Source organism: Coptis chinensis, chromosome 6 (genome assembly GCF_015680905.1).
Source record: "Coptis chinensis isolate HL-2020 chromosome 6, ASM1568090v1, whole genome shotgun sequence".
Classification (NCBI taxonomy): domain Eukaryota; kingdom Viridiplantae; phylum Streptophyta; class Magnoliopsida; order Ranunculales; family Ranunculaceae; genus Coptis; species Coptis chinensis.
In genome coordinates this window covers 62680849-62825027 of record NC_141461.1, presented here as the reverse complement: position 1 = coordinate 62825027, position 144179 = coordinate 62680849, and the positions used below count along the sequence as shown (strand labels likewise).

At 38.8% G+C, this 144179-nt stretch overlaps 7 protein-coding genes and 1 long non-coding RNA gene across 12 annotated transcripts; 5 read left to right on the top strand and 3 right to left on the bottom strand.

Moving 5' to 3' along the window:
* The first annotated feature begins 8111 nt into the window (after window positions 1–8111).
* On the top strand, window positions 8112–8558 carry LOC147493872 (uncharacterized). The gene has a single exon (XM_086567967.1). The coding sequence runs from the start codon at window positions 8112–8114 to the stop codon at window positions 8556–8558; it is 447 nt and encodes a 148-aa protein (XP_086424093.1).
* A 1559-nt stretch (window positions 8559–10117) lies between these two features.
* On the top strand, window positions 10118–10624 carry LOC147493871 (uncharacterized). Its single transcript, XM_086567966.1, has one exon. The coding sequence runs from the start codon at window positions 10118–10120 to the stop codon at window positions 10622–10624; it is 507 nt and encodes a 168-aa protein (XP_086424092.1).
* A 57928-nt stretch (window positions 10625–68552) lies between these two features.
* Window positions 68553–75947, bottom strand: LOC147493870 (putative ABC transporter C family member 15). The gene is made up of 10 exons (XM_086566558.1): window positions 74879–75947; window positions 73347–74776; window positions 73166–73252; window positions 71986–72585; window positions 71650–71814; window positions 70972–71266; window positions 69974–70494; window positions 69829–69892; window positions 69487–69726; window positions 68553–69070 (listed from the first exon to the last, which is right to left on the bottom strand). Exons 1-10 carry the CDS (start codon window positions 75699–75701, stop codon window positions 68946–68948), a joined length of 4350 nt encoding a protein of 1449 aa, XP_086422684.1. The 5' UTR covers window positions 75702–75947; the 3' UTR covers window positions 68553–68945.
* A 4950-nt stretch (window positions 75948–80897) lies between these two features.
* LOC147493869 (uncharacterized) lies at window positions 80898–84610 on the bottom strand. Its single transcript, XM_086567965.1, has 7 exons — window positions 84245–84610; window positions 83551–84146; window positions 82728–82836; window positions 82230–82433; window positions 81803–82007; window positions 81600–81724; window positions 80898–81500 (listed from the first exon to the last, which is right to left on the bottom strand). Exons 1-7 carry the CDS (start codon window positions 84608–84610, stop codon window positions 80898–80900), a joined length of 2208 nt encoding a protein of 735 aa, XP_086424091.1.
* A 12421-nt stretch (window positions 84611–97031) lies between these two features.
* Window positions 97032–98501, top strand: LOC147493868 (mitotic spindle checkpoint protein MAD2-like). The gene is made up of 7 exons (XM_086565581.1): window positions 97032–97284; window positions 97373–97388; window positions 97466–97596; window positions 97670–97790; window positions 97878–97978; window positions 98060–98181; window positions 98260–98501. Exons 1-7 carry the CDS (start codon window positions 97212–97214, stop codon window positions 98314–98316), a joined length of 621 nt encoding a protein of 206 aa, XP_086421707.1. The 5' UTR covers window positions 97032–97211; the 3' UTR covers window positions 98317–98501.
* Window positions 98502–99612: 1111 nt separating this feature from the next.
* Window positions 99613–117472, bottom strand: LOC147493867 (trihelix transcription factor GT-1-like). Of its 2 annotated transcripts, XM_086565577.1 has the most exons (5): window positions 116941–117472; window positions 116390–116428; window positions 108282–108413; window positions 100204–100428; window positions 99613–100122 (listed from the first exon to the last, which is right to left on the bottom strand). In XM_086565577.1, the coding sequence occupies exons 1-5, from the start codon at window positions 117470–117472 to the stop codon at window positions 99908–99910; spliced, it is 1143 nt and encodes a 380-aa protein (XP_086421703.1). In that variant the 3' UTR covers window positions 99613–99907. The 2 variants fall into 2 exon arrangements, with proteins under 2 accessions (XP_086421703.1, XP_086421704.1); XM_086565578.1 differs by lacking the exon at window positions 116390–116428.
* Window positions 117473–117685: 213 nt separating this feature from the next.
* LOC147493866 (uncharacterized) lies at window positions 117686–119217 on the top strand. Of its 2 annotated transcripts, none has more exons than XM_086565580.1 (3): window positions 117686–117817; window positions 118589–118735; window positions 118994–119217. In XM_086565580.1, exons 1-3 carry the CDS (start codon window positions 117692–117694, stop codon window positions 119000–119002), a joined length of 282 nt encoding a protein of 93 aa, XP_086421706.1. In that variant the 5' UTR covers window positions 117686–117691; the 3' UTR covers window positions 119003–119217. The 2 variants fall into 2 exon arrangements, with proteins under 2 accessions (XP_086421706.1, XP_086421705.1); XM_086565579.1 differs by having other exon boundaries at window positions 118973–119217.
* Window positions 119218–132749: 13532 nt separating this feature from the next.
* Window positions 132750–134960, top strand: LOC147493865 (uncharacterized). 3 transcript variants are annotated; one of them, XR_015199049.1, is made up of 4 exons: window positions 132750–132912; window positions 133326–133486; window positions 134421–134524; window positions 134617–134960. It is a non-coding gene; the product is annotated as an uncharacterized LOC147493865 (long non-coding RNA). The 3 variants fall into 3 exon arrangements; XR_015199051.1 differs by lacking the exon at window positions 133326–133486; XR_015199050.1 differs by lacking the exons at window positions 132750–132912; window positions 133326–133486 and adding an exon at window positions 134180–134270.
* Window positions 134961–144179: the final 9219 nt, after the last annotated feature.

Sequence of the window (144179 nt, the reverse complement as noted above, 5' to 3'; positions counted from 1 at the left end):
TTACACACTACACTAGCCCCCAACATCGTCCAACCCAACACCACCACAGTTCATTTAATCAAACCCCCTGGGCGATTCTCTGGCCGCCATTAACACAGTTACAGAGCTTCAACAGCACCCCAAAACCATATACAACAACCAACCAAAACAAAACCAATTCGCCCAATCCGAATTGCTTAGCAAAATGAACCCGACCGCCAGTGGTTAAATCCGAAAATCAAGCTCTCATTTCTCCCAAAAACTCCACCATTTACAATAACTACACCACCCCTGATATATATCCCAGGAAACAAATGTATAATGAATGAAAAACATGATCTATTAACAATCCTCAAACAATTGGATCTATACTGAGTTCTTGCCTGCCGAACCGAATCTCTGTATCCTGTTTATTATTATACTTTTTTTTTTATAACTTTTGTTATTTTTGCAATTATAACAGTAAACTTGATTCCAAACATCACCGAAAATTTAAATCCCAGTATATATATATATATATATATATATATATATATATATATATATATATATATATATATATATATATATATATATATATATATATATATTCAATCGACAATTTACGTATTATTTTTAAACTTGCGAAAATCATACGGTGAATAAAAAAAAGATATCTACTCACATTAATCCCATGCTCCACGAATCCTCCTAGTCCGAATCGTCGCGCTCCACCCTCCAGCAAACGAGTTTCTATCTCTATCTCCATTTTTATTATTTTTTTTATTCTCTAAAAACCCTATTCTCTAGAACAATGTGATTATATACTTGGGTTTGAAACCCAAGCCCAACACAGACTCGACCCAGAAACCAGGCCCACATATCTCAAATCCAATCCAATCAAATATTAAATAAATAATTAAATTAATAAATAAATAAATAAATAAATACATATTTTAAATACGGGCGTTACAGATTCCATCCTTTGAAATAATATGCCCTAGAACGATGCCTTTGGTAACCATAAAATTACATTTTTCCCAATTAAGGACGAGATTTTTCTTTTCACAACGCGCAAAAACCTTGGAAAGATTTGAGAGGCATCTATCGAATGAGTTACCATATATGGAGAAATCGTCCATGAAACGTTCAACCATATCACTGAAAATGTGAAGCATACAGCGTTGGAATGTACCCGGGGCATTACAAAGGCCGAAAGGCATTTGTTTATAGGCAAAGGTGCCAAAGGGATAAGTGAATGTTGTTTTTTCTTGATCAGCGCAGGATCGATTACAATTTCAAAATAGCCTGAATAACCATCAAGAAAATAGTAGTATACATGACCGGCTAAACGTTCAAACATATGGTCGATAAAGGGAAGTGGGAAATAATCCTTATGAGTTACCGCATTAAGTTTGCAATAGTCAATGCATATTCTCTATTTCACTGGGATGCGAGTGGAGATGCATTTATCTTTATCATTTCACACAACTGTAATGCCATATTTTTTGGGAACAACGTGTACTAGATTTACCCAAACACTATCAGAGATAGGGTATATAATACCTGCATCGAGTAACCTTAAAACTTTCTCCCTTACCACATCCTTCATGGCTGGGTTTAGACGACGTTGCGGTTCACGCGACGTCTTTGCAATTTCTTCAAGATGTATGTGATGGGTTCACACACTAGGGTCAATGCTTTTAATGTCATCGAGAGACCATCCAATAGTAGAACGGTGTTTTTGAATGACATTAATTAAATGGGATTCCTGATTGTCAGTCAATTGTGATGATATGATAATTGGGTGATTACCATCTGGATCAAGATGTACGTATTTTAAATTCGAAGGAATTGGCTTTAAGTCAGGGGTGGGAGGAGTGGGTATCAAAGATTCTTGAGGAATGTCGTCTTCCATAGAGAAAACAGATTGATGTTCGTCCAAATCGCTCGATGTCACGGTAGTAGGGTCAAATAGTGGTATTGACTCTAATAATGCGTTTACTTCTTGAGTGTAAGCATCGACATCAAATTTAGAAATATCAAAGGAAAGAAATTGGTGTACTTCATCGTCAGGAAAATAGTTTGTTAAATACTCTTGCACAAGGCTCTCAACCATATTAACCTCACCATCATGTCAGCCTATGGAATTTGTTTCATAAACTTGAACACATTAACCTCGACTGAAAGATTTCTGAAGGACATGGTCATGGAACCATCCCTACAGTTTATGAGAGCATTAGCAGTTGCTAGGAATGGACGCCCTAAGATGATAGGAATAGAGTCACAGACAACTTCTATATCCAGAATGACAAAATCGATGGGATAGTAAAAGTCTTGGACTTTTACGAGGACATTTTCCACAATGCCTTTTGGATACTTAATGGAATGATCGGCTAACTGTAGAGTCATGGAGGTAGGTTTAAGCTCATCAAGACCTAGCTGTTTGAATAGGTAATATGGAAGTAAGTTCACACTAGCTCCTAAGTCTAGTAGTGCAGTAGTCGTATATTTGTCATCCAATGTGTATGGAACTATTGGTCTACCAGGGCCCTTGTATTTGACTATACCATTGGATTCAGTGAAGTACGGAAATTGTTCGGTGATGAACGCTTGTTGAGGAACATTGGTTCTCTTTTTGTGGTGCACATATCTTTCAAAAACTTTGCGTGTTTTGGCAATTGTTTGAAGGGATTGATATATGTAAAAACAATATTAGTTTACTAAATTTCTCTAACTTATTCTTACGTTATCAATTATTTATTTCTTACTCTCACATGTATATTTATGTAATATATAGAGTACAGAATCGTTCCACTCTTAACTCTCTAGACTTAAATGAATTCAACTAATCAAACATAAGAAAACAATTATGAGATCGAACAATATTTATTAATGTGAATTTATACTACGAAACTAAATATATGAATTTAACTTATACTAATTTAATTAGAGCAATTGAATATGACTTGAATAAAATATGGAGAAGAATAGAGAGAGATTGAAATCCAATTTTTAATTTCTTAACATGCTAGCATAGATTTGTATAGAAAACCTTAGTCAAGATATTCTCACACAAGGTTAAAATATAAATACTAGACCTTTAATGATCCCTAATTACTTTATACTATCTCTAGTCATAAACTAATTAGCATGAGAGAAAGTTTGTTCCCATTCTCATGGCAAACTCACTATTATCTAGTTTTGACATATAATAAGCCAAATTCCGAAGTCTTAGTTCAAAAATATGGCTTGTGGAAGTTCTGTTGACTTTTACGCTATTTTTCTACCCGCATTGACTTTGACTTTTCAGCTTTGACTAGGCTTTAAAAATGCTTTTTTTATTTGAAACTTGGGCTTTAATCATATAATTTCTCTAGCAAGCAATTTGACTAATTTCTTTTGCAAAAGTGACATATTTCTTCACATAATTGATTCAAAGACCTAAAATACACAAAAACACGTAAACATTATTAACTCTTATTTATTATAAATATAATTGGCCTAAATATAATACTATTAAGGGGTTGAAACTACAGTTTTGGGCTCTTATCAAACCATCCCCAAACAACATTTTGCTTGTCCTCAAGCAAATATGTGAAATTAAAATGAGCAAAAATGTATTCCTAACTACTCTCGTTTCGCTGAGTGTGACGGCATTGACCTTATACAATAATGCCTTAAACCACTAAGAATTCCATAGTGGATGCGTTATAGTCTCGTGAGAGTTTTCTAGAGAAGGTACTCACAAACTTTATTTATACTACAACGACTAAGAAATAAAAGTAATTGTCCCCTAATTTATCTATATATATATATATATATATAATATAGGATCATATATATATATATATATATATATATATATATATATATATAACGCATTTAAACAAGGATCATCAATTTAACTCATAAATTAATACATGCATAATAATTAAATCATCTTAAGATAAACAACTATACAATGAACTATGTTATGAAATGCAGTGACAGGTTTTTTTTCTGAAACTTTTGGGTAGCGTGCTTAAGTAGGTTCTCACAAAGAATGTGTCAAGACACATAACACTCTAATTTTTCCACTTAAGTTTGCTAACTTCAGTGTGTAGTGGGCACATATTTTCTCACAATCTCAATGACAATCCAAGGAAGCCGAAGTCGATCAAACACATCTACCACTTACTATCACACCAACCTATTCCTAATTGAGCTAGAGGTCTTTATTAGGTGATACGGGGCATATGTGTTGGTTAAAGAAGGAAGGAAATGGATATTCAAAAAGACAAATCTGAGAAAATAGGGTCTTCATATTATGTAACAAGAGAAAATCTCATTCTTATTTTGCTTCTACACTTTGTTTCCATCCTTAGCCACTTTGTTTTGGCTTTTGACTCATTCTGATTCTATTTTTAGAGTTTTAACTTTTTATTTTATTTCTTTTCTTTTCTTTGGATGTAAACTTTCTTTTCTTTTTCTTTTGAAGTAACAAACTAATTTTTGTTTACACAGGTTTTTCTCTTTTCTTTTCTTCACTTATCCTATTTTTCAGACTTATCCAGATAGGTAGGCTAATTTTATTTTTTATTTTGTTTTATTGGGTAAAAGATTTGTGATTTGTGAAAAGGCTAATGAAAGGCTCAATGGGGTGACTAGCGGATAATAAATTTCATATAGGTGTGAATTTCTAGTTATATCGATCCAAAGAGGGCCTAAATTCTCGCTTATGATATGGTATGATGAACAAGCAAGTGGATGTGTGATTTCTCTACTCATAATTGACTTCTCCCTTGTGTCATCACTCATATATTAATTCATATAGGCTTTTTAGCTAGATGCTCACATGATATGTATTAAGTACTCTAACCTAAGTCTCAGAAAAATATTGTCAAGTATAATCATAGATGCTCATGCAAGATGTTCATGAAAAGTTGCAACGACTATTACCTATATATTAATCTAAGTTTTAAAAATTAAATCCTAATTCAAGTACTACGTGAGATTTCTAGACTAATATCATCATGGAGAATGGAACAATACCATTATCACTAAGTGCATAGTATAAACTATATTTTTGATTTTTTTTTTCTAATTTTTATAAGACAAATAATATGTAATATACAACCTACTATGTGCTTAAGCATTTACAACGTGTTTCTATACCACCCCCAAATAGAATTATGCTTTGTTCCCAAAGTATGGAATGAAAATAAAGGATAGAGAGTACCATAGAAACGTGCTTGTAAATGGGAGCACCTGAAAAAGAAGGTTAATCTATGCTAATATAAAGAAATAAAAACATACGCAACTCCTATATGAGTTCCACCAGTTATGGGGATAACATGAAATAATAGATATCGCTTGGGACATAAGTGGACTCTAACAAAAATAAAATAATACCATATGTTCACAAGTTAAGCATGTCCCTATCGTGGCTCCTATCGGATTAGCTTCTGAAATTCCATGAAATAGTAAATTTCACGAAATTAAGGTACCTAATTATATTATGAATCCCAATAAAATCAACAAAGTCTATGGATTATATATTTCGATATTTATACATGAACGTACAATGTGCTAAAAGTAAATATGCCACCCCCAAACAATTTGGGAGAAGGGGGTTCATGAAATAATTCAATAGCACAATTAAATTATGTAACTAACTAATTTTTATGATTTTTAACATTTTATAAAGAAAAGTGTGTAATTTACATCCTAAAAGTGCCTAATTTTTGTAAATGTTTCTATCCCACCCCCAAACAATCGAACACTTTGTCCTCAAAGTGTAAAGAGATAAGGAAAGAATTTCCCATAGAAACGTGACAAAAATTAGCAGTACCTGTAACATAAATATTATAAAGAAGATATGATAACATGAAACACAATTAAACTGTTACGTACTAACTAACATAGACTCTATTAGAGTAAACATGACAGGCAAAGGGAGGCAAAAAGATTTGAAATGAAATACCAAAATACGCCACCCCCAAACAAAATTTGAAAACTCTTTTTAAGTTTGAAATTTTTTGTGGCTTATACTCCATTAAAGTTGTATTTTATAAAAAATTATATGGGTCTTTTAAAGTCAGATTCCCCTAGACTTAATGTGGGGTCGTTTTAAGTCAGATTCCATAGATTATGCACACCCCCAAACAAGCAAGAAACTGGGGTGGCACAAAATGGATGATGTGTGGTCAACTATATACTAATAGTTGAAAGAGTTGGGGGTCTAGCCATAAAAATATGATACTAAATGCACCCCCAAACAGAATAAAGTTGTATAATTAGAAACAATCATATAGAATAATGAATGAAAACTTATGCAACCCATCAAATAACATATGAAAACCATTATATTGTAGCTATTTTAAAGAGTTAGAATGACCCAAAAGATGAATTAATGATACTTTAGGTGAGAAAGGAATGAAGTATGGATCCTAATGTCTTTTATAAGGCTTCGATGAGGAAAAATATGACAAACTAGGTTTCTCACCACACTCTGTCAAAGCTTGACTCTCAACTACAAGAATGGTGTACTCATGGGATTGCGTGCTAGGCAAAAACTCTTCACCGTGAGGGTTGAAAAAATTATAGAGGGTCTTTGAGGCAATTGTCTCAAGTGCAAATTCGAGGTTCCTCTGAAATGGTGAGTGTAGTAACCAGGTAAAGAGAAGTGGGTTAAGACAGCAGGACTCAGAAATGGGAGCAACATACCCATGGACGTTGGGGCATAGGGGATCTTGACCGCGGAACCCTAGACCGCGACGTGGCATATGTACGGCGGAATGAGCAACCACGAGATGAGGAGACAGGTGGACGACCTAGATGAGAGAAAGAAAGATATAAGAAGAAGAAGAGAGGAGAAAAAGAAAGGAGGCTGCATTGTGAGAAGAAGGAGAGAAAAGAAAAGGGAAATAGGGAGCTAGAGAGGTTGAGAGAAATTAGGTTCATACATTTGGTGCCATCTGTGGGGAAGACAAAAGCGAGTGAACAATGACACCAAAGAGAAAAGTAGGCAGACCTAAGAACGTGGCGGCGCAGAATCCAGCGCCGGATCTGACCCCGGAGGGTGTGATTGATGAAGAGGGAGACTGAAGAAAGGAGCAAGAGGCAGAGGAAACACTGCTGAAGCGGGAAGAGATTGAGAGACTAAGATAGGAGAATGACGAGTTGAGAAGAGAGAATGAGAGGGTGGGGGAAGAGACTAGGGAGGAAGAGAACGAGGGATCTGAAAACGACGGATCGGAAAACGAGGAGGCTCAGCCAAATCTTGTTGAAAACCTAATAGCTGGTCTAACAATGGAGCAAGTCCAAGAAATGATAGACAATGATAGGGAGGCAAACAGGCAACAAGCAAAGGGCTACGGAGGAGCGGCCAAATAGGTGGTGGCTGGGTTGAACCGCAATCTACTGGCAGATGACATTTGGGCTTCGGAGGTCCCAAAGTGGTTCACTCAGCCTAGGTTCGAGAGATACGATGGCAAAGGAGACCCAGCGGATCACATTCATCATTTCCGATAACAGATGCCTCAGGAGGCATGGTATGACGACCTGCGATGTATGATGTTCCCAACTAGTCTGAAAGGAGGAGCGTCAGACTGGTATTATAGATTGTTAGCAGGGAGCATAAAGAATTTCCACGAGTTAGAGCAGGCTTTCATAGATCATTTCATATATCAGAAGAGGTGGGTGGTAGATATCGCGGCTTTATTCAATGTGCGACAGAGATCCGCGGAGTCTATCAGGGAATTTCTATGTCGGTTCAAGGCAGAGACGCTAAAAGTTGAAAATCTGGATGAGAGGACGGCGGTAATAGCATTCGAGAGGGGCTTGCGTCCGGGAACAGGGGTGCATCAGTCCGTGGCAAAGAGTGAGATTGCGAACTTACACAAGCTATATCCCAGAATGAGGAATGCGTACCACCTCAGGGAAGGATATTGGGGACCATTAATGTGATCTACAGTGGGGAGGTTCTGAGCAACAACGCTTATAGAGACAAGATAAGGCGAACCGCGAGTATCCAGCAAATCAATGAGAGAACAAGTAGGCCACGACAAAGTGAGAGTTTGGCGACAGAAAAAGACAGAATCATATTTAGTAGCGCGGACCTCCGTGCAGTGGATTCGCCACATGAAGATGCCCTGGTCATTACCGTAGCAATGGGGAATTATATGGTGAAAAGGGTATTGATTGATTGTGGTAGTGCAGTGGATTTGCTATTCAGAGGTGCTTTGGAAGAAATGAGGGTCGACCCCAAACAGCTGAGACCTTTGCGAACCAACTTATACGGATTCAACGGGAGTATGACCGAGCCCATGGGGGAGTTCTTGTTGCCTGTGACAACGGGTTCAGTGACGGTCTTCACTCGATTCATGGTGGTCAATTCAGCATTGCAGTACAACACGATTTTAGGAAGGTGGTGGATTCATGAGATGAAAGCGGTCCCCTCGACGTACTACCAGGTGATACAATTTCTTGCACCAACCGGCATGTATGAGGTATATGACGATCAGGTATCTGCCAAGAACAGCCATCGGGGAACAGTGAAGAGATTGATCAGCGGACCAGATGGGGAGACGACCAATACTAGAAAGAGGCAGGCATAGAAATTACAGTGTTCCTCGGGGGAGAAAAGGTCAGAGTCCTCGGCGGCTCCGAAGACACTCGATGAGGTGGAAGTGGTAAATATTGGAAAGGGGGAAGAAGAGAAGTTCACGTCGATAGGATCTAGTTTGCCAGAAGAATGGAAGGATAAGTTGGTATAGTTCTTGTCCGAGAATAAAGATGTTTTCGCTTGGGCGATTGAGGATGTTACAGGGTTGGACCTTGAGTTCGCGTGTCACCATTTGCACATAAGGGAAGACGCTAAACCCGTGAGACAAAGGATGCGCGGCATTAGACCTAAATATGTCGAGGGAATCTGTAAAGAAGTTGCGAGGTTAAAGAGCGCGGAATCATCCGAGAAGTGGAGTTCATAGACTGGTTGTCTAACATAGTCGCGGTGCCAAAGAAGAACGGCAAAGTTCGGATGTGTGTTGATTTTACTGATGTGAACCTCAAGTGTCCAAAAGACAGTTATCCCATGCCGCGAGTAGATGAGTTGGTGGACAGGACGACGGGTTTCAAGATATTTTCATTCATGGATGCATCGATGGGCTACAACCAGGTTGCCATGTATGGGCCCAATCAAGAGAAGACCGCATTTGTGGTGGAAGGCGGTATATACTGCTATATGAGGATGCCGTTTGGTTTGAAAAATGCCGGGCTACATTTTAGAGATTGGGTGAGAAAATGTTTGAAAGCAAAATCAGGAGGGGAATCGAGATTTATATAGATTACATGGTGGAAAAGAGTATGTCGGAAGAGGAGCATATAGAGGGTTTAAGGGAGACCTTCGGGATACTTCGGAAATACAACTTGAAGTTGAACCCTGAGAAGTGTACATTCGGAGTGACCACGAGAAAGTTTCTGGGGTATATCGTTACTCATAGGGGAATAGAGGCGAACCCCGAACAGATAAGGGCGTTAGTGGAGATGCCGTCTCCACAGAATGTGAAGGAAGTACAGTGGTTGGCAGGTAGGGTAGCGGCACTAAATAGGTTCATCTCCAAGTCATCCGATAAATGTAGACCGCTGTACAGGTTGTTAAGGAGTACACCGGATTTTGTGTGGATGGCAGTATGTGAGGAGGCGTTTCAAGAATTGAAAAGGTACTTGGGCAAAGCGCCTCTATTGTCTTGACCTGAACAAGGGGAAAAATTGTATTTGTATTTGGGTGCCACAAATTATGCAGTTAGCTCCGTACTAGTCCGAGTAGTAGACAAAGTAGAGAGGCCGGTGTATTTTCAGAGCAAGACATTGCTGGATGCAGAGACGCGGTATAGCAGGATAGAAAGGTACGCCTTGGCATTGATTTTTTCAGCCTTGAAGCTGAAACCTTACTTTGAGGCGCATGTGATAGTGGTGGTGACAAATTTGCATTTGAAGTAAGCGTTGAGGGCAGAAAAGTCGGGCAGGATGGTAAAATGGGCAGTGATGCTAAGTTCTTATGAGATACAGTATCAAGTGAGGACCGCTGGAAAAGGCACATGCAATAGCTGAGTTTCTGGCGGAGTTCCCCACAGAGGATCCTACTTAGGGAGAAGAGATGGTTATGGAGCCAAAAATGGAGGGGGAACCTGACGTCCTAGACCCGTGGGACAAGAGGAACGGGTGGAGAGTGTTTGCAGATGGATCTGCTACGGATGCAGGCATCGGTATAGGGGTAGTATTGGTTACACCCAACAACGACAGAATAGAGCAAACCATGAAGTTAGGATTCACAGCGTCCAATAATGAGACAGAGTATGAAGCTGTGATAGCGGGGTTGAGAATGGCCGAGGATTTGAGAGTGAAGGAATTGACAGTATTTTTCGATTCGAATTTGGTGGTATGTCAAGCGAATGGAGGGTTCACGGCCAGATGCGCCCGAATGGCGAGATATTTAGAAGTGCTACACCGAAGAGCTGCAAAGTTTGCGAAAATCCGATTCGCCCACTTGGGCTGCGGTGAGAATAAACATGCTGACACCCTGGCGTACATAACAGCAGCAATTCCTAGTTCAGAAGCAAGGACGATATTAGTGGAAAGGTTAGAGAGACCAAGCACGGAAGATGCGGTAGAGGTTTGTTAGGTCGCGGAAGAGAGTGGGAGTTGGATGGAACCAATTAAAGGCTTTTTGTTGGGAGAGGAAGTGATAGACAAAAAGGAAAGAATAAGGTTAGAACAGACTGCAAAGAGATACGTCTTGTTGGAAGGAAAATTGTACCGGAAGAATTTTAATGGACCATTGCTAAAATGTTTGGGTCCGCGGCTGTCAAACGAGGTGTTGGCCAAATTACACGAGGGAGATTGTGGGAGCTATTAGGCAGGAAGAACTACAACATATCGTTTATTGACACAAGGGTATTTTTGGCCCCATATGAAAAGGGATGTAGTAGAGTTTGCGAAGAGATGTGATAAATGTCAGAGGTTTGCCCAGTTGATCTTTGCCCTCACAGAGCCTTTGCACAATGTTTCGAGCCCTTGGCCGTTCGCTATGTGGGCAATGAATATAGTGGGGCCGCTGCCTATGGCTAGCGGCAAACGGAGATTCATGCTCGTAGCTACTGATTATTTCACGAAATGGATTGAGGTCGTACCCTTGCAGCAGGTGAAAGAGACGCAAGTGATCAAGTTCTTGTGGGAGAATATTATATGCAGATTTGGATTGCCATATGCCATCATAGCGGACAATGGGACCCAGTTCACCGGGGCGAAGGTGGCCGACTTCTTGCAAGCTTATGGGGTGAAACATGGGTTCTCGGCCCCCTACAATCCGGAGGACAATGGGCAGGTGGAGTCATCCAACAAAACTATTATGAACAACCTGAAGAAGAAGTTGGAGGCGAGGAAGGGGGCATGGGTAGACGAGTTAAATCATGTACTCTAGGCCTATCGAACCACTCCGCGGACGACTACCCAAGAGACGCTGTTCTCATTGGCTTATGGCGTGGAGGCCATGATACCTATGGAGATGGTGGCGGCTACGACACGGACAAAGGATGTGGAGGAGGGTTCAAAACAAGAGGGTTAAGTCACGAAAATTCTGAATGGGGGAGCAGGTACTCCGTCGAGTGACTCCTAGCACAAAGAAGGAGAACGACGGGAAGCTGGGCCCAAACTGGGAGGGACTGTACACCGTAGTAGATGTGGGAGGGGCAGGCTCCTACAAGTTGCAAACAAAGGAGGGAAAAGTGATAGAGAAACCCTGAAATGTGAGAATGCTCAAAAATTTTACTCTTGAATGTAATGAAAATCCAGAGCAAGGATATGTAGCTGTATGTAAATATATAATACAATGACACTTTTGAGATAAGAGCATCAGTAGTAATAGCAGGAGTCCCAAACAGAGAGAGATGGTGATGGGGATGAACCTTTCACCAACATATCGCCAGAGGAGCCTGGGGCAAAGGGAGTTGCCCCAACAGGCTTTCAGTGGCTGTAAAGCCCGCGTAGTGGGATGAGCCCTTCGCGGGTGAGAGACGCAAATCACACCTGGGACACGGGATCCAGGTGTAGAGAGGGACAACGGAGGGGATGAGCCCTTCGCTGATATAATCTTAGAGTTGAGCCTGGGGCAAGATGAGTTGTCACAGGTAGTGAATGGGAGCTACGGATCCGCAGAGTGGGATGAGCCCTTCGCAGACGAGAGAGACAAATTACACATGGGGCATTGAACCCAAAAAGCAGTGAAAGACCACGGAAGGGGATGAGACCTTTGCGGACAGTGTGCGCAGTTTATATGTGGGGCATGGAGTATGGTCTCCTTATGACTAGGCAACTGGGTGATGAGACCTATTAGCTAAGTCAATAAAACAAAATTTAAACAGAGAGAAATAGAGACAGGGAGAACCAAGAGATAAGCACACATCGCAGAATAAACAAGCAATGGGATCCAAAGATAGGGAGATAGGACATACAGGGAGCAAAATCAAACATCATATTAAAGAAAACCGGCACGCGAGTTCAAGTGGTAGTCTGAGTAAATAGTAACATATCATAAGTTTCAAAGACATCAAAATACACAAGAGTAGTCCCCACTACATCTCAGTAATAGTTTCATCAACAATTATCGCTTCGGAAGCTTCTGCTAGGGGCGCTACGGTCGTGTCAACTGGGGGTGCTATCAGGGTTGGAGAGCCCCCTGCCGCAGTATCATCGGGAGCAACCTCCGTGTTGGTGGTCCGGTCCTCCGCGAACACTAGCGTTTCAATCACAGGGGGAGCCAACCTTTCTGGAAGGAGACGACCCTCTTGCATAAGTCGGGCATGCTCCTCCTCAATTTTCTGGGACACTCTCTTTTCAGCCAACATCTTGAAACGTTCGCGGAGAGTTTCCATGTCCGCCTCCGGCTACAACAATAACGCGGCTGTAGCCTCCTGATGTTTTTTAGTAAGCTCAGCAATAGCGTCCTGATGCTGGGTAGTGAGGGTATCAAGGGCAGTTTGATGTTGCTGGAGGAGCGCGGTCTTCTGATTGCTCAGACGTTCATTAGCCGAATTTATGTATCGCAGATGGGAGTCTTCCGCGGCCCGAGCTCATCCTGGGCCTGGACTTTGGCCAAGTTAGCAGCCGCCAGATCTGATTGAAGACCGGCACAGGTAGCCTTGAGTCCATCAGTGGCGTTTACTTCTTTCTCCAGAGAGGCCAACTTCGTCTTGGCGCTAAAAAGGCCGCGGATCATGAAAAAGACATCCAAGCTTACCTATAACCAGAAGGAGAGAATAAAAAATTAAAAAAAAAAAAAAGCAAAGGATAGTGTACCCCTTCCCAGTTGGTATATAAAGAGGTGCGGTATTGATCAAAGGAACCCCATTGCATAGGCTATATCCTTGGGCAGATGCGCGTTATAGAACAACGACGAGGCCACCGTGGCGTTGTCCAAAGCAGAGTCAGCGGTGGTAAGTCGGCGGTTACGCACCTTGAAGACAGGGCGGAAGTCCTCTGCAGGGGTAAGTTCAGAGGCCGGAGCTGCAGGGGGAGCCGGTTCTTTACTAGGTCGGTGCGTGCGAGGGGAAGAGACCGCGGAGGGAAGATGAGTGATGATAGGGGGAGATCTTTCAGATTCAGTGGTCCGCGGCCTCTTAGCGGAAGGATTCTCAGGGGCAGTCCTTGCCTTGGCAGGGGGAACCTCCCTCACTTCATCCTCGTTAGAATCATCACTCTCGAACAAATTTTGTTTGTGGATGTCCATGTCAGCAAGAGGGGAGTTGGCGGAGGTGTATTAGTCATCCCAAGTGGAGATAGAACGGTAGGTTGGGACAATTTCAGGAATGGGAGAGTGGGTTAGATCGCGAGATTCAGAACGGGCGGTGGAGTGCGAAGCGGTATGGGTATGTGGACGGCGGGAAGGACGTGTGCGGGTCGTCTTCTTGGGGGGAGGAGAGTCTCTGGGATTTCTTTCCTTCGGAGGGGGAGGACAGTAAAAGGGAGCTGTGAGGTCGCCGATCTTGTGTAGAGCGGGATTGTGCAACAAGGGAGTAGTAGTGGTGGAATGGATACCTAAGCGATCAGCTTGAGCAGATCCTAGTTCGCGGAGATTTTGGAAAATAGGACAAGAAACACCAGAGTAGATGTGAGACTTGGAGTCTGACCGCCAACCTGCAGAACAAAGATGAATCACGGTTAGTGGATAATGGAGATATCACGGCTAGAGAGATTGGATAAGAATAGATACTCACCACATGATATGAAGGCGAGGTGATTCAGAGTTAAATCTGATGGAATATCCGTGGACAGAAATTGGCCGGATATGTATAGAGGGTAATGATGCCACACTTTATCCGAGGTGGTGACACGGAGTAATAAGGATGATTTCTGAGGATGTACACAAAAGGATTGGTATCCCGCACCTACATCCTTGGTACTTTTCTTAATGAAAAAGTGAGAGAAGATATCACGGCTCATGATCTTGGGGTCACCGGTTTTGTTATAGGAGTTCGCGGCATACATGTGTCGCCATAAATTCCCTATGCCTTGACAGGGTGGAATGTTGAAATGATTACACACCTCCACGTCCAGGAGAGTGAAGGGTAGTTGCAGGCCGGCTACTATTTAACCTACAGTGACCACAAGGGACCCAGGACGATGTGGTACCAAGTGGGGATAATGAGTGATGGATGGCACGTGTTCTAGGGTTATGGTGTCCGGGATGCCATAAGCTGCCCTAATTGCGTCCAAATTTGGTCTACGGCAGTGAGAAGGTGGCGGTTGCAAGGAAGGCTGGCGCCCGGAGGTATAGGGGACCGTCGTGGGGGAGAGAGATGGAAGGGAACCTATACTACCAGATGGGGAGGAAGAGGAGTCCCTGGTTCCCGAATCCAACATCAGAAAGTAAGATAAACAGAAGCAAAAATGGGGAAACAAAGCAAAACAGTTAATCTAAAGAAGGCGAATACTAGAGACGTACCAAGTGAAAAGAGAGAGGAGTGGTGAGTCTGAGGGGGATGCTTGAGAAGTAGATGCTTCACCAGAGAAAGGAGCAAACGTAAGCAAGCCAGAGGTTGGACGGAAAAGGGATAGGAGAGCAGAGCAATGAGAGGGCAAAGGAAAATGAGAAAATGAAGAAGGAAGGAGAGGGGGGAGAATTTAAATAGGAGAGGGACATGAAAGTAATTACAGAGAGGTGAGGAAACTGAAGAGACGGGACGGTGGTCCAACCAGAATGCGACACGTAGGGGCTCGAAGTACTAGGGCGGCTAAAAACGCGCGTGATGATTGCTATTAATGATGCCTATGTATCGATTAAAGAGAAGGTGGCGCGCTGCACAGAAAACGAAGCAGTGGAGGTTCTCGACCCCTGGTCCATTAACAGGTCAGCGGGGTTGAGAAGGGGCATTTGTAGTAACCCGGTAAAGAGAAGTGGGTTAAGATAGCAAGACTCAGAAAGGGGGGCAACAACATACCCATAGACATCGGGGCGCAGGGGATCCTGACCGCGGAACCCTAGACCGCGACGTGGCATATATATGGCGGAATGAGCAACCATGAGATGAGGAGACAGGTGGACGACCCAGATGAGAGAAAGAAAGATATAAGAAGAAGAAGAGAGGAGAAAGAGAAAGGAGGCCGCATTATGAGAAGAAGAAGAGAAAAGAAAAGGGAAATAGGGAGCTAGAGAGGTTGAGAGAAATCAGGTTCATATAGTGGGTGAATGGATAGCTTAGTTATGGTAGATGGTTAGATTTTAGGAGGTGGTAACTCAGGTGGATGGTGGTCGGTTGGTGGTTTATCTGTTGGTAGATCCTCACACGCTCTTAAGAAATCATAGAATTCTTTATCTAGCTTAGCTGAATCCATAAAGTTATGGTTCATGACTTTATTTTTAAGAAATTCATCTATTTCTTCCATTGTTATTTCCTCAGCTGCCAAATTAAATTAAGATTCATATTGCGATAAAGAAGTTACTTCCTTTAATTCCTGAACATTACCTTATTCATGCCTTAGATTAGAATTATTGATTTCTATTTCCTCACTCTCGTCCTCTAAAACAATATAAGTTTCCTCAATGGCATCATGGTTATCCGAAACAAGTCCTACAGGGTCGTCTTCAAGAATTTCCTCATCCAGGTAGTGTGTGAAGTTAATATAATGGTTAATGGGAGGGTCATGGGAAGGTAATGGTTCATGAAATTCATGGTAGGTCTTAACTAGGTCGAATGGTTTGGTTATGGGAATAGGTTGTTCTACTTGTTTGTCGATCTCTGGCAAGGTTGAAAGTTCTGTATTAGGTGAGGGGATCATGGAAATCATTTGGGCTAGATTCTGAAGCATAGTTTGGGTTTTGGCATTTTGTTCTCTAAACGTTTTTTCATTGTTGGCTATTTGTTCCCTAAATGGTTGTTTTGAGTCAGTAATTTGTTGGGAAATTTGGTCTGGGAAGGGTGGCGAACTTGATGGGTGGGTAATTTCTGGCATGGTGGAAGGGTCTGGTGTAGGTGAGGTTAGCATCAATCTTGTCCGTTCTAGGTTCTGAAGTATTATGAGGCGCTATTGGTATATGGCGTTTGAGTGAATCTGGGTGATCTCATACTGTGATGGGTTAGGTTGAGGCTGAATGGCTGGCTGATTGTTATTGGTGGAACTCCATGAATAGTTTGGATGATTAGGAAACTCTTGATTATATGCGTTACTATGGAAATTTGAAAATTGAGGCTCATAATTATAATTGTTATCTATAATAGGCTCAAACTCTTGATATAATGGGCAATGAGAAGTCCAATGGTAAGGACTATCACAACATGAACATGGTGAATGGTATGCATAATAACCACATGATTGTTGGTCTACATATTGATAAGCCATATTGGTTATAAAGATATATTCTATGTTAGTTAATATACAAAAACACTAACTATAAATTTCTAGATAGGCGATAGACCATCGCACGACCGTGGGCTTTTTGTGCGTCGGTAATACTCTGCCGACAGTCATGACCGTCGCTAAAGCCAACCAATAGCTGCGGTCTTTGCGTCAGTCATTGCCGTCGGTATAGCCACAGCTAATAACCGTGAGGTAGTTCGTCGGATAAGATCAGTTTTGCCTACTGTCTTTATTCGTGGGATATGATTGGTTTTTCCGACGGTCCTAAGCCGTGGGATAAGATAGTTTTTCCGACAGCCTTAGGTCGTGGGATCTGCTGTTTCTGTCATGAGATTTGGTTTTTGGTTTGTTGTTGTTTGACCGTGGGTAAAGTTAACAACTGTGCCAAAAGATTGATTTGGCGACGGTTATGGGCCGTTTCAAAGTCATTTAAAATAATAATAATAATAATGATATTTTAATTCCTGTGTCATTTCACCTGCAATGATTGAGTGTAGATGTTTCTCTTAGAGTCTCTCCAACCAAAGAAGTAGAGATACCACAAGAAGAGATTGAGGCCTCACTCATAAGCTCTTAACTCTTCCCCTACCAAAAGAACCCTCTTGCGCATAGTACTTTTACAGCTTTTGGGGGTGGGTCTGCTTGAAGCATGCGAGCTAATGTGCAAAACTGCAGTAGTAGTTAATGAAAAAGGTTCCAAAATGGATATTGTTTTATCAAAGGCTACCAAGTATAGAGCTACATAGATGAAATAAAAACAAGTAATGGAAATACAAAGGAAACGAACATGTTAAAACAATTAATAGAGGATTAAACAATATCATCTTCATCTAATTACCTACACGCATGTACTTTGCGACACAATAAAGTATTTTTATCATATTAGGTTTTTACATAGATAAATGAAGTTTTGCTCAAGTTGTCAGGGAACACTTTCAACTAAAAATTAGTATTTTTCAAGGAAAAAAAGCACAGTCACAAAACAAACTACCCTATTTCTATTTCAGAACACGCATAGAAGCACATGCATAAGCACACCCACAGTTACCCTGCTCAAAATTAAATGGATTGAAGAATAAAAGGACGACAAAAATATTTCAATCATTCAACAGCATAACGTTATATGATTAAAATAATTCAAAAAATGTATTGTCCCATTTGCTTCCTATGAGCAACAATATGCAAAAAAAGCAGCTGCATACATAGTCTCTCGACATCATGAAATAGTGCACAAGAATCAGATGCATAACTGGATAGGTAGTCAAATAATTATACCTGCCCTCTTTCTGTAAAAAGCACAAGGTTCTTCATATCAGTTGCCCATTCAACAAATAGATCATGAGAGAACCCATACTCCAAACTGGCCATGGATACTAGAACAATCTGAATATTTCATAAAATTAACTCAGTCCAATAAAACAACTTATGAGATGTACATTTTTTTAATAGAAGATAGGGTCTCAAGACCGTTCTTGTTGAGTAGTAGACTTACATGCCTAACATTTTCAACAAAAGAGATGCTAGCGATTATTTATGAAAAATAGAGCAAATAATCATTTAGTACCACGAATTTCTATTTTTTTTACTAAATGGTATCCGAACTTTGTTTCTCGCCTATTTGTACCACGAAGTTTCAATTTAGTACATCGGTTAATTTTTCATCCAATTTCACTAACGACGTTAGCACTATTCACGTAAACAGTGTTTTCACTATTCACGTGAACTAGGGGTGGGCAATGGGCCGGGTCGGGCTAGCCCGGCCCTAAACATTTAAAACCCTTCAAATATTAGGGCCGGGTCGGCCCGGCCCTAAAATCAGTATAGGGCCGGGTCACAAGTCTAAATTCAAGCTCCTCGACCGACCACTAGCCCTCTTTAAGGGCTTTAGGGCGAGAACCTATATATTTTCTTTTTTTTACTACATCGCTTTAAAAACTCATTTATATTACAAAAAATGTACAATAATCTACAAACTCAAAGTCCAACCAATCTAGTAATAATCTCAGATAAGTCCAAAAATTTAAAATGCACATCCACAATCTAATGAACCGGAAGTACATCGAGAGTTCAAAATTTGTTCTTCCTTGTACTCAAACCTCACTAAAATTACATTTAACATTGAAATACATAGACAAATAATTATATTATCATTTTAAAGGAAGAAGTAATAGATATAAAGAAGAAACATAATAGTTTTGGTTAAGGGTCATGGAAGTTGTTAAACTATTTGTAATATCATAAATTATTTCTATAATAGATTCAAACAAATATAATATTACCTTTCTTCTAATTTAAAAGTGATTCAAACTTTGTATATGGAAATGAAAATATTGGCTTTTGAACAAGTGATGGAGAAATGTTTGAGATTACAAATGTTATTTTTCTGACAAAGGTTGTTTTTTGGTTTCTATGTTACAAATGTCTGCTCTGTATTTTGCTTTAATGGTGTGAAAGGAAACTTTTAGTTTTAGACTTGACTTGGATGTGAATAAAAATATAATTTATAAGAAATAAGTGAGAAAAGAAATTGAGAATAATAAGTTATGGACTTTGACTTGATGATCAAAGGAATAAAGTCTTATTTTTATTAGGCTAGTGCTCATTGTTCTTCATGGTCGCTAAGTTGACAAGTTTTGTTATATAAGACAAGTTATTGGAAGTACCCTTGGGTGTAAGTGATAAATTACAAAGGACAATGTTATTTTAATTGAAAATATTTAACAAAAAGAGTTGGACAATTATGGTATGTGTATTTATAGTGAAAGTGTGAAACAGGGCGGTTAGGGCTTGGTTAGGGCTTGGTTAGGGCGGGTTAGGGTCGGGCTAATGAGGGTTTGAATTAGGGTCCGGCCTATGTTTTAGAATTAGGGTTAGCCCTATGTTTTAGAATCTTAGCCCTAGCCCTGCCCTAAACTCATTAGTGAGGGCTTTAGTTGAGGGGCTTTATAGGGCTTAGGGTCGGGTCGGTCAGGGCCGGGTTAGGGTCGTTAGGGCCAAATTCCCACCCCTAACGTGAACAATGTTTTTTCAAAAATTTAAATTTTGAAAAAACAAAAAACACTATTCATGTGAACAGTGTTTTCACTATTTGCGTGTGTGTGTGTTTTTTATTAAGAATTTTTAATCAATCTTAAAATTTAATTCTTTAACGAAAAATAATAATAATAACACTATTCATGTGAACAGTGTTTTTACTATTCACGTGAGCAGTGTTGTTGTTTTTTTTCTAAAGAATAAGTTGTATATATATATATATATATATATATATATGCTATGTAAGTTTTTATGATAATCTTTTTTTTTTTTTTTTTTTTTTTTTTTTTTTTTTGTAATAATCTAATTTTTAAGATTGATTAAAGATTCAAAAAAAAAAAATGTTCACGTGAATAGTAAAAACACTGTTAACGTGAATAGTGTTTTTTAATTATTTTCCATTAAAGAATTAATTTTTAAGATTGATTAAAAATTCTAAAAAAAAATATTCACTTAAATAGTGAAAACACTGTTCACGTGAATAGTGCTAACGCTGTTAGTGAAATTGGATGGAAAATTAACTGATATACTAAATTGAAATAAATTGAAACTTCGTGGTACGAATAGGCGAGAAACAAAATTCGGGTACCATTTAGTAAAAAAAATGAAAGTTCGTGGTACTAAATGGTTATAAACTCATAAAAAATAAATTTACTAACATAATGATAATATGGTTGCAAATCAGATATCCAGTATCTTGTTTGGTTACTGATTTTACACTTTATCAGACAAGAATTTCAATTTTATTCAAGTACATATATCAACGTCAGTATCCATCATATATACATTCACAATTTCACATCCCTAAATGAAAACAGTCAACAATATAAATTTTGCTTTTGTTGAGATAAAGAAGGGTCCTTCTATGACGAGTGCTTCCAGTTCAATATGAAGGAAAGACATTGATGCAAGTTAGAGCATCTCTAGGTGGTGGTAGCATACTCTTCAAATTTGAAGAATGCTACCACAGAATCTGATAGCAAATTTCGACCGCAAATTCGCGGTCGCAAAATTCATTAAGGGACCTACTGCTTGCGACATTATTAATGCGGGCGCCCGATAATAATGTCGTCGCTATGTTTTATTTAATGTCGTCGCTACACACTCGGACTTTTTGTCATTTTACAAATTTTTTTTCAACTAAGTCACTCTAGTTAGTAGGAAAAAAATGAGTTCCGACGACGAATCCGTCTATAATAACCAAACAAGATGGAGTGGTGGCGGTGAGGAAGAAGAAAACAGTGCATACGTTTGGGATAATCCCAGTGGTGATCTAGATGATGAACCAACCACTTCCGAGTCAGTAAATCAAGGAGCCGAGGTCGACGATCCATTCTTTGCTTCAATATCGCAAGTCGATTTTGAATTTCTGCGGATGCTATTGATTTCACCCATCTTAGGCGGTGTCTAAGAGGTTTCATGATAGGCATGTCTCAAGAGTTGTTCTTGGACAAATGGGTATGTATTTTAATTTCATAAATTAGTAGTAGTAGTAGTTAATTTTAGTAGTTCAATACGATATTTTTTTTTTTTATTTTTAATTTTAGTTTCATTTTATGCATCGGAGATGTGTTATGTATCGGGTTTGTGCACTCCACGCGCGCTTTAGGGCGTCAGTGGGATGATATTAAGAAAGTCGGTGCACTTGACCATGTTAGAGATGCAATTTTAGCGACTCCCTTTGCTCATCTAGTTGACATCCCTTACAATAAGACTGACATTCAGGGAGTTATTAATGGTTTAGTTGAGAGATGGTGGGATAGTACACATACTTTTCACTTCCCTCAGGGAGAGTTGGGCTTCACTCCATTAGATTTTTGCATGATATCTGGTTTGAGTATAGGATTAGGTAATCCGTTGAGATGTAGCACTGAATTCCAGAGTTGTGCCCAAATGATGACTTTCTTCCCTTGTCTAACCGAGGAGTCATATGACAGTGCTGGTGTTAGGATTTCTGGTATCAAGGCTGCATACATTACACCGTTGACTACTGATTCAGGATTGCAGTTTTTGATAGATTATTTGTCACTTGATTCCGATGATGGTCAAACACATGTTGATGAGTATGTAAGAGCTTTACGTATGTATTTGATGGGTGTCTTCTTTTTCCTTCCGCCATTCCACGATTAACTTGGGATATCTAGCTAACTTTGAGCACTTGCATGAGTTAAGGTATTGATTTTGGTGGAGCCATAATCGTCATTTGTTCGTTGTTTAGATAGAATGCCTCGACATACCGGTGTTGTCGAGAGTCCCCGGATGGGAGGGTTTGTCATTCTCTTTAGAGGTATGGTTTTATGAGTATTTCGTGTTGCAAATCCTATCCTCACAGAGTATACCGATGAGAGGCCTAGGCTCGTGGCTTGGCACGGACCTTGTCGAGCCCGACCCGACCGAGATCGGTCATAACATAACTTCATCCAACCCAAATCGAGCTTAGCACACATGCTTCTATTGTTTGGAGGCCTTGGAGGACATCTGTGCACATTGGCGCGAATGACCGTAGATATGCATTGTTCATTTCTCATAGGAGGATGGTATTCACTTGTGGGAGTGATATGGAGTGGTATTTAGGGGATAGATGTTACGCATACTCACACCATACTTTGGTATCCCTCCCGATCCGCTACCCATGTATCGAGGCTAAGGACATGACCTTAAGCAAGTCATCGAGAGTAACGTGCATTGGACTTGGCTACTGAGGCTTCGACCTAGTTACATTGCAGATTTATGAGCAAGATACTACCGCTTCGGGTTTAGGGTGTCTATTGGTCATTTGCTCCCACCGTAGGTCGTCACAGCAACATTCATATGATTAGCAATTTGGGTGTCGACGTGAATTCCAGATTGGCCACCGTCATACCGACGCGTTCACCTGGACTGCGGCACACATTTGTTCCAAATACGATCCCCTCCGGTCGAGTGGCCTTGGGTTTTCAGTTTGAGCGATCCGAAAGTGGCGACGATTTACCAGCCAATTTCTTCTATTGATGCCACTCGCGTCGTACAGTTAGAGCCTGACCTTGGACATCTATCTCTGGTAATTATTTTTATTGGTTTTGTTTTATTATTTTGGTTTATTATGAAAATGTCATAAATTATTAATGAATAATTATTTCAGGATGACCTACGCATGAGATATGAGACAAGCATTCGTGTAAATGATGGCTTGCGCTCCTCGGTATTCGCCTACAGTGTTGAGAGAGAGAGACTTCTTTCCCAGGCTCATGTGGATTATGACGATTTGCAACGCCAGATTGATGAGTTACAGGCTCAGATTGATCGCACAAGGGTGAGTTCATCACAGCATGGACAGACGGAGAGTTCAAAGACAAGGACGATCGAGGAGGAGTTCACTTGGCAGAGGAGGCGATGTAGGATAGTCTAGGAGGTTGTTGTATAACGATTATTATTATGTTGTGTGATTTAGAATTGTTCATTTGATCATTTTGATATGTTGTGTGATTATTATTATGTTGTGTGATATGTTGTGTGATTTAGAATTTACTTCATTTGATTTAGCAAATGAATTACAATTTTTATTAATAGAACGACAACTAATACATGATTGCAAACGCATAAAATAAAAATAAATAAATAAAAGATAACTATTACATATCACCCTTATTACATACTACTAGAGTTACTCTAATTATATAATAAATAAATAAAAGATAACTAATACATGATTACAACAATCAATGTCGGTCACCCCTAATGCTCCATAGATGCTCGACAAGGTCGCTTTTAAGTCTATCATGCATAGTCTTTGATTGAACTCGTAGAGTCCCTTCAATGTAGTGTTCCCGAGTAGGTGGGATCTGTGGTTGCCCTTCTGGATCAGGAATATATGTACCTCCTCATTTCATAATTTTTATTCTTAGCTCCGATTACCATATTGTGCAATATGATACATGCTCTCATAACAGTACCCATTGTCTCCACATGCCATAATTTGCAAGCTTTTGCCAAAATACCAAATTTAGCTTGCAAAACCCCAAAAGCTCTTTCAATATCTTTTCTTGCAGCTTCTTGCATCGTTGCGAACCCCTTCGTCTTAAGAGCATTAGGGTTTGAAATTGTTTGTATAAATGCCGCATAGTCAGGATAGATACCATCACCTAAATAATAACCCATATTATAGCTATGCTGATTTACATCAAAAGAAACAGTGGAGAAGTACCATTGATCATGTGCTCAAATACCGGCGAAGTTGTCCAACACGTTGATGTCATTGTGTGACCACTCGCATCCCAAAGAAAGAATGCCATATCCACAGTCTTCGGTTGCAACAATTTCTTCCGAAAATAATGGATGGTTTTCCGAATCCACCACCGTAAGCACCTTGCCATCCAGTTGGACAATTATGCCATTCCCAATGCATACAATCAATGCTTCCCAACATACCCGCCATCCACGTGTGGCGTAATGTGCAAGCAAGCGTTCAGATTCTGCAATATTTGGCCTTCGCAAGTAGATCGAACCGCATAATTTGATAATTGCATCACGTAAATGCCTCAACGCTGGTTTCCACTTTGCTCGAAATGTATAATTGATCATCAAGTTGATCGGACAATCGTGCCATAACCAAGAATACGCAAAAGCTGCGACCACCTTGACCAAATGGATCTATACCAGGTTTACCAGCATTGTTAACTTTAGGCTGAAAAAACTTAAAATGAGTCTGAATATCGTTGAAGATGTGAAGAAATAAAAATTTTTTCATACGAAAGCGCCGTTTGAAATCCTCTTTCGAAAGACGGACGATCGATCGGCGTAGTTGTTGTTCTTCAAGATTTCCAAAGTCGAGCATATTTTCTATGTTTAATTTTTCGACCCTTCTTTGAACCACCATGTGGTGCCTTCGGAGCATGTACTTGTGCTTGTGCAAGTACAGCCAAAGTGTGTTTCATAAGGGGTATGGCGTTAACAAATTCTTCATCAAGACTATCTCCCGAGTCTTCTGCTGGAGGAGATGAAGAAGAAGACGACGATGAAGATGAAGATGAAGATGAAGACTGAAGCGAAAATATCTCATATACTTCCATGATCCATTTTTTCGCAATGTGTGTGTTGTTTGTTAAGGATTGATGTGAAATGGTTGAGTTGTTTGATACAAATGTTTGAGTTGAGTGTGTGTAAACTGAAGAAGGAGATGAGTGTAGATATAGAAGGTAGAAATCAGACCGTTTTTTGCCCGTTGGAGCACGCGACATTAGGAGTGGCGCGCGTTTGTTGTGGTCAAAGTCAAAAAAGTGGCGCGACATTAGTAATGGCGCGCGACATTACTATTGTCGCTCCGCATCCGCATCCAAATTGCCAAATTTGCGAACAAGAATCACGAACAAGCAGGTGATGCGACCACGAATGCGACCACCTAGAGTTGGAATTCCGGGAAATTCCGACGCATTTCTTCAAATTTGAAGAATGCGACCACGGATACGTCCACCTAGAGATGCTCTTAAGGTGGCAATAGAAATGAAAGGCATTTAATATGATTTTCTGTCTCCTAGTAATACCATAAAGATAAAAGTCGCTTCTGAAGAGTACCTTCCATCCCATATACGCTCCATCAGGAATACATGGGTAACAAAACTCAAATCCAGACCCAGTGTTGCACTTCCATCTATCAAAAGGGCCATACAATTTTCATCTTGCTGGAAAGTCATTAATGACTTCATCTGAAAAAGGCGAGATCAATTAGCATAGTGTAATAAACATTGGAATAAAAGTAGAGAGTTTATATGCATACCTTGTTGCTATAATGCATTGGATTGTACATTCCAGCAAATTTGATACCAGAGCCTGTTAACTAGATCGATAGAAACAGAAATTATAACCTTCACCTCATAATGGTAATGATAAGCTCATGATAAGCTTTAACACCAAAATTAATAGCAACATGCTGCTCAATGACATGTATGTGCTCAAGAAACTGAGAAAAGATTATCACTTTCTCCGGAGTGGTTTTATAATTTTGGGAAGGTAAGATAAGTTTTTCACTAGGTTCAAGAACATCAACTTCATTCAATGAGCTATCCATCTTTGTATTAGCCTCCTGTATATTTTTCAATCTTTCAACCAGATAAATAACCTTACTGCTCGATGTTGCATGCCAATCGGGGATCGCATCATCCCAGATAGAATTTATTGCAAATAAAGGAAAGTAATATGAGAAATAATAATAGATAACTTTGCCATTATTTTTTTAAAAAAAAAACGCCAAAAACCAGACGAACCTGTTTATATGAGGGTTGTAACTCAATAAGATCCTTGGGAACATGCCATTTGGATTAGGATTTTCTGGTTGAGCTAGAGATTCAGGAGGCTGCATTTCATACAAGTTCCCACATTCCCACAGCCAGGTAAAGCACATTTCTCGCTATCCATCGCAACACAATCAAGACAAAGAAGATGCCTGCATGGTGTTATGACTGGCAAACGACACATTTCCTCAGTCTCTGCCTCAAAGGGCCGGAGAATCCCAGCCTCCCACAATTTTGATTCAACCCATAGGCTTCTTCATGAAGAAATTTGGGTAAGGGCTGAAGATGTGAAACTTGACTGTTTGGAATATTGGGTGCTGGTGTCCCAGTTAATAGCCACCGATTTGACGCTGTCAAGGAGGTTGTCATTTGAAATTTATTTGTCAAGTTAAGACTTGAACCAAGTGTGTGTCCTTCATCTACCATTATTCTTAGCCAGTGCACTTGCAAAATCTCTGTATACGTCATATTGAAGTACTACCAATGTCCATATACTACCTCATCCTAAGTCGCAAATCCAATATTAAATATTTGTTTCTATTCTCAAACAATATAAAAACTGAATTAAGATTGAGATTTAAACCATGAAACAATCAAACCCTTAAAGAGTAGTAAATCTAAGGAGTGGGTGAAAAACTTACGTTCTACCAACTCTAACAACTTTTGAACTAATTGGATGAAATGGAAGCTCACACATGGCAACCTTGCAACACATATAAGTTGATTTAAAACAACACAATCAAACATCACAACTAATAGCCTTAATCAATGAATCAATTAAACAATAATAATAAAGATTACCTTAGCTCCAAGTGCAGCATAAGTTCTAGAAGCATGAACACCACCACTACCAGCACCAACAACAAACATCTTTCTCAACATGATGATTACTCCTCAAATCTGTAACCTAACAAACAAACAAATTGCTTGCCGTAGTTTCTTGACCTATTCATTAAGTTTTTCCTTCCCATGATCTCGCCACCAGTTTGGGTGGTAAATGAGGTCTCTCTAAGAGCTCTCCACAGACTCTATCTTTCACCCCATTCACTGAAAAAAAAAAAAAAAATCCGCTTCGTGCAACACCCTAAACCCTAGTGCATCCAGTAATCTCCAATACTGTTGTAATCCACCACCTCGATGCCAACCAAACTTTACTTAGTGAACTTGAAATTTTAAAAAGAGTGAGATGTAAATATTTCAAAGTAGATTAGCATATACCTATGTTTTAACATTCCTTCAAGTCTCCACCCTTTTCCCTCCTCCTTTATTCCGATCCGGTCGTTTTGACATATAATAGGTCCATGTCTGAGTCCAAAGATATGGCATGTGGAAGTTCTGTTGACTTTTCTGCTCTTTTTCTACCCACATTGACTTTGACTTTTGAGTTTTGACTAGGCTTTAAAAAGGTTTTTCTCCTTGAAACTTGGGCTTTAATCATATAATTTCTCTAGCAAGCAATTTGTCTCCTTTCTCTTGCAAAAGTGACGTATTTCTTCACATAATTGATTCCAAGATGAAATACACAAAAACATGTAAACATTATTAACTCTTATTTATTATAACATAATTGGCCTAAATATAATACTATTAAGGGGTTGAAACTATAGTTTTGGGCTCTTATCAGGCATCGAGAAAAGGTAAGTTGATTGTCAAATTCTTAAAAGTTTCTCGAATTTCATCAAAATTTTCGTCAGGTTTATTCTTTGCCAAACGGGCAGAAAATGGTGACTTAGGGCGGAATTTGGCATAGGGATCCGCTTTCTCATTTCCTAATTTTTGAGTTGGTGATTTTGTTTTGGTGCTTCCATCGTAGGGTCCTTATCGAAAACAGATTTATTGGACACTCCAATTACCTTTGGTTGATCATCTGGCATACGTACTTGATTGTCTACGCTTTTGCCAGATCGAAGAGTAGTGATTGCATTCACCTCACCCTGGTTTGGATCATTTATACCAGGTGCATTGGTGAGTTCAAAGGCAGTGTTTGCTGGCTTAGGGTTCAGAATTGTTTGTCCTAGAAACACGCCTTTCTGACTCTTTTCTTGCGTAATTGTTGAAGCGATTGTTGGATAGACGTCAGTATTTGAGATTGTTGGTTCATGTAAGCTAAGAAAGTCTTGCTCGTCCTATTAGTAGTGAGTGGCACAGGTTGTGCAACAGGGACTAGTTCACGATTATTGCTGAGAAGTTGTGGATTATAGCTAAAACTGGGATTGGTTGGAACAAGGCTGCGGTTGGTTTGGTAGTTAGCATTGGAATTACTTTGAAACTGATTTTGACTTTGTTGGTACTGCTGATTATTTCCTTGGCAGTATGGAATAAAGTTGGTGGATGGTCGAACAGGTGGATTGGCAAAACCTGGAGGAGCCATCTGTTGGGTATTCGGGTGCCAAGCAAAATTCGGATGTTGTCTTCAAGGTGCATTAGGAATGTTGAATGCACATGCCTCTACTGATGGTTGGGAAGGGGAGGCATATAACAAGGGACAATAAGCATTAGGATGGTCAGGACTGAGACAAAGAATACATTGGAAGGTGTTAACGTTCATGACCTGTTTTGGGAATTGATCGTTTACTTGAACTGCGAGGGCATTTACTTTTTTAGTCAGGAATTCTATCAGATTTTTAAGGATTAGATAAACTTACCCCCCCATCAGGATGGTCAGGACTGAGACAAAGAATACATTGGAAGGTGTTAACGTTTATGACCTGTTTTGGGAGTTGATCGTTTACTTGAACTGCGAAGGCATCTACTTTTTTAGTCAGGGATTCTATCAGATTTTTTAAGGGTTAGATAGATTAGACCCCATTTGTAAGATCCAACGATCAGATTTTTTCATCTGAAAAAAAAAATTCATCTCGTAGCTATTGGATCTTGTAATGGGAGGGGGGGGGGGGGTATCACTAATATTTTTGAAAATTGGGGGGTAACACTAATTGCAACTATTAATGGGGGGGTAAGTCTAACTAACCCATTTTTTAATTTGGGATCGGGTTCTACCTCAAAAATAGATGTAGCTTTTGTAATAGTGTCCTTAAATCAGTAAAATTCTAAAAGAAGATCAGTAAATTGACTCCATGCTTCCGTAAATATTTCATGAGGATTTTGACGAAAGAATCTGATTTTCTGAAGCATTTCAATAGTTTTCTTCTGAGTGTAAAATTTTAACATGAAAGCTTGCACAAGTTTATTTGCCAAACTGAAGCTTTATCAGCTAAAGTGAAGGGAAACAACCTAAGCAAGACTTGCTTAGTAGAGACGGATGGATGGTGATATGTGGTGGCTACTTGCTGAATTCTACGGAGGTGATTGTACGGTTTCTCATGGTATAGACCATAATAAACAGGTAACAATCCAAAAATGTTAGGCGGGATTCGAAAATTGCCGGCAATATCTTCGAGTTTGATGCAGGAAGAGGGTCCTTCCCGTAAGGCAGTATAGAAGTCTGAAAGGGGCTACTCAGCTGGTGGAGTTTCGTCAGTCATAACGAATAAAGTCAATGGCGACAAGGGATCTTGATGATTTTTATTAACAGATGAAGAACTTTGTTGAGGTGAGAACTTACACAATTGCCTATCGTGTTTTTTCCTACGATAAGTATGTTCAAATTCTTTATTATTACCAAACCTTAATCTCATGCAAGTATAAAATTAGATCTAATACACAAAAGGAACTTAATATTACTTGAATTTTATTATTTTCTTAAGCATTAGAAGTGAACAACGTAGGCCTAAGTTGCTGCTAACGTAGCAGTGAAGCTAGGAATACGTGTACATAAACCAATAGCCAAGTCACAAGAAAGATATGAGGGAGGTTTTCCATACAAGCACGGTCCTAATTAAGTAACCTCAATCTTTCAAGTTTCCTAGACACCGTTAGAATATGTTTAAGATTTATGTGATTTATTATTATTATTATTATTATTATTATTATTATTATTATTTTTTCATTTTTAAATTTATGCATAGGATAAAGCTGCAAAATATTAATATTAATATTATTATTATTAAAATTTATGCACAATCTTAATTAATTAATTATTATTTTTAGTTAAATAAAATTACTAAATAGGCATATAAAGTCTAATCATGCATAGATAATAGGAAAAGTCTTTAGCAACACACAAAATGAACTGAAAATTGTGAACACAATGACGTGGCACTCATTAGGCAGGGGGTGCGTGTGTATTTCTCAAAGAAGTACTGAAAATCAAGGTCTCTCAGCTTGCCACGTCATTGTGTTCAAAGTGTGTGTTGCTGTAGAAGCACTCTAGATAATATACTCAGATGTAGCTAGAGATTGTAGCATGTGAAGATATTCTACTCAGACGTATATAAATATTAGAAAAAATAGACGTTTTGTACCATGAACTTTGTTGGTTTTATCAATTTGGGCCAATAACTTTTTTTTTTTGAGCAAATTGGGCCATGAACTTTCTTTTTTGTATCAGTTTGGGCCACCGTTACCATTCTGTTACTTCACATGCTTATGTGGCGTGCCGGATATATATGTGGTCGACCAAATGCTCATGTGGCACTGTTAAAGTGCACACCTAATAAGCTAAATATTTTTACTATTTGACAAAGGCCCATAAAACAGACTTCTTGGGCTTTTGGACCTTCGGGTTCTCTGTTGTATGGACCATATTACCAATAATTATTAGGCTTACCTTTCATATTCTTGGACCCACAGCCACCGATCCATGACAAGAATTCTCTTTTAATTAATTTGAAATCCCATTTTATTTGACCGAATTGTTGAAGAAGAACGAGGTATAAACTGAAACGAAGAAGCAGCGTGATAAATTACTAAACAAGGAAACGCGACAGCAGCAAAAAACAACATGAATGTCAGAACCCAATGAAAAATAGAGCCGGAATCTGACGACATTTCAGTGTTGGTATTTCCGTATTAACGAAATATCTTCAGCATTATTGTCGATCTTCTTCGCGATCTTCCTGTTCTCCTCATCGATTAAAACTAGGGCTTGATTTCTTCTTCTTTTCCATTATGTGAAAAAAGAAGAGAACTTTTGAGGAGGGAACTCTATTTATATAACTAGGAATTGGTTTCAAAGCTTATTAGGAGTGATTAATTAATATTGATGTATATTAGTTGTGGATGTGAGAGAGAGAGGTTAGGATTTTAAGAGGAGTGTTAATTTAAGAGACTAACCGTCGTTAAGCGCAGATTATTTTGAAAGGAGGGTTTATCAAACGTTTTTAATCAGCAAGTGGCAATCATGCCAATTTCGTTGTTTTGATCGTGATGCTATGAAATCTTTGTACTTTGTACTTTGACTATTTCCAACTTTCTATTTTGGTCAATTTCAAAATTCAAAGTGTAGTTTAGGTCAACTTGGTCCCAAATCCCAAGCAAAGCGTGATTTTACGATGACGACATTATGACATCATCATGCCACATCAGCTCTTTCTAGGTGTCGATTACAGCAGCACCACATGAGCTTCTGTTAACGTGATAGATTTTGCAAAGGCCATGGCCCAATTTGCTCAAAAAAAAAGTTCTTGACCCAAAGTGATAAAACCAGCAAAGTTCATGGTACAAAACGTCCATTTTTTCTAAATACTAATAGGCAAAGATGTATCATTTATAAATATTTCTATATGAACAGGCAAATACATATCAGTAATACGTATATAGAGGCCAATAGACAAATATATATTACGTACACGTATATCTACATTAATAGGCAAATTGTAACTACTCATACGTATCTAGATATGGTAGCAAACGAAGATATTATACGTATGCGTATATATACTGATAGGCAAAGACGTAACATATACGTAAAAACAAAATAGGCAACGTATTATATATAGAGTAATATACTACTCATGTTTTGCATAATAATTTGATTTTGTCAATACTCAGTGAGATTGCGAATGTTATATAGAGAGCAGCTTCACCCCGCAGGGTTTAGAAACAACTTACCCAACTCAGATTTTAACCCTTGTTGGAATGGTCTCCTTTTTCATGTCAAAATCAACTTATTAAGCATGACAGTTTACTCATAAGTATATATATATATATATATATATATATATATATATATATATATATATATATTTGGTGGAAAAGCGAGGTTGTTATAGAGGTCCCCTACCCCTTTTCATTAATATAATAAAGATCATAGCTTGTTACATTCTTACATATTCTTTACCTATGGTGGCATCATCATAAATAATTTTTTTTATATCCTCTGTAAAGGAACTGGGAATTAACTCTATGTAGCTACCTGTCGGAATATTACTAGCTAAAGCATCGGCTAGCTTGTTTGCTTCTCAGACACATGAGTGATGGAGAAGTCTTCTAGTTGCTCCCTCAACCGATTAATACTCCTCATCATCTTTTCGGCTGCCATGGTGTTTGCCCTTTGTTTATAAAGAGCGAAATCAATCGCGGCTTTGGAATCAGTTTGCCCTCGCATCTTCTTGATGCCATGCCTTACTACCATTTTCAGTCCTTGCTCTACCCCATTCAATTCGATCGGTTCAATAGAGTGCTTATTCGATCTTCCCTTGCTCGCCACTATGACTGCCCATTTCCATCTCTAGCTATGGCGCCTAACCCCCATTCATCCCTTGCAAACCGCCATCGAATTTAGATTTGAGATTCCATTTTCTGCCCTTTCCCATTTACATATCTTGTCCGACGTTGTCGCGGTCGACTTTTACATTCCACGCCTCTTGGAAGTCTTTTCTTCTCTCGTCCTTCCGCATCTTTATCTCCATTGTTTGTATCTTGATTCGCACATCCCTTAGTATCCTTGCGCCACTCCATCAGTAAAGTTTGTTTATTCTCAAATATTCTCTCATTCCTCGCCTTCCATATCCAAAGTTTATATGCATTCCACACCCGGTCGAAGTCGCATCTTGTTTTGGCCCTTTCCATGTTTGTACTCTTCTTACCCAATCAATTTCCTCCCGCCATGAGTTTGCCATTGTTCCGCGGATAACCCATTTTGCCCAAAACCGTGTACCACACCGCTTTGGAGAAACCGCACTCATGAAGTAAAGTGTTCCTCGATCTCCACTTCTCTCCAAAGAAGAACGTATAGATCGGTCGTAACCACCTTGAACTCCTTCATTTTCGCTAGCATTTTTAGCGCCCCACTAACACCATCCAAATTTTATGAAAGAATGGCGAGGGATGCGATTTGAGAACCAAACAATGCTACTCCATGTTATCGCCTCGTGACTCCTCTCATACCTTCATATGTATCTCTGAGATTGTACCCTCCCTTAAGCGGCGAACTCCAAACCGCTTTGTCATCGCCCCCCATTATCTCAACCTCTTTTCGACATCTTCTACTATCTCCTTGATCTGATTCTTTATGTAGTCTGGGAACACCCAGTTCCCTTGCACTATGAAGTCTGACACCTTTGCATTAAGGTGGCAGAGAGATCTGTAGAGAAAGGCTTGTGGAATTTTTTTTGTTAACATACCTTTTGGGTGCCAGGGATCTAGCCAGAAGCTTGTATTCTTTCCATCTCCAATCTGATTCACTTCTATCTGAGCTGTTTCTGTTCTACCCTTTAATAAATTTCGCCAGCTCCATGAACAGTTGTGTGGAATCTTCAGCTGCCAGAATTTTCTATCTTTGATTAAGTTCTTTTGGATCCACTCAACCCATAGATTGTTTGCCTTTGTGATTATCTTCCAAATATGCTTCATATTCGATGCTTGATTCACCTTTTCCAGGTTGCGAATGCCCAGCCCTCCTTCTGCATAAGGATAGCAAAGATCCTCCCATCGAACCAAAGCATGCGACCGATTGCAATCGTGGGGCCTGTCCATAGAAAGTTTCTCGCGACAAACCGTTTATGTCATCTATAATCTTCCTCGAGGTACAATGAATGATGCAAACCGTAACACACTCAAGTTATTTAGCACCGCCTTGATGAAGCGACCTTCCCCGCATAAGAGAGAAATTTTCCCTTCCAAAATTCTAAATTCTTCGTGTAACCTTTAAGAGTAAAGGACTACAATCTGTGGATTTCAATCTTGTAGTAATCAATGGGAGTCTCAAGTACTTCACGGGTAACTCTCCCTCTTGGGAATTGCAGCCCTCTATCTCTTCACAACCGTTGTCATCCACTCTCTGTTAAGTATATTTGGCTTTTCCGAGTGTTTACTTCAAGCCCGAGCATGCTTTAAAAGTGTTGAGGTTCTCTCAACCGTGCATTGCCGCTTGAACATCTCCATGCATGAACGCCACCAAATCATCTGCAAAAATATAGGTGAGTGATAACCGGGTTTACACACTTATAATGCAACTTATACAAATTATTTGTTACACTATGACTGATGATTTCGAAAAAGGTCCATGACCATTACAAAAAGGTACGGGGATATGGGGTCGCCTTGTCGTATTTCTTTTCTTCCCTTAAAGTATCCATAAGGGGCTCCATTCACCATTATAGAGTAGTGAGCTATTTCCACACACTTCTTTACCCATTCACATAACCTTCTTGGCATACCAATCCTTTGCATAGCAAATTCGACTGCTTCCCATCGCACTGAGTCATATGCTTTCCTCAAATCCACTTTCGCAGCACATCTAGGTGGATGTTCATCCTTATGGTAGTTATGCAGCAATTCGTGCGACAGTAATATGTTATCTTGGATGCTCCTCCCCACAATGAAAGCTGATTGATTCTTGTTTATGATTTTGGGCATAAGCTTCTTCATTCTTCTAGTCATTACTTTTGTGATACACTTGTAAACTACTCCGCAACAAGCTATTGGTCTGTACTCTCCCAGAGATGAGGGATTCTGAACTTTAGGCACTAGTGTTATGCACGTTGAGTTTACTTCCTTCAGTAGTTGCCCTGATGTAAAGAAATTTCTAACGACCCTTGTGAAGTCATCCCCAACTATCCTCCATGCACATTTGAAGAAAAAATAAGAAAATCCATCGCTCCCTGGAGCTTTATCATTATCAATATCAGCCAACACCTCTGTAATCTCATTTCGTAACTTCCCTTTCCGTGTCCTCTCGCATCTTCTTCACTAATTTGTCAGCTTTGCCCCGATATCTTGAAAGATAGAGAGATCAATGTTTGGCAACCGATCCGGGCTATAGAGCTCTTTGTAATACTTTTACGATTCATCCCCAATTCCATTCACATCTTGTATATAATTTCCATCTCGATCCCGTAAGCATGTTATTTTATTTACTACTCTTCTTGCTTGTACCGACCTGAAAAAATTACTCTGTGTTGTTGTCTCCCACACTAATTACTTGATCCCTCGATTTACTTTATAAAACCCTTCCTCGCTGACAAATGCTTTCACATGTATTATGATGGTTTCCTTTCTTTTTTTCAATGAGCTCTCGATTCAATGGATGTACCAGCTCGGTTTGCACTGTTCCAGTTCTTTCTTTGTTTCGAAAGTACTCTATACTCCACATTCCCTATTCTTTCTTGATTCCATTCAATGAGTGCTTTGCCTTTGTGATTTTCAGTTTCTTCATTAGGATATACATAGGATTTCCCACTCTTGAGCTACCCCACGGTGCCTCCACTCGCCTGCTGATAAGTCCTTGTTCCTTCCACCAAAAATTAAAGAACTTAAAAGGTTTTTTCTTCCCGATTTATCTGCGTGTTTGAGTTGACCACCATTGATGAGTGATCCGAAATTGCCCCCTGGTTTAGAAATTTAGCTTCAGAATCCCCAAAATCACTCACCCATTCTGCATTAGTCATCACCCTATCTAGCTTACTACTTATTCTATCCCTTTGCTTGTTACTCCATGTGAAAGTGTTCCCTTTGTATTTCATATCCACTAGGCCTGTTGAAGTTACACAATCCGTGAAATCTGCGAAATTTACCTCTGCCCCTCCTACTTTCTCCTGTGGACTAAGTATAGTGTTAAAATCACCAAGTAATATCCATGGTTTTTGAATTATGCACGATAGATCCACTATATTTCTCCATAGCCCTTCTCTCCATCATATCTCAGATTTGCATAGACCATCGTAACTATAAACTGTACTCCTGTAATCATGGTAACTTCCATAGTTATATGTTGTGATTCTTTTTTCACTAGCTCAGCTTTGCATACCCTCGGGTTCCAGCAGAACCAAATTCTGCCTTGATCACTTTCCACATAATTTCCTTCCATTTCGCACTGTACACAACTCCTATTAAACACCCACTCTCTATTCTCTTCTTTCACTCTTGTCTCTACTAATCCCAGAATACTGATATCAAACTTCCTTATCATTTCCTTGATTTCCACTTGCTTGAAACCCATGTTAAACCCTCTCATATTCCAGAACCACAGTTGTACATTCATTTGGCAACACTGGAATGCTTATAGTGACCATACTTGGTAGTCACTCTATTCTGCCTTCCTCCTGATGTTGTGGGTACCTTTTGTTGATTCCCACTCTCCACAGTAGCCATTCCTTTTCCTTTCTGCTCACCTGTGCCTTTTACCTCTGTATGCGTTGTGTTCTTTATCTCCTTCGTATTAGTTCCCTTTGCATGTTCTTGAATCTGCTTGTTGCTGTTTCTAGTAGTACATTCCCTTTGTTCTTCTCTTTTTTCACCATGCCCCTTAGAGAGTTGGTTTTGTTCTATGTTTACTCCCCCTTGAATATTCCGAGCTTTGCACTTGTGTCTTTTGCTTGGTGATTCCCACCCAACTTCTGCCTCATCGTTTTGTACTTCGTGCACCTCTTGGATTTCTGCTGTTCCTTCTTTTTGTGTTGGGCATTCTTCCTGCTGAGATTTCGGTCTCTGTGTCATCTTCTCTCCTTCCTTGTTACTATTATCTTGTTTCTGTAGCCACACTTTGTGATTGTGCTCTACTTCCTCGCTCTCCTTATTTGGACATCTTTGATTCGAATGCCCAAAATATCTTGCACTCCGTACACCTCAGGGGTTTCCAATGGTACTCGAATGATACTTTATATACTCTCCTTTGGTCTAGTATCACTGGAATATCATCTGGGTAATGGCAGTCAGTATCAATCTCCACACACATTCTCCCATACGCTGTTCTAGACATGTTTTCAGTCAATCGATTAGTGAACATTGGTATCCCTATTGCACTTCCGACTTGACTGAACCCATCCTTGTTCCACATCTCCATAGGTAAGCCTTTTACAACAACCCAAATTGGTATAGTCTTTAGCTCTCTTGTCTCTGCTTCCACAAAGGTTCTCCACGGCCTTATCACAAACAACTGACTTGCAATATGAAAGGATCCCATGTCCAAAACTGATTTCTTATCTTCATCAGTCTCAAACTTGAATGTAAACATAGTGTCTCCATATGGTTTCATCACAAAACTCTTTATTCTCCATGTCCGACTAACAATATCCTTTACAAAGTTATAATTCATCCTCTTCCCCACAAAAGATCCCACAATAAGATTCTCAAACTTCTTGTTGTACTCTGTGAATTGGTTACTGGTCACATGTATGACTGGCTTCCCATTGACAATGGTGGGGGGAACATACGAAAGTTCAGCACTGCCTACTGCCTTTTTGCCTATCACGTCTGCCCATGAACTCTTCACTTGTATTGGTTGTGTGTTCTTACTGTGATTTGGCTGTATCGTTCCTTTGCCTATTGGACTATCACCTCTGTTTCCGGTTTCCTCAGATCCTATAATTCCGGATCTCAAGTTTTCTTCTCTAACAGTTACTTCTTCTCCATCTTTTCCGTTTCTATCTTTTGCACCTATTATTGTTGTTGGAGTACTTGCACGATCATGGTCTGTCTCCTCTCCTTGTAATAACTCTTCATGGATGCACAACATCCTCTTCCTGAGAAGTTTCTCAACGGATCCTTCCCCATACCTTTTCACCACTAGCGCTTCAAGTTCATCCTCATCATAATCCCGAGCTGGACTATCAGGCGTACCTTCGTGTTTGTGTTCCTGTTCATGTGTAGTACAATTTTTTTGTTGTTTTGTTTCCATATTTCCTATTTTTTTAGTAAAAAGTCTGTTTTGCCCCTAGAAGTAAATCACCCCTTAAAAGGCCACCATTAATACTAAAAGCAATGTGATTTAGACATAACAACGTGATGGATACTATATACATATATAACAATGCAAAACATTATCCACATATATATACATTATATATTCATAATCACTAATACATATATATAAATATATATATATATATATATATATATATATATATATATATATATATATAATTTGAGTGATTATGAATTGCATACATATATATATATATATATATATATATATATTAACAGGCGTATTCACATGATTCATACATATTTCTAACCTAATACGCAAATAATAGTCCATTACCTACAACATCATAACTAAATACATGTGAATAATGCAAAAGTATAATAAAAATTAGAACCTGCAAGCATCCTGCAATTCCACCAAAGAAAGGAAACCGTCGTTTCAACTTGTGAATGTCCTGATTCCAGAAGTTACTAGACTAATTCAAAACAGAGAGCCTGGGCTCAGACCCCTATGGGAGTGCTACAGAACAGGTTGTGCTTGCACTGAAATCTGGACTGTAACAGATCTAAAGGGCTAGTGCACGCGACTAATATGATAGCTCACGCGAGGTTTATGACTCGAGGACGTGACTAATCTTCCCGCATATGCGATCCAACAAATCCACAGTTTGCTGAAATTTTCCTAGAAGTCTTAAAAATTGGTATAGATGCTGTTCCAGGTCTGTGCTTGTGGTTCCTGTAAGCGAGACAAAACAACAATACGGGATTAGTAGCGAAACGCGAAGAAACTACAAACGAAACGCACTCAAAAACGAAAAACGAAAAGGATGGAGGGTTAGGAGTGGGGCGGTTCCCCTTGGAGATAATTCCAGCTTGTAACGTATTATCCTTGCATCTTTAGGATGGCAGCGACGCCATTTGATGTTAGCACTTTTAAGTATCTTATGAAATTAGATTTTCTCTACCTACTGCGTGCTAAAACTCAATTTTTTCTTACTCACATGTTTTTGTTGGTATGTTTAGAGTAAGGGTTTCGTTCCAACTTTAAGACAAGAATAATATCACAATTGAAATCTACCACCTTAGAGAACTAAGTGAGAAGGATTTTTGTTTTGGTATTTTGAAGATTTCTTTTTCCTAACAATTACTTACTACACAAGTTATCTGAAATTTGCAAATTGTTTCTTAAATAAATAGAGAGAGAAAGATAAGGAGAGGATTAATCTACTCATGCAAGATTAGTTACATATATTTTTAGGGAATAAAATCACCTCTTTTCTAATCAGTCTCAGGTTCATAGGCAAACCCGAAACTGATTCGAGTATCGATCCCTAGCAAGAGATACTTATCTCTGAGTACATCTTGCTAGCATGAGGAGTTGTCGAGGTATTTCATCTCTGAAATGGCTCTTCAACTCCTGGTTTCATTTCACGCCATTAGGACAAATATAAAAAACTGGATTCTCCAACACTCACACGCGCGAGTGATCATAGTGTTAATGGGTTGCGTGCGCTAGCTTTTCTAATGTTCTAGGCTCCAAAATTTGTCGGTCTCAGTCATTTTGTAACTGGGTCGTCAAAGAAAACCTAAGCCTCTAAGCAGTGATTCTATAACCATAAAACGTGCACTGATCCTCACATGATCATCATTAACCCTCCCCTTCGGAGGGTTTTAGCTCATGATCCTAGGAAAGATATGCAAAAGATGTTTGTTATATGCTGAATTAAAGAAGAAGAAGAGTGCAAAGAGAAGAATTTTTAAGCTAAAAAGTAAGAACTTTTATTTAGAAAACTATATTAGCTTCCATTAATACTATTACAATTAACTTAGAAAAATAACATACATGAACATGTGGAATGAATGGAGTGATTCCAAAAATCAATACAAATCATCCCATTTCAAGCCTTCTCTCTTTTCACCCACGTGAACCAACTCCCACCATTAACCGCATTAACTTCTATCTTATCTCCAAATCAAAACAAATTGACACCTTGCACTTTTTTACACTATTAGCACCTAAATATATTCAACTTAATTAATGTCATGCAAGGTGTCAATTTGTGCCAATAATTTGCACATTTTGTCTTGACTTGTATGATGATTCATCCAATCTTGTGGGCCCACAGAGTGGGTCCACATGCTGCGTCCAGTGGTAGGCCGGTCTTTTGGTATTTTTACAACTTCTTGCTTTTGCGTAGAGTTCGTCGCACTAATCGTCTGAGTAGCTCACTCGCCAAAATTGGAGTCTCGGTTCAAAAGATATGAGCATTGGAAGTCTGATACTTATGTGCACGTAATCCCTTTCTGACTTGGAATTGTTCTGTTGGAGTTCCTGGGCTTTAGGTGGGTTTTGTTGAGCTTTCCATGAGCTAACTCGGAAAGCTTTACGTAGATACACTATTCCGTGCTTAAATATTGGCTTTATACTCATTTTTACGTTAGTTGCGCAAACTTTGCAAAAACACGAAAATACGATTATTTCATGATTATTAAGCACATAATTAACCGAAATGTTATGTCTCTATGGGGTTTTATAATACAGTTTTGGGTGATTATCATTAGGTATGTTCACCTATTTGGGGTACGAACAAACACTGTTCATACCTCAACATGAGATATAAACACTCATTGTTCATACTAAAACGACAGAAAAGGTAAATCGGAAAATATTAATTTCAAATCTGGGATATTTGTCGTTACGGGTTATTTTCACTCAAAAATTGTCATTGTGAGTGATTTCGAAAAAGGGTTGTCCTAGAGAGTGATTTTGACCCGAAATTGGTCCTCTTGTACTATTCTCACAATAGACTTTGATAAGTTCATCACCAAATATTATTATTACCCATTTCACCCCCTCCACCCCACCACAACAAAGAACCTTGGCCACCTCTATTTCCTTATTATCTCTTTCTCTTGTTACTTCTCTTCAATCACTTAGCAGTTTTTTGTTCGAAATCTATTTGAAATCATGTGTAACGATTCAGAATTTTACATAAGGGTAATCCGGTAAATTTACACTTAAGTTTAGCTGTTATATATTGATTGGGTAAAAAAAAGGTAATTATGTTGGTCCGTGAATTCTTTTTCACTCTCACTAGCTTTTGATGGATACTTATATGTGCAAATTTCAAACCTTTGATTTTTAACTACCAAAAACAATAAAGAGACACAAGGTTAGAAATCTAACCTGTTTTCAAGCAAAGAAGTGTGACAGAGAATGCAGCAACGAACAAGTTCGAAATAATCTCCAAAGAGTCATAAAGAAAAAAGTTTTCAAAGAAGATTGAGTTTTTCTTCTTTAAATAGTCGATGTTGTTTTGTTTTTTTGGCTTTTAGATTTAGAAGATGTAAAAGTTAAAGAAAGAGAAGGAGAAGTTTTTATAGTTTCGATTTGGGCCAAATATTTTGTGCTCCAACAATAACTATTTTATTTTCAAGTTTTTTAAAAATCGTTTTTCGTTTCTTCTCAAAAAATTTAAATTTTGAGGTTTGAAATTTAAAGATTTCGAGAGGGGTGATGTGGTGGTCAAATATCGTACCAACTGATATTTCTACCCTTAATTTCGTTTATAAACTGAGATATCAACATGAAATTCGATATCTTTCTAATTTGTATGTTGTAGGAAAGGGCGGGAAAGAAGAAGGAAGAAGAGGAAGATAGACACACGTCAGCAAGTGATTGGGGCTTTAGTGAAAATGATGATTATAAAAGAACCTTTGGGTGATGATACCAGAGGTTTGGGGTTCGAACCCCCCGCTACACAATTGAGTTACTGATCTCTTTAAAAACAGGCTTGCCTACACATTTTAGGTCAAGGAGTAAAAGTGGGGACCTTTAGTGGGGAGATTCTAGGAGTAACTTAGTAGTTAGATACAAGCGATCCTGTGTGCTAAAAGCTTTCATGTTCTAGTAAACTTTGGTTGGTAAGACTATCTTATCTACTTCCCACATGTTTTTCCTTTTTTAAATAGCAACAACTGTCATCGAGGAAGAGTGAGTGAAGCTGGAAACTCGATCACCATTCTTCTTCTCTTGTTTCAGCTTCTCTGGTCTCCGTTTCCTTCTTGTTGTTGTTGGGCTTTTTGTTTGGGCTTTTCTGGTAAAACCCTCCACTGCTCACAGTGACGAGTTCAGAAAAGCTCCAAACAAGTGATTACTGTAGATCCTCTCTTGGTTCATCTCCTCTGGTCTCCGACTCCATCTTATTGTTATGGGGTTTTTTGTTTTGGGCTTTTCTGGTAAAACCCTCCACTGCTCACAGTGACGAGTTCAGAAAAGCTCCAAAGAAGTGATTACTATAGATCCTCTCTTGGTTCATCTCCTCTGGTCTCCGACTCCATCTTATTGTTGTGGGGTTTTTTGTTTTGGGCTTTTCTGGTAAAACCCTCCACTGCTCACAGTGACGAGTTCAGAAAAGCTCCAAACAAGATAGGGCCGTACTTTTTCTCCTGGTTCATCTTCTCTGGTTTTTTATTCCATCATCTTGTTGTTGTTAGGCTTTTTTGGGGATTTTCTAGTAAAATCCTCCACTGCTAATAGTGATGAGTTTAGAAAAGCATTAATATTGAACAAGCATGGACTTGTATGAATTTGAGAATCCGGCCAATGGTAACATTCCCATTCAAGTTCCTTCACAAATGGTTCCACTAGGGTTTGAAATGGATCGACATCATGTCAGTGGAACATTTTGAAATGGAGCAGAGACATCCTCACAAGGAAATACTCACAATACCTCTACTGCCCCTACAAATGTGGAATCCTATGCAGACAAAGCTCGAGGCAAAACGAAACAAACAGTGGATGTTTCAACTCTACCACTACCAACGCGAAAAGGAGATAATCTTGCAATTTCAATCCCTCGAGCTTCGGTTGAAAGAGGAATTGAAGCTTGCAAGTTTACACTGATAGCGAGAATGAATGTTAAACTAAATTTAGATACCACCAGATCGGTAGTCAACACTGAGTGGGGTCTAACAGCACCAGTTAAGCTATCGCCTTTGGGGAAAGGATACATCTTATTCAGGTTCTCCAATGAGATGGATTTCAGCAAGATACTATTTGGTGGTCCATGGTATATATAGGGACAAATGGTCAGATTTATCAGATGGACTCCCAATTTCAACATTGAGACTCATAAGCAAACTTCTGGGTTTATATGGGTAAAATTCCCTAGATTGCCGTTTGAATACTGGGAAGTTGATATCTTGATAAGTATGGGAAGCGGAGTGGGATGTCCAAATCGAGTGGATATGAATTCACTGGAACGAAGGAATGTATATTATGCGAGTGTTCTAGTTAAAATAGACCTCAAGAATCCTCTCCCTAACAAAATATCTATAGAGGTGCCTGAGCTGGGAGTTGAGTTTTGGAAGGAGATACAATATGGATCTCTTCCAAAGTTTTGTAACCATTGTCAGATTGTGGGTCATATTGTTGCAGAGTGTAGACAAGTTAACAAGGACAAGGATGCAGCAGCACAAGTCAACATGGTAGAAAATCCCCAGACAAACAATAGAGGGAAGGAACTAATGGAACAGGAGGAACCAACAGAGGGCAGGAGATTGTCCAAGAGCCACCAGAGGAGACTAAATAGGAGGAACCAAGAAAAAGCATGGAGACCCAGAGCTGAGGGCAAGGTAGAACAACTGAGGAAGCAAGGCCTAGTAATGCACATGCTGAAGGGAGTTCTGAAAATGGCCCAGTTGAGACAAATGAGAACTATGAAGGGTTGGGGACAGATGAATCACCATTAGTTGTTCCTTCTGACACAGCAGAAGAGATGATAGAGTCACAGACGATGGTAGTTCATAGGACCGATAGTATTGAGCCCTTTAACTTGGGGATATAAGAAGAGGCCTTTATGAGGTTTAGCATGGAAACTAGAAGATTTCACTTCTTGTCAGATTTTCCTGAGACTCAGAGAACAAATGTTTGCCAGGAAAGGGATAGAGTTGAACTGGAAGAAAACCCAGATGTGACTCAAGAATATATGGATGAATACATGAGTGTTGTAGCCCTTCATGAAACACATGAGATTGCTCCTCTTAGCATGTCAATAGGCAGGGATGCTGAGATGAATTTTACTATGGAACCAGGAAGGTTTCATCTGTTGACTGGCATTGAAGAAGAAGGTGAAATACTTGAAACTTTTGAGAATGAAGTGGAGTATTTTAATGACAGATTCAAAGAACCAGATGTAGAGGGTTGTGGGGCTAACCCTTCCTCTCTAGAAGCTACAATACCAACATGCATAGTCACAAGATCTGGTAGGAAATGTGGTGAGAGCAAAAATCAGTCTAATAAAAAGACCCAAGAAACAAATTCGAAGAACCAAAGCAATGGAAAGAAGGCAAGGGGCCGTCCTAGAGGCTCGAAAAACAAATCTTATAGATGATGACATCGATGTGCTTTTGGAACGTCTGAGGTACAAATGATGTAGAGAAAGCTAGAGCAATCAATAACGTTCAGGTAGAAAAGAAATTGCGTGTTTTTTGTTTACTCGAAACCAAGGTTCGACAGGATAAGTATGATTCCATTAGAAACATTTGTTGCCCAACTTGGGATCATACAAATAATTACAGCAAGGACCCTTCGGGCAGAATATGGATTTGTTGGGACCCTTTCAAGATGGATATAAATAATATAATTAAGTTATAGGAATCGGATCAATTCATACATTGCAAGGTTTGGTTCAAGCCTACCAATGAGGAAATTCTACTTATTGTAGTATATGCCAGAAATGTCAAAACTCTCAGACTGAATCTATGGAGAGACATTCAAGCTATCCACTCTTCAGTACATATGACGTGGGCAGTAGTTGGTGACTTCAATAACATTACCAAAGAAGAGGAAAGAGTGGGGGCAATCCCGTGCACCCAAGAGAAGCCGAAGAATTCATGGAATGCCTACAAAAATCTGGACTCTCTGACCTTAGTTATAGCGGGTTTTTATACAGGTGGAGTAACAAGGTGGAAGGTAGCGGTAGAATATTGTCCAAAATTGATAGATGTTTGGTTAATAGTTTATGGAATGCATGCCACCCTAACTCCATGGCTGAGTTCCTACCACACGGAGTATCAGATCACTCACTAGTACTTCTCTCCTAGAATGATTTTGGCAATAAGGCTTGGCCTTTTAGATTCAAGAATTTTTAGGTTGAGCAAAAAGAATTCCAGTCTATCTTGCAGGATGTTTGGAAGGTCAACATCTACTCCAACCCAATGTATATCCTCATGCAAAAACTTAAATTGTTGAAGGAAAGGCTTAAACCTTGAGCCAGGAAAAATTTCTCCAACATTCATGGGAGAGTAGAACAAGCAAGGGAGTGGCTTTATGATGTACAAAGGCAAGTTCAGGCAAACCCTTGGGATTCCTTCCAGGGACAAAAGGAAAAGGAAGTACTACAATGATACAGTGAACTAGTAACCATTGAAGCTGCTGAAATCCAAAGTAAACAAGATAATGAGTGGATGAGAGAAGGGGATAAATGTACTGCATTTTTCTTTAAGTCTCTAGAAGAAAAGAAAGCTAGAAGCGGAATATGGGCTCTCCAGAACTCTCAGGGAGTTTCTATCACCGGTCAAGCAGAAGTCACAAAGAATATTCTTGATTACTATTCTGATATTCTGGGCTCTATATCGGAGGAAATAAGTGGAGAAGCTTTCTTTAATAACTTAGACATCAAAGCTTGTATTCCTCCGCACATGCAAACTGTTCTTGAAATCGATGTCACCCCTGAGGAAATCAAGCTTGCGCTTTTTGATATGAAGGAAAATACAGCTCCAAGACCAGATGGCTTCACTCCTCTTTTCTTTACTAGTTGTTGGTCCACAGTTGGTCATGATTTTACTTCTGCCATCCAAAATGCATTTAAATTTTATAAATTTCCGAGAGGTGTCAATGCTACTTTTATTTGTCTTATTCCTAAAGTAACAATCCTTCTAAGGTTGAAGACTTTAGACCTATAGCATTGTGCAACACTGTCTATAAATGCATATCTAAAGTCATAGCTAATAGAGTGAAATTAGTTATCAATGATTTAGTGCAGACTAATTAATCAGCTTTCATCCCTGGCAGATCGAGATTCAGGATAATATCCTTTTATCTCATGAACTTCTTCGGGGGTATGACAGGAAGCACGGAACTCCACAATGCTCTATCAAGTTGGACATCAGAAAGGCTTATGACATGGTTAGCTGGGATTCTATAAAGGCCATGATGAAACTGTTCAAGTTCCTGGCCAATATGTGCAATTGGATTGAATTATGTATTTCCACTCCATCTTACTCTGTTATAATCAATGGTGCTCCCGAAGGTTATTTTGCGGGAGGAAGAGGCATAAGACAAGGTGATCCCTTATCTCCATACCTTTTCATTTTGGTCATGGAGATTCTCAGCTGCATTCTCTCACGGAGCTTCAACAACAAGTCTATCCTATTCCACTCAAAATGTAGGAAAGTGAAATTATCACATTCGGCATTTGCGGATGATGTGCTCATGTTTTGTAAAGGAGAGTTGGAATCAGTACAAGCTATCAGAGAGTGTCTAGAAGTCTTTGGTAAAGCAACTGGACTACAGATCAATAAACATAAAACTTCTCTGTTAGCGGGAGGTGTTCATGATCAAGACGCTCAAGCTCTAGCTAATATCTTAGGTGTGGAACTAATCAAACCACCAGTAAGGTACCTTGGACTTCGACTTATCTTAGCTAGGTTGGGCATTAGAGAATGTCAACCACTTGTAGAGAAAGTCACGAGCAAAATTTCCAACTGGAAGTCAAGACTACTGTCACATGCTGGAAGGTAACAACTCATTATTTCTGTTTTACTGGCTCTCCACACATACTGGGCGAGGACGTTCATCCTTCCTAAGACAGTGTTGGAACAGGTAGAGAAAATTTGTGCCCAATTCCTGTGGTCTGGTCCAAGTCTGGAGAAAGGGCATCACCAAGCAAGTTGGAACACTGTGTGCCAACCAAAAGAAGAAGGCGGATTGGGAATAATGAATTTACACAGATGGAATCTTGGCGCTTCTTGTGGACTGATTTTTAAACTAGTCACACAGGAAAACACAATATAGGTTGACTAGACATGGAAGCAACACATCAAAGACAAGTTTTTTTGGTCTATGACTATTCCCAAGGACTGCTCCTGGACTTGGAGAAGTATTCTGAACACAAGAAAAGAAGCACAAAAATTCATCATCTATTCTATCTTTAATGAAGAGGACACTTTATTGTGGCATGATATATGGTGTTCTCGATCACCATTGAAAGAAGATGCCGAAGCTAGAGCTTAATGGAATTTTCCCTTGAACTCAAAAGTGAGTGCCCTTCTCACTAATGGCTCTTGGAATACTGCAGTATATGGGATACAATCATAATCCTTGAGAGAGACTACCATGACAGTTGATATCAATAGACATCTGAGTCAGGACAAAATCATTTGGACTCCACATTGACTATCTTGCATTGTCAAAGAAAAGGGATAGGAAACAGTGGTATAAAATGGTCTGGGGAAGTTGGGTTCTGCCACGCCACTCATTCACTACCTGACAACTCTTCTCGAATAGCATCCCAACGCAAGAAATGTTAGTACAAAAGAACATCATCTAACAATCTTCTTACTGTCTGTGTAACATCAGCAGAGAGACATCCCATCATTTGTTCTTCGAATGCAACTACTCCAAAGACTTTTTCTCCAGAGTCAAAAGTAAGTTGGGTATCCTCACTGACAGCAGAAACGTGAACAGAGAATGGTCTTCTCTTATCCGACTATGCAATACCGAGGATACGAGCGAAATTTTTAAAGTGTTTATTTGTGCTTCAGTGGACTGTATATGGAAGGAAAGAAATGCTAGAAGATTTCAGCAAGCATCTAAACCAGTTTCAGTTGTCTTTAACAATATGGAAAGAGATATCAGGAACTACTTGTAGGTGCTTAAGCCAAAGGTAAGAGACAGCACTACAACAAAATTGCCACAAAAAGACACTTTCAAAGCATCTTTTATGGAGAAAAACCACACTTTTTGAGTGTCGGATGGTGACCCGTTTATAGGCATGTCTTAATTTTTAAATGACGTTAACCAAAGTGTCTTTTATCTTGGAAAACACACTTGCCACTTGAAAAAAAAACCACTCCTAAGATAGCGTGGTTTTTTTAATAGACACTTATGGGGCGTGGTTTTTTTATTTTAGTTTTTTTAAAAAAAAAAAAACAGAAATTCGACCTGGACATTCAAGCTCAACGGAGCTTTCTGAAAAACAATTGATAATGCAATTTCTTAAAAAAAAAACAATTCCTGGAAAGTGTAGGCAAAATCTGTCCACGACTCACCATTCCAAAAAATGATACAATCATCAGCTATTCTAGTATATGCAAATCAACAAACAACAAACTAATTGTATATCATTGTACATCATATCATTGACTAATAACTATCAAGTCTTGTATATCCTTGTGTGAGTATAAGATGTCAAGCTAGAAAGTGCCTCAAAGTCCTGCAAGACATAAAAATATACACAGAAGTTAGACACGGTACAAAACATTGATTTAAACAATAATATATCTCAGTGATCAAGAATCATCATTTGTAAAGAATCCAAAAGAAAAATCGGACTAGATGCTTCAGTAGCCTATTTATAATCTATACACAATCTAAAGTTGCTACATTTTCATACAATTTCTATGATTAAATAAGTCAGTAAGGAACTTGAGTAACAACTCCACAACACCAATCATCATGAAACACAATACTCTGGGTTCGCACTTTGGACAGGGTATTTGATAAGACAAGATGTTCAATGTAATCGATAACATTGAGTCAACAAAATATTCTCCCAAAGTGTTCTCATGATGCTAATATTAAGAAAGAGTGAAACGAGACAAGATGTGTGCCAACTGTAGAAAATTCGGCCATATGTCGAGAACGCGCAGAAAACAATATAGCGAACGTAGGTCAGTAAGAGATAAAGAACAAGTAGTGGAAACAGCAGTGACACAACCAAAAAGTAGTTGTTTGAGGACTGATCACGGTGTGGAAGTGGGGGGCACAACACTATTTGAGCATGTGGATGCACAGGCCCAAGATGAAAGTTCTATTAGCACAAGTGTAGAGAACCCTGAACCACCTCCGAGTGATGTTGCTCTAATTACAGGTGAAAGCTCTACAGTGGTAATTGAGGATGTTGTCCAGTCTTGGCAGTGGCAAGCTTTGAAAGGGGCTTTGTTGAAGAGAATGTTGATAATGACCAAACTGAACTCACAGAGGATAAGGACAGTCTAAGGGTGGTTAATACAGAGATTAATTCTGGTGAGGGATTGGAAATGGTTTTTTACAATGGAGAGCATGTGTGATACTGATTTAAGCGTAGCTCTTTTGAATGAAGGACATATTGATCTAGTGATAGACATGATTACAGAAAACAAATGACTATTATATATACAAGTATACTAGCTCCAATGTAACACAAAAACTAGCAACGGAATTAATGAAAACATTTTAATGATACTCTAAATCAACAACCTCACTAAACACAGTAAACAACTAATTACAACTAATTAAACTTAACCACAACAAAGTTTAACACTAATAGAGTTACATCAACACAAACCTGAATCTCTCTAAGAACCTCAACACGCTTACGAATAGTAGGAGATAAAGTTTCAAGTTTCAAAGCTACACAAAAATTAGTTACAAAGTAGATAAAATAAAAAATTAGGGTTTGTGCAGTGTTGTCTGAAACAAGATACTGGACAAAGATAAACTTTTGGTAGACTAGAGAAGGTAAACTATTATTTCAAAGGCTTTCAATTTTCTGCCACAAAGTATTATCCATTTTTCTATAATCTAACAGCTCGAAAAACAAGGATCACATCAGCACAGCATTACAAACAAATATATAAGCAAAAAAAAAAGGTATGCAGGCCCTCACAATCCATATCGCAATCCATATAAAAGTGATCATGCTCGACATAACTTCAAAACTCAGTAAATTAGGGCAACATCCTAACCCAACAAGATCATAAAACTATTCATATCGCAATCCATATATAAGTGAGTCCATTACCTGGATGCTAAGTGTGTAGATAACTATTCATATAACTGTTACCCCAAATCAGTTTATAACATGATATAGGCCCCTGATTCGACTAAATATGACGATAAATATGTTTGATAGTGTCAAAACCCTCAACCATATATAGCAGGACACCCAACAGGAATCGAAAAAATTTAAAATTCGTACCTAAACAAAACGAGTAAAGATTGTTGGCCATTTCATGTTGTGGGCAGCTGAAGCTCTCCAAATGTCCTTTTCGACCCAAACAGTCGCTCACTACGATCAAGTATGAGAGATACTTGGACATTATACATCTCCATTGAGGAATCGACATCCGGATAAAAAAAAATGTTTCCTTTCGTCACTCTTCCCTTAGCAATCAGTTCTCTATGCATGTTGAACATTTCACACAGTTGCATACCTCGTGAAGGTTATGTATTTGCTGGTTCCCTTACCTACAAAAAAAAAAAAAACATTAACAAAGAAAAACAAATTAAGTAGCTAAGCATAACTTTATTGCAAAAAGTAGCTCAAGCAATTCAAGAGATATAATTAGATTACATTAGATGTTGTTGCATTAGCAGTAACACTCTTTTGTGAATTTGTTTGTTGGTCTTTCATTTCCACCGAGATTTGGGTGAGATTGATCATATGTTTCTCTAGACTCATAACCCACTCTTCAACCATAGTACGTTGTTGGTACTCTTTGTGAAGCTTCTCTTTGGCAGGAGCTGATGATACAAGAGAAGTCTTCGTGATATCAGCACTCATACCACACATGCGGCCATATTTATCGAGACCAAACACTTGCGCAACCGGATCATTATCCAAGTCTAAGTCAACGCTAGACAGATCAACTTCAATTATAGCATTAATTCTAGCCTATTACAATGACACAAAGAACAAAACGAATTATTTGTACATACACATAAAAGCAAAACATATAATAGTCATAACTAGTTCCAACTTAATATTTAAATAGCTCACCATCCTCTCGGGAGCAATGAAAGAACCATCTTTGCGTGTATGGATAGCTATGTAAGAATCTGTTCGGGTGAACTTAGCACCAAGATTCCTCTTTTTCTAAAAAAACAAATAATAGAAGAAAAGCTATAAGAACCAACTTACTGTTTTCTGACTTCTCATACATTAAGATGCAAAATAACATACCAACTCATGGATTGTTCTTGCTGATCCTCTTACACTTTGATGTATGCAAAGACTTTACTGCTTGTCTTGATTTCTTGCCAATAAACCGCATTCGCTTCCTGAAAGGTTTCGATTCATTGTCTACAAATCTCTCCCACTTGTCCTGCTTTACTCCTTTAGGACAGTTCCTTTTCCTTTCGTCATCATTTTTGTACTTGTCATAGTGTTTAACTCTAAGGCGATGCGTGTACTCCCTGAAAGACTTACCGACCTTCTTGAGTTGACATTTCCTATATGTATCGAAAACATGGTACTCTTTTTGTATAAGAATGAAGTCAGATCAATGTTAATCTTATATACTTACAAATAAATAAAAATTCATTTTGATGTATTTTCAACACTAACCTTGACACTCTTCCAAATTGCATTCTTAGTTTGATCAAGAACGTTTGTGAAACTTTCATAGAAAATTGGACAATGAGTTTTCGCAATTCCACCAAGTGTACTGGAATATCTACTTGAATTATCTCCAACTAGTTGTCCATCAGCGTCAAATTCAATAAATATCTTTCCTATATTCAACAAAAACTAAGTCAATGAACCATAAAATAAAATGAACTACACCAAAAAAAAACTCAAAGGCATAAATGGAGAATAAATGGGACAGATACACTTTTGTAAGTTTCAGCACAAACTTAAGTACATAAATGTAAGAAAAAGTAGTAAGCAAATTTAAGGTCCACATTAAGACACTCAAAGTGACCCTGACAGAATCAGCAGAAAGGTTAACCTCGAAATCAAATGTGAGAGTTCCACATAACCAAAAATGCACTTAACTTTTGAGTCTATGGGGGCCAAATGCTAAGCTACTAATGCTGACAATATACAGTACAGTAATACCCCGGAAAGTTCATAGATCTCCAGAGCACAAAAAAATTCATTCGAAATTTATGGTGGAAACTTGACTAAACAATTAATAGAAGGAAAATACCATATTATCACATGTTAACAGTTGAAGAAACACTCATGTTCTCTACTGAGTTTCGGTTGCCTCAATCACTATCCAGGTCGAAGAAGAAAGCTAGGGTGGAAGTGTTGTGATCATATCAATTCATCAGCCTAGTTATAGAATCATCAGTTTACTTGATAAGCTGAGTTTTCTATCAAGTGGCCAAACTGTGTTCTATGGTTCACCATCAACTATCCCACTATACTTCTCCGAATTTGGACATCGACTGCTGTATTAGAACAATGATTTCTTTCCAGAACCTCCATAACCAATTTGTAAACCTTGACACAGTCGATTTAGAATTGTTATTAGTAGCACTTGACACTAATTTCCTTCTTGAAATGCTAGCAGTAATCGCGTCTTTCAGCGATAAACTCCTTCCATTTTCCTCAAGAGATCTAGGACCTTTCTCAAAGTCTAAACATTGAGGTTCAATTCAAATCGCAGGACAACATGGAATGCACTTGGAATCCCCCTGCAAGGGGTAGAGTCAAAGCTAACACAGATGGTGCACTTAACAATAAGGGGCCAAGACATGGAGGGGTTATAAGAGATGAAGGGGGGAGAGTTCTTGCTGGATACAATGGTAGTTGTTTCGACCAAATATGATTAAACACTAAGTGGTGACGAAAGAGATTAATAACGTAGAAAAGTAGTGAGAAATATGATGGTAATCGAGAGAATGATGAGACTGTACCTTTCGGTTGCCTACGTACCCAAATTATCGATGGGATCAAGTCTTAAGAACGTAGTTTTGTATGAAAAATAGTTTGGTATTTATATAGGTAGAGTGGAGACTCCTTGTAGCTCAGGTATTCTTGTAGCTTAAGTAATTGTAATTGAAATTGAATATAACTCTCAACTGATAATTATCTCTTTGATAAGAAATGAATTTGAACATAAATTAATGTATGTTAGTGGCAAGCCATGTGACTAAGGTTCAGCCTTAGACATATGAGTTAATGGGCCTGTACATTGATCCATGGTATTGTAGATTGGACTTTAGCCTTGTCGATTAAATGAATAAAAATGGAGACCCCTACTAATGGATGTTTGCCATGTAGGTGGGGGTCGAAACATCGCCCCCTCTTTGGCATGCGAACAAAGTTCATATGGCAAAGAAGAGAAGAAAAAATCAAGGAAAAAATGGAATAAGAAAAGAGTGAGCGGAATGTATAACAAAGTGTCGTGTGAATGTAAACGATAGGAAAATGGACTGTCGGGAAAATGTCATGAATTATTGTGAACGAAATAATGTCAAATTAACGTATATGGGATGCAATGTAGTTAAATGAAAGATGGCTGAAGTGAGAATTGAAATGGGTGGCATAGAAAAAATTCCAAAAGAAATTGATGGCAAAAACTGTACCGAAATAATTACGTAATAATAATAAAATTGATTATGACTACTCATGCTAGTAGAAGATTTATATTAGGATTAGACAGTTAAAATTAAATGTAGGGGCAGTTTAGTAATAATAGGAAGAAAAGGAAGTTAAATACGAATTAGATTCGAAGGTGAAGACTTTAGCGACTAAAACTGAATGCTAACTTCGGATTAGATAAGAATTCGGAATATATAAAAATTTAGATTAAATAAGAATTCGGATTAGATAAGAATTCGGATTAGATAAGAGTTTAACCAGCAATGTAAAACTAGATCGACGAAATATTATATAAGTGTGGGATAAGCTCCATATACAAAACAGTAGACGGAAAAAAAAAAAAAAAAAAGAGAAACATATACAAAGGTGAGTGATATGGAGTGGCAAGGCAGCAAGTGATGAGGAATTGGAAATCAAGTTTCGAATCGGTGGAAACGTTTATACGCAGACAACGAAAAGGAAAAAGTGAAGCCGATGCATGCATGGTATTCTCTTCTTCTCTCGTTCGTATTTGACATCTTTATTTATCGTCTCCTTTACTTGCTCCAAAATTTGGTAATCAATTCCAATTATAGAATTGAAGTTACAATAAAGCACCCTTCACTAGTTTCACTTAGGCGTCTGCTCAACACAGGAGGTTTTCACTTCCAGTTCATCTAGTATAATCACGAGATGCTCTTTTACTATTTTTTTTGTCCAATGCACTTGGATAACTTCAATTACATAGTTAGTTTCGAGTCGGGGACCTCACTCTTAATTCACGTGACATCCTCATATTTATGTTATGGCATGAAGCTGCCTTAGTACACTAATGAGATATGCATCATCAGGATTCTCTTTTGATCTCATTGTTACTTTGTTTGCCTCTTCTCAAAACTATAGGCGTTCCTGCCTCTTCTCAAAACTATAGGCATGCCATTCAACCATATGAACCTCATCGATTAATTATCAAAGCACAACCCACGCTGACCTTAAAAATTGAATGGTGGGGTTATGAGATAACTTGCTGGAAATGTAAGTGGGATAATTGGCGCAAAAATTTGTGGCAAGTGCGGTATATATTGCTACTGTTGAAGAGAGTCATATTAGACAAAAGGAAATCTATTAACTAAGGAACCAAAGAGATAAAGACAAAGTAAAGTGGGAAGGCATACAAATATCGAATAGGAGCTTAACTCAATATCAATGAACTTTATGTATGAGGGAAACTAATCTAGGAATTGTATGTGTGTTTGTAAAACACTTGGTGGGTCTGATCATTAGAAATTTACAAGTTTGTCATCGGAATTGTACTTGCAGGAAAAAAGGATCTGGGAAGATGACATTATTGACACAAGATAAGCCAATGAGGAATTCGAAGATGTTGATGGAAAACACGCTGCCAAGCAAGTCGCAAGAACGAAGTAACCACCGAAAATTGACAAGTACCATATCATGTAACACCATGAACGAAGGGAAACCGTGAAACATGTTAAAAGGAAGGAATTAATGTTAATTTGTAAGTTGTCGAGCATATTAACAAAAACAATGAAAGAAATTTGTGGATGAGCGCGATTTTTCTTTTTGTAAGTGTGGCGCCCAAACTACGAAAAATCGCAGAGATTATGACAAAGTGGTGTCAATGACTTCTGATAGCCATATAAGGAGTATGTCAATATTTGTTATTCGTTATTTTAAAATTTGGTTAAGTCAGAAAGACTGACGAAAAGTTTATTCTTGTCGTTGTAGGTAGAAACGGCAGTATGACGGGCAAAAGAAATTCACGAAAAGGTCGTGAAGAAAAGTTTTGCTCTGTATGATCTCAATGCCTTAGAATAAATAAAGAAGGTGAAGAGAATTTTCGCTAAGAAATTTGACGTAATGTGAATTTTTGCCGCACGGAGAAACGGCGATTTTACGAGCAAAATATATTCACAATGAGTCGATGGAGAAAAGTTTCGTGCATAAATGTGTCAATTAATGCTGTGGAAGAATTAAAGAAGGTGACAGAAGTTTCGTTGAGAAAGATCAACTCAATGCCTTAAAAAAAATAATGAAGCTATTGGAAAGTTTCAATTCGCTCGGAAAAATTTGCTCCATGCCTTAGAAAAAATAAGGAAGATGTCAAAAAATTTCGCTTGGAAAATTTCTCGATGAAAGATCAGCATAATGCCTTAGAAAAAATAATGAAGCTGTCAAAAAATTTCGCTCGGAAAATATCTCGTAGAAAGATCGGCACAATGCATTCAAAAAAATAATGAAGTTGTCAAAAAAAATTCTCGAAGAAAGATCGGCACAATGTTTTAGAAAAAATAATGAAACTGTCGGAAAATATGTAACCGAAAGCGCTAAGCGAAGCGAATGCAAAATTTGAAGAAGAAAACTAAGATTTAATCGAGCGACCGTAAGACAATTTACAAAGACAATTGATTAGATAATTGTGTGAATGTAATACCATAGAGCTACAAATTCTTTTGATGAAAAATAAAAATAAAATATGGGTTTGCTATTGAATATTGTTGTAGTGTTAGATAACGTACCTGTAGAAAACTGACAATGTTGTTGATTTATGTAGTTGAAATAAAATATAACGAGACGCCCCCATGTAGAGAAAAACGCCCCCAATGCTAACTTAACTTGGCAAAATTAGACTCAGCGAGTGTAAAAACGTTCAAACTTAAACTGACGAAGCTAAACGTGGTAACTTGGACGGAATTTGTCGTAGCGATAGTAACAGACTAAGACATCGTAAAACGTTCAAACTGAGACTGATGAAGCTAAACGTGGTAACTTTGTCAGAGTTGTCGTAACGAAAGTAGCGCACTAAGCGAGCGTAAAAGCGCTCAAACTTAGACTGATGAAGCTAAATGTGGTAACTTCGTCAGATTTTGTCGTAGCGATAGTAACGAACTAAGCGAGCATAAAAACGTTCAAACTTAGACTGACGAAGTTAAACGTATTAACTTCGTCAGATTTTTTTTCGTAGCGACAATAATGTACTAAGCGAGCGTAAAAGCGTTCAAACTTAGACTGACGAAGCTAAACGTGGTAACTTTGTCAGATTTTTTTTGTAGCGATAGTAACGTACTAAGCGAGCGTAAAAATGTTCAAACTTAGACTGACGAAGCTAAAGGTGGGAACTTCATCAGATTTTGTCATAGAGATAATAAGGTTGCGATGGAAACATAATTATACCATTAGAACTGAAATAATATATATATGGTTAGGCTAGAGTGCCACTCTTATAGTGCCACCCTTATCTCACACTCCTCCTGGTCCGTCAGATCTTAGGATGAGATGATAGATCTAAAACTGATAAAAACTTGAAATTTCAAAATTTTGAAAACCAAAAATACAAAAAAAATACGAAATTTGTTTGCTTCACTTAGAAAGCGATGGGGATGTGTGGCCACTAGTACCATTGGGTTACTGCTCTGTGAGTGAGACTTCACCCCCTTAGAGTGGTGCTCACATAGTCCTGAATGAATTTTTTCGATGCCTAGTAAATCGTTCGTTCTGCTCAAACAATGAAGGAGATGATTAAGACTTGTGCTGCTGCGATAGAGTTTTTGGTCATCAGGAATTCCGGAGTATTGTCAGCTGCATGATCATCGTCGGTAGATACTGAGACATTATCAGTGCCAAGCTCGTAAAATCATCTGACAACATAAGTGGTTAATCTAGTGCCGCTACGATAGAGTTTTTGGTCATAAGGAATTCAGGAGCATCGTCAGCTGCATGATCGTTGTCGGTAGATACCGAGACAGTATCAGTGTCAGGCTCGTTAGAATCATTTGACAGCATAAGTGGTTAATCCAGTGCCATTGCGATAGAGTTTTTGGTCATTAGGAATTCCGGAGCATCGTCAGCTACATGATCGTCGTCGGTAGATACCGAGACAGTATCAGTGTCAAGCTCGTTGGAATCATCTGACAGCATAAGTGGTTAATCCAGTGATGTTGCGATAGAGTTTTTGGTCATCAAGAATTCCGGAGCATCGTCAGCTGCATGATCGTCGTCGGTAGATACCGAGACAATATCAGTGCCAAGCTCGTTAGAATCATCTGACAGCATAAGTTATTGATCCAGTACAGTCTTGACAGCGACGACTTGATTGTCCACAGATAAGTATGCGAAAGAATCAGGATGTCTTACATCATAACGCTGATACGACACAATACTGATAGATGCAAAATTTCATGCAATTCGTTGAATTAAGTTAAGATAAACGACCATTCTATCATCGTGAGCCGCATATTATCATTCAAAGTGGCTAGCGACTAACTTAGAATAATTAATCGTAACTTAGTCGCCCCAACTGAAGAGTTGTGCGCATACTGCAAATGACAGTGTCGTACCCGGCCATATTATTTGAAGCGTCAAAACCCAAACGTAAAGACATTATCAATTATGTCTTCATTCAGCTTCAAGATGACAAAACCACCGGAGCTAGACTTATTATGCGAACTATCGGTGTAAATCTAGTAATCAGCTGATATATCCAATAAGTATTTCAAGTCATCGCCCCCGGGAGGTAATGGCAATTAGGGTTCGACGTGTTCCTTATTGAGTAATGCGTTCGACATAGGAATATCATCAATAAGAAAATCAGCCACTAGCGAAACCAAAGTTTGTCTCTTTTTAACTGTATGAGTGGTAGAGACAATGTTGTAAGCGCTAAGGTAACTTTTTCATTCTGTGATTCGATCCGTAGACATTGCGAAAAAACTTGCGCAGCGGATATTCAATCGGATAAACTTCGACTATTCTATCCTTGAAATAAGCTTAAGACGTCTAATAACATAAAATAAGGCTAATGCAATTTTTCAATGCAAGAATGTCTCCATTCAGCTGATATAAGAGTCTTACAAACAAATAATATAAGACGACAATATCATGTTCGCGATGATCGTCAGTAATTGCATCGGGACCTTGAGCTCTTCTAATATTCGTCATAACTTTTGCAGAACGTGATCGAGGGTGTTGAATAAGAATCGCAGACGGCGCCAATTATGTTTCGACCAAATATGATCAAAACACTAAGTGGTGATGAAAGAGATTAATAACATAGAAAATTAGTGAGAAATATGATGGTGATCGAGAGAATGATGAGACTGTACCTTTCGGTTGCCTACTTACCCAAATTATCGATGGGATCAAGTCTAAAAAACGTAGTTCTGTATGAAAAATAGTTTGGTATTTATATAGGTAGAGTAGAGACTCCTTGTAGCTCAGGTACTCTTGTATCTTAAGTAATTGTAATTAAAATTGAATGTAACTCTCAACTAATAATTATCTCTTTGATAAGAAACGAATTTGGACATAAATTAATGTACGTTAGTGGCAAGTTATGTGGCTAAGGTTCAGCCTTAGACACATGAGTTAATGGGCATGTACATTGATCCATGGTATTGTAAATTGGGCTTTAGCCATGTCAATTAAATGAATAAAAATGGAGACCCCTACTAATGGACGTTTGCCACGTAGGTGGGGGTCGAAATAGTGGTGGAGGACGACATTCAGTTATCTTTCAAGAGATGAAAGCAATTGAAATTTGCTTAGATCGATGCATCGAAGCAGGTTACAAAGATGTTGAATTAGAATCTGACTCCTTGAGAGCAATCAACGCAATCAACAAGCTGGAGAAACCACAGTGGTATTGTCTAGATGTGCTTGCTGCCATGGAAGAAAAAAAGTCAAAATTTAGTTTCTTCTCTTTTTTGCATGCATTTAGAGAGATGAACAGAATTGCGAACTATCTTGCTAGTCTTGATCATCATGTTAATTTCTCTACTTTGCATTTTGTTCCTCCTATCGATCATGATCTTCACAATATTGTAAATGAGGATATGGGAAGGAGAATCTATGTAAGAAAATCTTAGTTTTTATTAATACTGGTGGGGGTCAGCCTAACCCCAGCTTAATTTGAAAAAAAAAAAACGATTATAAAAAAACTTAAGTAGGAGAGAGAAGAGGATATATATATATATATATATATATATATATATATATATTTTCATAACTGAAAAACAAAGAGAAACGAGAGCATTCATGTAACCACCATTGATGATCAATAAAAATCTTCATTTTCTTTCATCTCGAATCGCTAAAACTTTCTTGATCATTACACTAGACAGAGCTAAGAATGTTAATGTTTGGGAGTGCTTTCTTAGTATGAGGCCTATCATGCCAGATTTGACCAAGTGGAAAGGTAGGGCTTATAGAAGCACACACGACCTCCGATGAATGCTGACCTCTAAAGATGCCAAGTATTGGAACAAGGCTAGCAGTCTGATATTTTTCATGAGGAACATTTTCTCCCATGTGAATGATGGACCCTTGTTAGCAATTCGCCGAATTATTCGCGGATCGAATCTTTGAAGGGCCATACATTTAATACTTCCGAATGTTAGAAAAATTTGGAATAATTTGAGATTTTTTGTCTTGAAAAGTATAATACGGTTTTTGACGAATTTTTCAAAAATTCGGTTAAAAAATTAATTGGCTGTTAAAAAATAAAAAAAATAAATTGAATGAAAATTATGTTTTGTTTTATTATTTTTTATGTATTTTATGTCCCTGCTCATACTTTTTGAGCAATATTTAAATTATCATTCCACGGTATGTGTATTTTGAAGTTTGAACTATAATTTTGTGGAATCAAAGAGTAAGTAAATGAAGGTACCTATGTGAACCGTTCAATTGGTTTCAATGTTTCGTAGCTAAACTGTTTGGATATGTTTGTTATGTTGTAGTGAATGACAACTATTATTAATATTTACTAACAAAATATCACGAATTTTTGCAACCAATCTTTTAAAATTCGTACTAATTAAACACCGCATAATTACCGTATTCTGAATTTTTGACCGAATATTTGACCATACCGTTTTTTTAGTCATTGAATTATTCTCGTACCGTATTTTTGCCATATCCCGAATTGCTAACAAGGCGATGAACTCGAGGTAAGTTCCATATTTACTTGGTCTATTTTTGGATAATAGTTCGATTACTCAAATTAAACAATTTTTTGTTTTTTAAAATTTTACAAGTACTTGTCCATTCCGACGCTTTATTGGCAGAGGAGTTCGTCCTTCTATATCCCAATGTATATATCGAGTGGTATTTTTTTCATAGAAAAGTAGACCCCGCTTTAACACTTTACTGAGGATTTGTGAACTAGAGGAGAGATTGATGATTAGTGCATTTAAACATGGAAGATCTTTTCTTCCATATTCTTCACAGTTATAGTAGTAACTTACTCATATGTAGTTTGTGTGATATACAATTCTTTATTTCTGTTGGGATTGACATTTTTATAACGATAGCCGATGGCGCTTCCAGTTGAAACTACAGATTGTGATATATATATTCTGTCTATGTTTTATCGAGTAAAAGTTAGATCTGAGCTTTAGTGGGTGTTTGGATCTCATTTTTAAAAAAAAATCAAATTTTTTCAAAAAGTAAAAACAATTTTTGAATAAACATATATGTTTGGTTGATATTTTTTTTCTTAAAAGCTAATTTATCAAACTAGTAAATTTTGTGATATTTCTCAAAATATCTTGACATATCTTGGCATTTTTCACTAATGACACCGGATGAGAAAGTGAGAAGAACAAATTATTTTTTAACTTGAAAAACAAGTTTTGTTATTTATCATATAAAACATGTTTTTTGGACCAATAAATATTTTTTGGATGAAAACTACTTTCAACAAAAAGAGAGACCAAATGTTTATTTTTTCAAAAAACATTTTTCACCCTGATAAATGTTTTTTTTTTTCCAAATTAAGCTAGGGTTAGGCAGACCCTCACCTGTATTGATTTAACTGTTTCGTACATAGATTTGCCCACTTGCGTCGTCATTTACAATACATTGTAATCTATGATCTAAAGGGGGAACAAAATGTACAACGGAACTAGATGCGTCATGAAGAGAAGCTAGATAGTCCAAGCGGCTTTCGGTTCACTTCTCTATAAGCATGAGAGAAGGATATATAAGTGAATCTGTCTCTTTTCATCTCTATAGCTTTAAGCATGTCAAGACGTAACCAAGGAGGTTTCTCTAGCTTGTTGATTGCATTCACGACTTTCAATGAGTCGGACTTCGACCTCCACTTCCTTGTAACCTTCATCGAGACATCTTTGCAGGCATATGTCGATAGCTTTGATTTCCTGGAACATCACCGACAGCAAGCCTCCACTGCCACTGAACCCAGCTACCACTTGTCCCTCTTTGTCTCTTATAATCCCTCCTCGGCCCGCACCGTTATTGCTCAAGGCTCCGTCTGTGTTTGCTTTCACTCGGTTGCCACTTAGAGGTCTCCAAACACATTCGGTTTGCCTTTGCTTCTTGAATTTGGTTTCAAGGTTGAGTCGCTGAAATAGGTTCCTTGCTCTGACCGTATCATCCATTTCTGGTCTTAGGACTTGCAAATAATTCCTTGTATCTCTGACCAATTTCTCGTATATCCTCTTCGCTGGTTTGGTAGAGTGCTGAAATCTGCGTTCATTCCTTTCCCGCCAAATATAGGCTGCAGCAGCGCAGAAAAAAACCTTGTATACCTTTCCCACATCTGCCTGTTTGCATAGCCGCAGAATCGACGACCACTCCCTGTTAGCTGTTCTGCTATCAGTGACAATACCAAGAAGTCGTTTGACTCTAGAGATGATCTCCTTGGAATACGGACACTCAAAGAACAGATGTCCTGAAAATTCCCGGCTGTTATTACATAAGCAACAAGATGAAGAAAGTAGGATTTTCCTTTGCACCAATCTGTCTTGAGTCGGGAGACTTTGCGAAAACAGCTGCCATATAGTGAATGAGTGTCTCGGTAGCACCCACTTACCCCATGCCAGCTTGTGCCATCTTTTCTTGTCCTTGACTGGTGAGAGGGCCTGATAAGCACTGTGTGATGTAAATAGCCCCCTTGGGTGAGGCGTCCACACTACCTGATCCTATGCAAGATGGGTATTGATGTCCATTGCTCTAATAACCTCTCGTAAGGTGTGAGACTGCATCACGTTGACCGCGTCATTCCACTCTCCATTGGAAATGATGATACTCACCTTTGCATTCAGCGGAAAGTCCCATTCTGCCTTTGCTTCAAACGTTGATCGATCGAGGTGATCTTTCACACCATATGTCATGCCAAAACAGTGTTTCTTCCCCTTTTGCAATTGAATATTTGACAAATTTCTTGGCTGTGGTTCTATTGTTCAAGATACTTCGCCACGTCCAAGAACAGTCTCTGGGGACTTGCATAGTCCAAAAGTAGTTGGATTTGATGTGTTGCTTCCATATCCAATCTACCCAGATGGATTCTGCTTTCGTGACTAGTTTGAAAATCAGCCCACAATGTGCACCCACATTACATCTATGGGTATTCATCACTCCCAATCCACCTTCCTCCTGTGATTGACAAACTGTACTCCAGCTTGCCTGGTGCAGTCTTCTCCTATTATTCATACCAGTCCATAAGAATTTAGCACAGATACTTTCCACTTGCTCGAGTACTGCCTTGGGAAGAATGAAAGTTCGTGCCCAATATGTATGGAAGGACAACAGGATGGACTTTATTAACTGTAGTCTACCCGCATGCGATAAGACCCGTGCTTTCCAATTAGAAATCTTCTGAGTAATCTTCTCTATCAGGGGTTGACATTCCTTAATGCCCAGGCAAGCAGAGATAAGTGGAAGACCAAGATATTTCACTGGAGGTTTAATCAACTCAACCTCTAAAATGGTGGCCAGAGCAATAGCTTCTTGATCATTAAGTCCTCCCACAAGAAGTGATGTCTTGTGCTTATTGATCTGTAACCCAGTTGCACTTCCGAAGATGTCCAAACATTCCTTCATGGCTTGTATGGAGGCAGTCTCTCCCTTGCAGAACATAAGAACGTCATCAGCAAAAGCTAGGTGGGAGATTTTCGCTTTCTTACATTTGGAATGGTACTGGATATCTCTACTGTTGAGCTTTTCCTTGATCACACAACTGAGAATCTCCATAACTAGCACAAAAAGATACGGAGATAAGGGGTCTCCTTGTCTGACTCCTCTGCCTCCATTAAAATATCCTTCCGGTGCACCATTTATCATGACAGAATAAGAAGGAGAGGAAATGCACATGTCTATCCACTGATACATGTTGTCCGGGAAACCGAAGGTCCTGATCATTGCCTTTATAGACTCCCAACTAAGCATATCATATACCTTCCTTATGTCCACCTTAATGGTACATCGAGGAGTGTCGTGCTTCCTATCATATCCTCGGAGAAGCTCATGCGACAGAAGAATATTATCCTGTATGGATCTGCCAGGAATGAAAGCTGATTGGTTAGACTGCACTAACGCATCAATAACTATCTTAATCCTATTTGCAATAACCTTAGAAATACATTTGTATATAGTGTTACACAAGGCTATCGGTCTAAAGTCTTCAACTTTTGTGGGATTGTTGACTTTAGGGATAAGACATAAAAAAGTGGCGTTAACTCCTCTAGGAAACTTGCAGAATTTGAAAGCATTAAGAATAGCAAGTGAGAAATCATGACCGACTACTTCCCAGCACTTCTTAAAGAAAATAAGAGTGAACCCGTCTGGCCCTGGGGCTATGTTCTCTTTCATCTCAAATAGAGCAGTTTTTACTTCTGCTACAGTAACTTCCGCTTCCATGATGGCCTTCATGTGGTCAGAGATTGTATTTCGGACTTGCAGCTGACTGAAGAAGTTCGCATCACTTATCTCCTCTGCTTCAGCTCCCAGAAGGCCAGTGTAATACTCGATAATAGTCTTGATCACCTCTGCCTGTCCTGTGATAGCAGTCCCTTGAGAATTCTGGATAGCCCAAATCCCTGTTCTAGCCTTCTTTTCTTCAATGGATTTAAAAAAAAATGATGTACATTTGTCTCCTTCTAGCATCCATTCACTGTCTTGCTTGCATTTAATCTCCGAGATTTCAATACCTGCTAATTCACTGTATCTCTGTAGAGCTTCATGTTCCTTCTGTCCCAACCAAGGGTCCAAAGGCTTAGATTGGAGCTGCCTTTGAATATCATATAGGTTCTCTCTGGCCTGCTGAACTCTTCCATGGATGTTTGAAAAGTTATTCCTTGCCCACGGCTTCAATCTTTCCTTCAAGAGCTTTAATTTTTGCATCAGCACATACATAGGATTGGAGACAATACTACTCGTCCACACTTCGTGGAGGATAGTGTGGAACTGCGGGTGTTCAAGCCAAAAGTTCTTGAACCTGAAAGGTGTCGCCCTCCTCTTGAAATCATTCCAAAATAGAAGAATCGGCGAGTGGTCAGAGACTCCGTGGGGCAGAAATTCTGCCATGGAATTTGCAAATTCATCTTCCCATAGACTATTAACCATACATCGGTCAATTTTGGTCATTATTTTTCCTTTTCCCTCTACTTTATTGTTCAATGTGTAAAAAAACCCATTGAATCTCAGATCGGATAATTCTGTTTTGTGCAAACAGTCTACAAATTCCTCTGCTTCTCTAGGATGCATTGGACTCCCACCCATTCTTTCTTCCGCTTTGGTGATGTTGTTAAAGTCTCCTGCTGTACACCAAGGCGAATTCACTGAGCTTTTGATGATAATTAAGTCTCTCCATAGCTGCATCCTAAGGTTTTTGGTATTTCTGGCATACACTGCAGTTAAAAGGAACTCTTCATTGGTAGGTTTGAATCTCCCCTTGCAGTGAATGTATTGGTCTGACTCCGATATCTTATTCAATTCCATCAATATAGGGTCCCAGCATATCCAAATACGCCCCGAAGGATCCTTATTGTAATTATTCATATGCTCCCATAGCGGACAACAAGTGGTCCTAATGAGATCATATTTATCTTGCCTGATTTTGGTTTCAAGCAAGCAAAAAACACTAAGCTTCTTCTCTATTCTAACCTTGTTTATTTCTCTCGCTTTCGCAACCTCGTTTGCACCTCGCACATTCCAGAAACACATAGGAGTCCTCATCGATGATTCCTATTTTTGGAGCCTCGAGGTATGCCCCCGTTTCTTGCCACCGCGCAACTCCTTGGGTTCGAGTCCTTACGTTTCGACATCGGGCCCTCTTCTACCACATTGTTTCCCGATCTTGTTGTAACTCCGTTACAATAATTTTCCACATTCGATGCCGAGGGTCAGCCACTGCCACCTCCTCAAGCTGAATACGATCATGGAAATGCTCCGTCTCGACTTCAGAAGCTTCCGACTCCGCAGAGTCTATCATATCAGTCAACAGATGGAATCTGCCTGATTCCAGATTGTATAGGGCTCTATCCTCAGTGTCCATGCATGAATCGAGTGGTTCAGAGAGAGTTAATTCATAATTGATAATGTCTAGATTCATCCCATCCCTTCTGCTTCCCTGTTGGACTTCATACTCAGCCCTAGAGGACTCCCTGGTGTCAGTTCCTAATGCTTCTCCATTCACTTCAATTGCGGTCTGAGTATCGTCCACTTGCCCATACTGATTCTCCTCTACTTGTTGCTGCCTTTCAGGAGCTGTGCTATTAGAGACTGGTAGTGGTCTAGGTCTCCATTCCCTGCTCTCTTATTTCTCTTGATCTCCTTTTTGGTTCTTCGACATTCTTCCCCTCCCTCCCGGTTCCCGCGCTCTCTTGGACCTTTCCCTCTATCATTTGTTGAGTTTACGTTCTCTGTAGAATCTTGTGCCATTGAGTCGTTCCCTTTTGCGGCATTCCTACACTCAGCAACTAAGTGTCCTACCAACTTGCAGTGGTTGCAGAACTTAGGAATTGATCCGAACTGAATTTTCTGCCAGAATTCAATCCCTAGTTCAGGCACTTCCACAAATATTTGGTCCGGAATTGGATTGGCTAGGTCGATATCAACCAGCACACTAGCATAATATCCCTTATTCCTTTCCAGAGAGTTTAGATCAACACGGATTGGACTACCAAGTCCTCTTCCCATACTCATGAGTATTTCCACTTCCCAGTACTCAAAAGGCAATCCTGGGAATTTAACCCAAACAAATGCAGAAGTTTGTCGATGAGTTTCTATATTAAAATTCGGTGTCCACTTAGTGAATCTAACCAATTGGCTCTGCACATACCAAGGACCACAACTAAAAACCCTATTATAGTCCTCCTCATTAGAGAATCAACAAAACATATCCTTTCCCCAAAGGTGAGAGCTTGAATGTTGCGCAAATCCCCTATTCGAGTGACTACCACTCTAATGGTTTCTAAGTTCAGAGTTTTAGCTTCCAAATTTAGCAATTAAAGCAAACTTGCAGGCTTCAATGCCTTTTTCCACCGCATCTCGAGAAAGTTTAATAGCCGGTTTATCACCTATGCGCGTAGGGAGAGGAAGAGCTGTGATGTCTATTGTTTGTTTCATCCTACCTCGAGCTATATCAGCATACGAGTCCTTGTTAGACACAGAACTGTTTCTAAGCGCGCCTTGTCTAGATGTTTCCACTCCGACAGCCTCAGACGGTCTAGTAAACCTCACTTGATGTCTATCACTACCAAGACCAAATGGAACCGAAGCCATAGAGCTCAGAGAATCCTGACAACAAACAAGAGCTTGTTTTTTCCTCCTGTGAACTCACACTGTATCCAGTGGAGGGTTTTACCAACAGAAGGAAGAGAGGATGGTAACAAAAGAGATGTGCTTCCACTATTGAACGCTCACTGTTGGCAGTGACGGATTTTACCAAAAGTGGAAACAAAAGGCGCTAAACTAGATAAGAAACTTTTGAAGAAAGGTTTTATTTCCTATTTTCAGTAAGAAAAGAGGATATAGGATCAGAGAGCCACTTATGTTATCTCACTACCTGTCTCTCCTAAAGCTGTCCCCATTGCTAGTTGTTGAATCACTACCTGATAAATGTTTATTAGCCCTTACATGCTTGTTTCGGATAAGAAATTGGCTTTAGAGCATCTTCAATGCATACACTTCATAGAGTCCAAAGTGATGTCATCAAGCACTATATACTATTGTTTTTATAATAAAACTTATCTTATAGACCCATTGGAAACTTTTGCTAAAATATTGTGACCACTCTCTATTTGCCAACACCCCCATTTCTTTCTTCCATATTTGACCCCAAAAATGGAGTGTAGTGATACAAAAATAATAAAATTAGTTGTTTGCATATGTGGCAAATTATGGCAGTTTGGGCAGCTAATATGGAGTGACCACTTAATAAAACAAATCAAACTCTATATTTGACTCCCAAAATAGAGTGTAGGGGTATTTGACTCCCAAAATAGAGTGTAGTGAGTTGTTTAGTTGATATAGAACATGGATTGGTTTGGAAAATTTAAAATAAATCAAAACCACTCTAAAAAATTTATTTGACATCCAAAAATAGAGGTGGGTTCAAGCTAAAAAATGGGGTCTCCTTCCTCTGCTAGCTAGTGCATGAGCAACAAAATTTGAGTCCCAAAATAGAGTGTAGTGAGTTGTTCTGTTTTCAGTTTTTGATCCGTCAAAATGGCCCAGACATCGGATCTGCATGGATTGGTCCTTGGCCTCTCTGCCTCTTCTGGGTCAATTTACCCCAAGGAAGCTGCCCACTGATAGAAGATGCTCTTATAGATTTCGTGTAGGGATGTACGTGTGTCTCATCGTCCCAAGTAAAACCAGAACTCGAAATTTTGCCCTACCTTGGAGAGTTTTTTGTGGCCCATATACATGTCTCATTTCCTCCATCCTCCATTTTCTCTTCCTCTTATTTCTGTGGAAGATTTTCTGGACTCCTCTCTCCTCTTTCTTCCTCACGTTTTTCAATTTCCTTTTTCCGTTTCCTCTTTTATACTAGTAAGTTATAGCCAACATCGCCATCAAAGTTTCACTTTTTAAATCAGATGGGATTTGGGAAGTACGACCCAAGTACAATTTCATAATCACAATCTTGATAGCTAAGCAACTATTTCTCTCTAAATGTTAAATTTCCTATCCCTTTTGTTTCATGTAAGTTGAGATTATGACATGAAGTTAGTTTTCCTGTGAACTTAATCCAAAACCTCTAGTTTCTTTGCTTCTGGTGTTCGAATTACTGCCTGTTTTTTCTTGTCAGTGCAGCCATGGAATCCTTATATTTGTTACGTCTGCTTCCCCTGCATGAACTCAAGAACGCTTTGTGCAGAAACAACAGAGTTGACTTTACTACTTTCATGTGAGTAGATGACTTGAACAAGTTCAAATGTGAGCTGTGCAGTTGGCCTCTGGATCAATATGAGGATATCTGATGATTATCTCTGGATGATCTCTTTAGAAACTCCATCACTAAATTTGAGAATGCAGAGGAGTAATCTTTGAGTAGCTCAGAAGGGGAGTCATACTCGAGTATTTTTCCTGAAGAATACAGTTTATAAAAAGGTAGTCAGAAAAAAAAAACAAAACCAAAAAACAAGTTAAGAAGATCGATATAGAACTTAATCAGCATCGCCCTAAATTTGTATTACTAACATCTTTTGGTTATGATCCCATACATCAATACACGTGCAAAAAACATATACATGTATAGAGAAATACAAGTCTTTGTGAAGTTCAGATAATACACTTGTGTGCTTAACATGTTCATTTCTAAAATTAATGCATGCAATTAGCCTTGTAAGTGAAATATTAGATTGAGTTACTCAGACATACAGCTAGTAATATTAACTGTTTTGCGCCTTTCATGTAGCGGAGCTTTGCAAATTAATCAAGATTGCAGACATTAGTGTCTGCAGAATCTGAACGTTTCTCTACTTTTTGGTTTGTATTAATACCTTCATCGAGCACCAAAACAAGGTCATTGTCAACCACGGTAGGAATTCGATGGGCCACAGTTATAACAGTGCAGTCACTGGTTTCTTCTCTTATTGTCTTCTGTATTAAATTATCTGTTGCAGTATCCACCGAAGCTGTAGCCTCATCCAACACCAAAATCCTTCTCTTATCCAGCAACACTCTAGCGAGACAAACCAACTGCCTTTGTCCCATACTCCAATTCTCTCCGTCTTCTGCTACTGCACAAAAGCACATTTGACTTTTGTTAAGTACAGCTGTACAGTCAAAGATATACTTGCATATTTTCTACGTTAATGTAACACTTGTTTTCGTTGAAGTACCTGATGCATCAAGAAATCTCTGATCTTGTTTCACAATCTCCCCAAGATGACATTTAGTTAGTACCTGAGATCTCGGATTGTTATAGTTGAAGCAAGGCCGTTTAATTCAATCAAAAATATATTAAAATCACTGGCAGGATTTTACCTCCCAGATTTCTGAATCAGAATGTCGCATTAGAGGATCCAGATTAGTTCTCACGGTTCCCTGAAACAAAGTCGGTTCTTGTGGAATTATACTCAATCTAGACCTCAAATCCTGCAGATGCATCTTACCAATATCGACTCCGTCAATCAGGATCCTTCCGTTTGAGGGTTCCACCACCCTGAATAGAGTTTGGATGAGTGTGGATTTACCACTTCCTGTCCTCCCAACAACCCCAATCTTTTTCCTTCCAGGAAATGTGCAACTAATTCCCTTAAGAATCATGGGAAGTGAAGGATTGTATTGGACATGGAGATTATCAAACTCAATGGCTCCGTTCATTGGCCAACATTGATCTGGTCTATATCCTTCAATATTAAATGGAGCTTCACTTGGAATACTTGAGAACTGAAGAATTCTCTCCACTGAGATCATTTTGTTCTCAACATTGCAGAGGTTCCATATCACCCAAGCCTGTAGAACGTTTAGGTTCAAACCATAAGTAGCTGCAAGTCCTGCCATGCCTGACATTACATTTATAACCATGTTAGTTCCCAAGAACAGTTTCATGCTAATCCTAGTTATGAGATAAGATGAGGAAAGTTGTACACCGGCACTAGCATAGCACTTCCCATATAGCCATACCCATACTAACACACAAAATAAGCTCATATAAAACTATCCGTAAGCAACAGTATGCCAGTATATGCAAATCTCATATCCCACTGTCAGATCAGTCCCAAGGCAAAGGAGAGCCTCTATGCCTGAAACACGGATCTTAATCATCTGACTTATCTTCTTCATGGATGCTAAAGAATTTTCAGTTCCAGTGAAAGAAACAGACCACATTTTGCATATGCTGGGGCTATAGGCTTATAGCTACTCTACTCTCTGTATCTAAGATTTATGGCATCACATATTGCACATGGTGAAAATAACTAAACCTTTCTTTATTTTATCTAAGTTAAAAAATTGTTATAAGACAAAGTAGAAGAGCTTACTAGGGTCAATAGCTGCCCTTGGCAGGGTTACCAAGATGATCAGCACAAATAGGAACCCGAGGTTGAAAAGAAAGTTTATTCTAACACAAAGCCACTCCATTGTAGCAGAATTGTGAAATGTGAGGCGAGAGTAATCATCTATCAGGTTTTGAGTCTTTGCAAGGAAGCGAGCTTCTTGCTTGAAGCAGCGGACTGTTGATGCCCCAGCAATTGACTCTGAGAAATGATGCAGGATTGGAGATTTTTTAGTCCCTGTCATCCTGGCTAGTTCTCTGGCTGTGGTGATGTAGTAAGCCTGTAGAAAATTCATATATGTTGATGTTTAGTCTCTCAGATAATATTCCTCAGGGCAATAGTCTTAGAACTTGAGAAAGAGGGATTTTAATTTTTTAAACTTTTATGGACTAGAACTGAAAAGAATCTACCTACTTCATAGTTCATATTGGTGCAACATACATATGCACCAATTTACAATTCTAGGGAATATCTTAGGCTCAAATCAGTATTAGGGGTTTTTTGGACAATAGTATCGTCCAATGTTAACCCTGGAGATACCTTTGGTAGGAAGTAACTTTGCCTCCATTTTGGCATTCCAAATTGGCAGTGGAGCTACTGGTGTCATTTCAAAAACTAGATTTCGGTCTAATTGCAAGTTCTGTTGGAAGTTAGTTCGCCAACCTGATACCACACGGAGATCGCTAGGATGACAAAAAACAGAACGAATATTTGCCAGGCGATGTAAGACATCAGAATGATGATGCTTAAGAGCTGAATAAGTGCAAAAGCCAATCCTGCTAGTCTATAGGGAATATCGGTATCCACTGTGCTCTGATCTGTGGAAGACTGAGAAGAACATAAAATAAAATAAATAATAATAATAATAATAATAACAATAATGTAAAAAAATAAGGAACCGTAATTTTCAGAAAAGAAATTGTTTGAAACAAGATTTTAAAGTTAGAAATAAAATATTAGAAAAAAAGAGAGAGATATCTTAAGAAGTAAATAGCTGACCCTATTAAGTACTTGACTTGAGGGCGTGGAATCAAAAAATGAAATGGGCGCTTGAAAAATGGAGCTGATCATGCTAAGGAAAAGCCTCTGAGCAGTCTCGATGGTGACGGTTGCAAGCAAAACAGCCCTTCCCAAGATGAAAATGGAGCTCCCACCAGACAACAGAACAAACACTCCTATGAGCTCCTTTCTGCTTACCATCCCTTCCTCCCCGGTCGCCCACGCGATCCAATAATTGCTCCCTATCTGTAATCCTTGGAAAAGAACTTGAAAAAGAAGGATAACCGGTATGAGGGCTCCTTTATATGCTGAAGAGACAAAGGCTGAGTAAACTCTCCATTTCACTCTACCGGTTTCTGTTACTTCTTCAATATTATCTGACACCATGACACCAATGTTGTGGTTTTCCCATTTTTCTTCTATGAGATCAGTTTTACTAGTATGATTGGCTCCGCAGGTAAAAGATCTCTTATCTCGGGACGGGGTAACTTGGCTTAAGGATTGGCTGTGGGCAGTCAATTGTCTGACAAGTTCGCCACAAGGGTCTGCAATCAAATCTTCATATTTTCCCGACTGAATGATCTTACCGTCTTTTATTACCTAGAATTATATCATTGAAAGAGCACGAGTGAGAACAAACATCAGAAAAAATAATCATAATAAGAAATATTTTAGCATTACAATGTCGTAGAAACAATTTGCTGTAGTTTTGTTGGATTAGCAAGCTCCAACAATAGAAAAGGGGGGAAAATGAAAATACGTAGGTTATCAACCTATAAATCTATAATCAACCTGCACCATCCTTTCCAGATAAGTCAAGTTTGCTGTATTGTTTTTTGGAATTACAGGATATGCGTGTTTGATCATTTTCGACATGTACTTCTCTTAAAATGCTTGTTAACTCGTATTAAAATGCTCTGGGAAAGGACTCCCAAGATCTTATCAAGAGAAATATAAATTATTAGACCCACGTACACCCAAGCACAATAGCAAAAGTGATCCTCAGTATAGTTCTGTGCACTATGGCCTTTTTGAGTCCATAGTTCATCTAAATGCAATCCTGTGTAAGGATTCTGGGATTTCTGGCTGCAGGCATAGCATGACACTCTATGTTTTCATGTGTCAGTAAAAGTACATAAAAGTGTAAAACTATATATCATATTAAATTTGAATGACTCACTAGAACAAGGTCTGAAGCACCCAAGAACTCCAATTGATGGGTGACGTAAATAACGGTCTTTCCTTTTAGAGCTCGCATTAAACATTCCTGCAAAAGAAGATGAAGTAGAATGTTTTATTACTTGAATTCTTCAGTAAAAAACACAATTATTATGCTGAGAGAAATGGTGTAATCTTGTAACCTGAAAAAGATGTGCTCCAGTATGTGCATCCACCGCACTGAAAGGATCATCCAACAAATAAATATCCGAATCACTGTAGATTGCCCTCGCAAGCTGAATCCTCTGCTTCTGTCCCCCACTCAAATTGAGTCCCCTCTCCCCCACCACAGTCCAGTCTCCATCAGCCCACATACCAATATCCCTATCTAATGCACAAGCCTTTAGAACATCCTCATAGAAACCAGTCTCCAATTTCTTACCAAACAGAACATTCTCTCTAACTGTTCCTGTTTGAATCCACGCACCTTGTGGAACATAAGCTTTTGAACCATACACCTTATTTCCTAGACCAGAAATTTGTGGAATCTCACCTAGTATGCTACAGAGAAAGCTCGATTTACCTGACCCAACGGTTCCACACACCGCGACTTTGCTTCCTTTTATGATTTTCATATTCTTGGCAATTTTGATTGTAGGCTTACTAGAAATCTGCTTACCAGCTTCCCACGTATATTCCCCACTTTCGATCTCTATGGTGACGCTGGATGTTTTATAAGGATACTTGAGTGTTAGCTTTTGTTGGTCTTCTTCTGTAATGAGTTCTTGAATCCGGTCGACTGAGACCTTCGTTTGCACAATCATGGAAATTAGCTCTGGAAGATTATATATAGGTTCCTGTAGTACTCGAAAGGTCGCTAGAGCTGACAGAACAGTTGCAGATGTTAATGGTGTTTTCACTAAAATGCATACACCAAAAGTCATGACTGATACTAAAGTTGGTGAAGTCCAAAAGAGAAACGCAACAGCCGCACACAAATAGAGATACCTCTTCAGCCAGCTTCTCTCAGTCTCTCTAAGCTTTAAGATATTCTTCAAGTAAGTATTTTCCCAAGAATGCAGCTTCAGTACTCTCATGCTTTTGAGAGTCTCTGAGGTAGCTTTAATTCTTGAGTCCTTGGCTTCCATAATCTTAGAGTGAAACTTTTCTTGCAAACGAGCTAGAGGGGTGTTGCTCACCATAACCAACATCGTCGCAAATAGTGCAGCCAACGAGGGAGCCCAGCCAAGGTTCCTATACAAGATGGCCAGAGCTAAAAAGACCTGGACTGGAAGCAACCAGATTCCATGAATGTACCAGCAGAAGTCTCCAATCCTCTCAACATCTACATTAACCAAATTCACAATTTTACCAGTGCTTGAACCGTAATTCTTCATCTTAAGAGTCTTAGTATAGATTGAGACCATAAGAGCTGCTCGGACTCTAATACCAATTCGATGTGCTCCAAAGTACCATTGCCGCTGCGACAAAGACTCGAGAGTTTTAAAGAAGAAGAACAAGAATGCAAGAACAAGCCCATAGCTGTGGCTTAAATCGTCCTGTTTCCCCGACAAGAAATTTACGAAGTTTGTGATCAGGAAGGGGCCCATATAGGAAGCCAATGTGTTTATACCTGGATAAGTTTTGATACCATTATGTATAACATTCACAACTAAAAACTTGACAACATGACATTAGGGATAGAAATGAAAACTAACGAAAAAGGAGTTTGTACCTGCAAAAACTGCATTTATGGCCAGAGGTCTCCAAACAGTAGTAAGTATAGCTTTTGGCAAGGAGAATGCTTCTGTTTTCTGCTTCCAAAGAGATTGTTGCAGCGAGGAGAATGAGCTCTCGGCTGTGTCAGATTCAGAAAGTGGAGGAATATGACGTATTTCAAGTTTTCGACCTCGTCCCAATTCGAACAGTGGGTTGAGCCAACTGAAGGTAAGTCGACTCCAAATTCCAGCACCAGAAAATGCACCACCATCTTCTTCATGGTCCTTACGGAAGAGCAATGGCTGTTCAAATTCATTTACGTTTTTGGCATAGTTGAAATGGAGAGCACTTGCACAGACAAGTACAGACAGGGGAAATGATATGAAATCAGCAGCAACACTAGACTGCAGGATGTAATGTATAAACTGTTTCGACTTGAAATGAGTGACAATGTAAGCTATGACAGAAACAAAATTCAAAATGCAGGAATATAGCCACCAGAAAAGAAGAACTGCAGGCCATTTTCTGTCTCCTTTACTGATTCTTCTCTTGTAGTAGAACACAAATACCAATACTAGAATCCATGTTATAGCCTTGAGAACAGATTCTGTAGAGATGGTGTTAAGCTTAAAAAACTCATACAAACAACAACCCAAGTAAGAAACACAAATTAAAAGGTTCGACACAATGGTGATATATTTTGATTTTGTGTGTTTGTTGTGGTTGGATTGTTTAAAATCTTCAACCTGTACATATCTCCTCTTTCTCAGAATTTCTACCAGTGCCCATGTAAGAAATATTGAGAAACCTGCTACATTTACAACTCCAAGAGACTCCATTAAATGAAGTGAGGGTGTACACTGCAAAGAAATATGACGACCAGACCATGCAATCTTTACAAAGACAGAAATCTTTAGTTCACAAGACCTGCTGCAAGAACAGCATCTTCAGTTTATCAAGTGATATATATTTAAAAAGAAATACAATTCAGATAAGGGAATGAGGACGACAAATAGAATTCCTAACAAAGCAACATGCTTACTAGACAATGTTATCATCTGCTAAAACAGATACCCCCCATCCTCTATATATGACCATATTCTATGTGTATATATCGACTAGGGAATCTCAGCAGTGTAAGTGTGTAAGTGTAACACATTAAAAATAATAAAGTTTGTTCCCTTGTGATACTGTTGTTTAGTAAAGCTGTCAACTCTGGAAAGTGAGATGTCTTCGTGCATGTGTTCTTCGAGAACCAAATGGGCTTTCCTCTTTCCTCAGAAAAGTACACGTTGTACTGAAAGTCCTGAACTATGGTTGTGGTGCGTGGTGGACTTGTGGAGACTTCTGGCCTGTGGCCTACCGCCATTCATTTTGGGCCAAAATAAATCAGTGAGACCAAAAACTAAAAATATCAGTCTTTTTCTTGGTATAATGAAATTAATATAATATTGGCGTTTGTTTAAATATACCTATCATTGGCATTGTAATTTTGAAGTTGAGGGGTGTATATTTTGCAAATTATACAGTTTACACTTTACAACTGCTCCCCTACTGTTGATGCTCTAACAGTTGAATATCTCTCATTCTCTCGGATTGTCAAGGCTGTACGGATATACGGATATATGATCAAAATAAAAATAATAACAAAAAATAACCAGCACGGATACAGATTTCACAAGATATGCGATTTTCTAGAAATGAAGGAAACGTTTTTTTTTTATAAGTCAAACATGTGCACAGGGACATTGAATATTTGAAAAAGTTGGAAAAAACACTAAATCAAGAAAGAAATCACGAAAAACTCGATCAAAGTATATGCCAAAAACTCTTCTACAAATGAAGATATGCATGATTTGTGGGCAGAGGACGGGGAGCAAAATTAGCCAAGCCCATGATTTTTGGTGCATGTTAACCACGTGGGTACTGAGACTGACGTCATTAGATGATTAGAAGACTGTCATAAAAAATATGCCATATTTGCTTTTTTTTAATGGAGCTCGAGGTGGATCGGTGATGGTTCGAAATAGTAGTGCCAAGACAGTAAAAGATCCTAATAACAAGAATAAGCAAAATGCGTGTTGGACACCAATGGCCATGTGGAGAGCAAAGGGAGGGCACACTCTGGTGGTGTCTTCTGCATGAAACATAATCTTGAAGGTAGTACCACTTCTTTATTTTGAGGAATCTAAATATTCCATTTTAATTTGAACCTCATTTCATTTCCTTACTAGATTAGCTGTCGTTTGTGGTGTAATTAAGTGGTGTGCTGCTCATTGTAGGTGCCTAAATTACCGTGGTCCATCACAAGCTGTAACCATAAACTGAATGTGGATGGACACATGGTGTCGATACTAATTGTTGACAAACGACCCCAACAATTGGGAGCTCTATAATCAAAATCTGTTTTGTTTCTTTGCCATACGAAGAGAGAGACAGAGAGGACCACCATTGAAAGCAGTGACTTTTCATGATTCGGTAATAGGCAAGCTTGTGAAGTATTGTTGGGTTCTAGCTAATAACTTCTATCCAATTCCAGCGCCATGTACCTTTCTAATTTCAACTTTTATATTCACATGTTTTTCCTACATAGTTTTAACTTTTAGGGTTAATTTATCTCACTTTTTTCACTAGTTTATAATAAACCCCCACATTTGTAATCATCATATTTTACCCCATACCCGTCTGATTTCCATCTCAGTATTCTACCTAATACCAAAATTACAACAGTGAAAAGTGCTAGAAAGACCCAGTACCGCGGAGAGGATGAGAATGTGTTGCAAAAAGATTAGATTGAAGGTGGGTGGATAGATCTCATCAAACATTTTCTATCTAGAATAGAGTCGGAGGATAGAAAGGAGAAGCGAAGGCTAGAGTAGACTTCCCAGATATACACTATTTTGGGTGGGGAGCTATATCAAAAGAACTTCCCCCTGCTAAAATGCATCGGGCCGCGCCAAGGCACAAGAGATATTGGCGGAATTGCATGAGGGGGATTGCGGCAGCCATTCCACCAGGAGAACCATACCCACAAGCTATTAACACAAGGGTATTTTTGGCCCCACATGAATAAAGACGCAGTAGAGTATGCAAGAAAATGAGAGAAGTGCTAGAGATTCTCTCAGTTGATTTTCGCACCGGCAGATCCATTACACAATGTGTCAAGTCCGTGGCCTTTTGCCATGTGGTCGATGGATATAGTGGGGCCACTTCCCATGGCCAGTGGCAAAAGACAGATTATTTCACCAAGTGGGTGGAAGTCGTCCCCCTTCAGCAAGTGAAAGAGGAGTAGGTGATCAAATTATTGTGGGAGAATATCATATGCAGATTTACGCTGCCATTTGCTATCATCGCGGACAATGGAACTCAATTCACAAGGTCGAAAGTGAAGGCATTCTTGCAATCTTACAAGGTGAAACATGGACTCTAAGCCCCATACAATCCCGGGGCAACAGACTGACTGAGTCCTCCAACAAGATCATAATGAACAACCTCAAAAGGAAACTGGAAGATAGGAAAGGGGCATGGGAATATGAATTAAACCATGTCCTGTGGGCATATCATACCATACCATGGACGTCCACCAACGAAACACCTTTCTCGTTAGCATATAAAGTGGAAGTGGTGATCCCCTCAAAGATGGTGGTATCCACAATGAGAACCAGAGCTGTGGATAATGAGACTAACTGGGGCATACTGTAAAAGGACTTGAACTTGGTAGAAGAAAGAAGAGACACAACGCGAATCAGGTTAAAGGAGTATCATCGGCGTTTGCAGAGACAATATAACAAGAGAATAAAGTCACGAAAATTCCGGATAGGAGATTCGGTACTGCGCAGAGTGATCCCTAGCACAAGGAGAGAGAGCGATGGAAAATTGGGCCCAAACTAGGAAGGGCCTTACATTGTGGTAGAGAAGGGAGGGGCTGGCAGATACAGACTGCGGACGACAGAAGGGAAGGTGATAGAGAGGTCGTGGAATGTGAGACTGTTGAGAAGGTTTTACTTTTGAATGCAATGTGAATCTAGCATGTGAGACAAGAGTTATATGCATCATAAATAATACAATGACACTTTTGAGGTACTACCAGGCATTGAATTGCAAGAAAAATACCATGACGCAATAGGTAATGAGACCTTGAGAGTTCAATTCTAACTTGGGGGCAAACTGAGTTGGCCTCGAATTGTAAAGTGCAATCTTGAGAGAGGGAGGGGAGGAGCCATCCACGAACCAATACATTTGGTTCTAGCTATGGGGCTTAATGAGATGTCCCAAATGCAGCTAGGAGAGAGAAGGGGAGAGATGCCAGGAGAGAAAATGAGAATGAGAGCGCACAAAACAAATTACAAACGTTAAAGATAGAAGGGGAGAGCTATTACATTATAAACCATAAAAGGGGCGAGACAAACTACAAATATCAAATAAATAGAGCAAAATAAATGGATAAAAGTTCCAAGTTTTAGCCACAAGCAAAATGAGCAAAACAAACACAAGTTCCAAGTAAGAGAGACACATGATGAATTTAATCTTGAACAATTTCGGAACCGCGGACTTCTAAAGAACCCAATAGGCATGTCCCAGCACAGTCTACATTGACATCCTGGAAAGGCCCGCCTACCAGCAAGAAAGTGTTAACAACTTCACAAACTTTCAGCCCTCACCCGAAGAAGAGATCACTCAATCTTAGATAGGCCCATTTATAAAATTTATCTTACATGACGAGCTCCTAGCAGAGGCAAAGAATGCTTGTGCCATACAATTTTGAGCTCCCAGATATACCGTGATCAACAGTCGATTGTTCCGTAAATCCGCAGGAGGACCCCACCTAAGTTGCATAACCCCACGCGAAGGGCAGCTCATCTTTGACGAAATTCACAAAGGTGAATGTGGCAACCATGCAGGAACAAGATCTTTGGCTCATAAAGTAATTGCCTAAGGGTATTATTGGCCAGGCATGCACATCGAGGCAAAGAAGTATGTTCTCAGATGCCACCAATGTCAAATATTTGGGCACAACCATTTAAGTTCAGCACAAGAGTTGATCAACATAGCTAGCCCCTGGCTTTTTCATATGTAGGGGCTAGACATCATGGGACCATTCATCCCACAAAAGAAAACATGACTCAAATACGTCCTGGCAGCCACATATTACTTCACCAAATGGGTGGAGGCAATCCCACTTGTCCAATTCAAGGAAGTCCACGTCATCAACTTCATATAGACCAACATCATCACAAGATTTGGTCTACTCCACACCCTCTGTTAAACCAGAGGATTCAATTCAATACATTTCAATATTTACTTGAGGTTACAATATTTATAGTTCAATATTCTAAAGAAGTTACAATGGTTTATATAGAGGTTACAATGGTTTATATAGAGTTCAATATTCTAAAGAGGTTACAATGGTTTATATAGAGGTTATAAAATAAGAAACAAAATAGTCGGTGACTTGAGGAACACCGGGTGGTCGCACTTGTTTATACTAAAGACGAAGCTGGTCGCTTCAAGCTATTAAAACTTCGGTCACGCTCGAAGCGCAGCTTCTATACATGCCTTATCCGAGCATAGTATTCTATACATGAAAAGCAATATACAGATTTCTACACTCCCCCTCAAGTTGATGCATAAATGTCAATCATGCCCAATTTGTCAACTGAACTGTCAAACACCTTGTGAGATACACCTTTAGTAAGAACATAAGCTAATTGCTCCTCTGAGGTTACGAACAGAAAATGAATAACTTTCCTTTCAAGATTTTCTTTAATAAAATGACGATCAACCTCCACATGCTTTGTTCGATCGTGCTGAACTGGGTTATATGCAATTTGAATGGTGGCTTGATTATCACAATGTAAATCCATAGGCTTTTGAAGCTTGAATCCCAATTCCATCAAGACAGTACGGATCCACAACAATTCACATACTCCTCGCGTGCGGCCGGACCGAAATTCAAATTTCGCGACCGAATCGGCAACAACTTTCTGCTTCTTACTACGCCAAGTTACAAGATTTCCACCGACAAAAGTGAAATATCATGATGTAGAACGTCTATTAGTTTTATCACCATCCCAATCTGCATCTGTGTATCCTACAATATCCAACACATCATACTTTTCAAACAGTAAACTTTTGCCAGGTGCCTTCTTCAAATACTTCAAGATACGATAGACTGCATCCATATATTCTTCACTAGGACAATGCATAAACTGACTAACCACACTCACAGCATAAGCAATATCCGGTCTAATATGAGAGAGATAAATTAACCTTTCTACAAGACACTGATACCTTCTTTTATCAGTAGGAACTTGATCAGGATGAATGGCGAGTCCATGATTCATCTCAATCGGTGTCTCCATAGTTTTGCAATCCAACATTCCTGTTTCAGCAAGCAAATCTAGGACATACTTCCTCTGTGAAAGTGAAATCCCCTTTTTAGACCTTACAACTTCAATACCCAGAAAATACTTCAGTTGTTCTAGATCCTTTATTTCAAATTCTTCTGACAGATACTTCTGCAATTCATTTATTTCCTTCGGATCATCCCCTATAACAATCATGTCATCAACATACACAATTAGAGCTGTAATCTTACCATCCTTATGTTTGATAAACAAGGTATGGTCAGAATTGCTCTGTTCGTACCCGAAAACTCTCATTGACTGTGTAAGTCTTCCAAACCAAGCTCTTGGAGACTGTTTCAGGCCATACAAAGCCTTCTTCAGTTTACACACCTTCCCAACATCTTTGGGATTGTTCTTCACACCTAGAGGCATATCCATGTATACTTCTTCCTCTAAATTCCCATTTAGGAATGCATTCTTCATATCAAGCTGGTGCAAGGGCCAATCTTTATTTGCTGCAAGCAAAATTAAAATTCAGACTGTATTGATTTTTGCCACAGGTGCGAAAGTCTCCTCATAGTCAATTCCATAACGTTGTGTGTATCTTTTGGCAACCAATCTCGCATTATATCTATTAATAGTTCCATCTGCATTAAGCTTCACAATAAACACCCAACGACATCCAATGTAGGTCTTCATTCCAACAGGCATATTAACTACCTCCCATGTTACATTCTTTTGAAGGGATTCCAATTCTTCATTCATTGCTTTCTTCCATTTTGGATCTTTCAAAGCATCCTGCACGTTACTAGGAATTGATACAGTAGATAATTGATTTATGACAAGTGCATGTGACTCAGAAAGGCTATGGTTAGACATAAAGTTAGCTATAAGATATTTGGTATTGGCTTTGATGTCTGGTTCATATTGTTTCTTAGGAACTCCCTTACTAGTTCTTTGTGATTGTCTAGGTTTAAGACTTTCTAACCCAACATATTCATTAACGGTTATAGGAGGTACCTGAGGTGGATCATTCTGATCGAGATCTTCAGTTATTGATGTAGAAGGGGAAATGTCTTGTACTACAGTTTCAGATACATCCGGATCATGTGCTTCTGTCTCTACTGCTACAGGATCAATTTCTACTTCAAGAACTTCAAATCGTTCCTCTAAGTAATCCAATTCCCCAAAGACATCAGGATTCCCTTCACCGGCACTCTCCCCCTAAAGGGAAGACTGGGAAACTCTCCCTGAGTAATACGGGTCGAATTCATGGAATGAGACATCAAGAGATATATGCATCTTGTTAGTAATTGGATCATAACACCTATACCCTTTCTGAAACTCGGCATAACCTACAAAAATACACTTCTTCACATGAGGATCAAGTTTACTTCGTTCTGGTTGTGGGATATGAACATAAACTGTACATCCAAACACCCGAGGCTCCAAGTTAGGCATGGATGGGATGGACAAAAGTGTATGGAGTTTTTGATAAGGATTCTGGAACTCAATTACCTGTGAGGGAGTACGGTTTATAACATAGGCTGCTAATTTCACTGCTTCACCCCAATAGGATCGAGGTACATTCATGCCAAACAAGGAAGCACGAACAACTTCCAACAACCTGCTTTTTCCGTTATGCTAAACCATTTTGTTGAAGTACCGGAATTGGAGGTTTGATGACAAATCCAATTGACCAAGGCAAAATTCGACATGAGGCCATTCACAAATTCGCCACCATTATCAGACTGAAAAACCCGAATGGATGGTGATACCGTGGTCGCCACCATTTTGTAAAACCAAGAAACATCTCATATACATCACTTTTGTTTTTCAGTAATGACACCCAAGTCATGCGAGTGCAATCATCAATAAAAGTCACATAATAGCGAACTCCAGAAAATTACAAAACTTTAGCAGGACCCCAAACATCATAGTGAATTTTCATAAAAGGAACTAGACATCTATTAATACTTGGTGAATATGAAATACGGTGGCTCTTGGCCAGTTCACAAATGACACAATGAAACTCAGAATCACTAACAACTGAAAATAACTGAGGTTGCAACCTCTTAAGATAACTAAACGAAAGATGACCTAGCCTACGATGCCATAACCACACAACTTCTTTTGCATTCTCGACCCTATTGACCTGATTAGCTTGCCCCAGAGAATTCTTCTGTTTCTCTCCAGTTTCTGTCAAATCCAGATAGTATAGTTTCCCCCTTCTAATACCCTAACCAAGGACTTGTCGAGTCAGAATGTCTTGAAAAACACAGAAGAATGGATAGAACGTCCAAAAAGATATGTAAGTGCTAGAATGATTTGACAAACAGACAATAGGTTATAAGCAAGGGATGGAACAACTAAGACAGAATCAAGAGTGAGGGTTTTAGATAACATAATAGAACCTTCGCCGCTAACCGGAGTTAGAGGGCCATATGCAGTAGAAACAACAGTTTGAGATGAAACTCTAAGACTTTCCACAAGGCTAGGGTCATTTGTCATATGGTCAGATGCACCCGAATCAATTATCCATGTACTATTCGAAATAACCTTACCATTCATACCTGATTGAGTTACATTAGCCGAAGCATGGTTTGGATGTCCATGCACAGCATTAGCAATGACAGCCTTGCTTATATTCTTTCGTGGCCTCTTTGCGAAGTCCCACCAATCAGGATAGCCAATCACTTCATAACATCTTTCCTTGCTATGACCCAATTCTCCACAAACATTGCACTTTTTATCTGCATAAAGATTGGATTTACCTTTAGGGTGGCATGAAGAACCAGAGAAACCGGGTGGAGTAATTATCTTGATATGAACAGCCAAGACAGAGGATTCAGTTGATACAACGCGCCCCATAGCCTGTTTCTCCGATTGCACCTTGCGGATGTAAGCATAGCTTTGCTCCAAGGAAAATTTAGGGTCCTTGCAAAGAATATCTCCACGCTTTCATACTCGAATTGAGTCCACGAAAACATATGAACCCTTAATCTGACATTGTTGGCGTGTCCCGACTACATTACAACATTGTTATTATGGGAGGTCACCCTTTGATTAATCTCCTGGAACATGGCCACCGATTTGTTGTAATAGGAAGGAATAGGTCTCCCATTCTGCTTCGCTTCAAAGCACTTCGTATTCAATTCAAAAATTTGAGTTTCATCAGAGTCATCATACAAGGTCTTCTCCACAGCCTCCCAAATGTCTCTTGCAGTAGGAAGACAAACATATCGATTCATAAGAGAAATCTCCATAGAATCAATAAGCCAACTTTTCACCTTTTCATTATCTGTTGCCCAAACTTCATATTCAGGCGAATTCATATCCGGTTCAACCTTTGTGCGAGTCAAAAAACCAATCTTTCCCCTTGCTCCAATACGATCCCGCATGAGAGGAGCCCATATGGTATAGTTGGACTCATCTAATGAAATAGATTTTGGGAATCTTTGAGTTGTCTTATGGGGTGTAGTGGTGATGAATGACGTTTGAAGAATTGTTGTCAGCCATTGCAGAAAAAACAAAAAAATTTAGGTTTAGGGTTTAGGTTTTGGAAATTTTTGTTGGATTTGAGATTCAAGGATTCAAGGATGGTTTGATTAATGATTGTAATACGCAGCGGATTTCAATGGTTTGGCTCTGATACTATGTTAAACCAGAGGATTCATTTCAATACAGTTCAATATTTACTTGATTGTATTCTAAAGAGGTTACAATGGTTTATATAGAGGTTACAAAATAAGAAACAAAATAGTCGGTGACTTGAGGAACCTGGTGCTGGGTCGCTCTTTTTTAGATGGAGACGAAAGGGTTCGCTCAAGCTACTAGAACTTGGTCCTTTGGGGCGCAGTCGCACTTTATACATGCCTTATTTGAGCTAGCGGGGGCTCTCTATACATGAAAAGCAATATACAACTTTCTACACCCTCGTCATGGACAACAGAACCCAATTTGCTGGCACACAAGTCAAGACATTCCTACAAAAATGGCACATCACCCAAGCATTTTCTACACCCAGATATGTACAAAGAAATGGCCAAGCAGAGGCCACAAACAAAGTCATCAAGGAAAATCTCCAAATGAAGTTGGAGAGCAAGAAAAGCGACTGGCCAGAACAGCTCGAGAACATCTTATGGGCATACAGAACAACAACTCAAGCTAATACCAACGAGTCTCCTTTCACACTTTGCTTCGGAATAGAAGCAGTCATACCATCATAACTCACAATCATAACCACACGTTCAGACATCATCGAATTAGGAGAAAATGACTACATCTTAGCCAAAGAAGTCGACCTCTTAGAGGAGCCGAAGGGAAACAAATTTTGCAATATCCTAGCTCGGTACCACCAAACAATCCAACAATCTTACAACAAGAAGGTCAGTCCCAAGATCTTTCCAAGCTGGTGACCTAGTCCTCAAAAAGACCTTAGCACCAGCCAAGCTTGACCCAACTTGGGAAGGCCCATACATAGTTCACAAAGTTGTTGGAAATGGAGCTTACTAGATCAAAACTCAGCTCAGTGATATGCTTCTCCAACCTTGGAATATAGCTCTCCTCAAGCGTTTTTACAAGTAATTTGTCTCCAGATGTATCAATCAATATGAATAAAATTCCATCAGCATTTCACGTACAAATATTATCTTTGCATTATATAAGTACCACGCATCTTGCACTCGCTACCCGATCTGGGACATCAAAGTATCAGGTCGTACACCAACACCAGAGTTAAGCATAACTCAACTATAATTACCACACAGTGGTTAATTATTAATTAAATCCAACCCACAGTCCCCCAAAAGGACCACAAATCAACTTAACACCAACGCCAGAGTTAAGCATGATTCAACTTTAATTGCTACGCAAAGGCCAATTATCAGTCAAATACAAACCCAGGGACCCCCAAAAGGACCCCAAGTCAACTTAAGGCCTTTGAAAGGGTTAAGTTTTGCTCAACTATAATTGCCACTCAAAGGCTAATTATCAGTAAAATATCAATAAGAAGTTCCCCCAAAAGGAACGAATCAGTTAATACACACACCTAAGGACACGAGGAAACCTAGGTGCCAACTACGCGCATCTATCAGGTCGTAAAACAAATAATTACAACCTACAAGCATCTAACGATCTAACAAAGTTCAACAGGTTGTCGAGTCTACTACTATGCAACACAAATCGTCAAATAACAAATAAAAACGCAATGGAAGCAATCACATTCATACAAAATTCAAACACAATCTCAATTCAAGACAAGTAAGTAATTTAAATATTTTTTACTTAATACAAATTCGGTTAGATACTAGAGGCCCCCAGGTTATCCTGGGAAAATGACCTTAGCATCCCCATAAAAAATCTGAGTTATCAGTATCAGAAGGAAATATAGTTAAAAATTTCATCCATCATCATTCAAAATTACAAGAAGAGCATAATCAGTTGACACGGTGAAGATTCTCCACATTTAAGGGGTCCAGTGGCCAGCCCTCTTCACCAACAGGGCGACTAGTTGGATCACCACTCGCATTCAACACTACGTGGCAAAGATCTTCAATTGGCTGAGCAACCGAGCAAAGACCCGTGTTAGATGGTAGATCGTTAAGCCTACTAACATCTACAACAACACTTTCCCTAACTACTGTTGTAGCCCCACTTTCGACCGACCTCTTGAGGGTTTTGTACTTACGTTCTAGTTCCATGTAATCGTTTACTAGAACGCAAATATACATACCCTCTATCAGATCGACCAAGTCATTATATTCAGCTTGAGCTCGTTCAGCAACGTCCTGCGCTCGTTTGCTCTTAGCAATCCGATGTTGAACCTCCACTCTTGAAGCATCAAGTGATGGTAGCAACAAAGCCACCTTCCCAGCCAAATCCCCGACCTGCAACTTCAGCCCCAACACTTCAGCCCATTCCACCTTTTGCATAGGCAGCAACTTGTCATAGGCCTCTTTGGCAGCATCCAACTCCTTCTTGTATAGGTCGGAGATAGTTGTCATCTCCTTCAGCTTCCTATACATGGCCAGAACCTGATAAACCAACAAAATAAGTCAAAAACAAAAGCAGCAACTCAAATCACAAAACAAAAGTCAGATCGAAAGGACATTTACAAAGCAGATGGACCGATCCATATCTTTCAGGTTTGCCTTCAAATCCTTCCCAGTCTCTAGCTGGTGCTTATCTCCATCCAGGGCAATACTCTCCAGTAGCCCTTCAGCAACTAGTGAAGACTTAAAACTGCAGTCCCTATTATTCACTAGCCTTGTCAACCCACTCACTGGGTCATAGTATGTGACCATCCTATCTAGGATGTCGACTCGAGAGTAACCTTATCACACAGGGCCACACTCCCGACCCGCACTTTTGGGCTCTGCGGCTTTAGTCTCACAAGCCTTCTTCTTGCCCCGGGCATCAGCCACCCCCACGTCCACCGCCAGCTCCTGAAAGTTCATCCTCTTCAAAGGAGCCTGACCTGAAGAGGTACGACCTTCCACAGATATAGGTCATTCCTCATACTCAGTTCGGGTCCTCTTTGCCCCCTCAGTCTTAACCACCTCAGAACGCCTCTTCAGCTGAGACCTGCGAAAGGGAGTGGGAGCATCACCAACTCCTCTAAAACTCCCACCACCACGACCTCCCCTATCACTCTCACCTCCCTCCCCACCTCGTCTCGACATAGGATGGCTATCAGAGCCTCCTCCAGCAGCCATCACTCTAGAAACAGGTGCTCGCTTCTGGCTCTCTGTCTCCATCCCAGTATCCGAGCTAGAATCAGAGATATCAAATACGAGCTTCCGATCCCTTTTCTTTTGCTCAATCTTCTTCCGGTTGATCTTCTCTCCTCTATGCTTCTTAAAGTAATGTGCAATCTCCCCCAAGATAGCTCGTTTATCCTCCCAACTCAAACAAGCAAAATCTTCAATAGCCCCGGTGCCTGTACGACCTCGAATAGCAAATTCTGCAAAAACAAAACAAACTGATCAGAACATTCAAAATGTCAAATACCCTACATACACAACGACCTATAAAATAATGACCTACCATCCTATTTTATAATTCGATTTGCCAACTCCCAACTAGGAGAACTATAATTGCCCACAACCAATAACGGCCTACGCCCCCAATCCTCCTTACTCACCCCCACAATCATAGCAGATTTCCCCTTCACGACCTACAAACTAAAGTTCATTACAGATGACCTATTCACAGAGAAATACTCTAGCACATCTGATAAACAGATATTATAACCCCTCTTATTCAACAAATCCAACATATGAAAACCCTCCAACTATTCCCTACGAACTGACAAGGGGTTTTTCCACAAAAGTTCAAAACTTCCACAGTAAGCCATGAGAACGGCAGCCTCAAACCAACCTTCAATTGACCATAACAAACTACAACACCCCCATCCCGAGGAACGTAATCCAAGCCAAACACATTCCTCTCTCCACCCAGGTCGTATACAGTTAGGTCGGAGTTCACCCAGCCAAACTCCTCCCTCAAAGTAGCTGCATAATCCACCGACCTAGGTACCACCTCCTGAACCATCGTCTCCAATGAGGAAGACAATGAAGCCTCACCCTCCACTGGCTGCTGCATACCAAGTTGGAAGAAAGCATTCTGGTGAATCAAGATTTAGAGAAGAAGGCGAGATTATTGATGGTACGGATATTTCGTCAAAGGATAAGAGGAAATCTGGTGAGATAAATCGAAAATCATCATCCCAATATCATCCAACTTATCAAGGCCTAAATTTTCGTAGAGTGACCAAGGGCCAAGGCGTATGAATTAATACCTTGTGATGATGATAGGGAGAAAAGTTGTGGAAGCAGAGATAGGGAAAGAGAACGGAGAGAGGGAAGGCATGGGAGTCGGACCTGCGGAGAAGGATGAAAGAGTGGCGAGGAATCTTGACTTGGAATTGAAGCTTTTGTCTAGTTGGACGAGATCTTTGAAGAAATTCGAACACATCCTCGTCGCCACGGCTGGTATCATTGCTCGAAAAACTGGTGGGCGTTAGGATGACGGATACCATGGCGGATGAAACAGGCGTGGTTTTACAATTAAGTCTCATTGAATTTCTTTCTCTTGTGAAATATCGGTAATTTCGAATTGGATATGCAACTAAAGATTGGTCGACATAATCTAGGTCGATTGATCGGTTTCAAATTGGATCTGCTAGGATATTAAGCTCAAATTATTGAGTTTCTATAAAAATTAAATTTGGCTGTCGAAGAAGACGAAGAAAACGGAGAAAAGTCGCGGAGAATATGACAAAGCGATGTCGAAAACAGATATGTTAGTATTTGTTATCGCTATCTTTAAAAGTTTGGTTATCCGAAAGATTGATTTAAAAGTTTATTCTTGTCGTCGTAGGTAGAAACGCAGTGATGCGGCGGAGAAAGAAATTCACAAAAAGACCGCGAATAAAAGTTTCGCTCCGCATTATCTCAATGCCTTGGAAAAAAATAAATAAGGTGAAAATAATTTTCAATCCGCTCGAAAAGTTAACGTAATCACGAATTTTTGCGCCGACGAGAAACGACGGTAGTACGAGCAAAATATATTCACAAAGAGTCAACAGAGAAAAGTTTTGCGTAACAAGGTGTCAATTAACGTCGTAGAAGAATGAAAGAAGCTGAAAGAAGTTCCGTTGAGAAAGATCAGCTCAATGTCTTATAGCGCTGTCGAAAAGTTTAACTCGGAAAGATTCGCCCGGAAAAATCGGCTCAATGCCTTAGAAAAAATAATGAAACTGTTGGAAAAGTTCAATTCGCTCGGAAAGATTCGCTCAGAAAAAATCGGCATGAAGCTATTGAAATTGTTTGCTCAAAAAAAAATTTCGTAGAAAGATCGGAACAATGCCTTAGAAAAAATAATTAAGCTGGCATATAGTTTCGCTTGAAACGGAAAGAGTTGTACGAGTTGTATAAGCAAAAATTGATAAGGAACCATTGGCTTTTCCCAAACCAATGATTATGTGATTGTGTGAATGTAATATCATAGAACTAAAAATTCTTGTGATGAAAATAAAAATAAAGTATGGGTTTGCTATTGAATATTGTTATTGTGACAGATAACATACCTGCAGAAAACTGACAATGTTGTTGATTTATGTAGTTGAAATAAAATAGAACGAGACGCCCCCATATAGAGAAAAACGCCCCCAATGCTAACTTAACTCGGCAAAATTAGACTAAGCGAGTGTAAAAAACGTTCAAACTTCGCCTGACAAAACGAAACGCGGTGACTTAGTCGGATATTGTCGTAGTGATAGTAATGACTAAGCGAGCAAAAAAACGTTCGAACTTAGACTGACGAAGCTAAACGCGGTAACTTCGTCAGATTTTGTCGTAGCGATAATAACGAACTAAAAAAGCGTTCAAACTTAGACTGACGAAGCTAAACATGGCAATTTCGTCAGATTTTGTTGTAGTGATAGTAACGACTAAGCGAGCGTAAAAGCGTTCAACTTAGACTGACGAAATTAAACGTGGTAATTTCGTCAGATTTTGTTGTAGCGATAGTAACGACTAAGCGAGCGTAAAAAGCGTTCAAACTTAAACTGACGAAGCTAAATGTGGTAACTTCGTTAGATTTTTTCATAATGATAGTAATGAATTAACGAGTGTAAAAACGTTCAAACGTAGACTGACAAAGCTAAATGTGGTAACTTCGTCAGATTTTTTCGTAATGATAGTAATGAATTAAGCGAGTGTAAAAACATTCAAACTTAGACTGACGAAAAGATGACTGCAAAAGTGATGTGTCAAGCCCTTCGCTTCTAACGGCGGCGGAGAGATAAGCTAATGAATCTGCATGACGTAAGTCATTTCGGGGTCTTTGAGTGATAGAGATGCTATCAAATTGTCGAGCAAGACTACATATCAAACTAAGATAAGCCGCCATACGCTCATCTCTTGCTTCAAAAGACCCACCAAACCGATTGGCAACAGTATGAATCCGTGTATAACCGGAGCTTCGCCCCCCGTCGAGTCGTTCTCAAGGCACAAATGGCAGCCTCATACTCGGCTTCATTATTTGAAGCGGCGAAGCCAAGTCGCACAGATTTCCCAATCTTTTCTCCGCCGGGTTTAACAAAAACACATCCAATTCCAGACCCATATTTACTATGCGAGCCATCTGAGTAAACAATCCATATGTTAATGGGATTAGGAATTGCGTTTTCATGTCGGTCTTCGTCGCCCCCAATTAGCGGCGACAGAATGTCTTCCATAGATTTTTCCATCAATGTAGCTGCCAGCTATATGCCACTAGGTTGACCCGTTGAAGGACTTGTTAATATAGGAGGACTAACCAAGTATTTCTTCAGTTGTTCCAATGCCATCTCACAATCAATGTTCCAAGTTGCGGCCCTCTTTAAAGTCTGGAAGAAGGGATGACAACGATCGGAATATTTAGAAATAAATCTATGAAGAACGGCAAGCCGACCAGTAAGTCGTTGAATTTCCTTCTTATTTTTGGGTGATGGCATATCAATAACGGCGCGTATTTGATCAGGATTAGCCTCAATACCTCTACGAGTCATGAGGTATCCCAGAAATTTTCCAGAAAAGAGGCCCAAAAGAACATTTGGCGGGATTGAGTATCATGCTATACTTGTTAAGCCTATCAAAAACAAGTTAAAGATCGGAAAGATGATCACCTGTATTGTTCGATTTAACGACTATATCATCGATATAAGCCTCCATTATTTTTCCCAACAGATCGGAAAAAATTGTATTGAAGAGTAAAATCCATTTCACCCAGAAGATTTAAACAGACAGACGCCCCCGGTCGAGCCTATGTGGAAGATGACACCTGCCATTACCTCTTACAAGAGTTAGAGATTTTAGGCGGTACACACTTTTGGGTCCGACTGGAGATTGTCTTTTTTTTTCAAATGTAACCAACCTATCTAGGTCGGTAGTTTGTCTGGGATTGTGGTCTTCCCTCTAGTTACCTCTGTGACACCTTCCATCCCTGCCTGGTCGGACCTGTTTGGGATGGCAGTTTTTCTCAAATCTGCGAGGTCGGCCTTCCCTGTCAGGTCGGTCCAATCTAGGATGAAGGTTTTCATTATACTTTCTTCTCGTGGCGCTTTTTCCCCTGTATGGATGGACTGTCTAGGATGGCAATTTTCTGCAAATCTGCGAGGTCGGCCTTCCCCAAGTCGGTCGGTCCACGGGATGAAGTTTTTCCTTATACTTTCTTCCGTGACGCCTTTTTCCCTATCCGGGCCGGACCTATCTAGGATGGCGATTTTCCGCAAATCTGCGAGGTCGGCCTTCCCTGTCAGGTCGGTCCAATCTTGGATGAAGTTTTTCCATATACTTTCTTCCGCGATGCCTTCTTTCGAAGGCGTTTGTACTGCCGTTTGCGGTAGCGACGGCGGCGGTGCTGCTACTTTCCGGAACCTAGTAACAAAAGTACGTAACTTTTCGTCACGTTGTTGCTTGATGTTCAAAAGTGAGTCGACATCCTTTGGTGTCTTGGAATTGTGGCGGAAACGATAAACAAACTGATTTTCTAGTTCATTGTATTGGTGAATTGATCTTGAAGGCAACTCACTAAACCAGCGTAATGCTTCTCCCTTTAGAGTTGATGGAAAGAGCTTACACATGAACGGATCATCTCCACCACCCCATAACACCAACTTATTTTTGAACGATAGAACATGCAAGCTAGGATCTCCTTCCACTCATCATAAAGTTCAAAATCGGGTTGTTTGAAGTCGGGATGGTGGTAAGCTTCTGAAATGTCGGCGAAAACTTATCAAATGCGCCATCATTGGTCGTCAAGTTTTTCATTCTTACATCCCTTTGACTCTCTATCGTTAAGTTATTTTGCAATCAACTCTTTCAACCGTTGTTCTGTTAGAGTTAAAGTATTGGCTCGAACAACCGGGCGCCCGTCGTGTGCCATGTGGAGAAGAATACCTTCCATTATCTCTTATTGGAGTTAGAGATCTTTGGCGACGCACGATCATTCGACCGGTGATTGTCTTTGTCTATCCCCGTAACCAGCCCTGCCTAGGGTCGGTAGTCACCCTGGCGGGTGGTCGGTATAATTATACCACTTCTCCATGTGTTGTTGCTTTTGTGCGATGCCCGCCTTCCCAATCATGTCGGACATATCTCGGATGGCGGTCTTCCACGAAATTGCTTCTCGAGGTAAATCTTCCATTTGAGATCGGACATGTCTAGGGTAGTAGTTATCCCCGCCAATCCGATTCTCCCCCCGTAAGTACGGGTAATAGGGTCATTACTCTTAAAAGTGTGCACCGTTTGATTGTGTTTGAGAAATAACACGTTGTTGAGGACGATGAAGTGGATCTTCAAGACGGTCCCATACACCGGAATGGCCTGCGTCTCTTCGTTGATTCGCCGATGTTGTTTAATTTGCGTACCGTCCACCGGCCTTTGCCTCTTTGCCGCCTTTCCTTCTCAAGTTCCTATTTTAAATTTTTTGATCGGTCGTAACTCACGCTCAACCGTATTAGGAGTGGCGATAGCGGAGGCGGTGGTGGTGGCGGTGGCGCTGCTACGGTTGGATGTTGAGAATTGATCTTACCACTATGAGCAACTTGATTGTTCAATGGTTCTTGCATTGGCTGATTTGAATTTTGAGGGTTGCAATTCCTATTAGCAGGAGGAATATGTTGACTATTTGGTCTGCTTCTTGTGCTTACCATCTTGATTGTTTCACGTGATAATGAATTCTAAATTCCCCACAGACGGCGCCAATTATGTTTCGGCAAAGAACCGCTTCAACACAACGAGCAATGGTAAAGAACGCACTAAGAAACAGAGGAATTTGATGTTGGGGGAGATGAAACTGAACGAAATAATGGCTGCCTACGTACCCAAGATCTATTCTCTAGGATTCAAGTTTCAACGTAGTTCCTTATGAAAAATAATGTGGTATTTATATAGGTAGAGTAGAGAGTCCTTGTAGCTCAAGTAATCTTGTTGCTTGAGTAATTGTGATAGAATATAACTGTCAACTGATAATTATCTTTTTGATAAGAAATAAATCTGGACATAAATCAATGTATATTAGTGGCAAGTCATGTGGCTAAGGTTCAGCCTTAGACACATGAGTTAATGGGCATGTACATTAATCCATGATATTGCGAATTGGGCTTTAGCCCCGTTGATTAAATGAATAAAATAGAGACCCTACTAATGGGCGTTTGCCACGGTGGGGTCAAATGTATGAATAGGACACGGAGTGGGCTTCGACCCCATCATGATCATGTTCATGGACTAGAGAGGGGCATTTGTAGGGGCTCAATCCATGGGGTATAGGATTAATTGGGGATGGCCCCAAAGCCGGACAACAAAAAGGAGACGGGTGGCAGGGGATCATGGTCGCGGACCACTAAATCGCTTGGTAGAAAGACGCACACGTAGAAAGTCGGAGACCATGAGATAAGGGGACAGGTGAACAACTAAGATGAAAGGAGACGGGGTATAAAGAGAAAAGAAGGGAAAAGAAGGAGAGGAGGAAAAAATCCATAAGAAAGAGAGAGAAAAAGACCTAGAGAGAGGAAAAGAAGAGTAAGGAAAAGTGTAATACAACAACATATGATCAAATAACAGAACTTATAGTAATGCAACAAGACTGAAGTAATGAAGAACCATATTCTTCCTCCTCTATAGTATTTATCTTTTTCGTTTGATGAATTTGGCAAACTCAAAATTGTTTTTTTTTGGGTGTGGGGGCCACAATAGCTATTTTGTGGGGTGCAAACTTTAATGATTTTTAAAATGGAAAGTTAACACAAAACTGATACAGACTTTTGCAGGGTTAAGTCAAAAAGGCAAATTGGCATATTTCACCCTCGAACTTGTCAAGTTTTACCACTTACCCCCCTAAAGTTCAGTTTAGGCAATTTTACCCCTGTACTTGTAAAACGTATCCACCTCCATTTTTCTGGTTCATTTCCGGCACCTGAAGAGTGATGTGGATTAATTTTTTTCTTATGTGGAATTTTTAATTTTGAGATGTATCAAATTCTTGCACACTCAGCATAGTCAGCACACTCCCGATCAAGTCAAATCAACAAAGACGCGAGAAAACCACGTGACCTACCAACAAAACCACTTCATGCGCGCACAAAAAATCATTCCCTCTCGTATTTTCTATCCCCAAATCCCCAAATACCTAATTTGAAACCTTAATTCACAAATGTTCAAATTGAAACCATGAAAAATCTAAATTGAAACCCTAGTTCACTGTTGTTGCTCAAACTCTTCATTGTTGCTGCTCAAATTCTAGATTGATTTGTTGAATACGACCTGAAGTAAGTAAATTCATTATGAATTTGATTATATTATATGTGCATAGTAATTTGCGTTATATAAATGTTAATTGTGCATCTTCTGATGTTAATTTCATTACTTAAATGCAGTGGATCTTTTTTTTATCTTAAGTATACATCATGGTGGGACTTTTGTGCGTAGCCCCAATTTGCTCAGTTCTAAGTTTATAATGTGGAATGTGATGTCTATCTCATTTGACCAGTAGGAGGCACAAATTTGGTTTGTTTTTTCATTCAGAACAAATTGATAAATCATCTATAGCTTGTTTCATTCAGAACAAATAGACACTACCGACTCTAATGCTCTCTACTCTGCAATGGTTCACATTCACATATCATCTAAAAACTCAACGAGTAAGATTTGTATAAAACATACTTCCAAAGACATATAAAAAATCACATTCAATACATTCAATCTTTAAAGTCGATACAATTCACTTCAATCAGGACATTAGAACAACAACAAGTAAGCAAAAACAAACACTATAATCCATTTCTTCTTCTCGTTCTTCTTTTTCAGTTCTGCAATTTCAACTCTCAGTTCTTACAATAATCACTTCAGGATCATTCCCCACTGGTGGATCAACCCAGACAAAGAATAACCACCTTTCTGGGTGTGGAAACTTTCTACACCCAACAAATCTTCTTTCGGGGTTCATTGGCGTCTGAGAAATCCATAACTTGGGTTCAAGTCCACAATAGCAAACGGTTCGGAATCGGGAGTTGCCTCGAGAGTTCACAGATGTGGTAGAATTAGACATAGACATTTAGAATTTGAGCAGCAACAATGAAGAGTTTGAGCATAAATGAAGAGTTTGAGCAACAACAAATGAACTAGGGTTTTCGATTTGAACATTTTATGAATTAGGGTTTCAAATTAGGTATTTGGGGATAGAAAATACGAGAGGGAATGATTTTTTGTGCGCGCGTGAAGTGGTTTTGTTGGTAAGTCACGTGGTTTTTTCGTGTCTTTATTGACTTGACTTGACATGACCAGGAGTGTGCTGAGTGTGCAAGAATTTGATACATCTCATAATTAAAAATTTCACGTAAGAAAAAAATTAATCCACGTCACTCTTCAGGTGCAGGAAATGAACTCTTCAGGTGGATACGTTTTACAAGTACAGGATTAAAATTGCCTAAACTGAATTTTAGGAGGGTAAGTGGTAAAACTTGACAAGTTCGAGGGTGAAATATGCCAATTTGCTAGTCAAAAAAGCCATAGATCTTTTATTATATAGAAAAATATGGAGGGATGAACAATATTTTAGTGTACGTTCCAGGGGCAATTTTGTAATTTTATTGTTTAAAATAGGTTTTGTTTTATAGATTTTTGTATGGGCAAGAACCGCAAAATTGTCATTTTTCATAGTTTTTTTTGTGGGCCCTACGTGGCTAGTATTACTTAGTTACTTTCCAATGCTTAAAATATTGACACGTGTCGATTTTCTATTTGACCTATAAGCCAAGTTGAGTTGTCCTTGGAATGGCATCGTGACCGTCAGTGAAGCAATTCAAAATCTTACCGTTGGAAACAGAGAAAGAATAAAACGGAAACTAGCCGTTAGCCCCTTTCCCATCTTCTTTAACCAACCCTAAATTCAAACCCATTTTCTGTCTAATTCATTCTTCTCTCATTTCTTCGTTTCCAAACATACAAAACACCACAAATGGGTTCAAAAACTACAACCAAAGATATCATCACTCTTCGTGGCTCAGCCGCTATCGTCAGCGAGTTCTTTGGTAATCTTTTTTCACCCTTTTCTTCATTTTCGTTTTTGTTGTTTTTAAAGATTGACAAGTAGTTTCTGATTTTTTGTAAATTTTCCAGGTTATGCGGCAAACAGGTATAACAACTGAAAAATGTTTTTGATGAGAAATTAATTAGTTAAAACTGTAACTTGGGTATGTAAACATTTTGCAGTATACTATACAATCGTGGGGTTTACCCGGAAGAAAGTTTTGTTAAGGTAAAGAAATATGGATTATCAATGTTGTTGACTCAGGATGAAACCGTTAAATCTTTCATCACTAACTTGAATGCCCAGTTATCAGGTACCAACTCTTTTTTTATACGTTTTATATATATTTATATTCTTTGTATTTAATTGTGAATGTTTGTGCTTAGAGTGGCTTGAATCTGGAAAGTTGCAAAGGATTGTTCTTGTTATAATGAGCAAGGCTACTTCTGAAGTATTGGAGAGATGGAATTTCAGTATTGAGACCGACAAAGAGGTCGTCGAGAAAGGGTAATGTAGTTGGTGTTTTTTTAAATAACTATATACAGAACTTGAAGATTTACTTAATCTGTTTTTCTTGAATTGGTGTTTATAGAGTGTCAGGGAAAAAAGCGACAAAGAAATCATGAGAGAGATTCAAGCCATTATGAAACAGATTATATCTAGCATTACTTACTTGCCTTGCCTTGAAGAACCATGTAATTGTTTCTCTGTCATGTTGCTAAATTTATGAAGAAATTACTTATTTATGTTTTTTATCTGACACGTTTGTTTTTCAGGTGTTTTTGATGTTTTAGCATATACTGATAATGATGTTGAAGTCCCCTTCACCTGGGTTGAGAGCGATCCGAAACTGATAGAAAATCCACAGATGGTGAAACTGCATTCTTTTGACACTAAGGTAATTTTGTTTAATTAATTGTTTTGAAGAAGCTTTAGCATTGTATAGAACACTAACATACCACATCTCTCTCTGCAGATACATAAAGTCAATACGATGGTGTCTTACAAGAATGACGAATGGAACGAAGAATAGGTGCAACGTTCTGTATTGGCGTTTTGATTAGGGGAAATTGTGTGAATTATTTATTCACAATGTGTGTGTGATTGGAAAGAACGTCGATTATGTGTTTTGAGTTTGAAATGCTTCTTTTAGATGTTTGTTATGAATTTCAACGGATTTTATGAATGCATATGTTCTACAACCTGAAGATTTTCTTACTTGCTCTTTAATACTTCTATAGCTTGGTGATTGTGGGAAGCATTTTTCACTACATGAAATGTTTTCTAGTAGATAGGGGGAGTATGAAGACATCTTCGTTCCCCAATCCAGTAACAAGCAATTTGGACTTGACGTACATGAAGTATTCTGTAAATCTTATAGCTAGGTTACAGGCTAAATCATTAAAATTGTTTAGAAACATAGAAAATAAATAAAACACAATGCAAAGTTGGAACATTCTGATGGCATTCAAGTCTTCACCTGAAACACAAACTTCTAACAGCATGCGTTGAATATTGTTCCACAATACTAGCTCTCCAAGACTCCAATCACGCAAAAGTATAGCACTGTTTCAGGAGAATGTCAACAGCATTACTGCAACAAAGACAAGCATCTGTGTGTACATGATGAGTTGAAGTTTGTCAGCAGCTGTAGGAAGAACATTAGAAAACATTCCATTTTTCTTGAAGCAGGATCTGGAGAATGAGATGACTGCTCCCTATTCGTCTATGAGAAACCACCACCAGAATGTTTCATTTTTTTTCTGATTTGACAGCTTTTTCTTACTCTTCAGCATCGCCAGAGGAACAAACTAGGTCAGCCAGGACAGTTGGTCTACCATTAAAGCAGATCCAAGGATCAAACCAGAAATGAACACAAGTCCAATTTCGGTGCTCCACATATTGCAGCCCTCCTCAGTGCTCGTCTTAGCTTTCCAAAGACAGTCAAGAAATTTTTTTTACAGTGCTATTTGCTGCAGATTAATAACTAAGGACTTGTGAAATGCAGCGGCAATATGTTAAACTGCTATATGTTTACAAATAGCACGTAACAGTCTGACACTCTAAATCTACAAATATAAGAAAAACATCTGCAGACATAAAAAAAGTTATCTTTATCAAATAAATAAATAAAAATCTGCAGACATACAAATCAAAACAATAAAACAATCCACAAACAAAAGTAATCGAGACCTGACCCACTTACAATTCCAAAAGAAAAAAAATGCAAAAGAACCCTTCTTTTGATCTTTATGATCTGAGAAGTAAATCATTGGTCATAAAAGTGTTGCACTGAAGATGCCCTCAGTATATAAATCTCCCAAACATGTTCAAGGCATGAAATTGAAGTTCATATATTCATCATAACAGTTAGGCATATAAATGGCAGCAGTATTGGTTCAACACTACAACACATGATAAATCATGAGGAGTACGTTAAAGTGCACAAAAAAAAAACAAAAAAAAGGACAACCAGGTTTTTCCACAGAATTTGGCACTTAGATCTGCAAGAATTCAAACTACTGGATTCACATACAATGAGCCGCCCTTGTACACGTACCGAATTTCCAATATACAGATTTATAATGGTCTTACTCTTTTACCGATCGGACCAGCTGCTATCTCTAGTCACCCAGCATTCTCACACACTGGTACATTGCTCCAGAACGAAGCTCATCCAAAGTATCGACACTTCGGAATCCACTCAACTCTCTAAGGCCAGTCCAACCACGGCGAGTAAGGAAATCACGGAAGTCATCTTCAGTGTAAAGTGTGTTTTCTTCAGTACGAACTACTATGCGGTCGGCATCATCGTAGAGACAAATTTTTATTGTAATTCCTGAAGGTTGGGGGTTAACTATTAGTGCCCTATGTAAAGTTGTGAATGAAATAGACATAGATAATATTAGGTTACAGTTACCCTCGTCAAGGTGAAGAGTGTAAGCCCCCAGCGGCATGTCCCGGTCAAGGCACCTCACGATCCCAACTTCATCTTCTAACCAAAAAGCCCGTCTGGTTCTTAATCTGAAAGCAGACTTGATCGCCTCCTTGATTGCATCTGCAGTACCATCGATACCGATCTTTCTGGTGAAATCTTCCCACTTGACTGTAATAACTCTACCAACATATGAGTTGCCATCACCACCTGCCCCAGTACAAGCCCGAAAAGAATATAAAAGAATGCTTGCTAAAACAGACAGTCAGAAATATGGAATCTATATCCCAATATCTGTCCAAGAATAACCTCCAATACCCGAGACTCAGAACCTATATGATTTCCTCTACTTGGGCACGACATCTTCATTATTAACATCATTGTTAAAACAAAATAATATATTATAAGGAATTGACTACACATTTTGAGAAGAAAAATTGCATTTGCATGAGATATATTAATGTTGGTCTATGAGATTCTCGAGATGCAAATTTATAACTCAAAATTGACAAGATTTCTTGATATAGCCCAAGTCAGGCCTTATTATAGGACGGCGGTATTGGCACCCCAACTTTTTTTTTTTGATAATTGAATTTTATTGATTGGTAAGTGGTACAGAACTACCAAGTACAGTAGAAACAAAAAAAGTTGTGAGGGAGATCCTCACGCACAGGGAGATACAAGACAGGACACAACAATACATGAGAAAGACTAGAAGAATAGCATAAGTCATACACCTAGAGCACTGTAGCAGATCATGGCCAAGCAACAAGGTCATTGCAATTGAGTACCAAGTCCCTGAAGCGGTAGTTCCTCCTCTCACAATATAGTGACATCCAATACCATAGAAAGGACTTTACCTCCAAGCAAACACGGTCCACTCTAGCCTCCTTGTTCCTGAAAATTTTGTTGTTTAGGTGTCTTCCAGATCACCCAAATGGTAGCATAAGGAGTCAATCTCCAAAGCGCAGCAACAAATCCCCTACCTCTCCTCTTCCCACCACCAGATCACCCAAATGGTAGCATTAGGTGGGAAAGCAGCCACCACCGGGAGCATAAGAACAATCCATAATTCCAAAGCAAAAGAGCACCAAAGGAATAGATGAGTAATCGATTCATGAAACGTTCCACACATAGAACGTGTATGTGATACTTGATAGCCCCTATGGTTGAGAGAGTCGGCTGTGAGAATGCGGTCATGAAAGCCGACCAGAAGAAGAAATCCACCTTAAGAGGAATAGGAACCCCCCATACTAGTTTCACAGGAAAGGTTTGAGCTGTAGTGTTATCCCCTCTCTTTGACTCAAAGGGAAATTCATAAAATAACAGAGAATAGTCCGTTCTTTGTCCAGCGCCATCTCCATGAGTCACTTTCTTTAGTAATAATAACATTCTCTAACATCGCTGCCAAGTTTGCATATTGTTGCAACTCCCAATCATTGCTTCCACGCCTAAGTCGAAGGTTCCAAGTTATCCCAGAGACTTCATTGCTACCGTAGTCACCCACCTTATCATTTCTTTGCAGTGCAGCTTGGAATACCACCAGAAACTGCTCTTTCAAAGGATTTTCACCAATCCAAAGGTTCGACCAAAATTGAATACTCGCACCATCCCCCAATGCGTAAGTGATGCAGCTTTGAAATTTAGGAAGAATTGCTGTAATTCCATTCCAAACACTGCAACCGTGCAGTTGAGATACCGTATTTGGCCACCCACCATGAGCATTAGGTCCATACTTGGCATCAATTACCTTTTTCCAGAGTGTTTCATCATCAGTTCCATATTGCCACAACCATTTACCTAGTAGGGCTTCATTCATTGTCAGCAAGTCCCGAAAGCCGACACCTCCATCTTCTTTGGGCGAGCAAATCGTCACTCAGTTAACTAGATGATACTTCCTCTTCTCAGCTGAGAACCCCACAAGAAATCTCTTGCCCTTTGTTCGATCCGTGCCGCCACACTCACTGGAATAACTAATAATGACATGTAATAGATTGGCAGATTTGCAAGGACACTCTGTATGAGAAACAACCTCGCACCTTTTGAGAGCAACTTTTGTTGCCAACCCCCTAGTCTTCGCTGTATCGTTTCAATGACGGGATTCCACATAGCTTTATTTTTATAAGAAGCACCTAATGGGAGACCCAAGTACTGACAGGGCAGAGTTGTACCACACCCCATAATACGCCAAGTCCTTTATATTCACCTTTCCAGTTCAAATAAATTTGTTTTTGACATGTTGGTACAAGCCAGATACCGCCTCAAAAAATCAGAAGCAAGGACTTGATAACCAATATTTGAGAACATGACGCATCCATTAAAAAAAGTGTCATCCACGAACTGCAATATAGCAACTTCTGGACCATTGGGAGCTGGTTTAAAACCACTTATATACCCCAGGTTTACTGCCTTTGACACTAACCTACTTAGTGCTTCTATTACAATGTTAAATAAAAATGGGAATATGGGATCCCCTTGCCTCAAACCGTGTTGACTTCTGAAGTAACCAGTAGGCAAGCCTTCCACAAGTACCAAAAAAGAGGAGGATGAAATGCACAAGCTGATCCATTTCCAGAACTTATCTCCGAAACCCATCCTTCGCAGCATATAATCCAAGAACCCCCAGTTTACATGATTGTAGGCCTTAGTGATGTCTACCTTGCACAGAACTCCATTCTCTTTGGCCTTAGTACATTCATTGGCAATTAAAGGGCCATCCAGGATTTGTCCACCACCTACAAACGCACTTTGATGGCACGACAAGATTGACGGAAGGACCACTCTAAGTCTAGAGGACAAAACTTTAGAGATTAGCTTGTAGATTCCTCCCACTAGGCTGATAGGTCTGTAGTCCTTGAGAGAAAGAGCACCCTGTGTTTTTGGAATGAGAGTGATAAACGTTGAATTATTACGTCGATCCAAGGTTGCTTGCTCCTGAAACTCATGAACTACAGCCATTAGATCTTCCCGGAAACTATGCCAACATTTCCTAAACACCATCATGAGGAAACCGTCAGGGCCAGGAGCTCTATCACCTCCCAATGCATTCAAAGCCTCCAACACTTCACTTTCAGAAATATCAGCTTCAAGGTTTACAACCTGCTCATCAGAGATCGATGCAAACTCCAAACCGTCCAGCTCCAGTCTTACTAAGGCTGAGTCCAATGGCTCTCTATCCCTTTAAAAGTAGTGTTAAAGTCAATAAAGTAGAGCTAAAGTCAATAAAGTAGAGCTAAAATAGAGCTAAAGTAGAGCTAAAGTCAATAAAGTAGAGCTAAAGTCAACATATTTCACTCTCTATCTCTATTTTACTCTCTATAATAGAGAGTAAAATAGAGATAGAGAGTGAAATATGTTGACTTTAGCTCTACTTTATTGACTTTAGCTCTACTTTAGCTCTATTTTAGCTCTACTTTATTGACTTTAACACTACTTTTAAAGGGATAGAGAGCCATTGGACTCAGCCTAAAGAGTCCTCCGAATATAAGGACTCATAATATTCTACTATATGCTCTTGAATCACATTGACATCCATAACCTCTCCCCCTCCATTCAGAAGTGCATTTATACTGTTTATTCTCTTCCTCGAATTCGCCATCTTGTGGAAAAAGCTAGTATTCTCTTCCCCCTCTTTGACGTACCGCACCCTAGACTTTTGCTTCCAAGATATTTCCTCTTTCCTCATAAGAATCTGCAGTTCACTTCTAAGATAGGGCCTTTACGCTTTTTCATCTTAAGATAAAGAGGAAGTTTCATCTTTCTGACCTAGAACATCAATGTCCTCTACTTTGGACTTTATAAGTAAGTCCACCCTGCCAAAAACCTCTTTGTTCCACGCCTTCAGTTTGTTTTTCAATTCCTTGGTCTTACACCACCAGACATAACTTGGTGATCCCTCAAAGGAAAAGAGGCCCACCATTCCTCTATCAGCTGTACTAGATTGGTGTCTTCGAACCACATAGAGTCAAAACAGAATGGCAAGGGGCCTCTAGTAGATTGGGAGCAATAAAAAATAATGACACGATGATTGGACATATATTTTGGATGCGCTACCTCCTTGGCCTGAGGAAACATACCATCCCAATCTTGCGAAGCCAGGAACCTGTCAATCCTAATCAAGCTTCTGCAGTCAGACCACGTATACAAGACTCCATTTAACGGGTAGTCAACCAAACAATTCCTTGTCAAGAAGTCATCAAACAATCGCATATATCTTGTTATTCTACTCCCATCGCTACGTTTGTGTCCAAACCTGATAAGATTGACGTCACCCCCTAAACACCATGGTAAATCTGACCAGGCCCGTATGTCCTCTAACTCATCTAGAAAGTGAGTACGATTACCATGTCAGACACTCCTCTAACTCAGTTTTTGATATTTCGCCATGTCAGACACTCCGTATCCGTGTCCGTGTCTGATATGGACACACGGACAATGTAACTTAGCTTGTAACAAAACCAGAACAGGACTATGCTTACTTATTAATAACTGGATAAACTTGCATGTCTCTTCATTCCCAAGTTCCCTTACATTCCGGACACTATCTAAATCGACATTATCACCTTCAAAAATCCCTACTAGCTATCGCTTCCTCAGCAGCTGCCCTTACCTCATCACCATGAGAACAGTTTTCAGTGACCCCTTGTTCCTTAAATGCATTATTTTTACTGTGGAGCTCCCCAAAAGCTTCTCTAAACCAATTCTCCCCATTTGCGAGGACCAACCCAGATTTCCTGCAAGAGGCACCACCATGAACTTAATCCAATCCCAAACATCGTTGTTGTTCTGGCATTTGCACAAGCTGCTCATAACATCTGCAACTTTCCCCACAGTCGTCATATCATTGTTCTCCTTCAAAGGATCTGAAACCCTCTCCTCCAGTTCAATTTGAAGCACGCTTCAGTCTCTTGTTCCCACAGTGCAGAATTTGTCTCATCAAACTCACCTCTTGCAGATTGATGAGGGGAGGTCCTCTCAACTCCATTAGTGAAAGAGAGATACATTTTCTGTTGTTTCAGTACGAGGGCCTGGATCTGATGTAACTCTCTTTCCCTTTTCCTGATCCAACTTAGATTTGCTCCTCCCTCTACTTTTATAAGGTCTAAAGATGCCCATTCTCCAACAAAACTTATTTGACCAGGGTGCAACCCCCCACGGCCCAGCCCAATCTTTTCTATTTCCCAAGTCTCCATGGACCCTTTTCCTTCTTATGTGGGCTGTTGCAGGCCCAGAATTTTCAACCACATTAGGCCCAACACTAGTAAATCTAGGCGAAGAGGGCTCCATAACCAAACCACTATGTGGTTCATGTACACCACTCAGCAAAGGTCCAGTGGAATCTGCTGCATTCACATGTTCAGGGAAAAGATTCTTAACATCGCTATCTCCCTGACCAGTACGAGATGAAGAAGGTACATCCATCACTGCTGTCTCAAAGACTGCCTCAACAGCTAGATGAGGTTCAAAATTTGAATTTGTGTCAACTATCGCTCCCACCTAAATACTTCCAAAACCAGGAGGTCTAATAAGGTCTGATGTGGCAGCTGTATCATAGAGAGTACGCTTTACAGCCAGAGGAAGTTCAAAATTCAAATTGTGAGTAGCTCCCACCTCAAAGTTTCCAAAGCCAGGCGGTCTACTGAGGTCTGATGTGTCAACTGAAACACTGCCGTGCGGACTATTAGACCAACAACTCTCAATTTGTTGTTCGTCCAGCGCATCATCTCACATTGCTAGGAACCAGTTCATTTTCATTGTTCAACATTGCCGGCCAGCTTAAATTATCCTCGGCTTCTACACCGTCGAGTTCCACCTCCACCCAAACACGAAAGACGTACCCTCTCTCTTCCAAACTAATCAATCAGGGGTCAGCACCCAACTCATCCACCTTGGCTTTCACCCTAACCTTCTTTCCACAGCAATTAAAAGAGTTTTCATCGATTTCCAGGCAACGACCACACACCTGGGTTAGGGTGAGGGCAATCTCTTTAGTTCTGAGATGCAATGGGACACCAGTAAAGGTCAAACGAACCTCTTTAGACTTCAAGGTATCTTGGGCAATTCCTCCCACCTCGGGACTCCACCGCCTGAAAGTAACTTCTCCTTCTCCGCAGCTTTTTGTAATCCTCTCCACCTCCTTTTCCGACTGAAAGAATGCGAGTGCCCCCCACACACACACACACACACAATCTCAAATCAGCACCCACCAAAACCGAGATCAAATTCCATTCCACCCACCTCCAATCTGGTAATCCACCATTTGAGGAGCACACAACAGACACAGACCACCACGGAGAGTTGAGGACAGTATTGTTGGATCTTACCAAAATTCTAGGCTTCCCAGCTACCCAAGAGCGTAGTGTTAAGTTTCCCTGATCATTCTCATGATTATCCCCAGTACCAGCTTGACGATTGGGTTGAGTCGCTCCGTGACTACAATTCTGAGTTATCACTCATTGAGCCGAAGGTTCAGGCTCGAACAAATTTAAGAGCTTAGATCCGATAGTTGTCCATCCCTCTATGTTAGTACCAGCCGGAAAGCACAAAGTTTTGGTCGTTCTTGATCCGCGTCTAGTAAAACAAGCAGCTGGATAAACTTCGCCCTACCATTTTGCCTTACTGTGCCAATCAGTTTGCAATACTCATTGACATGTCTAATTGCAGTCCCCACACTTGCCTAACCTAAAGAGATTTGGCACAAGAGTTTTCCCAACCACTTACCCCTCCTAGGGTAATGGAACTTTGAAAGACTGCACCTCCACCTCTTTCAATAATCCCCACCTTCCCCTCCTGAGAAGGTATTCCACCATACAAATTCATAAAATTTACTTTCAACAACCAGAAACTGCCTCTTTCTGTGCCCCCCATCTCTTCCGTTGCCATGGCTTTGTTTTAGGAGGTCTTCAGTCACAAGTAGCTTTGCAGCATTTTACTTGTAAGCTGCAAAAGCTATTAGCGTAGAGACGAAAAAAACAAGCTGTGGTGAGGGATGGGATTAGTAGTACCTAAGATACAACTGCAACCATGTTGGATTGGCACCTCTTTCAAGAATACCATGGCAAAAGCACCCACATTAATCAATTGAGCTGTTGTACACCCTTTCATTATTCTCAACACAAAGCACCCCTCGTTTCAATTAAATCATTTTCAACTAAAAGAAACCAAAAAATCAAATAAAAAAGGCTAAAGCAGAGAAGTACTGGCGCTCAACCCACGGAAATTCTCTCCCTCGAACTGGTCCACCGCAGAAGGTAGATAATTGCTGTCCTCCAACGACCCAAACGCTGAACCCCAATGTAAAAGTCAGTGCTGACCACACTGAGAGACACGAAAGTGAAGGTAGCGCCTGTTGGCGAAGTGGCGTTAAGCATCCACAGAAGTACGAAGAGAGAGGTCGTGATGATATCATCCGACCGTACCATATATGGAGTTAATTGTTTGTAGAATTGAGGTATTGAAGATGAAGAATTGAAATAGTGGACCTTTGAGAGCGTTGTTTGGAAAGAGTTAGGGCTCAGAGAGAACGTTTCGAAAGAATGGAGGGAAGCAATATAGTTGTGATTTTTTATTTTCTTTTTACAATTGGGGTGCTTGAGTGAAGGGACGAGTGGATTAACCATTATTCTTCTACCCTTTCACCGAAGGGGTGCCAATCCCATAAATTGGGATGCTAACACTGCCGCCCTTACTATAACCGAATGATCTAAATGCAGTATTGAAATAATGATAACCAATTGACATGTGACAACACTTATTGGTTGAGGATGATAATCAATTGACATGAAACGGTAGCCCTTTATTTATTTTCTTAGCAGGTGGAAAATGTAGCGCAATACGAACACCCTCTCTGTAGCAGCAGCTATTAAGAAATGAACCTCTTTTTCATAATAGAACTTGGTCCACCTCAGAATAAATCAATAAAGCAAAAACTTTGTGTCTATGTGTGTGCATGTGTAGATTATTAAAGGTCACAACTCCCACAAACTTTCCAGCTAAGCTGATTCTGACATGCTCCAATACTAAATATTGGTCCACAATTTGGCAATCCAACTTACTAAACTCACCATTTCCATTTGTATCTCTCCAGTTCCATGGAGGAACTCCACTGGCTGCTACACCATCGGTTGCTGCAATGGCAAGAGGGTGGCCTTCATGGTCCAAACGACTTTCAAGATTAAGTGTTGACCTCCCACTAGCTGTAATACCAAGCAAGGCAGGTCTTTTTAGTTACTTGTAAAGAGCATGACAAAGCAGAAAAAGTAGTAGGTAATTCTTTGATATAAAATGAGATCTAGTTAAACTAATTTACACTGAACAAAGCCAAATTCTGAATATAAAAAAAATGGGTAGGATCTTGGTCTAGTTCAATTTGAGATGTATAGACTTAAATATCGATATGACCTGATATGACCCTAATGCCATTTCCAGCCATATATGGTTACTTTGCTAGAAAGCACAAACACGGACATGACTACATGAGACTAATGTCAGGCACGACACAGGAATTGCAATGTAAAAATATTGAAAACTAAAACACTGGGGTGTGGCAGCGGTACAAAAATGATTTAGATAGACTGATAAAGTATACATATTTATTGATAAGACATAAGTTAAAATAGTATATTCTAAGCAATCTAGCTTAGCTATATTCTATACATAAAGCCAACACCCTCTTTAATACCCTTTTTTCAGCGTTGGTATTAATTACGTTTTTTCCTTCCACTTATTTATTATGTCAGCATCGCGAGTTGGTAAATGTTTTTCAACGTTGGCCATTTTAAAAGCAGTTCCGTCATAGTAAAGTAGTTAAGGTCTGAAATGGTGCATCTCTCTCTTCCACACTAATTCCGCCTCTTCCCAATATTCGCACCATTTCACTCCCACACACATGGACGAGAAAAGAAAAACTGCCGTACTTTACTTATGTTTTTGCTCCCAAAATATGAAAAACACTAAAACTGTTCATCATTTAGTACCAACACTTTTCACTGCTCAGCGATTTCGTTAAAACACCATCTCGACGGTAAGTCCTGCATTTTCTGTTCTATTCCGTTTTTTATTTGTCTTTTGTTTTGGTTTATTTTGTCCTTTCTCAGATTTCTTACATTTAGTTTAAATGTGTTCAATTCGTTTTAATAATCCTTTTTTGTATACAAATTCTTCTCTATACTGGTGTTGTTCTTCATGTTTGTTCAATTGCTTCCTTAATTCACAGTTTTCTCATTTATTCCTCTTCCCCACTCCACAACAAGTAGAATTACACAATTACAGATAGAAATCATAGTCACAAAGATGGAATAAAGATTTGTTTTTATTGGGTTGGGGTGAGTCCTGGGCGAGTGGTGGATTTGTTGAAGGGTTGGGGTCATGGTCCTTTTACCTCATTAGGCAATCGTCTTTGGAGTTTATTACCATTTGCTATTCTGTGGGGTATTTGGATTGAGCGAAATCATCGACACTTTAAAGGCGTTTCCGCATCTAAGCAGGAGCTTATCATATCTATTAAGGCTCTATTATTTCAGTGGTCTAAGATTTTTAAAGAGTTTAGGCGTATCCCTTTTGAGAATTTTGTGGTGAGATGGGATAGGCTTTTGTATTTAGAAGCCTACTTTGTTTTCATATTTAATGAGATTTCATCTTTACCGAGCAAAAAAAAAAAAAAGATGGAATAAAGATATCAAAGAGGAACAAGGTTAATACTTCACTGAGATACAATCTGTATAAACTGAAATTCAAAATTTGGTGAATGGCTTAATAGATGGAGAAGAAAATTTTAATCCTAATACTAGAGGTGAAGCACATAAGGAATCATCCTTATGGCTTCGTCTTAAGGAAAAAGCGAAAGCAAAGTAACAAAGAGGTGTAGATGTAAACATTGTAGAGTAAGTACCTTCTAGCTTAGTTGGCAAAACCTTTGGGTGATGATACCAAAGGTCCGGGGTTCGAACCCACTACACACCATTGAGTTCTTGATTTCTTTAAAAACGGGGCTTGCCCACACATTTTTCCAACCAAAAAAAGGATGTAAACATTGTAGAAAGGGTTTTTCAAGTTAATGCACTAGCATTCACTATCACTTCTTTAGTACTTTACCCGAAAGGAAAGAAGAAATTGGACGAAGCTTGGTATTGATCATAGATAGGGTTTAAAACTAAGTTACATGGACACGCCATATTTCAAAAATAATCCGTGTTGATACGTATCTATGTGTCCATGTCGGACACACATGGACACATACTGTATGTGATATACCTCAATTTTTGATATTTTGCATTGTCAGACACTTTGTATCCGTGTCGGATACGGACACACATATTCGTGTCAATGTAACTTAGGTTTAAAACAAAAGTGTACTAAAAAAAAAGGAATCTTCATTGTTATTGAAACCTTTTACGCTTACCAAGGAATCTTCATCATTCTCGAGTTATATATTATTGTTGTTAAAATTACCTTCCAATTTTGTGATCAATATAAAAATTGGTTTATAGTGCGCCAATAATACTTGCCGCTGATATTTTTGTCCTCTCATAAGAAGCAATGGTCCTAAGTTCAATAATCTTTGAAATTTATCTAAAAATGTCAAATACATCTCATAAATCGTACACGTGTATTAACTCACATTTTAAATTGAATGTGTGCACATTATATTATGCATACATACGTCTTATAAACCTATATCACACTATATACACTATCGGTTTATAAGTGTAAGTACCACAATTGTTAACATTTGCATGTGTTCCTTATCCTATATACATGTGCAATATATCAAGCACGTGCACCATATAAAAATATTAATGTGTGCAAGTATATTAGATAATACATAATATACGTGTACACGTTAACATCATTATTAACATTTATAATACACATGTTTAGTGAAATATTATAAAATATACATTTAACAGTACACATTCACCATATATGTTTAGTAGACTTTTACACCTAAAAAGCAAATAGTATATTATAATGTTTGAGTTTGCGCCTTTCTTAAGTTTAATATAATATTATAAAATATACATTTAACAGTACACATTCATTATATATGTTTAGTAGACTTTTACACCTAAAAAGCAAATAGTATATTATAATGTTTGAGTTTGCGCCTTTCTTAAGTTTAATATAATACTAAACTTTATGCATCATAATTTTAATAATCAGTTCCGGTTTCAGTTTGGGTACCCATTGGCTTTTGACTATTCGGTTCTTTACCGGTTTGGTTGGTTTAAGTAGAAGGGTCGTCAACTCATTAAAAACGGATTTTTCATAACTGAAACCATTAGAACCGAATAGTCAAAATTTCATGGGTACCCGAATCAAAATTGGAACCGATTATAATGATTATGATATATAAAGTTAATTTTATATTACACCTAAGAAATGCAAAATGCAAAGTCAAACATTGTGATATAGTATTTGCCTTAAGGTGCAAAAAACCTACGAAATATACATAGCATACTGTTGAATGCATATTATTAAATATATATTTTTGTAATATTATACTATACATGTGTATTACAAATGTTAATAATGATGTTAAAGTGTATACGTATACTATGCAATAAATAATAGACTAGTACATGTTAATATTTATATAGTTCATGCGCACAATATTACACATGTATATATATAGGATAATAAACACATGTAAATGTTAACAATTGTGGTATAGGCACTTATAAATCAATAATGTACATGTTAGAATTTAATGCAATATATACATTTATATTATAACACGTGTATGTATAGTAGTACGTATAATTGTACACATTTTCAATTTAAAATGTTAATTAATACACATGTAAAACTTATGAGATGTATTTAAAGTTTTAAAATAAATTTCAAAGATTAGTCAACTTAGGACCATTACTTCTTATGAGGACTAAAACCTCGGTGGAAAGTATTATCGGTGCACTATAATTACTGAGAACCAAATTAAAAATTAATTTTAAAAACAATAATATATAACCTGATAAGAACCAGAGCCGACTTAATTAATGGTTATGGTTGCGGATCCTATAAATATAACATCAAAACCGAAAGAACTGAAACCAAAACCGGTGTAACCGGAACCAACCCATGAACCCATCACATAAGCCCTTTAAATAGAATCCATAATTCTCACCAAAGATTAGTTAAAGAGATCCATGCATGATTAATCAAATTCTAGAACCATGTACGTCTCTAAACATTCCCATTAAGGTATTAGTTTGGGAGCACTTAATACTTAATAGTTCAAAAATAAGACAATTTGTAATGCAGGAGTTTTGGTATTCGAAAGATCAAAAGACATCAAGAAGATGAATAGTCACAAAGACCAATTAACGGTTCATATCTCAGCGTAGACAACAACCAATATTTAGACGAATGGATGGATTCAAAATGGACTGAGATCAAATGGATTATGTGCTAATGTAATGACAATTAATGTATTGAGAAATACTCTATTTCATGAGATGGTTTCAGCCATAAACATGAACCTAAGGGTTACAGACTCCTTTTTATGAAAAAGCAATAACTACTTTCTTAGATGAGTGAAAAAGAAGTTTTGAAAAAAAAATTGATTCCAGTTAAAAACACTTGGTTTTAACAAGGGGTCTCTATTGCTTTAGACAAATGGATGAATGTGAAACACGAGCCATTGATTAACATCACAGCTTTAAATAGTCGTGGTCGGCATATTAACATCATCAATTTTTTAATCTTTTTTTAAAGTACTTTCTTAACCAATACTAGCTCATCGGCTGAAAAGAATTGGAGCACAGATTCATTCATTCACAATGTAAACATAAACATGCTGAATTTTGGAAGGGCAGATAATATGGCTTTCATTTACTCAAATGTTTGCCACCCAATATGTTTCACTAGGAGTTTTAAGGATAAACCCCAAAAGAAATGGGATATTGTTACAGTGAACACCTGATTCCCTTGTGAGGTTGGAGGATTTGAGATAGAGATCCCTAGAGAATGAATGTGGTTATGTTCCAAGCGTTGACACTAGGAGACGTGCCATCCTCAAGGTTTCAAAAGAGTGGTTAGAGTACCAAGAGTACTTCTACCTCTAGCAAGCCACGATTTTGCTGTCCTAGTCTCCATTACACTAGCAGCTCTAGCTATGCACGGAAAACAGTTCAAAGGACAAGGCAAAGGGAAGAAGCAATATTAGCTATTTGCTTTGATTTTAGTCTAAAACAATAACTAGTAATTTATGAGCTTGAAAAGAGTTCAGTTAATGTTTTTTAATTTCAATTAGACTCACAATGCATGAACTGAGGCATCCTAGGGTTCTAAACCCTTGGTTTTAGCCCATGTTGGTTTTGCATTATTAGGGATTTTAGAATATTGTTTTATTGCTATTTTGATGTTTTTAGCATAGGTTATTTTTTAGGTTTATTTTAATTCCGAAAATTAGTTGTTTTAGTTTCTAAATTCATAGTTCCTTTAGTCTATATTTTGAGTTGTAGGCCTTTGGCCATACTTGGTTGATGATTAATAAACTTTGTGTTTGTGTGAGAAAGGTTTTCTCTTTGTGTGTTCTTGTTATTGATTATCTGCAGGGTGATTACAAGCGATAACTTGTCATCTCCCTTCTCAAATTTGTGGGTTTCAAGTCCAGTTGTCACGCACAACAACTGTCACTGCTCACAAGCAACGAAGTTAAGTGATTTTTTGGCGTCACGTTCATATCTAAATGCGCACAAGTGCATCATGAACTTTCATCAAAATTTGTTTTATATATATATACAGCATCTTGCATAATAGTCCCAAAGCGAATTACGACTCGAAATAGCAATGATTAAGACCAACCCATGTACCGCTGCACCATCCCAACTAAGCGTACCTTGTACCCGTATCGGTACCATGTCTGAAGCGATTTGCATTTCAGGTAACATTGGTCATCAAAGTCCTAGCCTACTTCATCTTTATATGAGCACACCCTTTCCCGAGACCATCTGATCCTTCCTTTCCTCAATCTAGCCCCACGAGAAATCTCTTACTTTATGTTCTATCCTCTATGCAACACTACTCGGAATAGGTAGCAAATGATATATAAGTAGATAAGGTAGGCTAGCCAATTCGCTTCGAATAAGAACGAGCATAAAGCCTGCTCCTCCACCCTAAATGTCTTCCTTGAACTATTTCAAGTACCAGTCCCATAACTTTCAATATTTGTTTGATGACCTTAAACGCAGACCCCAAAAAGCAGCACAGAAGTTTTCCAGTTCCACACCCCACAGTGCAAGCAATAGTATCAAGACTTTCTATGCTTCCCACTTTAAAAAGACTAGTTCTGCGTTTAAGCGCTATATTACCTAAAAAATGAGAAGAATGAAATGATGACTAATATTTGAGAGACTGTGGAATCAACTCAAAATAGCGTATTGTTCTGCAAACTATAAAATTGTAATTTGAGGACACCCCCTGAGCAGTCCTGAAACCTTCCATATGTCCATTACTCTGTTAAACATAAAGGGGAATATGGTGCCACCTTACCTCAATCCTCGCTGATTTCTGAAGGTACCCGCAATCTGACCCCTCCACAAGGATCGAAAATATGCCTGTGCCATATCAACACTTTCAAAGCACACCATTATCTAAAGATCCAAGACGAGCGTCTGTAAATTCGTTAGCTATTCAAGATTTCAAGGGCTGTCTGTGTTTTACCCACAAAGTCACTTGGATGAAAAGAGGATAGAAAGAAGAACTGCACAAAGCCATGAAGCCTTTTATTTTTTATTTTATTTTTCTTAATTTATTTTGCTAAATTCTAGGTTAAACAACTGCACGAAGCCGACCACCGACTAAGCTGATCGGTCTGTTAATATGGCCTTTATCAAGAGTTGACCTCATTATTAGAGATAAGGGTGATGGATGTGAAATTGTTTCAACGATCAAGAGTTGACGAATTCTCAAATTCATTAATCACAGCCACAAAGTCTGCTGGAAGATTTGCCAATTTTTTTAAAAACCAGCATAACTTATTTTTCTTCAATATGCAATCGAACCCAGCAGCTTGTTCATCTGAAATGGAATTAAACTCATACCGTCAACCTTAGGCCTTAAAATTTGGTCCTCTGAGCAGAGCAACTCACAGTACTCCACTATGTGCTCCTTGCTAAACCCTCTAGTTTTCCTCTCCCCCAATGCTCAGACTACTAACGTGTTCACATGATTCCTTGCATTCTCCCTCTTGCGAAAAAATCTTGTCGTATATTCACAAATCGCACCCTTGATTTCTGTCTCCAACTCTCTTCCCTCCACCATTAGCGTTTGGAAAATTCTCTTGAAGGGCTAGCTCATTATGCCATTTCATTTGAGGACAGCACAGAAATCTCTTGTTTCCTCTATCTAACTCCTCACGTCCCTGAACTCTAGACAGTCTTAATTCAAAGATCCACACTAACAAAAAATCCCTTGGTCCATGCTGGAAAATTATCTTGTTTTTATGTTAGCTTCTTTGATTCTTGTTTTTCTTTTTTCTTTTTTTTTTTTGCTTTTATTCTTTTGTTTTCCTTTTTTTTCTTTTTTCTTTTGCCTTAACAAGGTTGATAATTTCAACCACTCATGCATCGCTTATTTTTTTTGTTTGTTTGGTTACTGAATGACTTATAGATAACTTTGTAAAGGTATGCAATAACACCATTTCCTGCAGTAAACAATAACTGGGAGAGCCAATTGGACAAAAAGTTGAATAGCATCTATATGTAAAATGACAATGAAAATTGGCAAAAAAGCCAAAGGTGGAAGGCAAAGTTTTGAGCATAGCAAATACTCCACCTCCACCTCAACAGATGAGTATTGCAATTCTTCTGCTGGATATATGTCATTCTTTAACTCTACAAATTGAATCAAACACTTTCTACCAACCAGCATACTGTTTTCTTTTAAACTTGATATTTAGGTAGAGTCAAAAGTTAAGCCATATCTGACTCTAGGTTTATCTTTTGGGGCTCAACATGGTTTTTCAAACTTAAAGAGTTGTGTTTGCAGGTTCTAACACCAAGGTAAGCCAATTACATTATATCGGTGTTCAGGGGCGTACATTTGAAATGCTCTACATTATCAGCCTAGGTATCAATTGAATAAGCCACAATGAAGATATAAACAGAGCATGCGAACTATACCAAGATGCATATCACACGTTATCATAAAGACATTAATAAATCAATACCTTCAACGGGTCCAAACGGCATATTGGCATCATCAGGGACTAAACAACAACAGTCAAGCAGGTGTTAGGTATTTATAGAAAATAATCAAAATATTCTTTAGTTGTTCTGCTACTATTTTCCTGACAATAACTCGATGTTAATTTGGAATTTAAATCTAGAATAGCTAAAAGTGGATTTATCAAGAAAACAAAAACGAAAAAAATAAACCTAAAACTCAGAACTTTTGCAATCAGATATCCAACAGTATCCCAATACAATCAAATAAACAGTACAAGAACTACTACGTTAACTAGTATAATAACGATTTATCAAAATTGTCGAACAGATTTTGCAGTGGGCTCACCATATTTCTGCTTTTTCAAAAGACAGTATCAAAATCCAGAGAAATTTTAGACAACTAGTTTTGTCACCACCCGGGTGGACACACTAGACTCGAGGTGGAAAGCATACCAAGTTTTCCAGGAAAACAAACACCCCAAAAGTACATGATGAATAATGAGTTTTCTATGTTTCCTAAAATAAATGAATGTTTAAAATTAAGTAAGAATACCTCTTTCAGAGAAATGAGCAAAAGAATCAAGTTTTGAAGTTTTACAGGGGCCATTTTTAAGCCTCTCCCTAAGCAATTCCTCAAGTTCTTTATAATACGCAATTTTCCCGGACCCGCTTCCTCTTTCTTGATGTTTAGCCTTTTTAAATTCCTTCAACAAATTCCTCCACTTGTCGGTACACATAGTAGGTGACCTATCAAACCCTTTATCTCTCATTTTCGAAGAAATTTGTTCCCATAAATGCTTATTCGACTTGGAAGTATTAAACAAACGATCCATTTCTCTTCTAAGACTAAGTAAACACCTAGTTTCATCTTGTATCCAAGTCTCAGCTCGTTTTTTAGGTGCTTTTATTTCATGATCTTCTCCATCTCCACTAGTAGTACTGTCACGTTCAAGAAGCATTTGTTGTTGTTGTTGTTGAATGTGTTGTAATGTAGAGTTGCTTAACACTTCAAGCATCATGTCTCTTGTACTACCTTCTTCTTTGTAGAAATCAATGGGTGTTGGTTTTTCAGAAGACAAGTACATGGTTGGATTACGAGTGGGAGAAATTGGACAAACAATGCCAATGTTTTATTATTATTAGTTTTGATGATGATTTTGTTAAAAAAAAACAATTTAGGCAATGGAGGATAAAGAGTCACAAAGGAAGTCAACTACGAATCGCGTTGACTGATTAGGACAATTCGGACTTTCAATATTTTCTCGTTTAAAAGCCCATTTGCCAAAGAGAAAAAAATATTACCAATGTTTGAAGAGAGTAAAGAGGAAATATCTGAAGAAATGCTAAAAGCTTTGGTTGAATTGAAAGATGGGCTAGTTTCAGCTAAAGAGTTACTCAGATTTGCTAGTCAAGGTGGTCAGATTTACTTGGTGAGTTGTTTTTGCGTAAGCCCTTTTATTATTTTTGGTTTTTGTTTAACCCATTTTGATGGATTTCTTTATGAAGCATTGTTAGGACTAAAGTTAGAAATTTTGTGTTGTTTAACTTAGATTTTGTGATTATTGTGTTAATGTTTGTTTTATCTACAATGGGTAGTCAGCAATTTTAGCTCATGTCGTATGTTTTAGAGTAGCAGAGTGGGCGTATTTTGTGAAAGGGGTTGAGGGTGCTTTTATGCATGACTATCATGGAATCCCCAATCAATTAAGACAAAAAAATGTGCTTATATATTAATGGGCTTTATTGACATGTTTATATACAGAAAGTTCTTTGGTTAGTTATTTATGTTTTCCTCCCAGTACAGAAGGTATTGGTTTCAAAGAAATTATCAAGTACATGGAACCTATAAGATTTGACACAAATTGCAAGGATAGTTTTCGCCGCGGGATTCTTATGGAGTTTATGATTGGCCTAAAGACTAGAAGGGAATCTATATTTTAACTGTGAGGATGTTCTCATTGTTGACTTCAGTTTGGCTTTCTAGGATGAAACTTTCTTCAGTTTTGCCTCTCCTTCAACTACCTTAAGCGTTCAGTTGCTTACTTTAGTTTTGGAATACACTGGTTCAATTCATCTGATAGTATGGGTCGATCCTTTTATATTTTATTTTTAGCCGTACATTCTTCTTCAAAGCCGAACGAATTCCAATGGAACAAAAGCAGTGAACTGTATAACTGGTGTGTGTGTGTGTGTGTGTGCAGGTGTGGTGGTGTGGTGGACTGGTGGAGTGGAGTGTGTGTGGTGGTGTGTGGGTGCTGCTGTTGCTGCTGACAAGTGTTGATGCTGTGCTGCTGCTGAAGTGCTGTTGTTGTGCTGCTGCTGAAGTGTTGCTAACAAGTGTTGTGCTGGTGAGTGGTGCAGGTCTGCGTGCATTTCTTTCGAATTTTGTTGTTGTATTGTTGTCAAACAAGAACTCAGGTATTCATTGTTTCCTCTAGTAATTTGTTAAATATGAGATACAATGGATCCATAAGCTCAAAATGGCAGAGCGCTCAAATAATTGAGAGGTTGATGGTTCGAATTCATCGAGATCCAATTCCATTTTATTTACCACTTGTTGGTGATGTGGTGTGTGGTAAATGTAGGTGGTGGTATGTGTCATGCAGGTGGTGTAGGTGTGGTGTAGTGTGCTGGTGGTGTAGGTGTGTGCTGGTGGTGTACGTGTGGTGTGTTTGTACGTGTGGTGGTGTGTGCTGATTGTGTAGGTGTGTGCTGGTGGTGTAGGTGGTATATATATTGTCTATACCACCACCTACACAATGAGCAAAGTTGAATGACACAATGAGCCATTGTTGTTTATGTGATTTAAAGAAATATGCATTAGTTGTTATATGTAAATTATTTTTTTAAATACAAATTAAAATAAAATATTTTAAAAACTATTTGCCGATGGAAAATTTTGTGTTATCAAGCACCGACAAAACTGACAAATGTCATTTTCCAGCATTTGCTAGTTGATATAAATAGAGCAAACAAACAGTGGCAAAAGAAAATTTTCCCACTAGATATATTCCTAGCAAATTTTTAAGTGGGTAATTATTTTCCTACTATATATTTGCCCAACAAGTGGAAATTTTTATCAAGCAGGCCCTAAGGTTACAACAACAAAAGAAGCTAGTGTGTGCTACATCATTCACACTTCTTTTTGTATATATAACTAGATTTTTGGACTTGTTCAACGAATTGAGACCGTTTTTATATAATTTTTTTTTTTTCATTTTATTATTATGTATCAAAAATTTTACTTCCAAACTATATTAAAACTCATATAGTAAATTAATTGATCAAAATTTTCAGCGCCAATTATTTGCCAGATTTCATTCTAGATTTCAAACAATAAGAAAAATGATAAACAATAAAGAATTATGCAAGACATTTATGCTTTAAAAGAAGAAGTTCTTGAGTCCACACTACAACAGTTGCTAATGATAAACAATATAGCAATAACTACTAAATAATTAAGCTCAATATAAACCAATAAAGTGTTCTCACTGATCTACCCATATTCTCTTCGTCTTGAACTTAGCCAAATGCTAGGGTGTAACAAAACTCCACGTCAGTAGAAGAAATTGTTAGAGAAGAAGTAAAAAAAGAAAATTCAAACCCGGAGTTTATTATTTCGAAAGTATACTGAACCAAATATATGTCTACAACTACAAGTTATGCAACAAATTTAAACAGTCAAATTCTAATCAAATCTAAGTCTCAAATTAAATACTAACTAAAATGAAATGGAAATTGCACCCACATCATAGGGGAGAAATCTATAAGTAAAAAAAATAAAATAAAAAATACAATGATCATATACATAGCTACTTGAAAAAAAAAAATCCAAAATCCAAAATCCTTATTTATGCTAAATTTATTAATGAATTATAATAATAATAATAATAATAATAATAATAATAATAATAATCAAATTGATTTACTGAACAACTCGTAAGTCGGTAATGAAAATATTTCATCTTCCTAATGCCATTTGGTTTTCAGTTGGGTCTGAGGAATATATATTTATTTATAGATGTATACAAACTTTGGGTCATACAAATCGTTCAAGGATACTCAAAGAAGACAATTTAAGTTATCATATCATATGGGTATTTGAGCATGCATACCCGTGTCATTTCAAATACAATCACTTAACTTTGCTACTCTTATAGTATACAATTTGTTAAATGCTTTTATGTTGCTATTATTCTAGGGGGTTTTTTCCCATCATATTGGTATTCTCTATAAGTACACATATACAGTTATGCTAGTAGATGTTCTTCATCTCATTTAAATGTTGTACATTAAATAGTTAATGATTTAATTGATTAAGTAACCAACCGTTTATAAAAGAAAAAACTCATTCTATTATTAATTTGTATCGGGCTATAAAATTTGTTTGGGTCGGGCCTTATAGTTTAAATTTGATTACTATTGCAAAAAAGTCTTAAGATAGCATGCGAAAACATTATAGATGCTGCTCCATAGCGTTTTCCAAAATGCTATTAATGACGGTAAGAGTGTAAAAAAAAAACCGTTGACCCATCATCTGGTAGGGTAATGATGGTAGGAGTGTTTGCTATTTTATTGCGTTTGTTTCTATCGCTATGTATTTATTAATAGCATTTTCTCTTTAGCGCTATCAATTCTATAGCATTTTAAGTTGTGTGCTATCCATTTTAAAGCATTTCCTAATCATGCATTTGTAGAACTTCGCTTTTTTATCTCAGAAACACGATTAATTTTTATTTTTATTTGGATCCAGATGGATTCGAACCATCAACCTCACTCTAATTGAGCGAGCACTCTTCCCATTTTGAGCTTAGATCCACACAAAAAAAAAACACAACATACATTTGATTTAAAAAAGATAGATCCACGGAAAAATACACACGACATACATTTGATTTAAAAAGGAGTAATCACTTGTAGTTATGTGGTTATATTCAAAATAATATAACGTAAATCTATAGAGATACACAGATACACAATATAAGTTACGTAAAGAATTAGTACATAAGAATGAAAAATATTTACTACACGGAATGTAAAAAGATAGTTGTAGCCAATATGATATATCTTCTTGTACATGAAAAGACAACTAAAAAAGTACAAGGATCATGGCATGAGTACTAAATGACCTTATAAGATACTCATTAACAGGAGAGAAAATCTTTGGAATATAAAGTTAAGGCACTTACCAAAAAAAAAATCAAGTTAAGGCAATAAGAAGGATTTGGAGTATGCATGATACCTTACGCTCTAGCAAATAGCAATGCAAATCTTCAAAAACAGTATAAAGAATTATCAGTTGCTGAATTTAACTGTGTCAATCAGAGCATTTAGAAATAGCATTGAAGAACTTAAAACAGAATTTAACTATGTACTGATTAACTACCAAACAAACGTCACATGATCACTTCATTTGTTCAATATTTACCTTTCCCCCACTTCACATAATAAGCCAATCCTTTCAACCCTAACTAGGATGCTCCACACACTCTTAGCTACTTAAGGAATGATGCTTAAAATAAGTGCGAAAAATTTGCTTGTGGGTTGGTCGGTTAGGCAGCGCACCTTAGGGAGAGGAAACCACAGAGCATGTCCTTCCCTACTTCCTCGCTCTGCTTGCTTGCTTTCAATCCGTAAACCTTCGAAACTACCACATACAACATCCCAATATATTCACATCACCAACAATTAAAAGATACCCAACATTCCATAGTTTTACCATATACAAACTAGTACATACCCATTCATTAAAACAAAATGAGATATAAAGCTCTTACCAAAATCAGTAAGTGTACTCACTGCTAGCTGACTTAAAATCTCACTCACCTTGTGCTTCTTCATTGTACATCAGGGCTTTAGCCTTTACCACTTTTTTTCCACAAAATTCCTTTTATCATAATCAATAAGAAGAATGGAAAAGAAAATACAAGCGCATAATCAATAAAAGACAGAGGCAGCCAAAATCATCCTAGAGCCCCAGGTGGCGAAGAGCCGACATCGAGGTGCCAAACCTTCCCAACACCCGGATTTGAACTGGGGAAAAAAGAGTTGCAGTCCCCAACCTTACCACTCGGCCATGCCACACATTGACTTATTTCTACGTATACTGCCTTCAACTGATTGTCTGATGTAAAAGAGAAGTAGAATTAGCATGTGAAAAATAGACGTCAACTTATATACTTGCTTCGTTATGAGTTAAGACCGAGACAAGGGGAAAAAAACTTCTAGTACGTTGCCACAATATTATCACAAAGCAAGATTTCATTTGCATTGGTGCTTTCTAACTAGGCTAACTGACAACAAAGAAATCTCATGGAAAAACATTTATCATTCAATTGAACTATTGCACTAAACATGACAACACTTATTTTAATTTGTCACCAAGAAACCACAAATGGAAATACATGGCGTTTTTTTTAGCAAGAGATGGCACTACTACATAAGCACAATAAACAATAAACTACACCTGCCATGCATAAGAGTTAAGGCCAAAGAGTAGCAAAGTGAAAACAAAACATGGTAGTTATTAATCCTAAACTTTCACACAATTTACCTGAGGCCTGAATCCTGTACTTTCATACAATTCTCCTGAGCCCCAATGCCTCTAACCAATATTATATTAGAAAAATCGATTTTGTAAAAGCTAAGGTATAGTACCTGCATATTGAATTTAATCCCATCTTCTACAACAAAACTACATCCAAGTCAATAAAACTTTGAGGGAACTCTAAAAAACAAAAGTGGTCTAGAAGTAGTGATTCTTATTACCTCAAGAAGATGATAGTTGGGTCCCCGGGAGATGGTACGTACATGCTCTTATTAGCCACTCAGTGTGTTGATCTGTTCTATTGAAACTGCAATAATTGACATATAAATCAAAAAGGAAGCAAGCAGTTGCTTATATTGAAATGAAGTTCCCTGATCTTCGTACAGTACATAAGTCCCAAAACTCAAAATCAAAATAGGAAGTCGCACAATCTAACTCACACAGCACATACGTATAACCACCAGAAATAGACCCCCTCCCTTTCTAATATCTAAAACAGTCTCACTTAAATCACTATCCAACGCTTAAAAATCGTTACTAAGTCTGCAACGATAAACAAGTGTTGGTAAGTGAAAATATTGTGCATTGCTAATATCTGTATCAAGTGTCAAATGCGTTCTAATTTCTTGACTTTAAAACTCCCCATTAATTAATTAAATATGGGCATTGAAGTGATTGAACACTCACATGTACTAAAGTTGACATTTTCTCATTCAACATCCAAAGGTATGACAACACTACAACAGTATTAGCAAAAGCAAACCAACTACTACTTCCACCAGCACCACTATCAACAGTCAACTTTGAGTGGATTGTTAAAAGGAAAAAAAAAATGAGAAAGAACTGAAGAAGCACAAAGTTCAACACTTAGTGTCACATGGGTGTTGTAGAACCTACAACGAGAGCTATTACCAAGTAAACACATGATGCAAAAGCAAGGGTTAAAATGAATTACCAATAACACATTACAAATAGCACTATGTTGTTGGATCCAATTTCAACCTCTAATATAATCAGATTCATCAGCTAAGCATTTTATCAAACGTCTACTCCCCACAAAACAGAATCCCTACGCGTTGAAATAATTTCAAACAACTACACATAAAATCAACCACTTTACAGTGATATAATAATCATTTTACATATGCTTTAACAAACAACCCACTTTCGTGAAAAACGTTTCAACTAGGGATAACCAGATTTGGAATTTAAAACTAGAAAGCCTAATTAAGAGGAAGTCACGAGAATCGATGATACCTGACCGTCGATTGCAAGGTGGTCATGAATTTTTTTTGTTAAAAATAGAGATAAAATTCTAACAATTTTAGAAGGAGAAGATGAGAGCATTTGTTTTGAGATGAGAGGAAGGAATGAATTTTGATGGGGCGTTGATGAGAGAGGAAATCAGACCGTAGTGAATGAAAAAAGAAGAAGAACAAGGCCGCCCACTTAAATTTGGGCTTTTCGTTTGAGCGGGCCCAAAATGGGGTGCTCAAGTCCAACAACGACTCGCTAAAAAGGCAATCAATTTTATTGCGCTTTTCATACAAATGCAATCCTAAGTTTCTCACTTAAAAAACGTGATAGCAATAAATGAAGAAACGTTGTCCCAAAAAAAATTATAGGCGTTTTTTTTTTTTTTTAAATGCTATTAAACAAATGCTATCTATTTGCATTTCTGTAGTAGTGGATAACGAATCGAAGACTATAGTTTTTTTTTTTTTTTTTTTTTTGAAATGATGTTGGGAATTTGCAGATTCCCATCTGTATTATAACCTCTCATAAATTTCAGTTACATCTTCCTCTACTATATAACTTAATCTATTACATAAAGGGGGTGTAAATACATGAGGTTGCAAAGGTTCTCCTAATTAAAGTTTTGCCAGATGATCTGCTGCTCGATTTTTCTCTCTGTAAACATGAATTAAATTCACTTCATGAAGCCTTAGTAAGAGACTTTTAATTGTAGTTACAAGGTTCCAGCATGTCCATGGAGGTTGCTCTATTTCCTTTAGAATCTGTATTGCTCTCAAAGAATCTGAAGCTACTACCACCTTTTGTGTAATCCTGAGCAATACACAAGCTAATCCCAATCTCGATAGCTTTCAATTCTTGAAACAAAATGGACTGGACATTTTCTCCTCCAGTGAAAGCAAACACGACATGTCCATGCTCATCTCGAGCCATTCCACCATAGCCAACATGCTCTAGATTCATTGAACCATCACAGTTAAGTTTGATATAACCAGAAGGTAGAAAAAGCCATCTAACCTGCTAGATTATAGTCTTCTTATACTTAAAATTCAAACCTATCCTGTCAGCCATAACTTTCAATTTGACAGAATCTTGTATCTCCTCCACTTGTACTTCCAAGTATTGTTTCATATCTCTAAGCAACATTGAACTGATGATTATTGGACTCAAGGACACTCCATTAAATCTTCTATTATTGCGTTCAGTCCATAAGTACCCAACAGTAGCACAAATATATAACTTGATTACTTCTGCCCATGGTGTTTTATTACCTCGAACCATATTGATGAGATTGCACCACTCCTTGTTTGAATGTTCCATTTGCCGCCCTAATCCAATAGCAAATTTTACCTTTGACCAGACCTCTTTTGTATAGTTGCAGTTAAAGAATAAATGTTTAGAGTTTTCACTACTGTTGTCACAGAAACAACATGAAGAAGCCTGCAAAACTTTCTTATACACTAATCTATCTTGTGTTGGCAAACTTCCCAAGAAAAGTTGTCAGGCATTGAATGAGTATTTGGGCATCACCAATCTTCCCCAAACAAGATTAGACCAGATCCTTTTATTCCTTTTCCTTCTTAAAGAATTGTAGACATATTTGATAGAGAAATCACCTGAAGGGGTATCTGTCCACACCACTTGATCCTTAGCAAGTTCAGAAAAGATGTCTACCTTTAGAATGCTATTTTTGATGTGTCCTTCAGGCAATTCATGAACCAGAGCGTTCCATTTACCATCCTCAATGAGTTCACTGACCATAGCATTTTCAGGTTGATGAAAGATATGTTTTGCTTCACTGTTACATAGAAGAGGCTCCTTAAGACACCAAATATCATGCCAGAGCAAGGTATCATTACCTTTAGCAATGATATATTTGATATATAGTTGAGCATATTTTCTGCTTTTGAGGATAGGATCTCCATGACCATGAGCAGTCTTGTGGGATTTTCATAGTCCAAAAGAACTTTGCCTTTATTTGCTCCCTCCACATCCAGTTAGCCCATATATTATTTTCTTTCCTTGCAATTTTGGAAAGCAATCCACACAGAGCACTTCTGTTCCATATGATAGGGTCTATGATACCCAACCCGCCTTCTATCTTACTGCACAACAAATTTTCTCTAGAAGTTTGATGCATTTTAGGATCCATAAGTGGCCCACTCCATAGAAATTTGATACAAAGTTTTGAAACCTTGAGGAGCACACCTTTAGGGAGGAGAAAGGTTCGAGGCTAGTAAGAGTGAAAAGACATGAGAATCGATTGAATGAGTTGGAGCCTTCCCACATGATTCATATTCATACACTTTCAATTGGTAATCCTGCATGAGGCCTTCTCGATAAGAGGAAGGCAATCACTGATACTTAGTCTACTAGCCACCAAAGGAAGTCCTAATATTTGACAGGTGGTTTAATAACTTGGACTCCCATCAAAGCAGAAAACTCGTCAGCTGCACCAGCTGTCATGCTACCAAGGATCATAGCAGATTTGTTTGAGTTGATATACAGACCAGTTGCTTCAGAAAAAGTACTCAGAAGAGCTTTGATTGCAAGAATAGATCCTTCATGACCTTTGACAAAAAGAAGTATATCATCTACAAAACATAGATGTGTGATCCTAGAATGTTTGCATTTAGAATGATACATAATCTCCTTACTCAGGTATGCTCGTGATATTAGAGAGTTGAAAATTTCCATGATGATGACAAAAATGTATGGAGAAAGAGGGTCTCCCTGTCTCAATCCTCTCTTTCCTGCAAAATACCCTTGTGGAGCACCATTAATGATCACAAAGTAGAATGGAGAAGAATAGCAGCACGTTATCCATCTTTTGATCCTTGGAGGAAACTTGAGAATGTCTAGCATGTAGGAGATGGCAGACCAAGAGACAGAATCATAAGCCTTCTAAATATCAACTTTAAGAGTACACCTTGCAATACCATGTTTCCTGGTATAACTTCTTAAAAGTTCATGAGATAGAAGTATATTTTCTTGGATAGAACAACCAGGTATAGAAGCAGATTGGCAAGGAGCAATAATACTATCCATGAGAGGTTGCAGCCTGTTAGTTATCAATTTTGCTACACACTTGTAGATAACAATTTTACCTGAAATCAGAAACTTTCTTAGGAATCAAAATCTTGGGAATCAGTACAATAAAAGTAGAGTTAATACTTTGTGGAATATAATGATGCTCAAACATGTATTGTACGGACTTCACAAAATCTTCTCCCACAGTGTTCCAACATTTCTTAAAGAAGAAAGCATTAAAGCCATCAAGGCTAGGTGCTTTATTGTCCTCCATGGAAAAAAGAGTGGATTTGATCTCATCAAACTAGGGGGGACAATCTAACTCATCATATATATAAGAAGAAATAGTACCTGAGAGAGTTAGATCATTATAGAAAGATGCCTCAGAAGATATTGGAGATTCCATGCCCAGCATCCTTTGATAGAAGGATAGAAACTCTGAAGAAATAAGTTCAGGATCCTTCAGAAGAATGCCATTACTATTTTCAATAGACCAGATCAGGTCTCTGCCTTTCTTCTCCTTTATAGTGTTGAAGAAGTATGAGTTGCACTTGTCATTAAACATGAGCCAATCATAGTCTGCTTTTTGCCTTAGGTCTGCTTGTTCCAGCATTACTAAAGTGACATAAGAGGCTCTAACATCTTTTTCTTTCCTATAGAGAGTAGGATCAAAAGGTGCTTGATAAAGAGAATTTTAAACAATATACCACTCTTCCTTTGCAGCAGCAACTCTGTCAGAAAAGTTTGAGAACTTGCCTCTAGACCATCCTCTGATTGCTTTTTTGAGGAATCTCAATTTAGCATTTAGAATATATATGGGATTTCTTGCCAAGTTGATAGACCAAGACTGAGCCAGAACATCTTTGAACTCAGGATGCATGAACTAGATGTTACAAAACCTAAAAGGCATGTGAACTTTTCTTGCATTGTGCCAAATGATAAAAATAGGTAATTGATCCGAGATACCAGGAGGAGAGAAACAACTTCAGACAAGAAATAATTAGTCTAAGCTACATTGACAAGAGCTCTATTAATCTTGGACATTTTCCTTTTCAACCTTTCTACATTATTAGACCAAGTAAAAAGATTACCAGAAAACTTGAGATCAGTAAGTCCAGATAAGGTAATGCAGTCCAGAAAACCCTTAGTCTCCCTAGGGTGAACAGCCGTGCAACCAACTCTTTCATGTGAAAAGAGCACGTTATTAAAATCACCAGTGACACACCAAGGTTCAGAGAAACAGGGAGATAAGCTCTTAAGGAAAGCTCATAGATCTTCTCTATGATAAATCATTACTGGCATATATAACTGTGAGAAAAACCTTCTTTCCTTGAGCATGATTAGTAACTAAGGCATGAACTGCTTGACTATTTTCTTGAATCTTTTCAACATGAATATAATCGTGATCCCAACAAATCTAAACTCTACCACTAATGTAGGGGGGATTTCCCGTCACTGAACATATGACACGTGTATGGGAAATAACCTAAGACTATAGATGTTCAGAATGAGATGAGGACCATCGAATCAGTTCTATGAGTAAGTAATCTCGTGCGTAGCACGAGTGTTTAGTGAACATGTGCCAGGCACATGGCTGATCGCCTTCCAACATAATAGTTACCCAGTCGTTAGGAACTAATGTAGACAGTTCATGAACATAAGGGAACTGAAGATGGCGATCTTTGGTGATAAGGAAGGAATCGTGAAGACATATCTTAAGAGTTTCCTTTTAGATATAATCTTTCCATACACGATGGGACATTATGATCAGCAAGGAAACTTACCTCTCACAAAGATATGGTCTAGATTCAGACTTCCATAAAGAGAGAATTCCTAATAGGAAGATAGAGCCCAAAGATGGAAGGGAACTCACAAGCGGTGAAGACAGCCCTAACCCTAGGACTCTCAAAGCTCTTCCTATATAAACTATAGGGATTTCGCTCTTAGGAACTACGCAAGATAGGGTTTGATTCTCCATAATAAACAAGGAGATACGTAGGCAGCCGTCAGACGGTTCAACCCTGAACTCACAATCATCTCATCCCATCTTCATTGATTCGAAAGTTCCAAGATCACAAGGCATAGAGAAAGATCAGGGAAAACTCGAAAAATCCCCTACATCTAGTGGCGCCATCTGTGGAGATGAAAAGCAGGTAAATATACATTTCAGACAATTGATTTAGCCTAAAAACTCTTACTGTTGTGATGCCAGGAGCAAATAAAACAAAAGGTGGCGCTACCACACGCAGCGTCGCTGTGAGAGAAGAAGAGCATGAGACACTTGAAGAGGGGGACAACGCTGATCACCACAACGCGAACAACCCCCTCCAAAAACCCATGACTAGCACCGACGCACTAGCAATTCCCGGTGCAGGCCCCAAGAATAACGCTCAAGAGGAGCGTCAAGATGGTGAAAATGTTGTCCTCACCAACCCAGAGTCTGTTCAGGAAAGCCAGGCAATACAGGCTCTAGAACAGCAAAGGAGCAATCTTGAACGAGAAGTACAGCTGCTGAGGGATTTGTATCAATCTAACACAGGGAAGGAGTCACTCATCGACCTCGATGATGACAACCTTCTAGAAGGTGGTTGTGCAAAGAACCCAAGGGGGGGGGGGTCCAGCTCGACGCGAGACAACTGAGTTGGAATACAGTAACTCAGATGAGGACTCGGATACATCATTCGAACTAGAGTCAACCGACCAGGATCGTGATGTCGACCCTCGACACAGAAAAAGAGCTCAGACCAAGAAGCATTCTACTAAAGAAGCTGCATAGGAAACTGAGAAGAGTGATCTGATCCATCAGATGCATCGGATGACAAGTAAGGGGAGAAAAATGCAAAACTCCCTCATTCAATCCACCATAATGGGGGCAGGCAGATCTCCTTTCGCATCATGGGTGATGAGGAAACCATATCCCGTGGTTACAGACAACCGAAGTTCAGTGTCTTTAGTGGCAAGTCAGATCCGGTGGATCACGTATTCAGGTATTGTGCCACTATGGGACAATATGAGAGATATGACCATGTCATGTGTCAGGAATTCAAAGCCTCCTTATCTGGATCTACACTCCAGTGGTACCACAGATTACCTGAGCATCAGATCAAGTCCTCATAAGAACTATTTAAGACCTTCATAGACAGGTACTCGTGCAACAAGCATCAACCTAAACGGATCGATGCACTGTTCAACATCAAGAAAAAGGATGGAAAGGCACTGAGATCCTACATCAACAGCTCATGGAAATTTCCATCCAAATGGAGTCTTGTGATGAACAGACTGTTATAATAGCTTTTAAACAAGGGTTGGATGAAAACAACACCTTATTCAAATCTCTCTCCAGAAAACCACCTCGTGATTTAGAGGAACTCCTTGACAATGTTGAAACTCATGCGGGGTGGGAAGAAGATGTCCTGAACAGACGTCAAGAAGCGAAGAAAGCTAGTCGGACAGTCCCTAGAATTCCTCAAGAAGGGAATGGAAATTCTTTCCCTCGAAAATCAAAGAGATACCGTAATCGTGGTCGCCAAAGGGCCAAGTCCCCATCAAAGGGACGAACTCCCAGAAGACAATACCAGAATGTAGCCAGTAGTTTAGATGGAAAGCAACAGAACAAGCCACGTGTGGAAGGAACTGAAGAAGTTCTTCCCTCAATGGACATAAACTTCGCCCCTCTGAACAAAATGCCAGATGGGGTTCTGGACTCGATAAAAATTAGAGTTACCTCAAATGGCTAGGCTCCTCTTAAGCCAGGTTCCCTAGGTACTAGAAACCAAAGAACCTACTGCAAGTTCCATAAGAGTAAGGGTCACAACACCAGAGCCTGTAGGACCCTAAAAAATGAACTACATGATCTGATTAAAAGGGGGTATTTGAAGCAATTTGTGGCAAACGAACAGGCAAATGCAGTACAGCCTGAGGAGATCAGTACGTCTGTTCTGGACACCCCCAAGGTACTAGACCGCTCAATGGCCGACTCCAGATAAATATGATTTCTGGTAAAGCAAGTAAACGAAGTGGACAGGTCATGGACAAGGGTGCGCGATATTAAATGCGCATCGCCAAGCAGATGAGGATCATGAACAGCGAGCTGACTATAGGAGCTCAGGTCAACGCGGTACCCCAAAAAGATCCACTCATTCTTTTCACTGAAGCTAATTGTCTTAACATCCAAAGCCCACATGAGTATACATTGGTTCTCACTCCTTTTTGGAGATTATGATTTGCATCGCATATTGGTGGACCCAAGCAGTTCAGCAGATGTACTCTACTATGATGCATTCAAAAAGTTGCAGATCCCAGATGCGGAGATGGTTGCCACCAGCTCCAACCTGTATGGATTCAGTGGGGACAAAGCCCTTACAGTTAGGGAGATCCAGTTACCTGTAGCCACTGGTCCGGTAACTCTTACCATAAATTTTGTTGTGGTAAAAGCTAACACACCATATCACATGATTTTAGGTAGGACCTGGCTACACAGACTCAGAGCCGTTCCCAACACTTATCACCAATGTCTTAAATTCCCACATCATGGGAAAATTGAGACAATCAGAGGAGATCAGGTGGCTGCCAAGACGTGCTATGCTTTGGCAACAAAGCAGTCCCCACCACCTTTTGAACCAATAGAGGTGGGGCTACCCGCCAAATAGCAATTACAGTTGGATCCCCCTCTCCCGGACTTGGTCCCAAAAGAGAGGGCGGATCCCCCCTCATTGGAGCCGTTGGAAGAAGTGGATACTGGGGGAGGCAACTCGCCAAAAACCACTTTCATCGGCACTATGTTGAGTTCTAAAGAGCGCATGGCTCTGATACAGTTCCTTTGAGAGCACAAGGATGTGTTTGCTTGGTCGTTTGAAGAAATGTCAGGTATTGATCCCCATGTGGCATGCCACCAACTCAATGTCTGCAGTGATGCAGTAGTAGTCAAGCAGAAACCAAGGAAAATAGGTGCTAACAGATCCAAAGATGTAAAAGCCGAAGTTGAAAAGTTAAAGGCAGCTAAATTTGTCAGAGAAATCAATTTTCCCACTTGGATTTCTAATATTGTCCCAGTAAGAAAGAAGAATGGGTCATGGAGAATCTGTATCGACTTCATAGATCTAAACCGTGTATGTCCGAAGGACAACTATCCTCTGCCACGAATTGATAAATTGGTGGATGCAATGGCTGGACATGAACTGCTGTCTTTCACAGATGGGGTGTCTGGTTACAACACTACTACAAAAATGCACATTAGCCACGGTTGGTCATTTGGTATATACCACTGTTTCCCTAATAACAGTGGTTTATACTCATTTACCACGGTACGAAACAGTTTCCTAGTTTTGGAACAAGCAAATACCACTGATGTTGTAAAAGAGTGGGATATAATACACTATATACCACGGTGGTATCAAATATAACATAATAATGTTTTTGTATTCATATACCCCACTGTTTCCTTGAAAACAGTGGTTTATATTTTGGGCAAAATTACACTTACCGTGGATAAAGCAGATCTGGAGAAAAAAAATTTAGAAGAAGTAAAAAAAAGAAACCCACTTCTCCCCACTCGCGTTAGAACTCTTTGTTCCACTTCCTTCTCTCCTTAATTTCTGTCCCCAGGGTTCGCGAGTTTCTTATAAAAAAAACAAAAAAAAAGTTCACGAGTTAAGAGAAATCATTCGTCCAACTGCAAGGTTGCTGCCTTTTCGTGTACGTAGCTTCTCAAACTGTGTTGACTAATCACTCTTTTATTTCAATTGAACTTGAATAATTTTGTTTTGTTTATTGTTTATTTTAATTGTGTATATTTTTGAGGAATTTGTTGAAAGTTGTAAATTATATATAATTGCTCATTGATTGATGCAGTCCTGATTGATGTGTAAAATTTGTGATTTTTTTTTTGTAATTTGTTGAAAGGTTTATTTTTTCTTGATAATGCGTTCACTGATTGATGCATTCATGATTTTTTCTTGGTGTCATTGTTCTTGATAATAATCGCTATGTGATGTTCCTGCAATGTTGAGAACTAAATGAATCCATAATATCTTTTTTTTAGAACTAAGTGAATGTAGGGTCAGTGAATTCACAATATATTTTTTTGTCTTTTTTGAGATGTTGGTTAGCAGGTTGTGTCCTACAAAGGACAACCCAATTCACATGTAGGTCGATCATGAGGCAGCCATATTACTACCACATCCAGGTTGGTATTGTATTTTAGGAATTGATGCTCATAGCTAAGTAAGGGGGGAGAGGAAGGGACGATTTGAATTCCAAGGAGGATCAGGTGGGTATGCTTATCAAAAATAAAATAGATTATCTCATGATAATTGACGAAGCTAGAACAACCAAGTGAAATGGGATGGCGGTGTAGTTTAGTTCATGGTAGTATACATATATGATTATTTTGGAGGTTCTCATGTGATGTACTCTTTCCCTCTTCCTTTTAAACGTGTGTTTGTGTGTGTGTTGGCGTCGTTTAAAATTGCATCCTTGATGGTTGGTATTTGTATTCTCTGCGAGTGTTGTATGTGTGTGTTGCTTCCCTAACTTTGTCACTTATAGTCTCCCAGATCACCTATTGCTGAGAGATTTGGCATATGTTGTAGCTGTCCTTGACAATATAAGTACTAGGACTTGTACGTTTCTATCACCTAGTTTTAACTGTTAAACATTAATAGTGAATGCTAATTCATGTAACTATGCCTATGATGGACACCTGAAAAGTATTGATAGTTGCTACACAACTTGCACCATGGTAATGTGATGTTGCACAATTGCTTTTAAAGTATCATCTCTCACTCTAATGGATATGTCACCTAATTGTTTGTTTTTTTTAACAGATGCCAGCGGCCAGCCCTGTTCTTTGAGAATATATATTCATATCATAGCCATAATATTAGGATTATGATGTTTACCTCTTTTCTTATCTATTTCAATCTTACATAATCTTTGTGTAGGGTATATCAAACATGTTATCTATCAAACATGTTATCTATCAAACCTGAGCAAAATGTACTGCAGTGGTCTAGTGTTTCTATTGCATAGTTTGTCAATTGCTACATTCAATGGTAAGGTGTTGTATTTTCAACATAACATAGTGCACTGATATATATACGATTATTGCTCATTCGTTGATGCAATTTTCATGTATTTGATTGCATTCATGAAAAGTCAAGTAGATAAGTTGCGACTGATTAAGACTTTTGTTTTTATTAAAGATCATATCTATGCGCGTGCTTACACACATGAACATCAGTACAACTTGCTTCTTTGTTTGGCAGCCAACTGATCCAAGATGTCTGAGGAACCTTTCAGAGTACTAGTGAGTAATTACCATTCTCTATGTATTAAATCGACTGAGTATTATGATCATCTTCAAGTAACACATTTTCTTCACAACTGCTTATGTGTCAGATTGTTGACTCAGTCATTGCTCACTTTTGAGTGGATTTCACTGGGCATGGTGAGCTTGCAGAGCGTTGGGTTAGCTTATAAAACACTAGTGCTTGCCTAATTTCTGGCATATGATTCTAACTACATTCTGTATACAGTATACACATAATTTTGTAGCAAAAGCTAGCATAGATGCTCTCCTGTTGATACAATTAGAGTTTAGTTTCCTTACATAATTTTGTTCCTCTTTTCTTGTTATTTGTGTATTTGAAGGCTTATATTGATTGTTGTTTTCCTGAAATTGGAGTTAGATTGTTTGTTATAGTAAGGGAGTTCTTTTGTTGGGTTGAATCATATATTTTAACTAATGAATTAGTGTTTGGTGAATTGGTACTGAAATAATGATACTGCTATTTAAATTCTCTGGTTATATGTTTTCCTTTTGTACCCTTATTAATTTCTTGCCGATACATGTATATAGGATTGGTTTCATGAAATTATTAGTGTTGCTATGTATACAGTTTCATGCACCTAGCTAGTAGGACTATCTAATTGTCAATTTGAGAGAGAGGAGTGGTCGGATGTACAAATTGAACTGTGTCGAGGCTTTGGGTATTATACAGAAATGTCAAGTCTAGATATATGAATCGAAGTGTGGGTTGGCTTCAAATGTTTCTCCCTTATACTTGGGAAATATATGGATTCTCAAGGATAGGTAAATGATTCTTACTATCATTGCTATGAATATATGTATCGATCGCCCTGGTCGCTATGACAGCTTCACTAGCCAACATCGACATCTAGATTTATCCGATTTGAGCTTCGGAAGTTTGCTGCTTTTTATATGTGGACCCGTTCTGCACTGGTTTTGTTCTTTTGGAAACTTTGGCTTTAGTCAAGCTTTGTTGGGCATCACGGGGATCGAGTGGGAAACTTCAAATATTCCCGTATTCCCGTACTTCGATGCATGTTTTATCACTATATTTATTTTAATTGCGGAATCCTGTAAAAGTACGAAAATATAATTATTACATGATTATTAAACACATAATCGACCAAAATGCTATGTCTATCGGGGTTTAATATTACAGTTTTGGGTGCTTATCACACCACCCCCAAACAACACTTTGCTTGTCCTCAAGCAAAGAAGAGACATTAAAACGATAAGTGGTCAAAAATGTGTTGTCCTAAGCTAAATCTCATTTCGCAGAGTGCGGTTGCATTGACCTTATGCAACAAGGCCTTGAACCACTAGGAATTCCCTAGTGGACAAGTTATAGCCTCGTGAGAGTTTTCCAGAGAAGATACTCACAAACTTCATTTATACTACAACGACTCAGTAACAAAGGCTTGTTTCCTTAATTAATCTCAAGTATCTAGACATCTCACTAGCAGGGGAAACAAGGATTTTATTCTTTCGAAATTCAAGTTAATATACATACAATAATTGAAACATCTACGTATGAGCATGCATGCAGTAATCTAATAATGAAATGTATGAGCGGGGCCGCTTCGGATCCTTTGGATAGCGTCCTTAATTAGGTTCTCACAGTATATGTGTCAAACACAATTTCTCTCTTATTTTTCCACTCAAGCTTTGCTATCTCCAATGTCGCGTGGGCACACATTTCCTCACATACTCAATGACAGCTAGAGGAGGAGAGGTCGAGAAGTCACAACTACTACTTATTATCACACTATCCTATTCCTAATTGAGCTAGAGGTCTTTATTAGGTGTTATGGGGCTTAGGTGGTAGTGTAGAAGAAAATGGAATGGAAAGTTCAAAAATGATAAGTATGAGAGAATAAGGTCTTCGAGATATTTATACTAGAGAATCCTTATTTTCTTTCCTGCTTCTAACATTGGTTTCCATACTTGGATTTTTCAAACTTTTGTATTCCCTTTTGATTTGATTTTTTTGGGGGGAATTCTAACCTTGACATTTCTTTTGATTTTTGGAAACATATTTCTATTATTTTCTTTTTCTTTTTTCTTTTCTTTTGAAACAGGTAACTGAATTTGATTTGTGACAAGGTTTTTTCTCTTCATTTTTCTGCACTTTATCTTATTTCTCATACTCATCATCTAGGTAGGCTTATTTATTTGTGGTTACTAGATGGGTAATGATTTTTTTTTTTTTTTGAAGTAGAAAGGATTAATGAAAGGTTCAGTGGGGAGACTAGCGGTAAATTTTTTTTTTTTGTGTGAATTTTTGGCTATATCGATCCAAAGAAGGCCTAAATTCTCGCTTTAGGATTTGGGTAGTGATCAAGTAAGTAGACGTGTGAACTTCTCTATTCGGAAGAACTACTCCTCTGTGTCATTACTCATATATCATACATTTTGAGGCTTTTAGTTAGATTCTTATAGGATATGGAAACTAAGTTGTCTAACCGTGGGTCTCGAAAACTTATCACCGTGGTACATTTAATGATAGTCGGTGCATGAATGCTCATGAAAAGATGTAAAAACTATTGCATAATATTAAATTAAGTTTCTAAGAACAAGTCCTAATTTTGATGCTAGGGTGAGATTTCTAAATATTTTTCATCATAGAAAGAGAAACGAGAATTTGTCACTAAATACGTTTATTTAGACATTAAGTAAACTATATTACAACTATGCATGCCTAATTTTTGCAAAAGGTTCTCACTACCCCCAAACAGTCGGACACTGTGTCCTCAAAGTGTTAAGAGGAAGAAAGAGTATACCTGAGAGGCTTTGAGCAAAAATAAAGCTGACATCTTCCACAGAAATTTATTATAACATACTATATATTATACATCATAAAAGTAGAAGCACACTGTTAGGTTATTTATTTATTTCACATCAAAATGTAAAACAAATATGTACATGCATCAACTCACATTGCCCCAACCTTGAACGGGGATAGTCCCTCCTTGCCTCGTCCCCAGTAGAAATGTCATTCCTTTGCATCCCGCCAATCTATCATAGCTTTCCGGACTTCACTCCACTTCCTCTTCTTTGCATTGTCTAGATGAGCTATCATTTTATCATCATCAGGGAAAGAACGAACTTTCTTAAGATACCTTGCGGTGCCGCCATATCCGAAATCGCAAAGAACGAATTATCTTGTTTGTTGGACACATAGAGTCGACCTTTACCCGATCTGAAGGTGGTGGCCGAAACCGAGGGAAGTATTAGCACTATCCCGCATGCTGTGAATCGCGGGGTGATATAGTGTTGCCGAAAAGACCGAGCCTTCTTAAGATTCTCAATTACTAGTTACAGAATGTCGAAGGTGGTATGTTCTTTGGGCCAATGCATGGAATGTCTTACACGCCGACTTTGATCAAAGTGGAAAAATGCCAATCCCCATGATGTTCGAAGAATAATAAATAACATGGCAATTCCAACATTCATGGTCATCTTGGCTAGTGGAATAGTGAAGTCCGCCATCGGCCGACTTCGCACGTTTCTTTGGCGTGGGCAAGGCCATCGCCATCTTGGGTAGCAAAGTCTTCCCTAGAATATTCATTAAGGTCATTCTCTATCATGTATTGAATGGGGAGATCTGGGTGAAGAAGAGGAAGGTCTAGAGCCATAGCCATTTGTTGGCTCATAAAAAGCGTGTCGGTGTTACCAATACGTGAGTGTAAAACCATTCAAAGGGAAACCCCGACAGGTGGTAGATCTTCCATGTGATCATAAAATAAGTTGCCAAACCCGGGAGTGCGTACGCTCGGGGTGTAGAATAAGAGAGTTCCAACCAACTCGAAAGTGATGTAGTCTCCGAAAAGATGTCCATATGCCGGAGAATTCAAAGAACGAGTGGAAAGATTGTTCGAATCATCTTTGGAGCTTCTATTGTAGAAGATGTGTGAAAAAATGTGACCTTTTTAGACAAGGATAAACAAATATTAGAGTATGATGAGAATAATTAAGTAAAACAAATTACCATACTAAAAATTAAAAACTAAAAAGAAAATGATAAATAATATAAAATTGCAAAATTTAAATGGTTTCATTGGCCCAAAATAACGGGCGAGGATCCTTTTGTGGGAGGGATCCGTTTATAAGATTTTCTATGCCGTCAATCCGCGTAAAAACGACTGTTGCAATATTTTGTTTTCTTGTCCGTAAAATCTCGCGGTTCTCCATTATGAGAGTGTGATTTGCCAAGAATTGGTTGTGGCGCGTGCAAGAATTGTGCTTGTTCCTCTTTGTTTATTGTCCGCAGAGTCCCGAAATTCAAGAAGGTTTGTGATAATAATGTTCGACGTTTGAATAATGTCATCAGTCCTTGTTGAATTAAAAGCGAAGCCCTTCCATGGGATTAAATACGTTGCATAATGCATTTTCAAGAAAGATGTTGTCGGTAGAACAATCTTCGTTTGGTCTGTCCGATATGGTTCTTTGCAACGCGTCGGGGTTCCGTAATCCGTTCCTACATACCGAGTGAATGGTAAGAATGTTAGTTGTTCAAGAGGTGTATGAGGAGAAGTACTAGAAAAACCCCAATGTATCATGATAAGTGTCACAATGGTTGGTAAAGGAGCTGCCTTTTTCCCCGCACGTCGCGATCGCATTCCGCAGAAATTTTAATAATGCAAAAATCATTGCGGTTACTCTGCGCAAGACCTAGAGTAAATGGAGGAGGGTTTTGTTATTTCGAAGTCTTAGACGTGCCTAGGACATTATGAGCTACCCATTGGATCACGAGATAATTGGTTCTTTTGTAAAGATCGCTGATAAACAATACGGTTTTTCCAAATATTCGCCGTGAAGGATAGTTGCAAACATCAGATGCCGGATATTATCGAAAGGTGAATCCTGAAGGTGTACTCCTTGGTTTGTAATAGGAATTTGAAGTACCTCAGAGATGATTTCCATAGTCAATTCATGTTCGCATCCGTTAGCACGGACAAAGAATTGTCCGTTTTGGAAATAACCGCTTTTATAAAATAACAAGACCAATTCTCTAGAATAAAATGCTTGCTTATGGTGTAAAAGAGGGTACCATCCTCGACATAATATTTCAATGTCAAAAAAGGATGATGAAAAGACCATTTTGGAAATTTTCCATAAAATTTTGCTCGAGCACCTAAACTTCGAGTGAGGGCCATTAAAGATGGAGTGGTGAAAAAAGATTATTTCGGAAAAAGGGAAGTTAAATTTTTGAGGTGTCTATCCTTGTTATAAATAGGCACCCATCCGAAAATGTAAAAGATACGTTTCGAGGTGTCACAGGGTAGTTAGACCACGTGTATCTTCTAAGGTATGCGCAAAAGTGGATGGAGTGTGGATGAGAAGAATGGGACATGTGACAAGGAGTGCCCTTTTTTTTTTTTTTTTAAAAACGTAAGTAGAAGGACAAGGAAAATGTAGATATACGATCACAATAAGATGTAAGAACGTACAATGGTATGGGAACACAACATAATGATATGATGACTTAAATACAAACCTAAATATTAGATAGAACTATATGCCACATTAACAACATGACTATAATAAAACAACCGAGCATGAAGACTTGAGTAGCATATTCAATCTGCTGCTGCTCAAACTTTTCTAGTGCATCCATGAATCTTGAGCTTGGAGTGATCTAAAAACGTTTTTTTTTTTTAGAATAAGAAGTGTAGAGGGAAGAATATGAAATGAGTGAATATGGAGGAAGAGTTGAACTTATTTATAGAAAGAAAATTGTCATTTTCTGACCATTTTTTAGATGTGGTTCATGACCGTTTTTTGATGCGTTTTCATTATCGGTTTCTGAACGTTTTATAAAACGTTAGTTTACGTTAAAATTTGTTGTTTAAGTATGACATTTAAAATATATATTTATATATATGTATATAATTTATTACCAATATATGTTCCTACCTATATACTATAATATTAGATATAGCTAATATATCAAGATAGAAATATTTAGGAACCATCTACTATTAAGCTGGAAAATGCAAACACGTAAATAAAATATCTGATATAAATATTATACAAGACCGGAAAAAATAAATCTAGCTACTGATGATCCTCGGTCAAAATGTCAGAGCGTAATCCTCGGGGGCTGCAGAAGAAGAACCTTGAGTCCTGCGACGTCGTCAAGATCTGAGCTCCGTGGAGGCTAACTGCTCTCTGGATATCACCAAGAGTATCCATCACCGAGCACAAAACGATCTTTGGCTTGCCATGAACATTCACTGAACCGGTTCTCGCGAGTAAGCATATTGTCCCGAAATGCGGTCATGGAAGCTCTCATTTCCTCGCTGGAATTAAGCCCATCTTTGCCGTCATCGACTTCGTGGTGAGTGGTCATATCTGTCCTTAACTCGCCCAAGGTACGTCTCATCGATACCTGGCGAGTGTACATGTCTCTCAGACCACTGTTCACAGCACGTAAGGCCTCTATGGGTTGGGTGATCTTACTCATGGCAGTCTCATCAAAGTAGGGTGGGTGAGAGGATCCTACGCTAACGTGCGTGTTTCGGCAGCCCTAGGTGTTGTGGGTTCCCAAGGGTCCTGTATGCATTTCTTGAAGACAAGCATATTCTCATATTGTGGTATAGGGAGTAGTGGGGTGGCGGACAGAAAACCCAGATTAATCATAACTTGCGTTACTAGAACGGCAAGAGGGGCTGACCTAAGAGTAGCATGTGTGATAATATCAAAAAGAAAGGTAACGATGCAGAAGTTACCCTTTCGCTCCTGGAGGATCCAGAGAAGGTGGAGGAAGGTCTTGTTGATGTCCGAAGGCTTCGAGGTGCCAATGACGTTCAGTCCTTACCATTGAGTCACAGCCACCGTTCCGTCGCGACCGAAATACCGATACGCCGCGCATTTCCCGTCAATGTTGTACTCTCCCTCGATTAGCGTGTCGAGCATTAGGTTGTAAGTTCGTGGGTACACGGACTGCTGCTGAGTCAGTACGTGGTCGACCAGAGGAATGCCTGTGATCCCGGAGAGCAACACAGGTGTGACTTCGTGGAGCACACCCGACACAAGATGACCCAAAATGGTCGCCATTAAAGCTCCCATTGTCGTAGAATTTCATCACCAAATCCTTGGAATAAAGCCCTCCATTGGCATATAACAAACTCTCCCATCCTCTAGAGTGAATTTCATGATCAAAGAATGGAGCAAACATCCCGTTTTCAAACAAATTTCCAAAATTTCTTTCCACACAAATCCGTCTGTTTCCGGCCATTGCTGGTCTTAGAGAGAGGATGGCTATTGATTACTGATGAGGGGAAGAAATGGGATGTTCTGACGGAAGGAAAACTTGGTCGGAGATGTGAGGGTCTCGCGCGAGACCTGGTTTTAGTGTGGGCCTGTCTCGTGTGAGACTAAATCGAGAGGGGGCAAGATCCGGTTTTTTAGGAAGAAGAGTGATGTAAATGTGACGCGTGTTTTCCGGTTTTTTTGTGTTTAAATGGACCGAGAAATCGGTATTTTGGTTGGGCCAAAATTTTTCTCGAAGCCCAAATCAAGCCTAAAGCCCGATTTAAACCTAAAAAAATCTAAATGCTTACCCACGACTCATTTGGACTCCGAATTGGACGAATGAGATACCGAAACGATCGGCACGAAAAATGCTATCCAATTGTATGAGTCATTCTTGAAGGTCACAAGGTTTTTTTTTTTTTTTAAAGAAGGAGAGTGTTTTATTTATAAACAAAGGTTTTATTTATATACAAGGGAGATATATCGTGAAAACACCGGATGTCCGGAGAGTCACCATCTATAATCATAGACAACCACTGTCATGTCGGCTCGAGCCCGAACCCAATCTAGCCGTGACGTGTGGCTTCACCTCTATGTATTATGGGGTTAGGGCGGAGATCGGTACCATCCCCGACCGCGGCGCCGCTACGGTCTAATAAAATTGCCCTTATTACATACGACTATCCTCAAACGGCCCCAAGGGAACTCAAAGTAACCAATTCTAGGGTTGGTCTAGTGGAATCCATTGCCCGCTTATGTTCCAAGTATCGACATCCGAGGTTGGATACTGAATCTCATGTGCAAAACTTAATGCGAGAGGAAAATGCAACAATATAAACATATCTACAAGGTGAGTCTTTTAACGCCGGATCCTCAAGACGAAGTCGAAGTCTTTTAACGCCGATTCTCAAGACGAATCGAAGTCTTTTAACGCCGATTCTCAAGACTTAATCCCACCCTATGGGAGAAACGGCGCGCGACGAAGATTATCCCCGCGGTGGTGTCGGACAAAAGTATACCTTAAATTGGCTAGTATCGGATAGGAAGTCGTGGGCCAAGACGTAAGGGTGTTTGGCAATGCATACACCAGCCATCCTTCACGACGCCGTTTTTGCAAAAAGAACTACGACCATTCCCTATTCGCGGACGAGTGAGACTTACACCAAATGATTAGCTGAAGTTCGCGAGGTAGGGAGTAGAAAAGGGAAGAAAAGGAAGGAGGTAAAATTTTAGGTACCCATCGTTTACCAAAAAGTACGTTTGCTCATGTTGCAGAAGACATTTATACTCAGTTCTGAAAAAGAGTTTTCGTGGACTAAGGTTCCGGCACTTGCAACCACACACTTCAAAGAACTTTGGAGATCATAAGATAGAAGATGGCCCGTCTACCAAAATGGCGTACCCTCTATAGAAACAAGATTGAGTACGCCAAAACGAAAACATCTAGTCGGTGTATCTTACCGGATTATGAAAAGAGTCCGCTCAACATCCGTGAGCGTAATTCGTGGTAATGTTTTAGGCGTTGTCCATTGACTTCAAATTCACTGTTATCTTTTGGATTAAGCAAAGAGATTGCCCCATAATGTTTCACAGCTAACACAATGAAAGGACCAGACCATCGTGTTTTCAATTTACCAGGAAAGATGTGTAATCTGGAGTTGTACAGTAAAACTTTTTGGCCAATTTTGAAATCCTTACGCAAAATGTGCTTGTCGTGCACTCTTTTCATATTAGCTTTGTAGGATTTCGAGAGATCATAAACATCACTCCGAATCTCATCTAGCTCATTTAATTGCAGTTTTCGTTTCTCGCCTGCCTCGATGATATTGTAATTAAGGCTTTTGATGGCCCAAAGGGCACAATGCTCAAGTTCAACTGCCAGATGAAAAGGTTTTCCAAAAACAATGCGGTAAAGACATCCCTATAGTGTCTTAAATGTCGCTCGGTATGCCCACAAGGCATCCGATAAGCGGAGAGACCACCTTTCTTGATGGGTTAACAGTTTTCTCCATAATAGACTTTATCTCTCTCGTTGGAGACTTCCACTTGGCCACTTTCGTTTGTGGGTGGTATGGAGTAGCAACCTTGTGAGTAACTCCATATTTCTTCATTAAAACCCAAAAATTTTGTTACAAAAATGTGTACCCCCATCATCGATGATAGCTTTGGGAACACCAAAACGAGAAAATATTTTCTTTTACAAATTTCACACGTCTTATGGTCATTTGAGCGACATCGCGAAGTGCCTCAATCCATTTGGACACATAGTCTACAAAACTACTAAAATGTATAGAAAATCTTGAGAAATAGGGAAGGGTCCCATAAAATCAATGCCCCAAACATCAAAAAAATTCCACAATCAAGATAGGATTTAGGGCATCATATTTCATTTGGT

Bases quoted from the DNA above. Each gene is read 5' to 3' on its own strand.
- LOC147493868 (XM_086565581.1), top strand. From the start codon at position 97,212: ATGGGTTCAAAAACTACAACCAAAGATATCATCACTCTTCGTGGCTCA. The intron at 97,979-98,059 runs GTAATTGTTTCT...TTTGTTTTTCAG, and splicing joins GCCTTGCCTTGAAGAACCAT to GTGTTTTTGATGTTTTAGCA. The intron at 98,182-98,259 runs GTAATTTTGTTT...CTCTCTCTGCAG, and splicing joins TGCATTCTTTTGACACTAAG to ATACATAAAGTCAATACGAT.
- LOC147493869 (XM_086567965.1), bottom strand. From the start codon at position 84,610: ATGCGGGATCGTATTGGAGCAAGGGGAAAGATTGGTTTTTTGACTCGC. The intron at 84,147-84,244 runs GTAATGTAGTCG...ATTCTTTGCAAG, and splicing joins CCTCCCATAATAACAATGTT to GACCCTAAATTTTCCTTGGA. The intron at 81,501-81,599 runs GTGTGTAAACTG...GGGTACGAACAG, and splicing joins ATCCCAAAGATGTTGGGAAG to AGCAATTCTGACCATACCTT.
- LOC147493867 (XM_086565577.1), bottom strand. From the start codon at position 117,472: ATGTACTTGTCTTCTGAAAAACCAACACCCATTGATTTCTACAAAGAA. The intron at 116,429-116,940 runs GTATTCTTACTT...GTTGTTGTTTAG, and splicing joins TGCTCATTTCTCTGAAAGAG to TCCCTGATGATGCCAATATG. The intron at 100,429-108,281 runs GTGAGTTTAGTA...GTACTGGGGCAG, and splicing joins GAGAGATACAAATGGAAATG to GTGGTGATGGCAACTCATAT.
- LOC147493870 (XM_086566558.1), bottom strand. From the start codon at position 75,701: ATGGAGTCTCTTGGAGTTGTAAATGTAGCAGGTTTCTCAATATTTCTT. The intron at 70,495-70,971 runs GTAAGCTCTTCT...ATGTAATGTCAG, and splicing joins AAGGGCAGCTATTGACCCTA to GCATGGCAGGACTTGCAGCT. The intron at 69,893-69,973 runs GTAAAATCCTGC...CCGAGATCTCAG, and splicing joins CTGATTCAGAAATCTGGGAG to GTACTAACTAAATGTCATCT.
- LOC147493866 (XM_086565579.1), top strand. From the start codon at position 117,692: ATGTTTGAAGAGAGTAAAGAGGAAATATCTGAAGAAATGCTAAAAGCT. The intron at 117,818-118,588 runs GTGAGTTGTTTT...GTGTGTGTGCAG, and splicing joins AAGGTGGTCAGATTTACTTG to GTGTGGTGGTGTGGTGGACT. The intron at 118,736-118,972 runs GTGAGTGGTGCA...TGGTAAATGTAG, and splicing joins TGCTAACAAGTGTTGTGCTG to GTGGTGGTATGTGTCATGCA.
- LOC147493871 (XM_086567966.1), top strand. From the start codon at position 10,118: ATGGAGGGGGAACCTGACGTCCTAGACCCGTGGGACAAGAGGAACGGG.
- LOC147493872 (XM_086567967.1), top strand. From the start codon at position 8,112: ATGGGGAATTATATGGTGAAAAGGGTATTGATTGATTGTGGTAGTGCA.